We start from the raw sequence: 144179 nt of genomic DNA on the forward strand, positions 1-144179 counted from the left end.
AATTACAAAATGTCACTGTAATATAACTATACTCGAACTATAACATAACTATTCAAATTATTCACTAACTCAAATGCTCCGCAGATATGTATCTCAACTGTAACTTTCAGGCTTCTTCTGTGCTTTGGTACCAATCTCTGGAAATCAGAAATCGCCAATTGTCAATTTTTTTTTTTGCCAACACGAGTTATATTCCGTTCCTTCTGGATATCACCAGAAAATTGCAAGTAAAACAATCACTATATAAATGCTCCTAGTTAATTCTCAAAATAGCAGAATATAACTTTTAAATTCTGTCATGTGCAAGGCCAATCAATCGTCTCCTCCACTGGTCTTAGGTTTCATCTTAAATGATGCTGTTCAAAAATTCAGCATGTTCAAAAATTGAACATTGAACACTAAATGCGGTCAATTTAGCGCATGCAGGATGAAAAAGATTTGTTTTCATTTCGGGGTACATTTAGCGATAATTAGGAATGAATGTGCACGCTTTTTCGGAAATGTGTTTCAATTGCTCATAAATGCATGGTTTGGTAAATGTTTATAAAATATGTATTCAAATTGTCAATTTTTGTCAAACTGATTTAGGCCATTGCAAATCATTTTTAAAGTTTTTGTCCCCTCCCCCCCCCCACCCCCCTTGGAAATTGGCTTGAAAAATCAGGGGGCAAAAAAATAATTTTACAACAGAATACACTGTATTACCCTACATATAATTCTACTGTCAACTTCAGCTATATCAAGAGGAAACGAGTAACAGAAATGGAAATTCAAACAATGGAATTTCCGAAAATCATCCAAAAATGATCCATTCCTTCGTTTTTGTCTTTTTTTCGTAGATTTTTGCATAGAAAATAATAACGTGTATATTTTATAAGCAAGATTAAATTCGGTTTTTACGTTTAAACCACAGAGAACAGACTACCAGGTAATTAACAAAAAGTGTGTAAAAGGTTTTTCTGTAATCTACGAGTAATCCTTCAATAGAGCACCCCTCGAGCCCTAAGTGGCAAACTAAATCTTGATGTCGCTGCCATCGCTGCTATGTAACTCCAGCACAAAGAAATATTGATAAAGGTACATGGATATTTTTGATGTGTTTGGCAAACTATTTCTGGAGGGCGCTACTGACCGATTTTACACACAAAAAATCGATTACTTCCTTCGAGCTTAAAACCCATGTTTTTTTGCTGGATTAAAAAATTCATCTTGATTTTTTTCGCCCCCCTATTTCAGTGGCCGAACACCGGAAGGACAAAAACTTTATAAAATATTTTTAATGGCCTTACCTCAATTGTACTAAACACACAAAAGGATCTATTTGTTGCCACTCTTGTGTATTCTGCAATGCATTACTGAATAACATGAATGAATCTCAACCATCCGTACCATCCGTAACTACGTAGGATGATCCACCGGTTTGAACAGTGCGTTAGGTGTACTCTATTTTGCATATTTACGGCAAAATCAAATGGAACTGTCAAAAAAAAAATTAAAAAGAATAAAGGTTGTGAAATAATGTGTCTTTAAGAAGCTATAAATGCATATTGCAATTTGAATAAATAGTGTGTATAACGTTTTAATTTACCATTACAGTTTCAGTACCAGCTGAAACTGGTCTAAATTGCAGTCCAAAAAGCCTTTTCAACAAACCATACTGTTTTATCAGTAGCAGTATGTTATATGACCGATAATTTTATTTGGTAAGTAAAAACTTTTAATTTTAATTAAAACGCAACGCGATAATAAGGCCATTACAAATATTTTATAAAGTTTTTGTCCTTCCGGTGTTCGGCCACTGAAGGGGGGGGGGGCGAAAAAAAAACAAAGTGAATTTTTTAATCGAGTAAAAAAAAATATGGGTTAGCAGTTTAATTTAAAGTTTAAACGTGAAAACCGAATCTATTCTTGCTTATAATATATACGTTATTATTTTCTATGCAAAAATCTACGAAAAAAAGACAAAAACGAAGCAAATTGTTTTTGGACGATTTTTGCAAATTCCATTGTTCGAATTTTCATTTCTGTTTCGTGCTAGAAGCGTTAACTCAACTCGTACACTCATTGTTCGAGTTTTTCAGACTGTAGAGCCCACAGACAATTGATTTTATAAAAAAATTTACTCATATCCTACAAATTATTATTTTGCCCCCCGATTTTTCAAGCCAATTTCCAAGGGGGGGGGACAAAAACTTCAAAAATAATTTGCAATGGCCTAACTGAAATGGTTGCACTGTATTTTATTTTATTTATAAGCGGCGAATTTGGTAAAACAAATTCAGGCTGTTTTCAAGGGAATTAATTCACAAGCTATTTTTTACTATTGAACTATTTTTTCAATATTCGGATTTACTTGTTTATTAATATACTGCAACAAAATCAATTACCTTTTCAAAGTTGCTACATTTTGACAACTAAAAGTTGCAAACATGATGAGTGATGCAGATCATGCAAGTCATTATGCAAAAATCAGCTACTCAAAAGCTCAGTAAAATTGCACCGACTTTTGTAGTATGAACTCGGTGTGTAGCAGTACGTACCGAAGAATCGTAGGAGGCAGGAATGTTATCGACCGCTTTCTCATACTTGGATGACCAATCAGGAAAAGAAAGCCAAATTGCGTATGCTCGTCGAAGAAAGCAGTCGTGCGTGCCAGTAAAATGTGACGCTATGCAGACTACACTCGGGGAACGTTATTCCCGTTTTTTTCCTTCTAGATATCAATTTAGCCGTAAGTATGTACATATTCGTAGAGACCAAGCTGTATTTGCATTTATATTGCTTTAATGTAATAATCTAAGAAGGCTTTTCGGTGGCAAGAGCATGTATCGTTGCAGTAAATAAGACGCTTGAGTGTGAAGAAATATTCCTTTAAATAAAGTTAACAGTTTTATAAAAGTATATTTTCTTATCGTATGTAAATATAAATTTGCTATTGCGATACAATTGTGTACTAATGCTTCTAGTACCCAATGTGCATTTTATAATACTCGTATTCGGAGCTTACCTTTGCATGGACTTTTCTGGTGACGAATTCAGTGCTGTGTTGCCGGTGTCAAAAAATATAATAATAATAATAAAACTGGCTACACACATCACTTATTTTGTCTCTTTGCATATCAGTCCATACGAATAATAATAAACAAGCTCTAGAGCTGATTCAAGCTGATTGAAAGGGTAGATCAAAATGCTACATACCTGCAAAAGATCGTAGGCTTCTTCTGTAAGGAATTTATAAAGACACTAGTTGAGCCCGAATCCGATCCGAAAATCCGGAAAATATAAATGTCTGTTAAGAATTCAGAAAACTGCGGATACATTTCATTGGCCAGTGTTTGCGAAGATGTTTAATCTTTGTATTAGTTCAGTCAGTCAGTCGGAAACTGAAAGAAATAGTTTTATGGTCATATTGGATTTTATTTAACTGAACAAAAACATTATCTCCACTGTGCTGATTCTATAGGCGAGCAATATGGCTCTTTTGTGTGAGTGGCTCTGAACCGTCTATTTTCTGCCGCAAACTGATTCATATGGTCGGTGTTAAGTCAGACAGAACCGACTGGCAAATTTCTGACTTCGAGAAAAACGCATTTAAAGTTTGCTGCATTCGAAATCATTTAAATCTGGCTGTTTGCAACATTTATGTAGTCTGATTAGAGTAAAATGTTGCTTAGAAAATTCTTGATCATTTGCTATTATTAACTCATTTTTAAAAATTTTGTGATTTGGTCCGGTCTGATTTAACACCGATCATATGATATCGCGACAAGCAGGCGAGTCGAGCAGTCGAATCAGGGAATCGAGTTAAACAGTTGGGTCGAGCAGTCGATTCGAACCGTAAAGTCGAGCAATCAAATCGAGCAGTCTAGTCGAGCAGTTAAATCAAGCTGTTCAATCAAGCAGTCCGGTCGAGCAGTCGAGTCGAGCAGTTGAATCGAGTGGTCGAGTCGAGAAGCCAAGTCGAGCAGTCCAGTAAAACAGTTGAATCGAGTAGTCTAGTCGAGCAGTTGAGTCAAGCAGTTGAATCAAGCAGTTCAGTCGAGTAGTCCAATCGAGCAGTTGAATTGAGCAGTTAAGTCGAGCTGTCGAATGTAACAGTTAAGTCAAGCAGTTGAGTCGAGTAGTCGGGTTCAGTGGCTAAGCCGAGCAGTCAAGCTGAATCAAGCTGACAGGTGAGTCGAGCAATCAAATCGAGTAGTCTAGTCGAGCAGTTGAATCGAGCAATCGGGTAAAGCAGTTGAGCCGAGCAGCCGATTCGAATAGTCCAATCAAGTAGTTGAGTCAAGCAGTTCATTCGAGCAGTCGAGTCGAGTAGTCCAGTCGAGCAGTTGAATCAAGCAGTTAAATCGAGCAGTTGAGTCAAGTGTCGAATCGAACAGTTCAGTCGAGCAGTCTAGTCGAGCAGATGAATCGTACTGTCCAGTCAAGTAGTCCAGTCGAGCAGAAGAATCGAACAGTCCAGTCAAGCAGTTCAATCGCGCAGTTAAATCGAGCAGTCGGGTCGAGTAGTAAGTCAAGCAAATGTGTCAAGCAGTTAAGTCGATGTGTCCAATCAAGCAGTTGAGTCGAGCAGTCGAATCGAACAGTTCAGTCGAGTAGTTCAGTTAAGCAGTACAGTCGAGCAATCAAATCGAGCAGTCTAATCGACCATTCTAGTCAACCAGTTGAGCAATCGAGCAGTCCAGCAGTCGACCAGAGAGGTGACTGAGAATACAACCCATTTCTACGAAAGCATGACGTCCTGTCAGAGACCTGTTTTTAGTTACCGATAAGCCTCCTATGACGTCCTGTCAGAGACCTGGTTTGCGGCACAAACATAAGCCGCTTATATAAATACTAGCTGTAACCCGCGTGCGTCGCTACGCGTCTAATTGAGAACAAATCTGAGGTTCGCTATGTAACGCTAAGGCTATGTAACTCAATGAGGTACAACTACAACTACAACTACAACTACTTTTGCTCGTCTTGAATGCAATCTCGTATGATTGGTTTGAGTCTTTGCTTAATGTGGGAGATTGTTACCACGAAAATGTATCTGTGAATGTATGGCGCCCCTCGTTTTAGCTACAGACAAGGCTCTTATATATATAGCTAAGATACGCCAGCATCCAGCATTAAAATACAGCAATGAGCAAATGAACTTACTTAGCTCATAAACGAAAAATCTCATCCAGGAGATCTTTGCTTGCTTTGCGCGTTAGCCGTTTAATAATTAAACAACTATTCTTGAAGAGTTCACTAATTCTGTTGTAGTAACGAATTTTGTGGATTGGTAGTTTGGTAGTTGTTGTATGAACTACTGGAAGGATCAAGCAAACAAATGCCATGCCCCCTCTTTGGTTAGCTTCCCACTTTAGCACCGAAAATCTCTATAATGAAGAAGAGAAACAAAGCCTTTTTTCTTATTTTAACCTTTCCACTTTGTTAGAGGCATCCCCCCCCCTTTATAGCGATTCTCTTATGTCAGCAACATTTATGCCAAGTTTGGTGGAAAACGGTCAAGCTGTTTGGTAGTCAAGATGGGACATACAGGACATAAATATTCTTTTACTCAGAGATTCTAGTAAGACGCTAAAAATAATTTTTAATTATTTATAAAGCACTTTTGTGCATTTACTCAGAAAACCTAAATGCTTCTCATCGATGGATGGTTAAACAGCTCAAAACTGCACATTAAACCGTATTAAGTGATCAAAACTTTCAAGGTGCAGCAGACTATCAACGATTCCGAGGTTAGTTGTGCCAGTAAGCGCGGCCTCACAAATCCGAAAAAGACCAAGACGGTAGTACACCAATTCAAGTGTCAAGTGTCAAAAGGGGGAAGCCTCGGTTGGTTTCATTCAAAAACAATGACAAGTTTTGGACTAAATGTGTACAAAGTTTGAAAGGCACCGAATCGGAATAAAAAAACCGAACAAGGTGGCCAAAGCTCGCTCTAGGAAGCGGTAGAGGGAGAGGCTCACAAATCCGCTCTGTATTGGAATCGATGACAAAAGTTACATAAAATACATATCGAAGGATTTCGAAAAGCTTTTAAAGAATCAAATGTCGAAGTACAGAATAGAGAATAATTTACTGTCGGAGTATCAAGCGGGTTTCCGTAGAGGACAAGGACAAACAGCAGCACTCCATGTATACGATGCCCTGGCAGGCACAGTTGATATAAAAGAATACGCTTTACTACTTTTACAAGATTTCTCTGAAGCATTCGACGCGATCCGTCGCTGGTTACCATCCACAAAGCTTCAATTTTTCTAGATCTACTGTGAGTTTGTTGGAGTCATATCACACGAACGAACGATCGAACGAACACAATTTGTTTTGTGGAGACTTACAGTTCGAAGTAGGATACTGCACCTCTGGTGTATCTCAAGGATCGATGGTTGGCCCATTATTGTTTTGCTGCCATGTTAATGATTTGCCAACAATTCTATGACATTGTTTTACGCTCAGTTGGTTTCGAGGTACGATGCTGGTCTAACAAATCAGTCATCGTATGTTCGAATCTCGGCTAGGCGGTACTGGTAGATAGAGTTAGTAGGATTATTGCACTAGCCCCGTAACTATCCTGTACTCTAATAACCGGCTGTGAAGTCTGTCGATAAAGAAGGGTCAAGTCTTAGAAAAGACATTCCCAGCCCAAGGCTTTGCTTTTTTTTCTATGACATTGTTCCATCCAACTTTTTGCGCACGAGGTAGAAATATATGTTGCCCGCCTGGATGCCTGCCCACGAAACCTCGTTGCGGTGAATCTTGGTTTTGTTTTTCAAGCGGACCTCTAATGGGATGGTCTTATAAAACAGCAATGTGTTATTAGAGTAATCTCAAGTTTTTAGTCTTGACCTTGGAATGAGGTCATACATATATTAATATTTTTTTTTTTGAAACGATGGTTCTACAATTGATGAAGGGACGGTAGGGGAAAGAAATGGAAGATTTTTTGCTGAAGGAGGAGGGGGAAGAGCGGAAAGGAAAGGGGGGGGGGTATTGGTAGCTATGCTTGACAAGTAGTCATTTTGACTCCTACCTTTTGTCCAATGCTGGAAGGTGCATGAGTCGAATCAAGCTGTAATCTGAGATTACAACCGGATTCGAACTCACAACACCCTCCAGGGCATGTGGTTCGCTGGTACTTGTACCTTTGAACCATAGAGGCGCTGGACAAAAGGAGACCGCAAAATCCACTTCTCAAGGATAGCGACGCGTTTGGTTGAGTTATCGACACATATTACACAAGTACCAGCGAACCACATGCCCTGGAGGGTGTTGTGAGTTCGAATCCGGTTGTAATCTCAGATTACAGCTTGATTCGACTCATGCACCTTCCAGCATTGGACAAAAGGTACGAGTCAAAATGACTACTTGTCAAGCATAGCTACCAATACCCCCCCCCTTTCCTTTCCGCTCTTCCCCCTCCTCCTTCACCAAAAAATTTTCCATTTTTTTTCCCTACCGTCCCTTCATCAATTGTAGAACCATCGTTTCAAAAAGAAAAAAAAAATAATAATATATGTATGACCTCATTCCAAGGTCAAGACTAAAAACTTGAGATTAGTCTATTACATAGGAACGGGGCCTTCCCTCGAAAAACCGCGCTGAGAAACGCGGCTAACATACGCTGACAGACGAACAGCGTCACGTGCAGTACCTTGCAAGTCGTAAGGGCCGGCATAGTGTCGTCGTCCTGAAAGTAAATAGTAGTTAGATTAAAGCTTCTCGCTCGGTGGTAATCTGCAATTGATGCAGGAAGCGGCACAATATGTGTCGATAACCCAGCCAAACGCGTCGCTATCCTTGAGAAGTGGATTTTACGGTCTCCTTTTGTCCAGCGCCTCTATGGTTCAAAGGTACAAGTACCAGCGAACCACATGCCCTGGAGGGTTTTGTGAGTTCGAATCCGGTTGTAATCTCAGATTACAGCTTGATTCGACTCATGCACCTTCCAGCATTGGACAAAAGGTAGGAGTCAAAATGACTACTTGTCAAGCATAGCTACCAAACCCCCCCCCCCCCTTTCCTTTCCGCTCTTCCCCCTCCTCCTTCGCCAAAAAATTTTCCATTTCTTTCCCCTGCCGTCCCTTCATCAATTGTAGAACCATCGTTTCAAAAAAAATGTGTTATTATCTATGCATGTCTTCGTTCGCTTCATGGTTGTGCATCTGCTGCTCCTGTAGACACGCGGTACAAACTTTTCAAGGCCTTGATATTGCCCCACTTTCTTTTCGGAGATTTATTGCATGTCAATCCAAGTGCTAGCTCTATTAACCGGTTACGTGTTGCACTAAACTGTTGTGTGCGCTTCGTATATGGACTTGAACGCTTTGCTCATGTCAGTCACCTGCATGAAAACCTGATCGGCTGCTCACTGAAACATCTATATTCTTGCCGTTCGTTCCTGCGTAAACTCATCACATCGAGCTCACCATCAGTACTTTATCAAAAGTTTGTACCATCCCAAGGACGTCGCCTTCAAAACCTAATCATCCCGCGAAATAATACTACCTTCTACTCCAATTCGCTATTCGTACGAAGTGTAGTAAGTTGGAACTCCTTACCCACTGCAGATAAGCAATGGACATCGGAACGGTTTTTAAGAGAGGCTGCCTAGAGTTTTGGAATCGTTAAATTTAATCACAGACAAACAGACATAACACTCGTTTTTCATTCTTCGTACCGATTAAACCGTCATTTCAAATTTGGGCTTAGTTGGAAATGTCTCCGTTTTGGTCAAAGTGGCACTTTTTGACGAGAGAAAAGGAATTCCCCATAAAAAATACTTGCTACTTCGAAGGATACCCATGTTGCTATTTGATATTTGGGAATGTCGATCATAGATGGTACTAGTGTTCAGGCTAAATGTGAGGTACGATAATTTTTGTTGATTTTTCTTCCAAGAGTTATGTCTTTTTGTCTGTGATTTGATGTTAATATAATAAGTGTCAAATTAAAATTATTATAATTAGTAGTGAAGTTTTGTTAGTATTACCAATAGTGAAAGTAAAAGCCCAAGAGTGATAGAAAATAAACTTAGCTAAGAATAGATTAAAGTCAAAAAGCAAGTGTGTTGCAAGTGTGAAAATTATGAAAGAGGAAGAAAACCCGGACGAACCAAAAAGATTCGCATAGAATCTCTGGGATTCCTTGCATTGATATCGTGTGGAGAAATTTCACATAAGATTCGTATAGAATGCTTTGCTTATAGAACTAGCCCAAGTAACAATTTGAGTTTGCTGAGCTATGCAAATACTGAGATAAATATGTAGCATACATAAAATTTCCAGAAGAAAAATTGATGTTGTCCTTTCCATATCTCGATAGTTTCTAATGCTTAGGAAAAAATATTATGTACCTACTGAAGAAAAATAAAACTTTGCAACATCGGCTTAGATAAGAAATTTACCCTTTCTAATCCACCGTTTAACGAACCATGCATGTTAGTTTAGCACACCATTTTATGTGTCGGTCCACACAGACTTATGCTTAGGTTAGTTGAGATATAAGAAATTTCGAGATTTATGGAGGAAAGGGTTAACCTTTCGACGGTTACGGTTACGGTCATTTCCCCCATAACGACTGTTGAGGCCTTTAACTTCTATGGAAAACACTTTTATTAGAATCCCAAATCTCTAAATTATTGCCGATAATCTGGTACCCGAGAGATATTACTAATGCTTGATGCTTGAATATTTAGAAACGTTCCCACATTCATTTTCCTTCTTTTCCATACAACCTACACTAAAATGGTGAACATGAAAGCATGCTATGACTAGACTACAGTGAGTGCGATGAAACAAGTGAATGATGTGATGAACCATTGATGTGATAGTGGTTGTATCGCTTGTACTGAGTGACAGGGAAACATGAGACATCGTTGATTATATTTAGCACAATGCGGTCCATGGTTTATACAAAAGAAAAGGAGAAAGAATTTTATGACATATTTATCATATCATCATATATGTTTGTTTGTGAGTGGCGCTTTTTTCAGTAAAGATCAATTTAAAAAAAAATGCAAGAACTTATCAGACAGTACAAAGCCACTTCGATTCAGGATTGTTGTTGGCGGGGAAAAGACGAGAATAAATGTCAGTGTTGGTAGCGGTAGAGAGATAAATTCATATTTTGCAGCGTTAAATAAATAAATTAAAGAGTGTATATTTTGTAAAAAAAAATATTGAAAATAATCTAAACTGCCACGTTAATTCGTATATTATCTTTTTTTATCTAAATAGACATATTTTTATACTACATTCATTTACATCGCTAATACGATTTTGGTCAACATGTTCCAAGAACACACGATACTGTACTCGCTTGGAAAATTGTTCCTGTTGGACATTGAAGATGTCGCGCATTGAGATTAACATCACAGAAGTAATAGAAGCGACAATTAATGGGATCTGGATATAGTCCAGCGGATTCACAACGGTATGAATTATCCACACCAGGTGGCAGGAGAATCGTCTGTCTATCCACACAACGACCGTCACTGAATATTTGATTAGCACTACATCGATACAGTTGGGGATAAAGAACGTGGACGCCATTCTTTTTCGCAATACAAAGGTAATAGATATTATTATTTTCAGGCCAACTATTCATTTCTCCAGCTTTTGAACAATTCCATCGTAAAGTTGTGCAAATACTGTCATTTCGAGGCACTGAACAGTCTCCCGTTGCGGCAGAGAAAGCCATAGAATCACACACCATATTTATTGCCACAAGGTTTTGTTGATTTTGATAGCATAGATGATACCGTTGACAGTCAAATGGATCAGGAAATACACCGGGAGTGTTACACACAAAATTTCCTTCTTGGCCGGCTGGATTGCAAGGTCCAACATTCTGTGAACAACCTCCTTCGAGTACGTTACAGTAAAACCCTTGTTCTTCGTTGCACTCCTCAAAAGGCTGGGGACGCCATTCGCCGTTAATAAATAAACATTTTGATGCGCTATCGCACGTCATGCAGACAACCCCTTCACCAGTACAGGACGAGGTTTGAAATTTTGTCACCGAAAGAATGCGTTGTCCATTTATAGTTACTATTGTTACCTGGAATAAAAAAATGAACTAATAAATAATAAGTACGCATAATAAGCCAATATTCATGTTTTAATTAATAGATTTGTTGAAATAGTTTCATAATAAATGGTTTAAGATATTAGGTTTCTATCTTTTGTATTCGTTAGAATAAGAATCGAAATGTTAACGAAATAGTGATATTTTCTCCAAGAGAAAATAACGGACCAAGTCGCCTATTTGGTATATTTCTCATGACCTTCTGCGGCTCAAGTGCTAGTCTCGCAGACACTAGAGATCAGATAATAGGATAACCATCTGACCACGTTAGATTCTTTACCAAAGTGTACATCGCTACATTTCGCTATGATTTCTAGTTGATTTTAACAGCAGAATATTTTCAGTTTGATATATTTTTATTGTCAAACCTTGCTCGGGTAGGTTATGATTTCAATTATTGAAAATTTTAATCATTTTTGTTTTGGTGCACAATAAAACACAATCTCTTCCATCGAACAACTAATAAATGGAAAGCGACGTACTACCCGAGCAAAGTTTTAGAGCAAATTGACAATAAAATTTGATACCTAGATGTAACTGGTTTTGATTACTCGGTGTGATTTCATTTTGGTCGACTTAGTGGTTAAAATATCAAAATTGATTGCTAAAATTCCACGCCGTGAAATTAAATTAAATACTACAAAAATATCAAACGGAATACTAATCTTGCTGTTACACAATATTAATAGGAAAGCTGAAATAGTTATCATTTTGCTATCATATCATCATCATATTGCTATCATCATATAATTTGAAATGACCATTGTACAAAAAAAAATTAAGTGAAAAAATATTATTTTAAAAATTGTAGGTTTATCTACATTCTAGGTTTATCTAGAATATGAAAACACATTTTCTTTCAATGAAAATTAAAATAAGATGAAAGCAAAGTCTGATACATCATAAGTGCCATTTGAACTCGGTATTAAAACATGATTTCTAGTTGATGTAAACAGCAGAATATGTAGTTATTTTGATATACTTTTGTTGTCAAACCTTGCTCGGGTATGATTCTTACTTTAACAAATTCTTGCTTTTACTTATGACAAGATTTGATTTATTTGAGAAAACGTTTGATATTCAGCATAAAAAAATAACAAAATGGATCTATTGCTGATTAATGTATATTATTATGAATTTTCTTTAGTGCATCTGTCTGGCTGTTGTTCTTTTAAACTTGGAAGTAACTTTCTCATGCATCGTTTCAACGATATAAACTTACAGCACTTCCGATATAGATAAAAACACAATACAAACACAACACAATACAACTTTTAAATCTGAGCCTATTCACAATAGAACATTGATTCATTAATAATTTATCGAAAACAGTATTGATAAGCATATCCAAAACGTAATTTTTATCCGCTATCGCAAAATCTTTCCTGTTGCGTTTTCGATTACAAATCGTTTTAATGCCTCATTTAATTCCTTATGCTAATCAACTTGTTGTAAGTTCTAGCTTAAATATTTTGTTTAGTTGGTCCCAAACTATTATTACAAGATACTGTTTTTAATCCGAAACCATTAATTGGTTTTGGAGACTAAGTTCATTTTAGATCGTTGGATATCAATTATGTTGCTTTCTCACAAAGTATTAGTTTGTGTTTTGAATTCGACACAAGTTATACATAAACTCTTTCTGTACGTTACCGAAGACACGTTGATAATTTTAATGCTAAAGGAGAGTTTGATTCTTAACCCTTAGTAATGTGAAAATCAAATCATTAATAAATACTCGTTAATACTGTAGAACACTAATTTTCCCATAACACTATTTTAACTTTTAGTTGTTGGAAGTTGATTGGTTTGTGCGTGCTTTGTGTAATATACACCAAACATTAGTCGTGTACAATTAACGAAAACCATTACCAGCAAAATATGCACCAAGAGCAAAAAACTCATTTCACAAGCTTTACACACGGAAAACGTAAGCCGACCAATATCCTCTAAATTGATCAACCACTATGGAACTAAAACAACATTCACTAATTCTCTAACCTGATTGATTGTGGATAGTCTAAAACAACTGAATATATACGTTAACAGTTTGTTATCTTTCTATACGTCACCGGCACCGCAGAAATTAGTTGGTGACTTTCAGAACTTCAGCCTATATATTTGCCAACGAATCGAGAACGGAGCACATCAGCGACGGCTGGGCATTTCCAAATGTTAGCAATGACCTTATCTGTCAGAGGAACTTGCCTGTGGGAACATCAAACATCAAATGCTATCAGTACGTTGGCACAGGTGAAAGTTATCAGATAACAACATTCCTCTACAGTGAAATCGGCGCACCTTATTGTGATTGGCATAGGAAAGACGCCCACTTCCTGAACTCCAGAATCAGTTTAAAAATCGTCATATTATGTTATATGAGGGGTTTCGGAACGGTTCTACCAGTCAGACAGGGTTTTGTTGCCAACATGCAAGCATTTTATTTTATACTACCGCTATGTTCCACCTATCTGATCGATATGTTGGCAGATGAGATTTTTTGCAAATCATCGCAAATAATATATGTATCAGTTGATCAGTAACTGCTTATTGCCAAACACGTTGAGTAAGGATAGTTAGCGCCCTGGTTTTCAGGGATGAAGTATATATACATATATATACTTATACATATATACATATACATATTGTAACAATAGAGAACTGTGGTTTGTGAGAAATCGCAGCACCAGCTACCACATTATACGGGCAATTATTGTACTTATCATTAGTTTTCCGCCTCCAGCATAAATCGAAGTTACAAGCTCTCCAATAGGATGTTTGCTACTTGAAGCAGGTGGATATAACAAGGCATCCTATCCAGACTAATCTAATTATAGATTCTGTCCAAGAAAGCGAGGCGGTAAAAAGCTCAGCAAGCAACAGCCCGTTATAAGAAAGAAAACGAGTGTAATAAATTACCCGCAAGTACAAATAAATCGAGTATTTTGATTACTCAATAAGTGATGTATCACAGCTGAAAATGCGGTGCTAATTGTATCATCCCAATTCATAGGAAATACCAATACTGGTCACGTGGGTTCTTTGAGGAAGGAAACATCCTATATTATGTCTTTCAATAACATAAGAGAGCAAAGCGGTTAACTGCTTGATTAAAAAATCTTATTAGACTACCGTCATCCGGGGCGAGATTGTGCCAAAAAGGCATACATTTTTGTTCTTTAGCTCAGTATACACATAATTTAGGAACTAAGTTGATTTCAAATCTGTCTATATATACTAAATTGTTCAATTAACAACTACCGTAGAGATGGTTTAGTTACCATGAAACCTAATTTTACTGGAAGTGCATGAACTTTGGCACAATCTCACCCCTTCTAGGAGGTGACATTGTGCCAAAAACATAAAGTTAGGCTAAAAACCTAAACAGTGAACATTAGCATGTTTATAAACAATACGCATAAATATCAGCATAAAGTAGTTCATATGGGGCCGTCCATGAACTAAGTGGACAATTAGGGGCAGGGGGTCGGCCAAAAACAACGCATCATACAAAAAGTATGAACGAAAATAACCCCGAGAGGTCTGAAATAACTAAAAATGAGTTCGTAGTGAATGGACAGCCTTTATATAGCCAGTAGTGTTTCTAGGGTTAACAAGGGGGAGAAATATGAAGGGGTTTATCCTAATGGGGTATACCTATTTGATCATTTAACAAACGTAACCATTACTTCGTTAGAGAACCCGCAGCTGCAGAACATGTGGCCTATCCCACCCTCCTCCCGCCTCCTTAAAACTGGCAGTTTATACACGGTGTAATATATTCGTCTTATATTAGAGTGTTTATTCAAAGTATTTGAAATTTCCAGAGAAAAAGTAAAACTTAGTTTAAATTATTTAGCAGACCTATGATGCTGTTTGCTCCAAAATGGATGATGCAATCTAATCTGTCAAAATATTGTGCTCAACAGTAAAGAATGTGAGTGTACTTGTGTATACTGACGTATTTTTGTTGTGTATGTGAAATCCACAAATTGGATCCATCATTATGGCTTGGCACAATCTCACCCCCGTGAAGCTCGAAAAGTACAAAGTTTCGAAAAATATTATTTTCGTAGTCAAAACTTATCCAACGCATAATAACCTTTCAATACATTGTAAATGACTAGTTTATATACTTTGAAAATAGCAAGTTGATGCAATTTCTTGTTTGGGTTGGTTTATGCGGGACATTTTTTATAAGCGTTATTTCCGAGTATTTTTGATCGCGAACTTTGAAACCCTGTTTAGGCTAAATAGTTTACTAATATTATCTGTGTTCCATTCTAAGTTATGAATAAATATGTTATGTTCATCATCATTTTGAATTTAGGTTACCAGTTTCTATAGATATAATAAATTTTCACAAATTAACTTTTTTGGTTTTTGGCACAATCTCACCCCCGTGGCACAATCTCACCCCCGTGGCACAATCTCACCCCGGATGGCGGTAATACAATCCGCTTACATTTCTGTTCTCCAGCCGTTGAAAGTTTGTGCTAGATGTCGGTGTAATGTTCCCAACTCTAAAAGAAGCTTATAGATTTTTACCACGATTCTTACAGTTTGTGTGCGTTATTTGCTGATAACACCACCCAGGTAACAAATAAGCATTTCCAATGCAATTTAAATGCAAGCCAATAAGCATTTAAGTTGCCTTAAATCTCTTGATTCTACCAATCAACCGTTTGCAATTCGTGGCTCTCCTGTCATTTTTGTTCACCAAGGAACTCAAAATCCCGAAGAAATCTTCGATTGGGCGCACTGAGACAGATTTTTCGGGCCGTGGTTTTTGGGTACAAATGGGATCGAATGGGTATTCAGGAACGATTGTGTTTTTTGGCGTAATGCGATGATGCTCTATCCAGCCAAAACACGTATTGTCCATCTGCATGATGTTTTTGTAGAAACGGGATCAAAATTTTCTTCAAACATTCGTCTGGTGCATCTTAATTGATAGCCAAACCAGAGGAGTTGTTGTTGAAGAAACGAGAAAGAGAACGATGTCCTTCTGCGTCCATAATTTTGGCTGGCCTTCCACTACCTTGCTTACGAATAGTTGTTGGGCATCTTAGGATGTGGTAAACAGTCGAAGCCGCAACATATTTGCTTTTTAAAAGTTGTACCGTATATTTTTTACCGAGATTACTGTTGCATTTCGTAGAAGTGTACAACGCGCTCCCGAAATGCTTCTTGTTTCGACGAAATTTTTAGCAAAACAAGGCAAGCATGAACAAAACAAAAAATATTAACAAAAAGATGAGAAGGAGAGCTACACATACATACTCTCGTTTCTCTCTGAGCTTGTTTGTTGTTGAGCATAAGTGCCGATACAAAATTTTAGTTGCCACCCGTTAGCGCTTCCCACAACAAATCTGGCTACCTTTACCGTACGTCTACATGTTACTCCAGTCTCTCTGAATCGATCCTCGGCTGTTCGCATTGCTAATCTATTACGGAAAATATTGAGAACCGTCGATTTGCAAACGTTGAATCTTCAAACAATTTTGTCAAGAGAGAAACAATCCGATTCCAGAAGGTTGATTATTTTAAGTTTTTACTCCAAAGTAGGCGTGACATGTTTTCTACGTTCTTCAAAATTTAACCCTTCGTTATCGACAGACTTCGCAGCCGGTTATTACAGTACAGGAAAATTACGGGGCTAGTGCAAAAATCCTATTAACTCTGTAGCACCGCCCGGTCGAGATTCGAACATACGACGACTGGCTTGTTAAGCCAGCATCGTACCCCGGCGCTTACTGGGCGAACCAGCAGATAACCTGAATTTAGTATGACGTTTGTTAAAGCTACATTCGATGAAAGTGAAAGATAAATATTGCCATTTCTTAGAGCTTATGCTTTTCAGCTACTGAATATCAACGTTTGTTCCAAGAAACATTTTTCGCCGCTTGCAACTGCTAACACGAAATATCAAAACAATAACAAAGAACAGGGCACCCACTTTATTCATGTCTCCACATATTCAGGGTTGCCAGTTGTTCAAATTAAAAACGAACCCCGTTAATTTGCATGAGCAATCGTTCAAATTAACGGGGGTCCACTATATTTAGTTTACAATTCATTCATGCCTAGGCTTATCTTCCTCTGTTTTTAGTCTGGTGTAGATAACCTCCGCCATCGCAAATCTCGAGTGATAACATCCAAGTCGTCCGCATGTAAGCCTAGAAGTTGGCTAGGAGCCACTCTTTTCGATGACTGCTCTCTGAATCACACCGTCAATGGCGACGTCGAACAGAATTCACAATAATCCTTCCTCTTACCGCAACCTTCTACGCGATTCGAAAGGCCCCCAAAACTCGCTCTAGGGTAGCTTAGTTCAGTCAGATTGTCTGGAAACTGCTCTCGTCCACTGCAGCTGTTAGTGTTCAACTACATCATGTCATTCTCTGATAAACACGAAAATAAGGTGCGTGAGCCCATTACGCCCTCAATATTTTAGAAGAGTTTGCCAGAGTGTGAAAATTGGATTCCGGCCCTCATAAAGCCCACCTGGTAATATTCTACGAACTCTGTATACTACCTGCACCTTATAGCTAAGTACAGAACTCAAACCGATCACACTTTCGTAGGTGAGACAAGCCATAGCAACCCGAAGCGAACCCGGTGCACCGCTGGCCGTTATCATTAGTGCCGGCGTACACGCTACGGAACTCTACTACCACTCTATACATCGCTTCTCACCGACCCCCAGCTGCGCATAGAAAGCTTCATTTATCCCTCTGGCTGTACCTTAGTGTGGATAGTCAACGTTTGTGATTGTTACCGTTCGTCGGTAACTTTATTTTGTGTGGCAATGTAGGGCCCAAATTATGTCCAGATAGCTTAATTAGTATTGCAAACGCGGGATGGTGAATACGGCATGTTCGGCAATTTGACATGCAGAGGGCGCGGTGGTGAGCCAGTCCACTGAACTGTTGGATCGAGCCAGGAAGTTGGTAGTGTGGAGAGTTTCACCGAATGATCTCGAGCTGGCGAACCGGGGCGCAGCTCGGGAGTGCTGATCGAATAGCAATAGCGCACAGATCGTTTGCCATCTAGTGAAACGAGTAGTTAGTCGCATGAGCCGCTATAGTTGTCCTGCGGCGAGCCGAAAGCCAACGAGTCGACGAAAATAAAAGGGTGATCCTCCATTGCGAATAGCCAGTCAGCACGAGGTTCCGGAAAACGTCATTCCGTCATCATTTATCTTTATCGATGTTCCCCCGGCATTAACCAGTAATTCGGCAACCGGGCCCTGTTCGTGCGCCTAGTGGGATCTTTCATTGGCGAATCCGCATTCAGCACACCTATACCCAGAATTCATCGCCCCCAGCCGCCACGTCACGTTACGGCCGCTTCGAAGACGAACCCCGAGACGAGACTTTCTAACATTCCAGCCCACACGGATAACCGGCTAGAACACCGTCGACTCACGAGTCCCGCCGTCCATGTTTCGAGTGAATAAAATTTAGTGAAAGGTACGTTTTGTCAGGTCAATCCGCACATCCGAAATCTCCTCCGTAACCACAACGCCCTGGGACTCGGAAGCAAAAGAGGCCTTCCGTGCCCACTCCACGACTCCCAGACCAGGAGTCGGAGCTTTGGCAGCTTTCCCTTCTGGGTTGCTGCGCCTTTCCAAGGCAAGAGCTTATATGATAAAGCAGTTGAAGAATCCAAAGAGTAAGAGTAATATTTTTCATGGCATACAATAGCATATCTTCCAGTTTATTCAATTTTGCATTCATTATAATACCATTTACTTTTACCATAAAAAAAAATAACGCAATATAATAAAAATAATAAATAATAGATTTTATCACATTGTTTTATGAAAAGCAATTCTCTCTGCAGGTAAGTAATCATCCATAAGTACTTAAATTAGTTCATTGATTTCACGAGAGCGTATTCTCCATTAGATCATGAGCATTTCATTTTTATGTTCCTTCACCTATTTACTTCGTGAAAACTGCAACTAGAATTGGAACTTTTCTTTAAAGTACTAACTAAAATAGTTTCGACATGCACTATTGTTGCCATCTCTCGGATGTTGCACGAACTTCTCAAGCGAACCTTATATATAAGAAAAAAAACAAATGAGAAACGTCATGGCTGTTGAGCGAAACACGACCAAGGTGGTTTTATTTTCTAGGTATTATTACAAGCTATTAATGATAGCAACTCGTTATTATCATGTTTTATATAAATGCACAAATTTTGTTTATTTCAAACCTATACACACATTTTCATATCTCTTGTAAACTTTCGTATTATTCAACACGTTCCTATAACACAAGATTTGGTACTCGCTTGAAATATGGTTCCTTCTGGACATTGCAAATGTTGCGAATTCAGATTATTATCACAGAAGAAATAAAAGTGGCAGTTAGCAGGATCTGGATACAGTCCGGCGGCTTCACAGCGATACGAGTTATCTCCATCTGGAGGCAAGGGAACAGCTTGTCTTTCTACACATTGTCCGTCATTGAATATTTGGTTACCACTGCATCGGTACAGCTGGGGATAAAGAACGCCACTCCTACTATCAGCTATACAAAGGTAGTAGATATTATTATTCTCAGGCCAGCTATTCATTTCTCCAGCTCGTGAACAGTTCCATTGTAAAGTAGTGCAAATACTAGCATTTCGAGGTAACGAACAATCTCCTGTTGCGGCGGAAAAAGCCGTTGAGTCACATGCCATGTTGATAGCTACCATATTTTGTTGATTTCGATAGCATAGATGATACCGTTGACAATCGAATGGATCAGGAAATAAACCCTCAGTGCTACATACGAAATTTCCTTCTTGCCCCGCTGGATTGCAAGATCCAACATTTTGAGAACAACCTCTTTCAAGTACATTGCAGTGAAACCCTTCATCTTCGTTGCATTCTTCGAAAGGCTGGGGGCGCCATTCACCGTCTAGAAACAGACATTGTGCTGCCGTTCGACATGACATACAAATAAACCCGGCACCAGTGCAGGTTTGCGTTTGAAATTCGGTTACGGAAATAATGTGTTGACCACTAACAATTGTTATAATTACCTTGAATGGTAAAAGAAGAATATATTAATTTTTGCGGCCTATCGTACTTTAGCCTAAATTTAGACTCTTGTTTTTTATTTTTCTTTTATTACTCAAACTTTCTTGTAAGATGCATGCTTCTTCCTAACTGTTTCTTCTTTTCCGTTCTACTAACCCATGATCATTTATTAATGATACTTTTTATTATTATTTCACTCTTTGCCTGACATCTCACTCTCTTCAATTTATGCATCTAACTTTTTAATCTTTATTCATAGAACCTCATTTTCTAAAATGAATTTACTTATATGAATCTTCTGGATATACGTTACGAACACTCTAAAACTTTCGCAACAGTTAGAATTATTTAACAGTAAACATTAATCAGTATTCCATAGAAAATAAAGACCAACAAACAATTCTTCCAATGAAGACAACTATAATTTTACTCAATCCATGAATGTCTTGCGAACATCCAAAAACATATCTTTTGGGTTGGGAATTTGCAGCAAAAACAAATTAGCTACTAAAAATCAGATCCGATAATGTTAACTGGCTCGTCGATAAGGTAAATGGACTGAACGAAAATTCCCCTGATACGAATATAATAATTACAAGACTCAACTGCCAAACAATACATGACAAAATTTCAACACAGTTGACTGATTATTTCACAACGGCATTTAGCAGTTAGTTGTGTAACTTGCGTTCAAATTCAGCTAACCACTGCACTGTTTTATCATACATTTTAACTTTGTTGTACCATGGGCTTTTATATTTCAGTATTACAAAATCTGTACATCAGCTCTAATTCTTTAGGTTATTCACAAACTTTTTTCCTCTTCAAGAATAAAAGGTTTATTTTATGCAATTGACGATTACCGTTGCCAGTAGAAAATTAACTAACACAAAGGAATTCATTTCACTGACAATACACACACTAAATCGATAACTCGACGTTCGCTAGTTCTCTAACCTGATTGAGGATGGATAGACTAAAACAACCAAATATATACCAACGAAAAGCATTTGGATATTTCCAAATGTTAGCAATGACCTTATCGATCAGTGTCACCGTGATCTACGAGATTACCTTAAAAAGCAAGTGATATCAAACCGCTTTACGCGAGTGAAATTTATCAGATAACATTCTTGTACAGTGAAATCAGAACACCCTACCGCGGCTGATGAAAGCATTCATATATCTTGGTTCAAAATAGTTTATTAACCTTCTGTTTGCATACTTATCCATACTTTAAGGCCAATTTCACGCTAAAATTTAAATTCTCATATTTTAGGGAACACCGCATATTTTCAAATTTCCTAAATGTTTCTAGAGGGCAATAATAATAAAATTATGGATAATGACTTGGAGCGGTTGTTGTAAAAATAGATGGGCATTACTATAATTATGACGTTTATTTCATGTAATACTTATCATGTTAGATCCAGATATGTACGGAAGCCTGATTCCGGCCGCCCGACAGTGCTCCGCGGCCGTGCAGCAGAAGCTAAAAATGAAGACTGAGAGCAATAAGGCCTCATCGTTCCGCGTCTTGGGCCGGGAGGTCAGAGAAACCTGCTAAACGGTGAAGAAGTACTTGGTCAAAATGGACATTTTTATGCGGAAGCGTCATTCGAGGCTAGTTGTATCTGAGTAGCAGGCAATCGCCCAGAGAACGGCTGAAGGTGCTGGCGATAAACATCTTTCCGGCAAAAGCACGATGTCGTGGTCATAATGGGCGACGAAAACTATTTGTCGCTGGACGCAACGTCTTGCAAAGAACCGAGCGCTTTACGTCCCCCACCAAAAACGTAAGTGATGACGTCGAGTATATCTTCCGCCCCAAGTTCCTTTGTTCTGTGGCTGACAATCAGAAAGAAGAGAATGCTCAAGCCGCTGGCGCTGTTATTTCGTTCAAGGTTTATGGTGAACGAGGAAATACGAAGATACATGAAGTACCTACCGGAAATTGCCGCCTTCAATAAAAAGTATCGCACAAAGAATGTGGTCTTCTAGCCGGACGTGGCATTGGCCCATCAAGCCAAGAGATCACTACAACAGATGAACTGGCTGAAGATAAAGGTTGTACCGACGATCCCCAACTCTCCCAACGTCCCCCAACTGCAATCAATAGTAAATTTTAGGGCAAAGCTCAAACGGAGCATTTATTTCAATAACTTTGTAGCCAAAACGGAGAAGGACCTGATCGTCAAGGCCGCGGAAGAGTTGAATAATATGCCAACATCCATCTTTTAATCGGCCATGGAGAAGATTCCGGTGAACAGCTGTAAAGCCACCTGACAGGGCGTCGAAGCATTTTTATAGAAGGCTTAATAAACATAGCATTTAAAACAAATGTGTTTCAATGAATTATCTTTTGTAAATTTTTTTCATCGTTAAGTGCATCTAAGTATTGGATAAGGGGCGAATACGAAACCGCCCAGTTAGCTTCAGGGTACGATGCTGGCCTAACAAGCCAGTCGTTGTAAATTCGAATCTCGACTGGAAGGTTCTGCTATAGAGTCAGTAGGATCGCTGCACTAGCCCCGTAATTGTCCTGTACTCTAATAACCGACGGCGAAATCTGTCGACAAAGAAAGGTCAAGTTCTCAACAGGACATTTATATCCATGTCTTTGCTTTGCTTCGCGAATACGAAAAAGTAATAAACCTGGAACGAGCACTGATGTAAGAAATGAGGGGGTGCCAAATTGGGTTTCCGCCAAGGGCGCCACAATATCACACTACGGCTCTGTCTGGGAGCAACTTAATTCGGATTATTTCCGGATAGTTCCAGGACAATTTAAAACTTCTAAAATGGTAAAATGCTATGTATGTATTACAATTTACATTTACATTTATTTGGAAGAATAGGAGTTTTGCAACTTAAAACATAGACTTTTTAATTGTTTATATTGAAAGATTAACATTTTTAGAAATGTTTAGTCTTAAGCCGCTTAACCCATTAAGCCCCACACTTTTCCCAGCAGGGATAGAAAGTTGAAACTTTCAGGAAAATTGTCTTTTAGGTCAACTAAGAATAAGCCGTTGACATGTATTTTTAATTTTGACCATGTGTCCCGCCACGCTGGGCGTTAAGGGTATACCGTTCTTGCATACCTTCATTATTGTGCTTCATACTTCATACTTCTTCAGCGTTAAATCAAACTTGGATTTTTTTGTTGGGATTTTGAGTATTAATAAAGATTAAATGAACGAGTAATAGTATTACATGTTATGTTTTATGATAGATATCGAAACATTTGGGTTGGAGATCATCTTTTCACTAGACGCATAGTATGCAGTTTGAATCCTAAATGCATGTCATCGCAGATGACCTACCAAACACCTAAATGCCTACCAACACGTTCCGGAAAGGTTGTAACATTAAATTTGGGTCCATGAAACTGTCGATGCTGTCACTCAATTCCTCCAGATATTCCGAAGGCAAAGTTACTTTAACGATTTTATTACGCTCTTATGCTCTCCCTAAAGCAATGTTAAATCGGGTAACAAAACTTGTTGCTGGTAGTACCAAATGATGGCAGTTTAAGATTATTTATGCAGTTTAGTACAATTTGGTGAATATTCTTGCGGTCTTGTAATATATTATACATCATATAACATTTTTCTGTAGAATGAGTGAAAATACGACAACAGTTTATCCAGTTTTGGTGAAAGCGGAATGAAAATAGATGTTCGTTACGCTGATATCTTAGCGTGCCATCCCGTTGCTCTAAATGACGAAGAAATGATGCTCTCAGTATATTCATGAAAAAATATTTGGCAGCAATTTTAAGAGTCCTACGCAAATTCGTTTTTTAAAAATAATTATCCTGTACTTACTAAATACATTGAAAATATGCTTGTCAAGTAAGGAGGGGTGCAGTGGGGAGGCAATAACGAAAAACTGATGGTTCAAATTTCTAAATTGCAAACACGTGTGGTAAACACAGAAAATAACCACGCTAATAATTTTCGCGTGGGACTCTAAATAGGTGGAAACTCCGCAATAGAATGTTTTGAATCATATTTTTATTATCATAGTAAAAAGTCACAGTATCAAACATAGACAGCTTCTTTTATGCTTTGTGACATTGTTTATAAGGTATCGCTTTCTGTACTAAACTAAAAAGCAGAATGTGAAGCTCGATTGAAGCTTTGCCCGGAAAATCACCGAAGCGTTTTCATTCTGCTTCTGCGCATTATTGGCTTCAGGAGCTTTTGCCCGACAAAAGCTAAACGTTATTTGCAATCAATGAAAGCGTGGGAAAATCACATGATTAGGGATGTCTTTAACTACCTATTTGAACCTCTTGCCGAAAGTTGTTTCGACAAATAGAAAAGAAAAACCTAAATTAATCCATCTTGCAGTAAGATACAGGTATACCTCGATAGTACGTACACCTTTGCTTCGTTTAGCGTACGTATTACCGAAATGTACGTAGTATCGAATCACAATTTTAGGCTTTAAATCATTGTTGTATTACGCTTAATATTGCATGAAATTAGCAAATTTGCATACACTATTGAATAAACATGTATTTTGGTGGTATTGATTTAATATAGCAATTAATTTTTATTTTTTCAAATCAATGGTTTTGCTCTTTGTGAAGCTTGGCATGAAACAAATAAAGTGTTGCTGGAAATCTACGTACTATCGAGGCAAAACGTACGTACGTCTTATCGAGGATACGTACTATCGAGGCAAAATGTAAGTATTATGGAGGGTGCGTACTATCGAGGGTACGTCCTATCGAGGTATACCTGTATCTCCTACAACAATAATTATTTTATAATTTCACAGTAGGTATATGAAAATCTACAATTCAGTAAACTGGATCTTTCAACATCAGTTATGTCATTACAAATTTGTTATAAAATGTTTGTGCTTCCGATGTTGAGCAACAGAAGATGAGGAGGAAGGTAAAAAAAACAATAAGATTTTTTTAACCAAACAAAAATATTAAGCGTTGTTATTTAAAGTTCAATCATGAAAACCGAATTCATTCTTGCTTTTCGTTTATACGTTACTAGCTGATAGCCCGATCTTACTCGGACCCACTCTGTCTCTCAGCTACTTATACATCTGTTACTGTAACGTAAATTCTCATAATGCAAGAAACAAAACCCTTTTACTCCATTCGAATGTGTCTAACCTTTGTCATTTCACTTGTTCCTTTCGGTAACCTCTAAAAGCGAGACAAACTCTTTATACATTTTTGAATCGCGTCCTTGTCAATGGTCACCCCATTTTCCCCTTTCAGAAATATCCTCTTGTCGTCCAGCCATTTGTTTATTTGTTTATTGTACAACTATTATCGTTCCTAATGCAAGAGAAGGGGGCTCCGTAGCCGCAAGGTTACCGAGTCCGCTTTGACAAGCGAGTGGTCGTGAGTTCGAATGTTAGTAGAATCAAGCCATTCGATGTCAAGTGACTTTAGCATGGGTTTATTCTCAGGCCTCTCATTTACCCTTCCTTCATGTTGAATTCTATATATTTACCCAGTGAAGCCTCTTGACAGTGCAAAAGTCCCTTCTATAGTACTAGTCCTCGCCAGGGACGGCTATAATATGGGATAGTGCTGGCAACGAGGAATAAGTGGATAAAGTAGATCTAGCTTTGAAGGAAGGGTAAACCCCAATACACACCAGCACGCATAAAATTTAATAAGCATATCGCTCACTCAATAGCGATTATAGCAAAAAGAAATGCAGTGCACGTCATACAGAAAACACCCGGGCGATATTACAATAGATCAATTATACTGGTCGCAGTAATGATTCCACACATGGAAAAAAATGCACGAGAAACGCAACCTCTTTTAATTATTTGGACCACCTCCCCCCTTATTAGGAAGCACCGCCTTTTGTCAATCCCTCGCGCTATTTTTTTAAGCCAAGGAACATGTGTGCCAAGTTTGATAAAGAACCACCCAGACATTTCAGAGTCACGGCGGAACATACATTCATACTCACGTTCTTTATCTCTTTGCTTGTTGGCCCCCTCCCAGTCAGTTACCCCTTCAGTCACGTAGCCTATTATGTATCAAAAGAAACAAAACCTTTTTTCACCACAGCCCTGCTAACAGGCTACATAAAATTGATTTTATACATAAATTTTTTACTCATGTCCATCAAATTTTTCCCCCTATTTTTAAAGCTAATTTTAATGGCCTTATCAAAAACTTGATTTGAAAAAATTGCACGAATGCTTTTTGTGCAACTATTGCATTTTTCATGAGGTAGTAAATATTTGTATTTGCTTTTACTTAATCAACGCCTTATTTATTTTTATTTAAACATATTCTCGTGGTTTATAAAACCCTATAGGCATGTAAATACAAAAAATAATGTTTGCGCACATGAATTAAGATATGTATAAAATTATAAATTAACAAAACAGGATGAAATCAAAGAAATAGTGCGAAACCAACGCCATAAACATGCTTCAGGGCGGGGAAAAATGATTGTTTTTAGCGCTAGTATTTTGACGCAGGACTACGTCTTTGTTTACTATACTGGGACTGGGTGGCACTTTGTGAAAACGAAAATAGAAGTGTAACGTTTGAATGAGAGATTTTAAATGGTAATAATTACTAAACTGCTGAACGAAACTGAACAATTTATATCTCGGTGGATATATAAAAGGGCCATTAATTTTATGGAAGGGGTAAGAGAGTAATTTTATAAAGGGCGTAAGGAGGGGGAGAGGGGCTCCTATACAAATGAAACACAAATTTCCTCAAAATTCGAGAACTAATCAAGCAAATGGAACAAAATTTTCCATGTGGGAGTTTTAGAAGGCAGGCAGGCAAGCGTTGTACTTATGAACCCCCGTCCACGTATTTTCAAAGCCACCATTAGATTCAATGAAAATTGAATCTGAATATTTCGCTCTTCTCTTTTGAACATTCACTTAAACAATGGCACTCGCAGATTCTTATAAACAAACATATGCCAGAAATGCAGTTTACATTAGGCTTTGATCTAATGATTTGTTATAATTCTACGTCACCCTTTCGTACAGCCCTTAGGGCTGTATACCTTGTGGTTTTTTGATTGCATGAGCGGTTCCATGAGCACCAAATCAGTTTGAAATTTGTATAAATTTATATGAGAAAACTAAATCTTTTGTGCTTTCAATTCTATATCTTTCAATTCAATTCTCTATCAATTCAATTTCATTATATAACGGGTGGCAACAAAAATTTTGGAATTTTTTCCAAACCCCTATGCTCAATAACAATCGAGCTCAGAGAGAAATGAAAGTGTGTATGTTTTTCCTCTCTGTCTCCTCTTTCTGCCAGCATTTTTTTTTTTTTGTTTTTGCTTGCCAAGTTTTGCATCGAAACAAGCGCATTGTGCGCTTCTACGAATTGAAGATGTTGGCAAAAAGTATAGGGGAAAGATGTCTACATTGAGACACTATTTTGCAAAAATTTTAATTTTTTTTGATGACAGCTACCATCGTGGTTATAAGCTAAATTAGGTAAAACTACAAATGTGAAGGTGGAATTTTGTCTCACACCTAATCAATAGGTGGGAAGAGTGAGACAACGAGTATTGCATACTGAGACACCTATTTGAAACCAATTTAAACCATATTTTTGGGTAATAAAGAATAATTCAAAAGTCGTGCTGCTTATTGTGTCTATAAAGCATACATTATGGTTGGGGATGATTGAAAATTCCGATTATTTTCACATGTACATTTATACACATATAAAGGACAAATCCTGGACATCTGATTTTTAACTTACACTTCAGAATTCATTTACAGTCAATCCCTATGGATTAATTTGCAATTGAACACACACACAAAATTTCAAAAATAATTACGCGGCGAAAGCTATGTCTCAGTGTCACCCACGTTCCTTTGTCTCACCATTGCCAACAGGAATGTTTTACGAAAAATAGTGAACTAGCGGAGTTAGCAAACAATTCGATTGTCATATTGTTTTTAAATTTTAAATCTTATACTATGTAATGCCATGCAGCTATTCAAATTTAAATTTAATATGTACTTTGTTAATGAAAATCACCTGAAAATGATTGCAAAAAAAAAAATTTACTTGAGTAAATATTTCCTTTTTTACTTTTGGAGAAAAAGGACATCTAGAACAAAATTTCTTCCGCACTAACCGAGTAGATAACCGTTTATTATTTAAGTGTGTGCTGGGTGTGTGGATTGGAAAAAATTGGAAAAGGGCAGCAAAACTAAATACTAGATTACCCAATAGAAGGTGCGGTGGCCATGTAGAAAAATCACGGTGTAGAGGTATTGAGGTATAGGTCCATGACAATCGAGAGACGTGGGTTTCGATCCCCAACTACAATTGAACAACCCGATATATTATTGATCTATTATCGAAATTTTCCAATGCATCCAATTAAGCATTTTTCGTATCAAACACTTTCTTCCTTTTCGAAACAGAATAAAATGACCTCAAAATGTTTCTAAGAGTAATTTACATGCCTTATTTCAATTTTGTAATACGACTGAATTGAAAAAATATCCGTATAGAGCGTTAGACTCGAAAAACGAAAAAGTGGAATTAGACTATTCCTTACCGGGCGCTCCCTTGGATAATTATTTTTGCTTGAAAATCAAAACTTGAGCTTCTTTTGAATGTACTTTTATGAAAAAATAGTCGTTAACTTGATTGCATAGTTTTTACGAAGTTGTCGATGTTTAAGCGGTATTCTATGTAGTTTAAATCAAGTTTAGGCTAAATCCTATTTACCGTTAAACACATGTAAGAGAATACACCATCACCGAAATAAAAAGTATTTCATCCATCCATGAATCCAGGAATAGTTCCCGCAGAGCATAGTGCATCAGCATTTCGGCAATGCATTGTGCAAAGCAAAGCAAAGCCCTGGGCTTAAACCGTCATTAGACATTACCCTTCTTTATCGACAGACTTCGCAGCCGGCTGTTAGAGTACAGAAAGATTACGGGGCCAGTGTAATGATCCTACTGACTCTATCTAGCAAGCACCGCCTAGCCGAGATTCGAACATACGACGACTAGCTTGTTAGACCAGCATCGTACCTCGAAGCTAACTGGGCGGTGCATTGTGCATTATCTACAACTTTTTAAAATATACTCTAGGATCGAAAAATTTCATTAGATATCTGTTTTTATAAAACGTATATTTCGAAAATGAAAATCAACATATAGCAAACACCTTGCATTATTTTGCAGGGACAGTCTGTCCGTTGACATTTTCTATCATACCGAAATGAGCCTCGAGATTAATTAACCAAACAGTTCGCTTTACAACATAACCAATCGAAACTTGACACCTTTCAAAAAACGTTCACTTTCCTACCAGCAGCGGAGCGAATCTACCCTGTGTAACTAGCATTATTTATTGTTAGAGGCATTCGAATATTTAATGTTAGTAATATATTTCTAATGAATTTTTTTCCAACACAATGCAAACCCTACGAATAGCACCCAGTTGAATAACATTTTATCTCGATAGGGTGTTACTGACGAACTGCGATGTTCGTGATACATTGCAGCGGGGTGGTCACCTAAAAATTAAAACAAGTTAATGAAGTCGTCAAAACTCAATTTGCAGATTTTCTGCTCAGCAAACAGCATGATGGCATCTAACCTTTGAAGATGTGCACCACCACGCTAGCCGGTTGCGAATTACTTGGAACACACGTGTAATTCCCCGAGTGGTCCTTGGTTGCATGATTGATGGTCAGCTCCGAATAGTGGAAATCTGTAAAATGTAAATACGAATCATTCATGATTGCGTGGCATAGGAAAAAATGCATAGAAACACCGGTACATGTTCGATTTAAGTAAACAAAGAAATCTCTCCAATATTTAGTTTTTAAGAGGATACCAATTCTTTCTTAAGGTAAATATCAAACAATAATATGTAACTAAATGGACCTTTATTTTTGGATAAATAACAATAAATAGAATTTAGGAAAAAATCAAGGAAGCCATTCACATATGTACATACAAATGGAGCAAAATGTTTTTTTTTCTGCAGAAATCAGATATCGGCACCGTGGCTATCGAAAATCTCAAAAGAAATAAAGTGCTTTGATGCAGTAACCTAATCAGCTTAATGCTTTTGCTGATACACCATCGAAAAGATAAAGTCCTATCTCGTGGATAGAAACGATAATACTAACCTGCTTCGGTAGAAACGTTTATTCCTCTATCGACATCGTAGTTGATCATTCGGTTGTTGTGATACCAGAAAATAAACGCAGAGGCTTCAGTGCTCTGTACTACTCGACATATTAACTTTAATGTGGAATCTGGTGTCAAATATTTCACTTGTGGACCAACTATTTCCGCGCGAGCTTCTGTAAAGTTAAGGACAACGTATAAAAAGATAGCATATATATAAAAAAATATTAATAAAATGTGACTATGAATATGAACAAAAAGAAAGCAGCTTTCTTTCGTATATACACATGACTGACTTGCTGTTACAGTGACTAGCTGGCGGCACCAGACTGATGCTAATGTATACAAGATGAAATCTTCTCGCCAGCAGTGCTTTTCAGTACTCTAGCATAGATTTTCACTTCAAGTGAATTGTGTCGTATGGTACATAGGGTAATCAATGTGTTCTGGACATTTGGAGGAAAAATTTATGTTTTCCACCCAAAATCGAGACATGTACATGTAAATTAATTGGTGTTTTTTTATTTGCTTCTTCTGAATCTTCTTTATATTCAATGCGCTTCCATGTTTTGGATATGTCAGTAGAAAACTAACTTCCTACGATATTAACACCATAGATTACAGATAAATTGCAAAAAGAAATTGTTGTTTGTGTTAATATTAATTTTATCTTGATTTAAATCTGAAATCAAAAATCATGTTTTAGTGGTAAGTTTAACAATTTGAAATAACATTTCAGCGTAATGCTTACATAAAAATATTTTTGCAAGTTTACAAATAACTTATGAATTAGCACGAATTCGAGAAATGTTGTGATGCTTCAGTGTAACAAAAAAGCAAAGCCTTGGGTTTATACCGTCTTTAGACATTGCTCTTCTTTATCGACAGACTTCGCAGCCGGCTGTTAGAGTACAGGAAAATTACGGGGCCAGTGCAATGATCCTACTGACTCTATCTAGCAAACACCGCCTAGCCGAGATTCGAACATGCGACAACTGGCTTGTTAGTCCAGCATAGTACCTCGAAGCTAACCGGGCTTCTGTGTAACAGATTACCCTAATGAAAAACTTATGATTGAACAATAATGTATATGACGGAACTTTGTTCCGTTTTCCATCATATACATTATTGTTTTGATGGAATTTTCCACCCTATTGCTACCAAAATGAGCGCTCATTTAGGTAGTAATGGAATTATCGTTATGGCACGGTCAATATGAAAGGTAAGAAATTATCTAATTTCATAAAGTACAATGTTCCATTTTGGAAATTTCCTAATTTTGCAACTTATTTGAATTCAAATTCAATTTTAATCTGTCGCGTCCCTTCAAAAAAAATGTTTTGGGCATATATTTCACAGGTGCTGTCCAAAATATAAACGTTGCCCAACATCAGCACACCTTATCTACAAATCTTTCCAACGCTGGGTTCACAAGGAGAAAAAGAAAATCACCCCTCCAGGAACACCGACCGATGTCCGTTGGCAGTGTGCGGCTGCCGAATAACTAAACTTCTGCCACATATGCAAGAAATCTTCCAGTAGGTATACACAACATTCGGCTCCATCGTTTACCGAAATTCATCCAATAAACTGATTATGGCGCATAAATCTAAATATTCTGCTTTATCCGTGCTGATTCGCTGATTCTTTGCTCACTTTAATAGTCTCACTGGCACCATGTGTACAGTCGTTATCTCATCAGAGCGGATACTTCAGGCATTTTATTAAACGTACAGTCAATATAAAATCAATTTGAAGTATATTACTGATTTTTTTTTAAGTCGGTAACAATACCGATCAAAATTGCTCCAAATTGACCTCAGTGTCGTCCATACTTTAATATTAACAGGCAAGCTTATGGTTAGCCTTTTTGTTTTCCTATTTGTGGCAAAAATTGACAAACAGCATACAATTTAACGATCGTTATTGTTTAAGCGATGTATAATGTTAAATGCTTCTTGATTTTTGTTTTGACGGATATCAGACTTCCAACCTTGTTTAAAACTTTAGTTTGCGATTGAACAGTTTCCGCAAGGCTAATAAACGATCAACCGAAAGTTGGCAAGATAGACGAAACTTGTTTTTAAAGCTAGAAACGACTGAAGCAATACGATAGAAAAACAGTTAAGACTATCTCGAACGCCTCTGTGACGCTCTAATGTCCGTCAGAGAAAGAAATTCTGAAGATGTTTACTTCATCCCCCAATGCCCAATAGTTGGACAACATATACAGCCTGTTGAGTTGGTTGAGTTTGTCTGCGGTGTTTAAGAGTGTACAAGCCAAAAAGTTTTCACCAGTAAAAGTAGGGGTGTAGGGCGGTTGATTTTCCGGATCACACCAACAAAAGCACCCTTTCTCCTGATATTCGAGACAACGAAGCATTTCAATAGGGTTAGAATGAAATAAACACGCATGCAAAGTAAAGCAAGGTCCAGACGCTACGTATCGTTTTCGAAATTTGACCTTTTTTGGTTTTTGTTCGATAAACTTCGCAGCCAACTGTTAGTGTATAGAACAATTTCAGGACTCGTGAAGTGAATCATTCTTTTAACTCTAACAATAGCTCTCAGACGACGGTTGTAATATACGATGTTTGACCTGCTGGACCTGCTTTGTACCACGAGGCTAACTGGACGAATTAACCAATCCGTAATATCGAGAATTTGAAAAAAAAAACCACAATGTATACTGCCCTAAGGGTTGTACGAAAGGGTGACGTAGGACTATATCAGATCATTAGATCAAAGACTTTTTTTCCATATTGGGTATTTTTATCACTGCGTTTGTTAGATCTATTGTGATCCCCGTTTTATTAAAGCTATGTTGTCAAGATGACGCACCACTAACAGAAGTGATCGTCATTGTTTGACTAATAGCATTTGTCCAGCCCGGTGATGCACTTCGGATGAAGTGCACTACTGCGCTGGGAGTTGTTCTCCAAATATCAGAGGGTTCTAACAGCCCTCTTTCGAAGAACCTTAATCTTTTATTGAGAATTGCCGGACATCGGCATAACAGGTGTTCCGAGTCTTCCTTTTCTATGCCACAGAAGCGACATATATCATCTTGAAGTTTTCCCATTAGCTTCAGATGATAGCGAATCGGACAATGTCCTGTTATCAGACCAGTATAAATGCTTTGATCTTTCTTTGAAAGCTCCAGGATTTTGCGAGTCTTTGAAACGTTTAGAGAGATAAACCGTTTTGACTGCCTAGCATTTAAAGTGTTGTTCCAATTTGATTCCACTTTCGTACATTCCCATGCTTTTGGCTCCTTTTTTAAAGCAGAAGCAGATAAGCCACAGAAAGGATTAGGTCCTACAAATTTATGAGATGATCCGAGTCTTGCTAGCGCATCAGCTCTTTCATTTCAATCGATTCCACAGTGACCTGGGACCCAGTACAAGTTGACTTGGTTACGACAAGACAATTTTTGGAGTCGCCGACTTTAGCGTGTTTAGAGCTGCTTGGCATTTCAGACATGATGCATATATTTGAAGGTCTGTAGTTCCTGCGCAAGCACACAGTCGTACATTCTAAAATTGCTTGTATTTCAGCTTGGAATACAGTTGGGCATCTGCCCGTAGAAATTGACATGTCTATTCCTGGGCCAGTTACTCCTGCTCCCACTTGATTGTCCATTTTTGAACCATTTCTGTATAGAAAACTGTCGAGCCTGGACGAAGATCGGAACCACAATCTTCCTAAGAATCACGTCTACGCTCAAATACACGAAACATTCGATTAAAGTTGTATTTTTTCTCCATCCAATCTTCATTATTGGTTACAAGAGAATTAATACTAATAGTTTTTAGAATACTGAGATTCATTGATCTTTTGATCCTCAGAGCACTCTTTTTAGCTTCTAATTGTATAAACTGATGCAATGAAAGTATATAGAGTAAAGCATCCAATGCCTTCGATGGTGTACTTCTCATTTCACCTGTTATTAAGAAAGTGGCTAGCCTTTGAAGTCTTTCCAGCTTTTTTTGGGTAGTTTTTTTGCGTTCTTGGCCACCAGACCAACGAAGCATAGGTAATCCTGGGTCTGACAATAGCCGAATAGATCCAATGGATCATCTTCGGTTTCAGTCCCCATTGCTTACCAAAAGTTCTTTTACATATCCATAGAGCATTTGTAGCTTTGTTCACTGCTTGCTCTAGGTGTGTGTTCCATTTGAGTTTTCTGTCAAGAAATACTCCAAGATATTTGACAGTATCTGAAAGTTTGAAACGTGTTCCTTTCAATCTGATGTTGTTTAATGTAATTTTTTTCCTTCTCGTAAATGGTATGCAAGTAGTTTTATTGGTATTTATGCTGAGGCCCAGCCCATCACACCACGATGATCACGAAATCAAACTTAAAGCCATTTGCGTTCGGTCAGCGATAATAGAATCAAATTTTCCTCGAACAATTACGACTAGGGTAACCAACCGAATTTGGACCCCTAGAGGAAGTAATTTTACATTTATTGGAATAAAATATTTATTACATGAAGTGAAATTACAATATACGATGTAATATAGTTGAAACGTTAGCAAATATCCTCAGGCAGAGGGATAAAATGTAAGGATGTAAGTAAAGTCCGAATTATTGCATTCTTGGTATCGGATTCGTCGAGAAAATCCCATCGAGAAATACTTCCTTCTGCGTCCGATTGAATTACTGGAAACGTTTTCAGGAGAGTTAGAGCTCTAATTTGCAGCTCACTACCAGTCTCGATTTGCGAATCATTTTGTTCATGATACGGTATTTAGTGACAGGGCATCCTTTCCGAGCCATTTTCTTCACGCATTCAATAATCTCAAGTTCGTCAGCATGATCAAGTGCTAGACAGTTCTAGGTCTTGAGTGGTTTTTATATTGATTGCTTAGCCGAAACTTGATCGTCGATCTGGGAATACCGAACTGGCGACATGCTGTTTTAACTGCCACACATGATTTTGTTGCATTTTGCATGATTTATTCCCTGATAAATAAGATACTTTAAATAATAAATTGTTATAAATGTTCTATTTCCTTAAAATGCTTACCAATTCAATCACAAATCGAAGAAATAGTATAGACGGGTACATTCAATTTTGCTTTTCCACTGAATCTTAATAGGTAAACAAACTGCTGCCAGAAATCAAAATACAGGGGTGTCCAAAATCTGATGGTAAGAAAATTTTCACGATACAATTTGGACACTATTTTTTTGTGGTTTTAAATTAAAATCTTGAGAAGAATCCTTCGAAACCACGTAAAATACGCCTTCCTAAATAAAACTAACTGATTTCATCAATACAAATTCATTGGATTTAGCTATTAAAACCAAATCGAAAATGTGTTGCAAACATCGTTTTCATCTTCACCTACGTCGGATTGTGAGCGGTATATGGCAATACACTTTATGATTGTAAATTTTAGCTAAATACAAGTAATTTAAAGTGATCCGAAAGCATTCAGCCTTAGAAAAGAATCCAAAGAATATTATTACTGTATCGAAATAATCGAATTTTACGCTGCTAGGTAGTAATGTGGCTAAATATGTTGAAAGGGTCCAATTCATGTAGGGGTCCAAATCAAGTTGGTTACCATATATCATCTGCGAAGCCAATTATTTCAAAGCCTAGCGCTATCAACTACTAAAGACCACAATAGAGTTGATATAACGCCTCCTTGTGGGCATCCTTTTACTGTTCTAATGCTTATAGATGAGCTTCCAAGGTTTGCTAATATCTCCCTTTTTGATAACATTTCGCTAATCCAATGGATAATGGATATATCGAAATCACGTTTCGTCATAGCCGTAATCATTGAATTATGAGATGAATTATCAAATGCGCCTTCTATGTCAAGGAAGGCAGCTAGTGAAATTTCCTTCACTTCAAGACTTTTCTACTTTTTTACAACAGTTTCAACGGCCGGTCTTGAAGATTTGCCTTCTTGATATTCGAATTGATATTTGCTCTTTGGCTAAATACGATGACTTTATATGCTCATCAATTATTTTTTCTATTGTTTTAACACAACTATGTCGCCGTACTGCTGGTAGATGAACTAGTATCAGGCTTGATTGACAAAGGTTTGTTAGAATAGGTGTTAAAAACGCCTTGCCCCTCTACTACAGAAAAATTCCATCCCTACTCGGTGATTTTAAGGGTTCAAAAGTGTCACCTTGCGTCACTAACCTTGCTTCTCGTAAATTTTTTTTTGCCAAAGTACAAACATCATTCCTGTTTCTATCTAACCGTGTTATTTCATTGGCTATTTCGAATTTGAATGTCTGTCCTGGTTTCAAGATTTACAGTTCTCAATGCCGGTGCACTTTGGTCTCCGCATGTATTAATGATTGAACAGGGAAAATGTGTTCGCATCGTTAACTCTAATGTTTCCTTAGTTGAGTTAGTAAAAGAGTCATCCTCTTTTTCAAACTACCTAACCCATTAGAATGATCTTTAGCAAGGATTTTCAGCAATCTAGCATATAGGATCTAGCAGTTGCTGGAGTATTTTCAATGTTTTCGCATCTGTGTCTCCAGTGAGTCCCTATTATAGGCAGTGAGAGTTTGTTTATACTCCTCCCAAAGATCAAAGTCTAATGTAAACTGCATTTCTGGCATACCGTCATCCGGGGCGAGATTGCGCCAAAAAAGCATATGGATTTGTTCTATAGCTCAGTATACACACAATTTAGGAAGTAAGTTGATTTCAAACCTGTCAATATATACTAAATTGTTCAATTAATAACTACCGTAGAGATGGTTTAGTTACAATGAAACCTAATTTTACTGGAAGTGCATGAACTTTGGCACAATCTCACCCCTTCTAGGGGGTGACATAGGTGGGTGACTAAAAACCTAAACAGTGAACATTAGCATGTTTATAAACAATACACATAAATATCAGCATAAAGTAGTTCATATGGCTCCGTCCATGAACTAAGTGGATTATTAGAGGCAGGGGTCGGCCAAAAACAACGCATCATACAAAAAGTATGAACGAAAATAACCCGGGGAGGTCTGAAATAACTAAAAATGAGTTCGTAGTCAATGGACAGCCTTTATATAGCCAGTAGCGTTTCTAGGGTTAACAAGGGGGAGATATATGAAGGGGTGTGTCCTAAGGGGGGGCATACCTATTTGATCATTTAACCAAAGTTACCATTACTTCGTTCGAGAACCCGCGGCCGAAGAACTTATGGCCTATGCCACCCCCTACCCCATCCTTAAAACTGGCAGTTTATACATAGTATAATATATTCGTCTTATATTAGAGTGTTTATTCAAAGCATCTGAAAATTTCAAAGAAAAAGTAAAAATTATTTTTAATTATTTAGCAGACCTATGATGCTATTTGCTCCAAAATGGATGATGCAATCCAATCTGTCAAAATATTGTGCACAATAGTAAAGAATGTGAGTGTACTGGTGTATACTGACGTATTTTTGTTGTGTATGGAAATCCACAAATTGGATCGATCATTATGGTTTGGCACAATCTCACCCCCGTGAAGTTCGAAAAGTACAAAGTTTCGAAAAATATTATTTTCGTAATCAAAATTTATCCAACGCATAATAACCTTTCAATACATTGTAAATGATTAGTTTATATACCTTCAAAATAGCAAGTTGATGCGATTTCTTGTTTGGTTTGGTTTATGCGGGACATTGTTTACAAGCGTTATTTCCGAGTATTTTTGATCGCGAACTTTGAAACCCTGTTTAGGCTAAATAGTTTGCTAATATTATCTGTGTTCCATTCTAAGTTATGAATAAATATGTTATGTTCATCATCATTTTGAATTTAGGTCACCAGTTTCTATAGATATAATAAATTTTCACAGATAAACATTTTTGGTTTTTGGCACAATCTCACCCCCGTGGCACAATCTCACCCCGGATGGCGGTACGTATGTTTATAAGAATCTGTGAGTGCCATTGTTTAAATGAATGTTTAAAAGAGAAGAGTGAAATATTCAGATTCAATTGAACACCTGCTACCATTGCATTGAGACATAGATTTCTTTTAAAAATCACTTGTGTGCATCATAAAGGTTGAAAGTAATGAATGACCAGCCCACAGATTATTGTATTAAAAATGATTATGTTTAGCTTGACATGTTTCGATAATCTTGCTTTAACTCGCTTTTGGCCTTTAAAAGGGCCATTGGTTACAAATAATATTAAAGCCAAAGCACGTTCATCCCAAATATGACGTGCCATTCAAATTTCCTTCTCTTTTGACATGAATGGCAATAGGCACGTAAGTTAGCAGCGTCGATTCACTGTCTTTTGCTCCTAGAAGGTTTTCTAGTTTACTTTTACAGCTTACCGATTGTTACATAGCAGAAAATATAGCACATACGAAAAAAAACCTCACATGCCAAATCTAGTTCCATTTGCTTGATTAGTTCTCGGAAAAAATTTAAGAATCCAGATATTGATGCAGCACGATAATAAACTAATTTACATTAGAATTACCAAAATTGTATCTGAGCCTGTTCTTTCCATTGTAGTTAAATACTAATACATTAGTGGCTATTCCTCTTATTCACTGAAAGTAATCATAATCTCATCATCATCATATATATAAAAGCCTTATTCAGTTTGTAACGAAAACCCCAGCACCACAGTGGCAACTAGCAAATAAACTATAGTTTTAGCGTTTCGCCGCCAGGTGCAACTCAATGCTGCGAGCAAGTTCAGCAAAACACTCGAATGAAATCAAGCTATCAAGGCTTTCAACATACCTATATCTACTAGCAAGAAGATACTTTACTCGTTTAAAGTTGAATACATGGCAATGTGCGCGGATACAGCAAGCACAGTACAATGAACGTCATTTCACCATTAAAATTTTAAATAGTTAGGCACGAAAATCTAAAACTAATCTTTTCCAAAGTAGTATCCATAGACCTGCACACTTATCTAGCATGTCTCGGTTCTCACCAGATGCTCTTATCTAATGCGTTAGGTGTGGTCTCCAATGCGTATACTGGAGCTAATATTTACTTCTTAATGTGACTAAACTGCTCGTTCTAAGCCTTCTGTCTCAGTGGAAACGATATTACATAATTAACTAGGGAACGGTCCCGTTAGCAATTACGATTCTATTATGAGCAGAAGCACTCGGTTTCGCACACGGCAACCGAAAAACCTCGCAGCTGGCCCCAAGCGAACAAAAAGGCCACGCTGGTGAGCTGTGTTGCAGCAATTATGCCGAGATGACTAACGAGTAATGGGGTTCGAAAAGGCTAGCCGTGACACAGTGTTTCGTTAGCTTCTGGATGCTCTTTGGATGGTAGCCAAAGTTCCTTTTCGCTATTTTTCATCTATGTGATGTTTTTGTACATGTTTTTCATGTTTTTTTCATTGTCGGCAATGAGAAACAACATTATGAAATGTTAAAACGGCATGAGCTAGGTTACTATCCAAAAGCCACCACAATATAATCAGCGCCGTAGCGCACGATTGGCCAGACTGGCTCCGGAGGGCGCAAAAATGACATAAAAGTGCAAAAGGCAGCACCAATTGCAATGGCTAATGCCAGATTTTTTGGTGTGCTTTCAGCGTATAAAGACATAAACAGCATGGTAGGAGTATTTAATTTCACTTTTTGGGTGCGCAGAATTAGGAGCAAACATGCGCAGAATCAGGAACATGGACAAGAAAGTGCGCAGAATTAAGCACCGTGGATAAGTTTACAAAACGAAAAATATACTGAATTGTTAGTATCGTTAAGCCAAGTGTCCACTATAGAGTTATTTTGATAGAGTAAAAAGCGTAGAGCGTAGAGACTCTACTAGCTGTGTGTACACTATAAGGCATCTCTACCACTTTACCGCTATACCTAGAGAAGCCGTAGAGAAATTTTACGTCGAGCTCTACCACGCACTCTACGGGGTATGTCCACTGAAAAAACTGTAGAGCGTAGAGTTAAACCAAACACTATATCAATATAGCGTTTGGTAGAGCTCCACGCTCTATCTAACCTGCAAGATAGAGTTGTAGAGAACTCGGTAGAGACCAATTTCGCTTTTGAAACGATTTCGCAACATTACGCCATATTTTTCTGATGCAACTGCTGCAAACAAATTGCGTATACATACACAGCGAAGTGTGCGTGAAATAAATGTCAGAAATTTAAGTGAATATTTTATTTTTATGTGATATTCTATGACGTAGCTTTTTATTATCCAAGAAAGTAATTTTGCATTATGATAAACCGTTTTTTTGGTAATAATTGAAAGTAGGGTGTTTCTAATTTACATAATGATCGCAAAACTACTTAAAACTTGACATGACGTCATGCTTTCGTAGCAATGGGTTCTATTCTCAGTCAGTGTTTGACTGCTGGACTGCTCGATTGCTCAACTGGCCGACTAGACTGCTCGGATGGACTGGTCGACTGGAGTGCTCAACTGAACTGCTCAGCTGGACTGTTCGATTCGACTGTTCGATTGGACAGATCGACTTGACTGTTCAGTGGAGCGAGCTAGGCGAACTAGTCGATTGAACTGCTTGACTGGGCCGTACAATAAGACTGCTCGACTCAACTGCTCCATTTCACTTCTCAACTAGACTACTCGATTAAACTGCTCGACTGCACTACTCGACTCAACTGCTCGATTCAACTGTTCGATTTAACTGCTCGACTGGACAGCTTGATTTAATTGCTGTACTGAATTGGTCGATTGAACTGCTTGGTTAGAAACCGTTAGAAATCCAATATAATCCAATTGAAATCCAAATCAATTGGAATCCAATCCAATCCAATCCAATCCAATCCATTCCAATCCAATCCATTCCAATCCAATCCAATCCAATCTAATCTAATCTAATCTAATCTAATCTAATCCAATCCAATCCAATCCAATCCAATCCAATCCAATCCAATCCAATCCAATCCAATCCAATCCAATCCAATCCAATCCAATCCAATCCAATCCAATCCAATCCAATCCAATCCAATCCAATCCAATCCAATCCAATCCAATCCAATCCAATCCAATCCAATCCAATCCAATCCAATCCAATCCAATCCAATCCAATCCAATCCAATCCAATCCAATCCAATCCAATCCAATCCAATCCAATCCAATCCAATCCAATCCAATCCAATCCAATCCAATCCAATCCAATCCAATCCAATCCAATCCAATCCAATCCAATCCAATCCAATCCAATCCAATCCAATCCAATCCAATCCAATCCAATCCAATCCAATCCAATCCAATCCAATCCAATCCAATCCAATCCAATCCAATCCAATCCAATCCAATCCAATCCAATCCAATCCAATCCAATCCAATCCAATCCAATCCAATCCAATCCAATCCAATCCAATCCAATCCAATCCAATCCAATCCAATCCAATCCAATCCAATCCAATCCAATCCAATCCAATCCAATCCAATCCAATCCAATCCAATCCAATCCAATCCAATCCAATCCAATCCAATCCAATCCAATCCAATCCAATCCAATCCAATCCAATCCAATCCAATCCAATCCAATCCAATCCAATCCAATCCAATCCAATCCAATCCAATCCAATCCAATCCAATCCAATCCAATCCAATCCAATCCAATCCAATCCAATCCAATCCAATCCAATCCAATCCAATCCAATCCAATCCAATCCAATCCAATCCAATCCGATCCAATCCAATCCAATCCAATCCAATCCAATCCAATCCAATCCAATCCAATCCAACTTTTCAACTGAATTGCATTCCAATTTTATTGGATTCCAGTTTGATTGAATTCCAATTAGATTGTATCAATTCAAATGGAAAATTATTCAATTATAATCCAGTTGGAATCCAATGCAAATGAAATTCAGTCCAAATGGAATCTAATCCATATGGAATCCAATTGGAATCCATTCCAATTGGAATTCAATCCATTCGGAATCCAATCCAATTGGAATGCAATCCAGTTGATGTCAATTGCATCCAAACCGATTAGAATCTAATCCACTTGGAATCCAATCCAATAGGAATCCAGATGGAATCCTGTCCAAATCCAATCCGATCCAATTGGTATCCAATCCAATCTAATTGGAATTCAATCTCATTGGAATCCAATCCAATTGGAATCCAGTATATTCCGACTGGAATTCGATCTAATTCAATTGAGGTCCAATATAATCCCATTGGAATTCAAACCAAACGGAATACAATCCAAATGGAAACCAAACCAATTAGAATCCAATCCAATTGGAATGCAATCCAATTGAAATCCAATCCAATTGGAATGCAATCCCATTGAAATCCAATCCAATTGGAATGCAATCCAATTGAAATCCAATCCAATTGGAATTCAATCTCATTGGAATCCGATCCAATTGGTATCCAATCCAATTGGTATCCAATCCAATTGGAATGCAATCCAGAGACTTACGTAGTCCTACGTCAACCATGCGGTCTTGTCTTGTACACTACCCCTCTTATTTTTTTGTAATAAATATATTCTAGAATTAATCTAGCATTAAAAAAAATTTTGCCGGAAATTCAAGTAATCATCAAGTAATCTGAGTTACATGCAATCATACAATCTAACTGGTGACAACTAAAATTTTGGAACTTTTATGAGGCCCCTATACTCCACAGCAAACGAGCTCAGAGAGAAATGAGAGTATGTATGTGTTAGCTCTCTCTCTCCTCTTTTTGTCAATATTTTATGTTTTGTTTATGCTTGCCAAGTTTTGCTAAAAATGGCGTCGAAACGAGAAACATTTCGGGAGCGTGTTGTACACTTCTACGAACTGCAACAGAAATATCGGCAAAAAGTATACGGTACAACATTTTAAAAGCAAATATGTTGCGGCTTCGACTGTTTACCATATCCTAAGTGCGCCCAATCGAAGATTTCTTCGTATTTTGGAGTTCCTTGGTGTACAAAAATAACTGGAGAACCACAAATTGCAAACAGTGGATTGGTAGAATCAAGAGATGCATTCGCAAACTTGACATGACGGCCGTACAACGCTCCTGTTTCGACGTCAAACGAAAACTTCGCCGAACAGCCGATTACGGTCCGTTTTCAAATGTACACTAATTTTTTTTCAACAACGGAATTTCGGTAAATCAGGTCTTCTTCATGTATCTTTGTCTTTATTTGACAGTTTGAGAAAAAATTTCAAAATTTTAGTTGTCACCCGTTATGAAAGGCTGGCAAAGGGTGAACATGTGCATTCCATAATCTCTGTTCTACCTCCACGAGGTGCCGGCTGGGGTACGCAACTTCGGTTGTCGCATGCTAACAGGAAAGGGGGCATAGTGGCTCCCGCCCACATTAAGATAGCAGCCCCATTAGCGGGATAAGGACCTTATGTTAACAGCCTACTGTACCAGAACATACAAAAAGTTACCGAAAATGAAAGGAGAAATCTCTCCGGATTATTGGCAACGACCTTTAGCATGAAAACACGGACACGAATCGGAACATGGAATATACTGACCCTTGCCCAGCAGGGCAAGCTGGCTCAACTTGCAAGGGAAGCTAGCCGCTTGAAGATTGAAATCCTGGGGCTGAGCGAGGTCCGCTGGCCGGGTACTGGCAAACACAAGACATCATCCGGGCAAGTCTTGCTCTACTCTGGCATACGAGGTGAAAATGCTACTCGAGAAAGAGGAGTTGGATTCCTACTGAGCCCAGGGGCACATGCGGCCCTGATGAAGTGGGAACCAATAAATGAGCGAATAATCGTTGCCAGATTCAGAACACGGGTTAGGAACCTTACGGCAATCCAGTGCTATGCGCCAACAGATGCTGCCGATCTGCAGGAGAAAGAGAGTTTTTACAGCCAGCTGAACAGCGGGGTTGAGAAAATCCCGAAGGGGGACATCCAAATTCACATGGGCGACTTCAACGCGAAGATTGGCTCAAACAACGCGGACCTTGAACGCGTCATGGGACGCCATGGCCTAGGAGAGATGAGCGAAAACGGGGAGCTGTTTACGGAATTCTGTGGTAATAACGACATGGTCATTGGTGCATCGCTCTTCCCCCATAGACCAGTACATAAAGTCACGTGGGTTTCCCGCGACGGCCGAACAGAAAACCAAATCGACCACATCTGCATCAGCCGGAAATTGAGAAGGAGCCTTCTTGATGTACGCAACAAACGCAGCGCTGACATTGCATCCGACCATCATCTTGTTATCGCTGAGATACGTCTGCGCGTCGCACGTGTCCAACGACGGGAGGAGAAAGTTGGGTGCCGCTACGACGTTCGCCGATTGGAGAATCCTGAGGTGAAACGAGCCTTTGTTGAACAACTTGAATCTCGAACCTCGGAGTTGCCACCTCGTGGAACCGTCGAAAAGCAATGGACCAGCATCAAGAACGCCTTCATCACGACCAGTGATAAAACCCTCGGCAAAGCGCGCAGTGGGCGAAGGGAGTGGATTTCGGATGAAACTTGGAGGAAGATCGACGAGCGGAGAGAGGCGAAAGCCGGCATTGAGCGAGCGCGGACCAGATCGGCTAAGACAGCTGCCCGTCAACGATAAGCCGAACTGGAGAGGGCTGTTAAACGTGCTTGTAGGCGGGACAAGAGAGCCTGGACTAACTCCCTAGCCGAACAAGGAGAAACCGCCGCCGCCAATGGTGATATCCGTTTGTTGTACGATATTTCTCGCCACCTTAGTGGTGCCAGGATGAATACAAAGATGCCGCTAAAGGACAGAGCTGGTCAGCTATTGACTGACCGTACAGAACAGCTTAAGCGATGAATTGAACATTTTGAACAACTCTTCCGAGTTTCAAAAGTCAGACACCAACAAAACCAGCAGCGTACGACGCCTACAGTTCGTCGAATAAATCGCGTGAACTCGGAGGCGCCATCGCTGGATGAAATTGTAGCAGCCATCAAGAGTATGAAATCCAATAGAGCGCCAGGGATAGATCGTATTTCAGCCGAAATGCTCAAAGCTGACCCACCTTTGTCAGCCCAGATGATGCATCAGCTTTTCAGCAATATTTGGGAAACCGCAACTTTTCCGGTGGACTGGATGCGGGGCATATTGGTCAAAGTCCCTAAGAAAGGAAACCTAACGGCGGTAACTGGCGTGGCATCACGTTGCTCTGTATTACTCTCAAAGTACTCTGTAAGGTAATCCTCAACCAGATCCAGGAGAAGATCGACGCTACTCTCCGGCGGCAGCAAGCTGGATTCCGCGCTGGCCGATTATGTGTAGACCATATCACAACGCTCCGCATTATATTGGAGCAGATCAACGAATTCCAGGACTCTCTTCTACTGGCGTTCGTTGACTTCGAAAAGGCGTTCGACCGACTCAATCACGAAAACATCTGGGGAGCACTTAGGCGTAGAGGAGTTCTAGATAAGCTAGTCCATCTCATCGAGGCTCAGTACGAGGCGTTCTCGTGCAAGGTATTGCACGACGGCGTCTTGTCCGACCCCATAAGGGTAACTACTGGCGTGAGACAGGGCTGCATTTTATCACCGCTTCTGTTTCTCATCGTTATGGATGAAATATTAGTTTAAGCAATTGACAGCAGACCAAATTGAGGATTGCCTTGGAATCCTCTAACGATGGAGCAGCTAAATGACCTCGACCTAGCCGACGACATTGTCTTGCTCGCACAACGCCGAAACGATATGCAGAGCAAGTTAGATGACCTCTCCGAGAGCTCCCAAGCAGCAGGTCTCACAGTCAATGTAGCGAAAACTAAGTCTATGGTAGTGAACACTGACAATGCCACTAACTTCACAGTAGCGGGACAACAAGTTGAGCAGGTAGACGCCTTTCAATATCTTGGTAGCCAAACAACGCCCGATGGTGGTACCAAGACTGATATAGCCACACGGATCAGGAAGGCCAGGGGTGCCTTTGCAGGTCTGCGAAACATTTGGCGCTCAAACCAGATCACTCTACGTACGAAAACCCGAATCTTTAATTCAAACGTTAAATCCGTACTGCTGTATGCCTGCGAAACGTGGTGCGTCTCAGCGGAGACAACGCAAAAACTGCAGGTATTCATTAACCGGTGCCTGCGATACATTATTCGTGACTGGTGGCCTGATAATTGGATATCCAATGAGGAACTCCATCGTCGGTGTCATCAACGGCCGATTGCCACAGAAATTCGTGAGCGTAGGTGGAAGTGGATCGGACACACCTTGAGGAAAGGAGCGAACGAGGTTTGCAGAGCAGCACTCGACTGGAATCCACAAGGACAGCGTAGAAAAGGCAGACCCAGAGGCTCATGGCGACGGAACTTAGCCAACGACATCCGGGCTGTAGACGAGAACCTGTCCTGGCGACAGGTAAAAGCCATGGCGGGTAACCGTCAGCAGTGGAGATCTCTGATTTCATCCCTTTATTCTGCCGGACCGGCGGACATGGACACATAAGTAAGTAAGTAAGTACCCGTTATGAAATATATCATGCTCACGCTACGCTATGCTGCAATTTTGTACTGTAGCTAAGCCTCTTTCAAAGATAATACATATTTCCATTCATTAACTTTTAAGCTTTGTATACAAACCATAAACAGAAAAGGACTTACTTACTTAATCAGCTCCAGGCCGTGGTTTCCTCTGCTGTACGAAGAAGTCGTCTCCATTCTACTCGGTCCATGGCCGCAATTCGCCAGCCACGTAGTCTACGTAGGGTCCGCAGGTCGCCTTCCACTTGATCGATCCATCTTGCTCGCTGCGCGCCCCGCCGTCTCGTTCCAGTCGGATCGTTATTGAGAACTTTTTTAACCGGGCAGTCGTCCGACATCCTCACGACATGCCCAGCCCATCGCAGGCGACCGATTTTTGCGGTGGCAGCGATGGGTGGTTCCCTAAGCAGCTGATGCAATTCATGGTTCATTCGCCTCCTCCACGTTCCGTCTTCCATCTGCACTCCGCCGTAGATGGTGCGCAACACCTTCCGTTCGAAAACACTAAGGGCGCGTTGGTCCTCCATGAGCATAGTCCATGTCTCATGGCCGTAAAGGACTACCGGTCTAATCAGCGTCTTGTAGATTGTTAACTTCGTGCGGTGGCGAATTTTGTTCGATCGCAGCGTCCTACGGAGTCCAAAGTAGGCACGATTTCCTGCCATAATGCGTCTTTGTATTTCTCTGCTGGTGTCGTTGTCTGCGGTAACCAGTGAGCCCAGATACACGAACTCTTCTACCACCTCGATTTCATCACCGTCTAAATGAATCCGGGGAGGGAGGTCAGCATTCACTTCTTTAGAACCTCTTCCTTTCATGTATTTTGTTTTCGATACATTAATGACAAGTCCTATCCGTTTGGCTTCAGCTTTCAGTCCGATGTACGTTTCCGCCATCCTCTCAAAGGTACGTGTAATGATGTCAACGTCGTCAGCGAAACCAAGAAGCTGGACGGACTTCGTGAATATCGTGCCACTCGTGTCTATACCCGCTCTTCTTATCACACCCTCCAAAGCGATGTTAAACAGCAAACATGAAAGCCCATCACCTTGCCGTAACCCTCTTCGAGATCCAAAGGGACTCGAGACTGCCCCTGATACTCGAACAACACACATTACTCGATCCATCGTCGCCTTGACCAATCGCGTTAGTTTATCCGGAAATCCGTAGTAGTGCATAATCTGCCATAGCTGATCTCGATCGATCGTGTCGTACGCCGATTTGAAGTCGATGAATAAATGATGCGTGGGCACGTTGTATTCGCGACATTTCTGCAACACTTGCCGAAGCGCGAAAATCTGGTCCGTGGTGGCACGGGCACCCATGAATCCCGCTTGATATTGCCCCACGAACTCCTTTGCAAATGGTGATAGTCGACGACATAAAAGTTGGGAGAGTACCTTGTAGGCGGCGTTCAACAGTGTGATTGCGCGGTAATTGCAACAATCCAACTTGTCGCCCTTTTTGTAGATCGGACACACGATGCCTTCCGTCCACTCCTCCGGTAGTAGCTCATCCTCCCAAATCTTGACAATGACCCAGTGCAGCGCTCTAGCCAGTGCGTCACCACCGTATTTCAGCAGCTCGCCGGGTAGCTGATCAGCCCCAGCCGCTTTATTGTTCTTCAGCCGACCGATCTCTTCTGCTACCTCCTGGAGGTCAGGGGCTGGTATTCTGTCGTCTTCTGCACGTGCTCCAAGATCTATTGCCATATCGTCACCTCCATGTTCAGCTACATCGCTGTTAAGGTGCTCGTCATAATACTGCTTCCACCTCTCGATCACCTCACGTTCGTTCGTGAGAAGATTACCGTCTGAGTCTCGACACATATCGGCCTGCGGCACATGGCCTTTGCGCGAGCGGTTTAACTTCTCGTAGAACCTCCGTTTATCGTTAGCACGGTACAGTTCTTCCATCGCCTCGCGATCCCGATCTTCCTGTTGGCGCTTTTTCCTTCGGAAGACCGAGTTTTGCCTGTTCCGTGCTTGTTTATATCGATCCACATTCGCCCTCGTACGGTATTGCAGCATCCTCGCACGTGCTGCATTCTTCTCCTGCACTAATTGCTCGCATTCGCCGTCGAACCAATCGTTTCTTCGGTTCGGATTCATTGTACCTAGTGCCGCTAGTGCAGTGCTACCGATGGCGGTCTTAATGCCTTTCCAACCATCTTCAAGAGTTGCTGCGCCAAGTTGCTCTTCCGTTGGTAGCGCTGCTTCCAGCTGCCGCGCGTATTCCTGGGCAACTCCGGTGACTCGTAGCTGCTCGATGTTGGGTCGCGGCGTACGACTTCGACGCGTGTTATGCACCGTCGAGAGTTTTGAGCGCATGCAAACTGCAACTAGGAAATGATCCGAATCTATATTCGCACTGCGGTAGGTGCGAACGTTTATAACATCAGAGAAGAATTTACCGTCGATTAGAATATGGTCAATTTGGTTTTCTATTCGTTGGTCTGGTGATCTCCAGGTGGCCTTGTGGATATCTTTGCGGGGGAAGAAGGTACTTCGGACTACCATTCCGCGGGAAGCTGCAAAATTTACGCATCGTTGGCCGTTGTCGTTCGTTGCGGCATGCAGGCTGTTTGGCCCGATTACCGGTCTATATATAGCTTCCCGTCCTACCTGCGCGTTCATGTCACCGATGACGATTTTCACGTCCCGTCGCGGACAGCCATCATACACCTGCTCCAGCTGCGCGTAGAACGCCTCCTTCTCGTCATCGGGTCTCCCTTCGTGTGGGCAATGCACATTGATGATACTGTAATTGAAGAAACGGCCCTTAATCCTCAACTTGCACATCCTTGCGTTGATCGGTTGCCAACCAATCACACGCTGGCGCATCTTTCCCAGTACTATAAAGCCGGTTCCCAGCTCGTTGGTGGTGCCACAGCTCTGGTAGAAAGTAGCCGCTCGATGCCCGCTTTTCCATACCTTCTGTCCTGTCCAGCAAAGTTCCTGCAGTGCTACGACTTCGAAGTTTCGGGGATGTAATTCATCATATATTATCCTATCGCAACCCGGGAAGCCGAGCGATTTGCAATTCCATGTCCCGAGTTTCCAATCGTAGTCCTTATTTCGTCGCGTGGGTCGACGCCGATTGTTCCGATCCCTATTTTCTTCTTCGTTGTTGGTAACTTTTAGTTTTCCAGGGCGGCTTGTTGGGCCTGCCCCTAACCCCCTGTCTCGCCGGAGGACCATCGTGCACAGCACTGTTTAGAGTCCCTGCTGGCATAAGGACGAGTATAATAATCAGCCGCCCCTAACATGGAGAACAGACGCTGTTTGAGCCGCACCTCCTTGGTGAACAGCCGCTCGTGTTTGACGAAGCATTTCCTCTACCGCCATGCTATGGTTACCGCGCCAGTATTCGCGTCGCACCTCCTCACTTCGCTATTGTCAGATTGACAACATTGCCCAGGCTACGCCGCATTTGGTATCATATGACTCGTGGAGGCGTGAGGCGGGAGCTTGTGAGGACCAGAGCTGTGTTTGACGCTCCTTCCAGGTTGTCAACTCACCATTTGAAGCCCAACAGAAAAGGAACAAACATTTATTTTTCCGTCATCTTTCGTGTTTCGTTTACAAGTAGGTATAGGAATTGCATGTTGTATTATAGAGGGTGTATTTTATTCCATCACCACTTTTAGTACTACCTCCACTAAAGGTGCATTTACTCTACACAAAGTTTGTAAATCATGTTTTTACAGCAGCAGAGTTTTATTACAACGAATTTGTTCCGCACGACACTGGAATACTTATGAATGGTATGATCGTTTATCATCCACTTTTGTGGTCAGATAAATTAAAAATTAGTATCAAAATAGGCGATAAAGTCTGTAGAACCAAAATTTGAAATAACAAAAAGTTATTTTTATAAAATTTCTGGTCGTTTATGTCCCTTTAAACCAGTGATGGCCAAACTGCGGCCCGCGGGCTGCATGTGGCCCTTTGAGATGATTCGTTCGGCCCGCGGACTGATTTGAAAGATGGTGGACTTACGAGAAATTTTTTTGATGACATAGGAGTCCCTCGGTTTAATCGTTATGCCTCGCGCATGCTGTGAATCTGAATGCTTTTCGGTTTAAATCTCATGGTGATTCCTAGAAAATGGTTTTTGTTGTCGCCAATTTTAAATTTTGTTATGCACAGGAATGGCCAGAGATCATTGCGGCCCGCGGCATTCATGGGCGATCTGAATTGGTCCGCACCATGCCTATGGCTGGGCACCACTGCTTTAAACATTAAATTATTTTAGCATGGATATACTCCTCGTAATACTGGGGCACAGAAGCGTTTATTTTTTATAAAAAACTATTACGAATTAATACTTATCAGTAAAATTTTTAGCATTGACTATTGTAACTTTTCTTAGTCATGGGTGTTGCAGGCAGTTTGGCCTCTCAACTTAGAAGATGGTCACGACGAGAAAATAGAGTCAAATTTTGGCCAGTGAAGCATAAAAAAGGAACAGCAAACTAATAACTACAGTTTTTTGTTAAAGAAGTTTTAACGGGAAACTAGCAGTCATTAACTTTTTATCGGAGGACCCAATTACGGAAGCAGTTTTTGGGCCCAAAAGCGGGGTTCTGTTTATAGAAATATATTCACTGCATTCTTCTTGCCAATCTGACCACAGCGAATATATTTTCATGAACAAAATTTTTGTTCCAAACAAACGATGACGACTAATTTCACCTGAAACCAAACGGCCATTCCCGTTAGAATACGCATTCAAAACGTTTATGAAGAATGTTTAAGAGAACGTTTATGAGAATAAAGGCTGTGGCCCACTAGGCCACGTATTCTAGGTTGAAAGTTTGAAGTTCGGAAATAACTATTTGTTAGACAAAAACTAAGTTGGGAAGAAAATGAAACATTATATTCCGATTAACAGTACTCTAAATAATTAAAAACCTGTGAAAAACTTAGAACGACAGCAACATGTAGTAAAACGACCGAACTCTGCCAAACATGGGTATTTGATTTTGGCTGGCTTGGTATCTTTGCGAGCCAAAAATCGACCAACCATCGCCTCGAAATCTGTCTTGAAACTTGCTGAAAGTGATGACACATTGGCTACACATACGAGAAAATGGCAAACATAATCAATGGCTTAGCTGGAACAATGCCGAATAACCTTCAACCGGGTAATAACAAGTAGTGTCTTTTATCTAGTGTATTATTGTCGTCGATGCAGAGATATAGACTGAGATTAGTCTGAGCTGCGGTGCTAAAACCCAACATTCATCTCTTTGAAGGTAGTATTAACTATCGGCGGAACGATTCTTATATGTTATCCTAGCAAATGGTAGCTATTTCAAGCAGTGTTATTTTTGCAACACTTCTGGTTCGAAATCGGTGCTGTAACATGAAAACAGAATTGTCGCAGTGCAAAATATCATTCTTTAGCTATATAGATTATTGCGTTTGACAGCAAAAACAAAGAAGCCCTTGCAGCTACCGAGATAACGTGCTGTTCTCAGACATGAATAAAGTGATAAGTACATTTTCTAGCCTTCAAAATAGACAAATGTCGAGTTTTCTGACAGTACCCCATTACAGCACGTTTTCAACCAGGGCACATGAGAAGTAAAACTCTAGCTCTAGCTGCTCTGTCTTCCACACACATGTAGTGAGAAAGGATAACGCAACGGTAATGACAAAGACGCTTTTACCGATAGTGAATCCTTTCCCGAGCAACGATTGACAACAAAAGTATATCAAAATTATTACATATTCTGCTGTTGATATCAACTAGAAAACATGTTTTGTTACCAACTCAAAATGGCACTTTTGATGTATCAGACTTTGCTATCATTTTTATTGAAAGGAAATGTGTCGACAGATTTTATTTATGATGTAAATAAACCTTCAATATTTAAATTAATCTATTTTCACATAAATTTTTTTCTAGTAAAATGGTTGGTTCAAATTATATGATGATAGCAAAATTATGATGATATGATAGTAAAATGACAACTAATTCTGCTTTCCTATTAATATTGTGTAACAGCAAGATTAGTATTCCGTTTGATTTTATTTTTGATAGCAAAAGTAGTATTTAATTTATTTTCACGGCATGGAATTTTTGCAATCAATTTTGACATTTTAACCACTAAGTCGACCAAAATGAAATCACTCCGAGTATTTAAAATCCGTTACACCAAGATATCAAATTTTGTTTTCAATTTGCTGTAAACCTTTGCTCGGGTTTCAAGATTCATCAACCTAACCTATACCTACCTATACGAATATCTATCTTTGCACGGATGCACCTATTAGATAAAACAATACTTATACTACTGCATATTACTTTGGAACTGCTGAATGTTTCATTATATGCTGTCACAGACTGTAATTGTATTAGGATATCGATATTTGTTGCAAAATTTTGTAATTTATTACCCCAAAAAAATATTGCTCATTCTATCATTCAAAATGCTTCCAAAAGAATTGAAAAACCTGAGTACTGGTTAGCATATTGTACTTGTCGTTCTCAATGTATGAAAGACACATTGCAGTCATTCTAGCGTTACGAGACAGCACGACCAAACTAACTTGAAATAAATTGACTAAAGATGACCTATTTCAACAGTTATATATAAATTTTTAAAATAGGATCTGATTCGAATAGTGACATTGTATGCATAGATGCCAGAATCATAGATTTTTTCACACGCATAAATATGGGACCCACCAATTATGTCAGTTCCTGTGAGCTCTGGTTCTACTAATGTGTCTGATAATTAAAGTACTTCATAAATGTTACAGAATGTTCATGTATGTTACAGAAAAAATACGCTAGATAAATCAAATATTGCAGAGGAAATGATAGGGCCCCAGATTTATGCGTGTGAAAAAATCTGTGAAAATGGCATCTACGGTATGTTGGTTACACTGCAACGCTTCAATACGTCGAAAGCAAATCATAGCCGAAAGCAGAACAATCATATGCGCGGGAAGTAAAACAGATTTATATGACGATCTAATGCGATATGCAAGTGAAGTAAGAGCTGTTCGTTATATTTTGGACAGATTCAAACGAGATATTGCTTAAATTGGAGCAACGTCCACCAGAACTTTCTTTCTAGATAATCGTTGACTTTTATGTTCAGATATAAACAGAACAATTTGAACACACTTCAAAGATAGTTTTGAAAGATTATTCTAAGCAAGGGAATACATTTGCTCGTAATACTTTGGCACAGGAGTATCTTTTTGGATTTACTGTCAAATATTCTTTTTTTAACTTAAAAAATTTAAAATGCAATTTTCTCTCAACGAGTACAGTATTATCACAAAACTTCCTATTTCACTGTGTTCCCCAGATTTTCTAAACAAAAATCACTTATCACCGCAAGGTATTCTGTGCTATCCCGATATGGAGCAAACAATAAAAGTTTACGACACACGTTAATTAACTTAACTGGCTTGCATAAAGGATGAAGTGTTTTTCATAGAATAATTATCCAAAACAAATGGTTTTTCTTGTTTTAATTGTTTGAAAACAAATTCAAAATTTTGAAAAAAAAATAACTGTAAAACAACTTTGGTTTGAATGTTTTAACATGATCCAGTGAGTTATTTTGCCCAGTCTCTGAATTCAGTTCTCTATTTAAAGGTAATCTAGGATCATGTATGGCAACTGTTAAAAACCAACGTAAAATGATATGTCGGGCGATGCTAATGCGCAAATCGGAAAAAACACTATCCCCCGAGGATTATGAGCTAGTTGGGACATTTCTGGGACTTGAATTTAGCAATACGAACGGGGAACAGATGAAATTTTTTTAAGTAGGCATAACTTAGTACTGAGAAGTACCATGGCTAATAAAAAATTTGGGCAGTTGAAACCAGAGGATCGCAGATCGATCATATTGTTACCGCCAGAAACACACTAATTTTTCTTAAAAATTTAAACGCAAAGTGGATAAACAGTGTCAGTACGGATCATAAACTTCTTAGGGGAAGGGCAGTAAAGACGGACACTGCGGGAAAGACGGACACTTATCATATTTCATAAACAATAATTTTTTGAGGCAAACCAATGATGGGAAATGTTTCTATAGACTGAATAAACACTTTTGAATTAAACTGCCGATTTCTAGCAGCGCAGCTGTCAAATTTATAAGCAAAACAAAGAAAAAATGCCTAAATACGCTAACCGATGTAATTTTGTGTGTGAAGAAAATAGCTGGTAAATCGTTAAAAAGCAATACTTTCGTGCTATATCGACGCCATTACGTTAGTTTGACCCTTCACTGAATGTCCATTGGAAATCTAGTGAATTTTTGAATATTCAGTAAAAAGTTATTAAAGTTTGAAAAAATGGTATCCAAGTCGGGAAAGACGGACTCCCGATGGTAGGGAAAGACGGACACAAAGATTCCGTATTCATTTTGCCTAACAACGATTTAAATTGCAAATACTTGCATATTATACATGTAAAAGTATCCAGAAGTCATTTAACAGTTGGAATAGGCCAACTTTTAGAAACGATTAATTGATCACCAATTAAAATATTGAAGATTATAAAAGGGAACCATTTTATTTCCTCGCTCAAAGGGGGAATTGGGTAGGGGGTTTTCCCAAGCCAATTCTTTCCTAAATACATAATGAAATATGTTAATCTTTCTTAATACTGATAATTCGTCGGCGCGTGACACCTTTTCGCGAGTGTCCGTCTTTCCCATGTCAAGTGTCCGTCTCTCCCGCCCATGCGCAGAAACTCTGATTTATACATAATGTTTATAATATTAAAAAAAGTATAAATTTTGGAAGAAATTTTCTAGTACACGCTGTAACTTTATTAGACAGAGACTTAAAGTTTCAGTTTGTATGAAAATTGCAATCAATACAGTTATATTTGAGTAGATATTGACTCTTGACCTTAAGGTGTCCGTCTTTACCGCCCTTCCCCTACAGGACAAATAAAATTGGAAACAAACTCAGTTCGTAAAGTTTACAAGGAAGTTGAATTGGTCCTGAATGAACCAATTCGTTGGAATGTAGCACTACTACAAAACGAAAAATATAGGATTGAATACCGAAAAACTATGAATGAGTTCAAATTGATGTGAACATTACGGAGGTATGGTCGCACTTGTTAACAAGCATAAGCGGGCTGCGGTGAACACCATCCCCAAAACACGCAATATTCCGCTATCACCTCAGCGTAGGAAAGCATTGAACAGTATTCAAAAGCGGTCCTACAGGGTAAATAGAAACCCATTCAAAATGCCATCCTCCAGTTAAAATCATCCAAAGCAGTTTTTATAAACTTTGCAGTATCAAGGAAGAAAAAGAACAAAAGTCCTTTTTAAAAATTAAGGCAAGTTCAAACTAGGAGAACGAATAAGTAGAACCCATAAGTATTTCAAAAAGTCAAAAAAAAAATTCAATTATTATAAAAAACATACATCTCGATGAAACAATGGATGAAGTTTGACGAGGGAGAGCTACTTATACCACCTAAAGTGTCAGCTCCCACAGTAGACTCAACTTTCGTGCTCGATGGCACTAAAATTACTGAAATAGTAATAGATAGAAAAAATGGTAAAGCAGCCGGAATCGACAATCTTCAAATTAAACTGATCAAATACGCGGACGACGGGTCGTTTAAGGAGTTGCAGAACTTCATGGCAAGGGTACGGCACGAAAACAACCTCCCAGCAGATTGGAAACGATCGCTTCTCATCCCTATACTCAAGGTCGCAGTGCCCAAAGGCGTAGGGGATTACAGGCGAATCTTATTGAGCAGTGTGGGGTACAAAATATATGCATTATGGCTTCTATCCAGAGGTGGCATAAACCGCAGCGCAGACCAAAAGACACACATTCTTAAACAACACAACACTCGCCATGCGGTGTGGTAACACATCGAAAAGCAAACTTTTAATTAGAGCCTCGGGAGAGCAACCTCCACCCAACCTTATTATAGGTGGTAAGGTTTATAACGTGGCTAAAAGCTCGAATACCTCTGACTGACTGATAACAGATAAACTCTGTCGATCTAAAACTCCTAAGTCCAGATGCAAAAAAACAAACAGAGCTTCCAAAGCGGTAGTAAAGTTCGCTAAAGAAAATAAATCCTCACCTGCCATAACCCGTCTTCTGTCTGATACGCTATTTGCACCAACAATGCTCTGCGGTTCCCAAGTGTCCGTTCACACAAAGCGATCGAGATCACCTTTAAGAAATTACGAAAGACAAATTATACACGAACTTGACAGGTGTTGCACCAGCGATGACGAGGAAGTAGGAAAGACAACCAAGAAGATCTTAGGAGGTAAGACAGTAACAAAGGAAATCAGGGTTCTCCAAATGCGCTTTTGGAGCTATGTCATGAGGAGAGAAGACCACCATTTACCAAAGCTTGCGGCCAAATACCGAAGACCCTACAAAAAAACTACAAGGTATACAGCCCTAAGGGTTGTACGAAAGGGTGACGTAGGACTGAGTCATATAATACTCATTATATTGATAACATGTTTTAATCGACGAAGTATAACTTTATGTCTGATAATTAAATCAAAGACTAATGTAAACTGCATTTCTGGCATATGCATATTTGAGTATTTGTGAGTATCATTGTTTGAGTGTTTATTTGTAAAAGAACAGCGAAATATTCTGATTTAATTCTTCATTGAATCAATGGTGGTTTTGAAAAAACCGTTTGAAATTGTTTGGTGGCCCTGAAAAAAACTATGTTTGAGCTGATAGCACTTCATAAAAATAAGTACTATAATTACTGTTGCCAATATATGATGGATGTCGCTTTTCGGTCCTTTAGACTCTAGGATGATAGTTGCCCGCTAATACAGGAGTGATAGGAAATAACCAATCACTGTAAAGTAGAAATGGATTAGTTTTATCAAAATACTGACCGTCCGTCAGTGCGATCGTGCGGTAAATGAGCAGACGGCGAACCTAGTGTGCGATTTTATAGTCACTGGCACTGCCGTTGCTACTTGTAAGCTAGTGTAGGTATGGGAGAAACCAGATCGGCTGCTGCTGCTCAAATAATTATCCGAATGGAACGTTAATCATTTAGAAAGTGTAGAAAAATCTTTCCATTCTTCAATTACTATAGTTCTTATAAGAACTGTTTAAGACCACAACGGCCTACTGCTGAATTTGCTGCCCGTCAGTCGATCCGTTTCCATTTGCCTTCAGTGTTGGTTTGCGAAAATTACCGCCAAAATGCCATTGGGTTTGCCTCGAATTGTCATCGAAGATGACATTAATTGCCGCAAAAGTCCTTGGATTTGCTTCAATTGCCGCCAAAATGCTATCGTTTTTATCTCCCAATTGCTATCGGTGTTGCCTCCGATCGCTGGTGTTGCCGCCAAATGCCGTTGCTTTCGCCACCAATAGCCGTCGATGGTAAATATTGACCATCCGTCAGTGCGATTGTGCGATGAATAAGCAGACGGCGAACCAAGAGTACCATTTTATAGTCACTGGCACTGCCGCTGCTGCTTAAAAGATTGTCCGACACTGATTGAGCAAGCTATCGAGCAACTTCGCTTGTCTGCGATGTGGATAATGCAAAATGTAATGTTAAGTGCATCGTGTGGGATTCACGTTGGCCATTGCCCTCTGATTCCGCTTGTCTTCGGGGTCGGTGTTGCCGTCAATAGCCATCGATGTTGCCGATTGGATTGGGAAAGGGGTGTGGCTTACAAAGTGGTCTCAAGGTTATCATTTGGATCCAAATCCTATGGTTTATCTAATTGTCGTCCGTGCCTGTGAAGCTAGGTGATAACAAGGGAAATGTATGGAAAAATTCGACCTTGAATCTTTACACACATTTTCACTATTTAGCGTATAAAAAATTATACTATAAAATTGCTGGCCATTTTATCTATCCAACGACATATTAACTGTTATGTTTCGTTCAGTAGTATAGTATCTATTTGCGTTTGAAATATTTCATCCAAACGTTACACTTCTATTTCTCGTTTTTACAAAGTGCTACCCAGTCCCAGTATAGTAAACAAAGACGTAGTCCTACGTCAAAAACGTGGGAGGCCGGCTTATAACTCGAAGACATGAACGACCAAGAATCGGAAGAACTGGCGGTACATAAAGATAAAGTGAAGGCGAAAATCCAACACCTGTATGACGTGCCAGAATCAGAAGAATCTTAGCAATCAGACAACCAAAACTAATTTACTAAAAAGAAGAAGAATACGAAGCTATCATAAGTAAAGTACTGATCAATTTTAGCAGCAGGCAAATAAAATTATTCGTATCTATCGGAAAAGTAAGTGCTTGTTGCTACCTATATTCTTATGTTGCATTAGCCTTAAACATAATACAATATTAACGTATGCATTAATGCATTGCGGCTTTGTTGGCGGGTGAGCCTAGTATGTTGTTCTAACGGTTTGTTTCGTTTTAGTTCATCATAAACCTCCTGCTACACAGTGAGAACTTTGGCCGTAACAAGTTTAGATAATGCACATGGATATCAGAAGTGAAATTTAATTAATTATTGGATATTGGATGCACTAATGGAGACTCAAATGACGCAATTTATTTCGCAATTGTATTTCGTTCGAAGGATTGCTGGTGAGATTGTTCTAGTCTTTGCCTGTATGGTCGATGTTAAATCAGACCGGATCAAGTCGCAAAATTTAAAAAAATTAATTGATGACAGCAAACGACCAAGAATTTTCTAAGCTACATTTTACTCTAATCAGACTACATAAATGTTGCAAACAGCCAGAGCTATGAGATGATTTCGAGCGATTGATATGTTTAAATCATATAGAGCAGTAAACTTTGAACGCGTTTTTCTCGAAATCAGAATTTTGTCACTTGGTTTGGTCTGGCTTAACACCAATCATATATACTCCATTTAATTTTACTCTTTAGGCTTGTATACTCATATTATATTCATATAATTAGACTCGTATTATCCTTATATTTCGTTTTGGTATTACATATTCTAATTGGAATACTATATATTTTGCTAAATCGTATATTGCTGGGTACACGAACAACTATGAGGATTGCGTGAGTTGTTGCGCATCCTCTTGCATTAGGTGTTCAACCAACGTACCCATTTCTACAATCGTAAGGACATGGTCAGGTGTATGGTGTACTTACGGGCACACCATATCAGCCACCCATGGTTTGTGCGGTTGTCTATGCTATGCTATGATCCAGTGAAGTAGTTTAAATATCTTAACCTGTTGCGAACTAAAATAATTGAAGAGGAACAAAAAATTTTTAACATGTAGTGAATTTTAGTATTTTTTAATGGTGCGTTGGTTTTTTTGCTAGGGCGATGCGTAATCCTTCAGTTAAAATTCAGTTGAGTTAACATTCATAAAATATTATATTCCGTCACCTAGATTTTCTTTCCAGACTTCAAATACAAATCAAAAGTTACAGATCGAAAGGATTGAGTAATCATTTAACTTTACGAAATGATTCATTATTAATCAAACCTTACCACACTATTTGTTACCTTTTGGTGCGGGGAAATTCTGTGACTTACTTTTTGAAATGGAAATAAACGAATTCGGAGTAAACAAATGATGCAATAACTCTGCGGTCACTGACCTGGGGATCAAAAACCTTTTTTATTTGTTATTAGTCGATTCACTATTTCTGACAACGCTTGATATTGATGGGTCTTCAAATAGTGACTTTATAAAAAACTATTACAATTGCCTAAGTTGATCAATGTATTTTTTTTTTGTTTTTCAAATTTAAAATTTTATGACGTAAACTATTTTGGAGCGTCTGATGATTAATTCTATTAATTTAAAAATTTCAATACAGGCCAATAATATATCGGGGTGATAGCAGGTGAGGTAATAAAAATTTTGTTAATAAAAATCAGGCAGTGGAAACAACTATTCAAGAGGAACACAATGAATGCAAATGAATTAAAACCAATTTGAGCCTAAAACAACTCACTTTTTAATTTGTGTCTTATGACAGTTTTAATTTTAATAACACAGATTTTTCTATCATTAGTTCTACAAAATAGGCTCAAAAAGCAACACACATGTTTTCGTTCATTTCCATACATATTTGATGTGAAACGTCTCTTTACAGTGTCTGGAAATTTCATCAATCCTTTCATCGTTTTATGCGTTTTCACGTAATATTTTGCTCTCAGGAATATCTTGTTACTGCGATAAGAAAGGAGTTCTAAACGTACAAAACATGAATATTTTTGTTTTTTTTTCTGTGCTAGTGAAGTGCATAGTTCAAACAAACTATATGAACAAGAGCTTTGAAAATATTGGTGTTATAATCCACCAAAAATATAAACGATTAGTTGTGCATTTTACACACGCTTTCCCTACCCTTGTTTCTCGGATGTAATCTCCCCAATCCATTGTTTGATATTAGAAGAAAACTGCTCTAACTACCCCCTGTTTCAGTACGGTTTCCGATGTAAATCTCAACGAAAGATGGAAACAAAATTGACGCTTAAATGTAATTTATTCTGTGACGCTATTTCCAAGTTTATAATAAAATGGAAAAGAAAGTTAAATCACGCTCGGAAGAGTTTAATTAAAAAGAGGCCTCCTTCAAACTGATTCCATCACGAGCCAAGGGGGTTGCGTTTTAGCGATGTGTTCTGGAATCAAATGCACCGCATATAGCGGAAATTTATGTTTAAAATTTAATAAGAGGTCAAACACAGAACATATAGCACAAGCGGCAACCAGCAGAAACCGTTGCAGATATTTAATATGTCAAGCGCGGTGCATGCATGATTTAGTATACTGACCACGATGCATGGCAAAATGCTTTATGGCAACTATCGTATTTTGAGTTATTTGTTTCCGCTTCCTCCAATTAAAATGATGGATTTTACACATACAAAAAATGAAATAAATACAATATGTGATGTGTGTATATTACATATATTTGTTTCTCTACAAAATGAAGACCTCTGTTTCGGAGGATCGTTGTCCGACCGATCCGTATTAAAAGAAAAGACTCGAGTAAAATTTTCCGCTAAGTTTCGTAAATATGACTTAAGAGTTATGCACACCTGAACGACATTATCTACTTTTAAAAGCTATTATGGCATGTGGTATTGTTTTTGTGAAAATACAGATCTGGTCTTTATTAGATGAGACCGTTCACCTCTGAATACTTTCCAATCTGTATTGTTTTTCTTCAATCGGAACGTATACTATGGCATAATTTTTACAGCGTTGCTAAAAAATAGATATACAAAGTAGAGAATTTTAAGTTTAAAGTTTTAAACAGAATAGAATCGATCAGTGTCAAGTTTGTTAGCTTGTTATAAGCTAGCTCTGGCTGATACCGTTTGTTTGCATTCATGCTCACGGAGAAAAAAATTCTTCGTGACCAGCGTCACGATACGAGAGGTGAATGCAAATTCTAAAAAACGAGTACCTGCACCAAACAGACAAAATCAGTCACATCAGAGAGGATGCTATAAACTTCAAGTCACGTTGCACTACCCCAAAAGAATATTAAATCCGTAAAACTGTTTATGATGAAGCTTGATGGCCGGTTCGCTTGGTAACTGCCAGCGGGATTGGCCGGAAAATTCGAAAAGCATGAATGCTGAACTGAATCTGATTGTTTCATTGGTGCAGTTGATTAAAGTTGAAAACGCCCGCTTTGTTCTAGGAAGTAAAATTGATTACCGAGGATTTAATGAAAGACTTTCTGTGGCGATTATTTATATATCTGGAAAGAAAATAGATGATACAGGTTTGTAACTGAAAAATTTATGCAACGAATCAGTCTAGCTCATTACATTCCATGAAAGTGCAATTACAGCCAAAATTCGCTAATTGAACCGCCTCATTTATACAAATAAGGAATTATTCAAAGTACCTACTTTAATTGTTGTATCAATTTTAATTTGCCCTCTTTATGTTGAAAATAGTAATATCTCCTAAACCTCAATCTCTTAAACTATTTTTTTCTCGTTGTTTTGCGAAATTTTCTGGCGAACACTTTAAGCGTTATTGAAAATAAAACTGTGGGTGTTTTGAGGTATCCGCATTTTTCGTTTTAAATTACAAACAAATATAATGATAAAAAATACATAAACACATAATACTCCACGCAACTCGCCACAGGTTTGGCTTAAATACATTTGAATGAAAAAAATAAGTTTGATTGACAACCTGAATGAAAGAAGAATTTCTAACAGCAAGGGGGAGCAATACATTTTATTTTTTATTATTTTTCACATATTCGTGTGTTAAACATTTGATGGATATACCGTCGGGAAGCAAACTCAAAAACGGCATATTTACTTAGTTGACATTAATGGTTCATCTGAGTGGCCATTTTTCACATAGGGTGGAGATGCCAATATTAGTCCTGTTGCCTATATTGGTCTTATTTTCACTACAATCATCAATATCTGCAATGAATGGCTATATCAACCATATACATAGCACATTTTGATTGAAGCGTAGATTAAACTTCAACTAAGGTTAGAAAAACTCGGAGATAATTGTTTATCATTGCAGATATTGACGATTGATGTAAAGATAAGACCAATATAAGCAATGGGACTAATTAAGGCGCACTCACTATTACAAAATTATCTTGAACTACATTTCTCGACTCCACAAACATCATTTGTTCAAATCGCATATGTTGAGTTGGAAATGAACAAAATCTTGGTGGGTCATTCAGGTCGAGCACCGAGCCCAAGATCTTTTTCCGGCATGTTTCGTGAAACTCACATACAGCCAAGCACGTTGACCAAACAACATTTTTGGTGAAGTGAATTTTAATATTTTTTATTGGCGCGTTGGTTTTTTTGCTAGGGCGATGGGTAATCGTTCAGTTAAAATTCAGTTGAGTTAAAATTCTTAAAATATTGTATTCTGTCACCTACATTTCCTTTCAAGACTTCAAATACAGATCGAAAAGATTGAGCTATCATTCACCTTTACGAAATGATTCATTTTTACGACTCACCACACTATTTGTTACCTTTTCGTGCGAAGAAATTCTGTGATTTGTTTTCAAGTTCAAGAAGACTTAACAAGTCTTCACCAACATTTTTGCTCAACATTAGTGTCATCCGCTATCTTAAATGTATCCGAGGAAGGTTAAACAACCATTTCATGAGGATAATTAGAACCTCTATTATAAAGGGTTATAAAACATCACAACTATACTGATATCATTGTATGACATCGTACATCAACATCACATGCATACATTCTTTCAGATGGTTGCAATCACTAACACTTATAAGCAGTAGATACTCCCTTGGGATAAGAGATGGCATTAGTAGTATCATCTTTTGCTATGTATATGCAAACCTCCTTCTAGTACAGACCACCGTGATTTTGACCAGTATACCCTGCATCCAGTCCACCGGAAATGTTGCGGTTTCTCATGTATTGCTGAATAGCTGATTAGCTGATGCATCATCTGGGCTGACAAAGATAGGTTAGCTTTGAGTATCTCGGCTGAAATGCAGTATATTCCTAACGCTCTGCTAGATTTCATACTTTCCTTCAATTTCATCGAGCGATGGCACCTTAAAGTTGGCGTGAATTTGAGGACATTTGAGACTTGAAAGAGTTGCTCAAAATGTTCAAATCGCCCAAGCTGTTCTGTACGGTCAGTCAGTAACTGACCATCTCTAACCTTTAGCGGCATCTTAGTATTCATCGGGGTACCACTAAGACGGTGAGAAGTATGGTAATCAAATGGACAGCACTATTTGTGGCGGCGGTGTCTTCTTCGTCGACTAGGAAGTTAGTCCAGGCTCTCTTGTCCCACCTACAAGTTTGTTTAACAGCCTCTCCAGCTCGGCGTATCACTGACGCGCCCTCTTAGCCTCTCTGGTTCGCACTCGCTCAATGTCGGCTTTCGCCTCTCATCGCTCGTTCCATTCGAGATCAACTCCCCAATGTTCATTGTTCTTCGGTAGTTCCACCAGCTGACAACTACGAGACTCGCGATTCGAGTTGTTCGACAAAGGTTCTTTTCACCTCAACAAATGAGAATCACGTACCGATATGTATCTAACAAAATCGTATTCGACGCGCAAATCCCGCTTATCCGTACCATTTTGGAGGCGATATACGCACTGAGGAATAATTCTATGCAATACATTTATATAGGTACTAGCTGACCCGACAAACTTCGTATTGCCACAAATTAACCTGTGTTGTACATAAATCATGAATCTCGGATGATCTTTGTCACAATCTCGAGTTTTGCAAGCCCCTCAGTGGGCGGGTCACCGGCAACACTCACGACCGTCTCGTCCTGAATGATCTAGTGTTACTATAGATAGTTTTTGTGGTCTTGTATTGACTAATGTTTTATGGAAGAGTCTCGAATTTCTCGAGTTCGATTAGTTTTTGAGTTTCGCAAAAATTTCTGTTTTATTTGTATGAGAGTCCATATCCCCCTACCACAGGGGTGAGAGGTCTCTAACTATCGTAAAATAAATTCAAGACTCCAAAATCTCCCACATGCCAAATTTGGTTCCATTTGGTTGATTAGTTCTCAAGTTATAAGGAAATTTGCATTTCATTTGTATGGAAGCCCACCCTCTTAAAGAGGCCATAAAGATGGGCCATAACTCGCTTTCTAAAGAAGAGAGGGGTCTCAATTCACCATAGAAAAAAATCTTGCGTCCAAAACCACTTACATGTCAAATTTAGTTCCATTTGCTTGATTAGTTCTCGAGTTATGAGGAAATTTGTTTTTCATTTGTATAGGAGCCCCCCCCCCTCTTAAAGTGGGGAAATCCATAGAAAATATTCTTGCCTACAAAAACACCCACATGATAAATTTGGTTCTATTTGCTTGATTAGTTCTCGAGTTAAGAGGAAATTTGAATTTCATTTGTATAGGAGCCCCTCCTCCTAAAGTGGGTAGGGGTCCCAAGTCATCATAGAAAAAATTTTTGTCTCCAAAAACACCCACGTGCCAAATTTGGTTCCATTTGCTTGATTAGTTCTCGAGTTATGAGGAAATTTGTATTTCGTTTGTATAGGAGCCCCCCCTCTTAAAGTTGGGAGGGGTCCTAATGTTCCTGTAAAGATATATGCTAATATAATACGAAAGTGTTAAGACGCTGACCAGATTCTTCAAACCTGATTTAGCAACATGTTTCCATTACCATCTTTTAACACCTATTTTTATACTGCCTATGTATGCTATGTATTTTATTCTACCTTTTGTGGTGACACCAGGATAGAACTAAACCCAACTGGTCTAAAAGGATACTTATTGATGGCTGAATTATGTCACTAACCCGTAATTGTCGTGTATGCTTTGAATTACCCGCGAATTTTTGCAGAACAATAAGTCAAATTCCAAAACCGGAATGTAGGCCAACAAAATGCAGTGCATACAACTACAATGCTTATTGCTGCTCTATGAACAAAACAACTGCAACTGCAATGTTCATCGAACCATGCTGCGCCTTTTGAAAGCTGTCTAAGTTTATCGTCTCGATGGTGGAGGTTGAAAAAACTTCACTTATCCCTTCCAATGGTGAAGGCATTCGTTTCGCATAAAGTCTTGTTGATTCATTCAGTACCCCAACCCCAACTCGTCGATGGAATCCCGATCAAAAGGTCGTAGAAATCATTGTGTATGTGCATTTGTAAGATATAAGATGTTATTCGCAATTAAGCGACAAAAATGTTCAATTCTTTTCGAATGGTACGATATAATAAGGGCGAAATTTATGGTTCGCTAATACATATATTCGGATACATATCAATTAATTAAATTGATAGACGAAAGACCTACAAAAATGACAAATTGAATAACTCATAAAATTCTACTAAAACTTTTGGTTAAAAATATGCTATGCCCTTTAGTAAAAAATAAGTAAGTAACTTTCTTTTTCAAATATGCTAATGCATAAATGAGTTATACATGAGAACCGAACATCGTACCTCAAAGTTATCTGGGCGACCATATTTACGGTCTGTAAAAAGTACTAGTTACATGCCAATAGAGACATGTTTTTTAGTTAGGCTTAGGAGAATGGCTTATTGTGTTATGTTTATCGTAATATTTTTGTTCAAAAATTTTCTTTTTTTTGGTGGCTATGCAGAGAACACCAAAATGTATTTTAAATATTTATATATATTTTAAGGTCATCAGCAAAATTTCAATGAAAAATGCAAAATGGCATTATGTCGATGTCATTGTCAATGTCAAATAGGAAAGTAATGACATCGGTAGCAATATGAAATAAATAACTTGAAATTCAAGCATCAGAAAAATTGCAAAAATGACTTGTATCAAGCAATACTCTTGATTGGACGACATTTCAACAATCGATTTGGTTGGTAGTCCCAATTCATCAAAAACATCACGACGCATTTCTAATTGTCGCTTGCAACAAATTTGTGATCATACTTTCGATAAGAAAGGCAAAATTAGCGTTACAAGAATTGGTGTACAGTGCATGTATATCTACCTACGACGCGCAGCTCCAGAAAGATTGAGGTCGGCGGATGCGTTGAGACCTGGCATTCGTACCATCCGGCATCCCGGTCCTGTACGAATTTTATCTGCAACGTCCAATCCTGCAATTGAATAGAAATATATTTTTAAAATAGCGAATTCTCAATACCCAAAGAGAGCTATTTCGTCAGAACCTCGGAATTTTGCAGGTGTGTGGCACTGAACCGTTCGTCGCTACTGTAGGTCGTCAGCCCAACGGTGAGTAGATGGTAGTCTTTTCGTCTAATCCACGACACCTAGAGTGTGGAATGGGAATACAAAGAGAAATATCATTGCTATGAGTATCCCTGGAGGAGAACGATAATGTATATAGGTATAAAGATAAATATTCAAGTTGCTCGTTTCGCTGGGGAATTGTTCAAATACCCTTTCCTCACCTTCTTTATCAAAGTCAGTGGGACAAGGATTGCGTTATGCACCAGCAAAAAACACAAAACTCACCGTGTAATGATAATAGCAATGCTGACTAAGTACACCAAAGTCTTTTTATGTGGTTTTTTCATGTTTTTTGTGCGGTTTTATGAGTTTTCGCGTTACGCAGTTTAAAATTCTTTTTAATGAGCACATTTTTTACATTGTACGTAACTGCCACCAAAAAAGTGCACACAAAGCATGTCAGAAATGTATCTAGCTACCATCTCATTTAACTGACGAATAGCCAAGAATATCCGCTTCCGCTTCCTCAAGTGAAATAAAACAAAGCCTTCATTGCCGACACAAGTTTTCCTACCATTTAGTACACCTTGTCTATACAGGGGCTAAAACAAAAAGTTGGTTTAGAAATTGTTGTTTGCACGTAAATAATAACTGATTGAACCTATGGCAGTATATACTTCAGACATGAAGTTAAAAGCGAATAGAAATCAAGCTAAATGAAATAGTTCAAAATGCTAGTTTTTATTTCGCTACACTGCACCCTCAAACCATCAAATATCTAAGACACGCTTCGAAAAACGACGATTAAATTTTTCAACTCATGAGAACTTAGACAGGTACTATATTACTATATATAACTACACACTTTTTTTTGTCACACTTACAAAAAGCGCCGAAGTCGGCATAATTTTGCCGAAATTTGGACAACCGAGCGTTTGGCAAAACTTTTTAAGATAGGTACCAAACATTAGTAAAGATCCGGAAACGTCGAAATACACCACCGAAATTTTTATCGAACGCACGGCCGTCCAAATCTCGGCAAATTTTGCCGAGTTTTTTAGGTGTGTATAATATTCAGTAATGCATTGCTGATGTAGATTACAATGCGTTTCCGTAAATCATGCTATTCAAACCGACTTTTCTGTACGTGTGCTATGGAACACTGTGAGCAAGATATAGTTATTTCGATCTGTAAAATTACCTTATAAAAAGTGATACAGGCTAAATTGCCAATTGTTGCTCAGCTAAGCACTCGTCTACAGCAATTTGATAATTTTGACAAATAAAAGTAAATTTTATTTGGCTAAACCGCTTACTATGCCGATAAACTTATATAAAATAGGCCACCTGTATAAAATTCCTTACAATAATCGTATAAAATGCGTTTTTTGCAAAGTAACTCTGCACCCAATTCTTGCACACCTTACGCTCGATTGTTGCACAGTTTTTGTTTTTTGATTTTTTCTCATCGTTTCATTGGCATTATTACCAAGTTGTTTTATTTGTGCACAAAGCTATTTACATATACATACTTTAGCATTACCTTAGCATCCATTACGGACCTGAAAACCTCGCAATAAGCGGCGAAAGACAGGAAAAATCGCGATACAGAAAACTACGGCTCCCACCGCTTGCGTTGATAAACAAAAAGCCATACCGCGGAGAAGTGAACTGTCAAACGCGCGTTGCAGAAAAACAAGGGTAAGCACAAGCAAAACAGCAGTGCAATAATTTTGGAAGAAGTGTCATTTGTTGTTCCAATAATTGAACTGACGAATTTATCGGCAATTTGTGCTAGAAAGACCTAATTTTATTCCATTTATCGAGTATAGTGAGTTTCTATCAATGCTACGAAACCCATAGAACATGTTTATTTGCATCTAACGGTCGATGAAAGCTTATTTTGTAAATCAACTTTCTTAATAGTTTTGACAAGAAAATCGTTTGGTGAAAGCGAAATTGGGACACATGTAAGAAAATTTGTTATTGTATGTATGTATGTATGTATGTATGTATGTATACCACCTATGTATGCAAGAAGAATGACTGTAGAATCGAAATTGTTCACCGAGCAGCTTCACGCATATGTTGTAAGAAGGGCCAAAAGGGGTTGGGAGACTCTAAGCAGAGGCACTTACGCACATTACACGGATAGATACCTAGGTAACCAATAAGCATTACCAATGCTATTTGAATGCAAGTCAATAAGCATTTAAGTCACCTTAAATGCTACTTAAATGCTATTCTGGCAAAATATACTTCTACTTTACTGATAACCTTTTTATAGTGCTGACAATGCTTATTTGCAGCTGATTACTGACACGAAAAATTAGAATAGAATTTTGGGTGCCAATTTACAACACCTATGCAGCCAAAAAGCTGATATACAATAACGTGCAGTATAAAATGCCACATATGCCAAAAAGCGGCTGATTTGCTGCTTATGTTAATGCTTATTGGTTACCTGGGTAATCCATTTCAACATAAACATTGTTTATGTGAATTGGAAAAAGGGAAAGGGTGTGTTAAACTCCTATCAGGCCTTTAGAGAGGGGGCATCTCCCAGGTGATTCAGGCAGATCACACACGTCCGTCCTCCAGCCCGTCCACTCGTTTAACACCCCTAATCTCTTGAACATCATATGAATAGATAAATTAATGTTTAGTCATGTAAAATAAATAATAATGAACAGAATGAAATTCAATATAAAAGAAAAATAAGTACATGTAAAATAATGAATAAAATTTCATATACAGCACAACATACTCTGGAGAAATATGCAAACATACTGGTATTTAATTAAATTGGCAACACGATACACAATAGTATATATGGACTATATATGGGCAAAAATAGGACAATCTGCACCAGCAATCCGTCACGTAAAAATATAATTGCGTCATTGGAGCTTCCATCAGTGCATTTAATATCCAATCATTTTAACTTTTCCTTTGATATCCATGTGCATTATTTAAACGTGTTACGGCTAAAGTCTTAATTGTACAGTAGAAGATGTTTGACCACAGAAATTCGAGAACGTAGGTGGAAGTGGATCGGACACACCTTGAGGAAAGGAGCGAACGAGGTTTGCAGAGAAGCACTCGACTGGAATCAAGGACAGCGTAGAAGAGGCAGACCCAGAGGCTCATGGCGACGGAGCTTAGCCAACGACATCCGGGCTGTAGACGAGAACCTGTCCTGGCGACAGGTAAAAGCCATGGCGGGTAACCGTCAGCAGTGGAGATCTCTGATTTTATCCCTTTGTTCTGCCGGACCGGCGGACCGGACCGGAAAAAAGAAGATGCTTGATGAGCTGAAACGAAACAAATAATTAAAATAACATATTATACTTACCTGCTACCCAGGCCGACTGGCTCAACCGTCTCCACCTGGAAACCATGCGGCATCGCACATCCTAGCTTAGCTACTCAATAGAGTATTACCGGGTATGGTCACGTGGAGGTACTAGGTAGGACCTTGGCTGGTAAAAGCTATGTTGGTCGCTTTCTCGATTGCCTTCCCCATTTCATACCCCATGTAAGAAAATTTGTTATTACGCTTAAAAACCACGTTGATTTACAAAGAAAATAGTAACATTCTGATGGATAATGAAATTATCCAGCCGATGTTGTTGACAGGCTGGCAAAGGGTGAACATGTGCATTCCATAACCTCTGTTCATTAACTCCTATTCCTACCTCCACGAGGTGCCGGCTGGGGTACGCAACTTCGGTTGTCGTATGCTAACAGGAAAGGGGGCACAGGGGCTCCCGCCCACATTAAGATGGCAGCCCCATCAGCGGGATAAGGACCTTAGGTTAACAGCCTACTGTACCAGAACACACAAAAAGTTAATGAAAATGAAAGAAGAAATCTCTCCGGATTATTGGCAACGACCTTTAGCATGAAAACACGGACACGAATCGGAACATGGAATATACTGACCCTTGCCCAGCAGGGCAAGCTGGCTCAACTTGCTAGGGAAGCTAGCCGCCTGAAGCTTGAAATCCTGGGGCTGAGCGAGGTCCGCTGGCCGGGTACTGGCGAACACAGGACATCATCCGGGCAAGTCTTGCTCTACTCTGGCATACGAGGAGAAAATGCTACTCGAGAAAGAGGAGTTGGATTCCTACTGAGCCCAGGGGCACGTGCGGCCCTGATGAAGTGAGGACCAATAAATGAGCGAATAATCGTTGCCAGATTTAGAACACGGGTTAGGAACCTTACGGCAATCCAGTGCTATGCGCCAACAGATGCTGCCGACCTGCAGGAGAAAGAGAGCTTTTACAGCCAGCTGAACAGCGTGGTTGAGAAAATCCCGAAGGGGGACATCCAAATTCACATGGGCGACTTCAACGCGAAGATTGGCTCAAACAACGCGGACCTTGAACGCGTCATGGGACGCCATGGCCTAGGAGAGATGAGCGAAAACGGGGAGCTGTTTACAGAATTCTGTGGTAATAACGACATGGTCATTGGTGGATCGCTCATCCCCCATAGACCAGTACATAAAGGCACGTGGGTTTCCCGCGACGGCCGAACAGAAAACCAAATCGACCACATCTGCATCAGCCGGAAATGGAGAAGGAGCCTTCTTGATGTACGCAACAAACGCAGCGCTGACATTGCATCCGACCATCATCTTGTTATCGCTGAGATACGTCTGCGCGTCGCACGTGTCCAACGACGGGAGGAGAAAGTTGGGTGCCGCTACGACGTCCGCCGATTGGAGAATCCTGAGGTGAAAAGGGCCTTTCTTGAACAACTTGAATCTCGAGCCTCGGAGTTGCCATCTGGTGGAACCGTCGTAGAGCAATGGACCGGCATCAAGAACGCCTTCATCACGACCAGTGATGAAACCCTCGGCAAAGCGCGCAGTGGGCGGAGGGAGTGGATTTCGGATGAAACTTGGAGGAAGATCGACGAGCGGAGAGAGGCGAAAGCCAGCATTGAGCGAGCGCGGACCAGATCGGCTAAGACAGCTGCCCGTCAACGATACGCCGAACTGGAGAAGGCTGTTAAACGTGCTTGTAGGCGGGACAAGAGAGCCTGGACTAACTCCCTAGCCGAACAAGGAGAAACCGCCGCCGCCAATGGTGATATCCGTTTGTTGTACGATATTTCTCGCCGCCTTAGTGGTGCCAGGATGAATACAAAGATGCCGCTAAAGGACAGAGCTGGTCAGCTATTGACTGACCGTACAGAACATCTTAAGCGATGGACTGAACATTTCGAACAACTCTTCCGAGTTTCAAATGTCAGACACCAACAAAACCAGCAGCGTACGACGCCTACAGTTCGTCGAATAAATCGCGTGAACTCGGAGGCGCCATCGCTGGATGAAATTGTAGCAGCCATCAAGAGTATGAAATCCAATAGAGCGCCAGGGATAGATCGTATTTCAGCCGAAATATTTGGGAAACCGCAACTTTTCCGGTGGACTGGATGCAGGGCATATTGGTCAAAGTCCCTAAGAAAGGAGACCTAACGGAATGCGGTAACTGGCGTGGCATCACGTTGCTCTGTATTACTCCCAAAGTACTCTGTAAGGTAATCCTCAACCGGATCCAGGAGAAGATCGACGCTACTCTCCGGCGGCAGCAAGCTGGATTCCGTGCTGGTCGATCATGTGTAGACCATATCACAACGCTCCGCATTATATTGGAGCAGATCAACGAATTCCAAGACTCTCTTCTGCTGGTGTTCGTTGACTTCGAAAAGGCGTTCGACCGACTCAATCACGAAAACATCTGGGGCGCACTTAGGCGTAGAGGAGTTCCAGATAAGCTAGTCCATCTCATCGAGGCTCAGTACGAGGCGTTCTCGTGCAAGGTTTTGCACGACGGCGTCTTGTCCGACCCCATAAGGGTTACTACTGGCGTGAGACAGGGCTGCATTTTATCACCGCTTCTGTTTCTCATCGTTATGGATGAGATATTAGTTGGAGTAATTGACAGTAGACCAAATCGAGGTATGCCTTGGAATCCTCTAACGATGGAGCAGCTAAATGACCTCGACCTAGCCGACGACATTGTCTTGCTCGCACAACGCCGAAACGATATGTAGAGCGAGTTAGACGACCTCTCTGAGAGCTCCCAGGCAGCAGGTCTCACAGTCAATGTAGCGAAAACTAAGTCTATGGTAGTGAACACTGACAATTCCACCAACTTTACAGTAGCGGGACAACAAGTTGAGCAGGTAGCCGTCTTTCAATATCTTGGTAGCCAAACAACGCCCGATGGTGGTACCAAGACTGATATAGCCACACGGATCAGGAAGGCCAGGGGTGCCTTTGCAGGTTTGCGAAACATTTGGCGCTCAAACCAGATCACTCTACGTACGAAAACCCGAATCTTTAATTCAAACGTTAAATCCGTACTGCTGTATGCCTGCGAAACGTGGTGCGTCTCAGCGGAGACAACGCAAAAACTGCAGGTATTCATTAACCGGTGCCTGCGATACATTATTCGTGCCTGGTGGCCTGATAATTGGATATCCAATGAGGAACTCCATCGTCGGTGTCATCAACGGCCGATAGCCACAGAAATTCGTAAGCGTAGGTGGAAGTGGATTGGACACACCTTGAGGAAAGGAGCGAACGAGGTTTGCAGAGCAGCACTCGACTGGAATCCACAAGGACAGCGTAGAAGAGGCAGACCCAGAGGCTCATGGAGACGGAGCTTAGCCAACGACATCCGGGCTGTAGACGAGAACCTGTCCTGGCGACAGGTAAAAGCCATGGCGGGTAACCGTCAGCAGTGGAGATCTCTGATTTCATCCCTTTGTTCTGCCGGACCGGCGGACATGGACACATAAGTAAGTAAGTAAGATGTTGTTGTCAAATTACATTCACCCGTCGTGAAATGATGCAAACACTACGAAGTGTGCAAAAATTGGGTGGTGTGCAATAATTGGCAAATTACTCTATTTTGTTACCGAAAAAGCTCATAGTTCTCACTCAATGTCGGGTGCTATTACAGTGCTCTGCAAGTTAAGCTATTTAATTAAAGCAATAAAGAATAAAGTGTGAGGGGCTTAAGAATAAACTAGACATCGGAGATACACTGTGGTGTAAAATTGAACAGACACATCCATTTCGTTCATCCGTGTATCCGTGTAATATTTCTTGAAAACTCATGCATATATATTTCAATCTTATCCATATTTAGAAATCTTCTTCAAATTAATTTTCAAATTAAAAATATTTATTAAACAATTGCTACAGAAACAGTCTGCGAAAGTAATCAGAAAACGAGTGCAAACATTACATACACTGTCGTTACTGTATAAGAAACATTTTGTTTCGTCTACCAAGGTACTACATACTCTCAATGTTTCGGGGTCCCAATGGGTTCACCTTTATCACCTGTAATTGCAAACCTGGTAATGGAAAAACTGGAATAACACTGCATAGCTGAATTAGAGAAGAAAAACATCAATCTAACAACATACCGCCGGTACGTGGCCGACTGCTTCTGTGTGGCTACTGAGGAACAAATCAACGAAATACTGGCGACATTCAACAGTTTTCACAACAGGCTGCAATTCACCATAGAAATGGAGGCGAATAAAAGCATAAAATTCCTGGACATGATGCTGACTAGAAACAACGGTAAGCTAGAAAAGTCATGGTTGCCGAAACAAGTCGATGGCAAATATCTCGACTTCCACTCGCAAAGCCCGTACGCACACAAATGCAATACGGCAATAGCGCTAATCGATCGAGCAACTAAATTATCGGCCATGCGCCATTAAAACGGTAAAAGGCATAATAAAAATTAACCATTATCCCGAGTGGTTTGTACAAAAAAATACTAAAAGCTAGAGTTCACAAGTTTTATAACACGCTCGAAATTACTAAGCAAACAGAAGAAAACATTAAGTTTGCATCTTCTGCGTATATACCGGGTCTGAGTGAGAAACTGCACAAAATCCTAAGGAAACATAATATAGAGCTAGCTTTCAAACCACTAGATAAGATCAAGCATCGTGTGTTTAGTAAGCTGAAAGACCCGATCCCACCAAGTAAACAGAAAAATGTAGTGTACTCTATACCATGTGGTACAGATGACAGCAAAGTGTACATTGGACAAACGGGAAGACGGTTGGAGACGAGAATAGCTGAACATAAGAACGACGCAAAGAAAAAGGAAGCAAAATCCGGACTAGCACAGCACACTATCCAGAGCGGACACTTGTTCGACTTTGATAATACACGCATACTAGAAAGAGTCGAGAACCAGCAGAGCAGAGAAACCGCGGAGATGTTCCACATAAAGATACTGGGGGAAGAAAAAACAGTAAACCTACAGCGTGAATGTGGAACATTCAATGCAATGTATAACGGTTTGGTCACTAAGCTACGGCAGTGTGAACAAAACAAGCAAGCAATGGTTAAGGCCCAAACACAATGCATACGGATTTTACTACGTTGCGGCAATTTGACAGTTTTTCCATGGGGTTTCTGTCAAATTTCCGCAACGTAGTAAAATCCGTATGCATTGTGTCTGGGCCTTTACTCGTCGGCAGCGGACGCAGCATTAACAATGTGCTAAGAAAATAGACTGACGAAAATGTAAGCTTTTTATTTGTTTTTTGTAATGTAAATTTGTGAAAAGTTTTCTTGTGTTTAAAATTTGTATAAATTAGTTGACCAAAAATAAAATTTTCCAGGCGTCTGACGATAGGCGAAGCATAGTAGCCAGAAACGTTACGCAGATCGAGAAAAGAAGGGTTTTATTTCACCGAAAAATATCAATGAAACATATTATCAAACATTTTGTTTATCAGTTGGATTAGAATGAGGGCAGTTACCAATAATTCACATGAATGTTACACGAAAAGTGTGATGGATGAGAATTACCTATGATTTCACGTAAACTTGACGTGCCGATTTTTTTGAGTGTAAGAGCGCATACCATGACATATGACATGAGACATGAGAGCGCACAGAGGGGTTTTGGACCAAAAAGCTGGCCAAAATGAGGAAAGTTGAAACTCGTTCAATCCCCTCCAATTAAACCTCGTTGTCTTCCCAGATACCTATTACACAATGTAATGTTAATTTTGAAACCATTTGCTTTGTTTACATTTTGCATAGAGTTGTCAAACTTTGAGTAAAAATGGGCCATATATTTTCTTTCATGTAGGTAAGGATGTTGCCTTTCACATTTCTAAAGCTATATATATCCTATCGACCAGCTGTAAAAAGGCTTTTGAAGCTCAAAGATTTTACAATTATTTGTTGATATAGACTTTAGATTCCAGTGAATATAATGATGACAAGCGAACAGTATTTACTATTGCATATAAGCACAAATATGTCGCTCGTTTAAAGTGATATTTGTTTATGTTCTCACCTTTTCTCATCACAATCTTTGATGCCATTTGATAGCTTAGAGTCCCAGGAAGAGCGTTGTGAGTGAAATTTTTGCAATTTTATGAAATAAAAACTTTTTACTAAATGATGAAATATTCAATATCGCAGCATTTTTCTTATCATAAATTATACTATCAAGAAATTTCAAGTATTTAAAAGATAAATTGTGCTTGTGAGACACCAGAGGAATGCTCGATAAAGTAATTGAACAAGAAATTTTAGGTATTGAAAGAAAAATTTGCCAAATTGCTTTAATTTCTATCAAATTTGCGCAAGCTTTGAGTCTCTTCATTACGCAATTCATTCAATAAGCGTGTAATCAGTCAAAAGGCATGTTTTGTAAGAAGTATAAGTACATGCTGGATTTCCGGAGAGTCACCCATCGAAGGGATTGAGTAATAGTAATGAACCGAGAGAGAAGCATGCGCAGGAAACCGAAGCAAATGTTTAAGATCTCACCCTCTCTCCCCCTCTCTCTCTCTCTCTCTCTCTCTCTCTATATATATATATATATATATATATATATATATATATATATATATATATATATATATATATATATATATATATATATATATATATCTCCACATACATCTCTCTCACACACACTCCTCTCTTTCTCACCTCTCTCTCTAATACACAGCTGTCTTTCTCACCTGTCACTTCTCTCTCTCTGTCTATCTTACCTCTTTCTCATATATATATCTCTCTCTTTATTCACACAATTTCTAAAAAAGTTTCCATTCTTCAACTACAGTAAAAGCAATATCAGAAAAGTTGTGCTACACTACTAGGTAGATACAAACATATTCCATAAAAAATTACTTCACAGAACTAATGATACTATTTTCCACTCATTACCGCATGTTTACTCTAATAAAAATGATTAACAATACTTTTGACCAACTTTTCGGCTCAAATACTCCTATGTGGAGCGCTTAAGTCATTCGGCGTCAGGCTCGCAAACTTATAGGAGTGATATTGGACTATTCGAATCGGTTGCTCGACTCAACTACTCAACCCAATTGCTGCATTCAACTGCTCGACTAGACTACTTAATCTAACTGCTCGACAGGACTACTCGACTCAACTGCTCGATTAAACTGTTCGACTGGACTACTCGACTCAACTGCACGACTCAACTGCTCGACCGCACTACTCGACTCAACTGCTCGATTAAACTGTTCGACTGGACTGCTCGATTCAACTGTTCGACTTTACTGCTCGATTCAACTACTTAACTAAACTGCTCGGCTCAACTGTTCGACATAACTGCTCCATTGAACCGCTTGACCCGATTGCTCGACTAGACTGCTTGACTATAATGTTTTATTCGAGTGCTCGACTCAACTGCTCGGCTGCTCGACTCAACTGCTTGACTTCTATTTGATTCGACAGCTCGACTTAAATGCTCGACTAGACTACTCGACTCAACTGTTCTACTAGACTACTAGACTCAATTGCTCGACTGGATTACTCGATTCAACTGCTAGATTAAACTGTTCGACTCAACAACTCGACTCAACCGCTCGATCAAACTGCTCGACTTGAGTGCTCGATTAAAATGCTCGACTCGACTGCTCGATTTAACAGCTCGACTGAACTGCTCGACTCAACTGCTCGGCTGGACTGCTCTACTGAACAGCTTGATTCAACTGCTCAACTAGATTGCTCGAATCAACTGCTAGACTTCTATTTGATTCGACAGCTCGGCTAAACTGCTCGATTCAACTGCTCGACTGGACTACTTGACTCAACTGATCGACTCAACGCTCGGCTGGATTACTCGACTCGACTGCTTGACTCAACTGCTCGACTGAACTTCTCGACTCAACTGCTCGATTAAACTGTTCGACTGGACTGCTCGATTCAACTTCTAGACTGAACCACTTGACCCGATCGCTCGACTAGACTGCCTGACTAAATTCTCGAGTAACTTTTCAAAAGGACCTAACATTGAGATATTCTCTTTGGTCTTCCTCTCTTCCGATTATTACGGCGACATAAAGGCATTTCAACAAAAGTTTTCTTGACGATTAGGTAGGCAGTGACACCAGTAACTGATTTATGCAAGACTGATGTATTAAAGTGCATTTGCATCGCCGTGGCAACCGAAAGAGAAGAGGCATAAAGAGAATCTGTCATTGTTACTTAGGTCCTTTTGAAAAGTTACGCGAGAATTGTTCGATTCGAGAGCTCAACTCAACTGCTCGACTGGACTACTCGACTCAACTGCTCGACTCGACTGCTCGATTCAACTGCTCGGCTCGACAGCTCGACCGAATTGCTCGACTCTACTGCTCGAACAGCTTGATTTAACTGCTCGATTTGACTGCTCGACTAAACTGTTAGACTCGACTGCTCGACCCACCTGCTTGACTCGATTGCTTGATTCGACTGCTCGACTTGCCTCCTCAACTCGATTGCTTGTCGCAATATCATATGGTCGGTGTCAAAGTCGGTCGGCTCAAAGATCTAATACAAAGATTAAACATCTTCGCAAACACTGGCCAATGGAATGTATCCGCAGTTTTCTGAATTCTGAACAGACATTTATATTTTCCGGATCGTAAGATTCGGGCTCAACTAGTTATTTAATATGCTAAAATACACATTTTCTCTGAAGACTGTTTGTCACTAGGACATATATTTATTAAGTTATAAAATACATGAAAAAAATATTCGCGCAATTCAAATTTTTTTCCAATTTCCGGCAACTTCGCGCAAACCAGCAACCATTAGGTAAAAGTACTATATTTTGTCTAATTCCATTACGAGATCTCCAAAAGAATCTCAGAAAAAATCAATTGAAAAATGTGTTGTATTTTCAAATATACTTTTATAGCTCGTTAAGAGAAAGAGATAGAGAATTAGTATATTTAACTAAGTTGCTTATTTTAATGTGTTCTACAACTTTGCTGAAGACCCCATACCTTTTTGAACAAACTCTAAACTCGCATTTTACGCGGTTTGTTTTCACGCGAATGTTGGAATTTACGCGGTTTTTTTACGCGAATCTTAGAACTTACGCGGTTTTTTACGCGAATTTCGGAATGTACGAGGTTTTTTTATGCGATTTCGGAATTTACGCGGATGTGCTCAATTAGTCTATTTTTAACATAGTGGACGTTTTGTTGGAAGAGGCGGATGAAAAAGAGCTTTCGGACTCGAAAGAAGCTCCGGAAAATCGAGAAGCTCGACTGCCATTGCTCGCTGAAAAGCTAGAGGCTGAAAGTGCTTCTATCATACTGCAAACAGAAGACACTTATTGTGAATTAAAAGCATCATTGCAACTTCTCCTGGGTCAACCTACGAAAAACGCAGCTAATCAAGAGGCTTCAGCATGGGAGCAAGCAGTTAAAAGCGCCTTTTCAAGAGTTAAATTGCCTGAAATCAAACTGCCAACATTTGGAGGTCGCATTTTTGAATGGGTGACATTTCGTGACATGTTTTTAAGCCTCATTCACCGAAACGTGCAGCTGAATGAAATAGATAAGTTTACCTACCTTCGATCATCTCTTGTAGGCGAAGCATTGCAAGAAATCGGAACCATTGAGATCTCAGCTGCGAATTACAAAATTGCCTGGGATCTTCTGCAAAAACGCTTTGAGAATAGAAAACTCATTGTCAAAGCCCATTTGGACGCTCTCTTTGCTGTAGAGCCAATGAAGAGGGAAGGTCACGATGCTCTAAACCATCTCATCAGTGAATATGATCGAAATTTGCAAATGCTCGAAAAGGTAGGCGAAGACGTATCCAGCTGGAGTACGATTCTCGTTCACATGGTATGCTGTCAATTAGATTTAACAACGTTACGAAATTGGGAGTCTAATCACAGCTCTAAGGAGGTTCCCACTTACAAGGAACTAATAGAGTTCCTTCGCAATCGTTGTGGGGTTTTGCAGTCAATTGTCCCTGCAACCGCCCTAATCGAGGCACGACGACCTAGAAACACCGTTAGTCATATACAAACTTCTACACAATCGTCTGGTCGCTGTCCATTGTGGAGATACCATGCACTCGGTTTACAGGTGTCAACGTTTTCTGAAAATGAAAGTAGCTGAGCGGTACGACAAGGTGAAGCGTTGCGGTTTATGTTTGAATTGTTTTTCATCATCCCATTTGCATCGGTTCTGCACAAAGGGTTTCTGTCGTCACTGCAAGCAAAAACATCACACGCTCCTGCATAGCGGAGCACAAAGCGGCGATGCAGCATCATCGTCGCGAAATGGTTCCATCGTCACTAACGCGCAGAACAGACCACCAACCACGAACACTTCACAGACACACTCACAGAACCAGACCACATCTAGCAACACAACAACACCCTCTACGAACTCACTCCCAATCGCAAACACAAACATGCAATTTGAGAATCACTCACCACCCACCACTCATCGTACACCAATAAACAATGCAAATGCTTTCCCCGCAAATATATACACTCCATTCCGTCAAGTTTTATTATCTACTGCCGTAGTACAAGTAGTAGATTCATACGGCAACGCTCAATTTGCAAGAGCTCTTTTGGACTCCTGTTCGGAATACTGTTTCGTAACCACGAACCTATATCAAAGGCTTAAGTTGGCAGCGACAGCCAGCTTCCTGTCAGTCGCAGGAATAGGAGGTTCCGTGGTTAATTCGACAAAGGTAGTAGAAGCTTTAATTGTTCCACGATCACCGCATATCTCGGCGTACAGCGAAACCGTTAAGTTGCATGTTTTTCCGAAACTTACCTCTGTACTCCCGATGCAACCGGTCAACATTCAGACCCTGGCGATTCCGACCAACGTCACTCTCGCTGATCCTCGTTTCCATGAACCTGGTCCGATCGACATGATCATTGGGGTAGAGTGTTATTACGATTTACTGATTGATGGAAAAATCAAACTATCTCAAGATGGACCCACTTTACAGCAGACAGTATTCGGCTGGATCGTATCTGGTCGCGTTCCTGGTCATCACGTTGAAGATACAAGAACCGTCTCCCATGCTTGTGCCACTGCAGACATTCGTGATCTTCTAGCAAAATTCTGGGAATTAGAGTCATGCCATAGCAAGAGTATATATTCAGTAGAGGAGTCGACATGCGAAGATCTGTTTCATCGAACAACGACACGTGATCCAGAGGGCAGATATGTGGTTACTCTTCCAAAAAAGCAGTATGTGCTGAAGCAACTAGGCGAATCCAAATCCATCGCAACGAAGCGATTCCTTGGACTGGAAAGACGATACCAGTTAAATACAGAACTAAAGGTGCAGTATCAGGACTTCATAGACGAATACCAACGTCTGGGACATATGAAACTTGTTCCCGAGGATGAAGAAGAACCCGTCCCGGTTTACTATTTGCCACATCACGCGGTTATCAAACCCGACAGCATAACCACCAAACTGCGGGTTGTCTTTGATGCTTCCTGCAAAACATCTACCGGTATTTCGCTGAATGATGTTCCAATGATTGGGCCGGTAGTGCAGGAAGATCTCCAGTCAGAGAAAGATTCTGGCCAACTCGATCTCGAAACGTCGCACGAAAGATTATCCACGAATGTGTGCAATGTTTTCGCACCAAACCGAAATTGAATGAGCAAATCATGGCAGATTTACCTTCCGTTCGAGTCAATCCAGCAGCTGTATTCCTAAAGGTTGGTGTCGACTTTTGTGGACCATTCTACATACGGTACCCTGTACGACGTAGTGTTCCAGTTAAATGCTTCATAGCAATTTTCGTCTGCCTTGTTACCAAGGCCGTTCGCATAGAATTGGTAGCAGATTTAAGTACACAGGCATTCTTGGCGGCGTTCAGAAGATTTGTGTCGATCCGTGGCAAACCACAACTGGTAATGTGCGACAACGCCACTAATTTTGTGGGAGCAAACCGCGAGCTCAAGGAGCTTCGCCGTCAACTCAACGATCAACAGTTCCAGCACACGATGGTTCGCGCAGCAGAAGACGAGGGTATTGAATTCAAATTCATACCGGCTCGTACCCTTAATTTTGGAGGGTTGTTGGAGGCGGCAGTGAAGTCGTTCAAGGGCCACTTCAGACGCACGATTGGCAATAATCCACTAACATACGATGAGTTGAACACAGTTATTCAGCAAGTAGCAGCTATTCTGAACTCACGTCCATTAACCCCTTTGAGCAATGACCCACACAACTATAGGCCTCTCACACCAGGACATTTCTTGGTGGGTAGACCACTAACAGCCGTTCCGGAACCCGATCTGCAGAGTATTTCAGAAAATCGGCTATCGCACTGGCAGCGAAGCCAGGCTTTTGTGCAGCGAATTTGGAAGAAGTGGAAAACCGACTATCTTTCAAACTTACAAGGCAGAACGAAATGGACCAAGAAGAGAGACAACATCAAAATCGATACGATGGTAGTTGTCAAAGAAGATAACCTTCTTCCACAGAAGTGGCGACTGGGTCGCATAGAAAAGGTTTTCTACGGCACAGATGGCAATATCCGTGTCGTCACAGTCCGTACCAAGGACGGTCTGTTCACCAGGGGCATAGCAAAAATATGCGTGCTTCCTATTCCAGATAACATTGAAGCAAATCAAGGAGAGAATTAATTCTTTCCCATCGAGGTGCTGCAGCACCGCGGGGGCCTCTGAATAGAGCGCCTCCGCCGTCCAGTTAAGTATTTATTTTTCAAAGAATTTCAAAAAAGCCTAAGGAATGTTTTATCCCCCATAGTCATCAGCACGTACCCCATCGGGGTACCTCGTCGTAGTCATTCAGCCGGTCACAGATCCCACTCGACAGTCGCTTAGTTTTTTGGTCATCAATATAGAATGTTGCATGTTTCCCACGGTTCAGGTGCATGGTTCTATTATTAGAACGAAAGAGCATGTTTCTAGAGCATAACATTGTAGTCTCATCACGCAATATCAATCAATTCATCGTAGCGCTGCAATCCACTTCATTCGGAAGAGAATCTCGTCGAGCAATGGACGCATTGTTCGATAACTGCATCCGCAAGGATTTGTCATCGGTAATGGTTTGGCCAACCAAACCGATACCTATCAACAGCATGATCGCAGCATAGTAGTCAGCAAAGCAGCATTTGAAGGTTACCACTTACTTTCGGTCGACAATTCTGTCGATATCATCAGTGCCATAGGCGCCCCTGGAGGCCAGGGGGCCTCCACTCCAGGCGCGTTCCTTTAAAATCCTTAATTTCATCGTAAAAAGCCCCCTATTTTTGTTTCATAGATATCACCTGCGTGCAAGCGTGGAGGAGGGATCCGACCAGAATGACGACCGTGCATACTCGATGCACCCGGTACAATTCAATCATCGTAGAAACTCACCAAGCAACACCAACGCGACATTTGCAGCAGTAATTCAACGTTAGCAGTATAAATCCGAAACTGTTCCTGATCCATAGAAATCCGAAAATGTTCCTGATCAATTCCATCGATGCAGCAGAGACTACGCAGATTATCCAGTTTCCTGTATTCTGATATCAGCGTCATTCAACTAGTGCAGGGATCATGCGTCTGATTTACCGAGATACACAAAAGTGAAATTCGAAAAAACAAATAATGTATATGAAAATGAAAGCTCTAAATTTGTATAATTATATTAAACTTTATAGTATGTAACCTAATAGGACATAGTGATGCCGACTTAGGTAGCTTGAACAATAGCGCTTAGAATAGACTTAGTAATTATTTGATTGGAATCGAACAGATTCCAAGGCGGGCGGCATGTTGGCGCCACCGAACTGGCAATCAAACGTAATCCACACTTCACAGAGATTTTATCTCTCGCTTATCCCAGTACCTATCTTATCATTGATCTCTTTACGCACGATCGTTATCGCAGATCGTACATAGGCAATTTCGGGTATGATCGGTTCTTTAAATTCACCACTAAGGCTCACTATCGTCGTGTATAGCAAGTAGTAGTTAGTTACGAATAAATCTCACTCGAGAATAGACCACGTTTTTCATTATCTGTCGAGTGCAGTGAAGGCGATTTCAGTGTTCTTTCTTTTTGTGAACCAAGCCTTTTTGCGGTCCTCCAAACACGATCCCGAACAACTATTTTACTTCAAAAACGTGGTGAAATCATTCCTAACCTAAAGCAAAGCCTTGGGCTTAAACGTCTTCCTAAGACATGATCCTTTTTTATCAGCAAACTTCACAGCTGGCTGTTATAGTACATGACAGTTACGTGGCTAGTGCAACAGTCCTACTGACTCTATCTAGTAGCACCGCCAGCCAAGATTCGACCATACGACGACTGCTTTGTTAGACCAGCATCGTACCTCTAAACCAACTAAGCGGTTAAGGCGTGATACACAAATTACGTAGCACAAAAATTACGGGTTTTTACCCCGTCCCTCCCCTATGTAATAATAAATAACGTTTGGCATTTACCTTTAATTTCGTAACGTTGGCCAAACTTCCTCCCCCCTGTTTCTCAACATTGAATAAAAATTACAGAAATCGTACTTTTTTCTAACGAATTCAACAAAATCAGCAAAAGCTGCACATTAAATACAAAAATCAGGAACCGGCCCATGTTGAGCTCAAATGGTTTTCAACTATAACTGGACATGTAGCCACGGTGTTCAAAATGCCGTTTTATTAAAAAATAATAGATGATAATAAAATTAATATAGGCTTTTTAAATAGTAAATGCCAGTTGGTTTGTATTGTTATCGGGGTCTGGGTGTTCCCGGGAGCGCCCGGAATTTTGAGCCCTACATCGAGGGAAAAGCCATTCAAATATTCATGAAAACAAGAATTCGAAAAAGTATTGCAAGTAATCCGATAAACGGAGTATCTTGCAACACCCCTATTTTCGTTGTTGTTAATCCTAAGTTAACTACATAGAACAGATCGGAAAATTATTATTTCTTATAGGTATTCGATAAGGCCATTGCAAATCATTTCAAAAGTTTTTGTCACCCCCTCCCCCCCTTGGAAATTGGCTTGCAAAATCGGGGGGGCAAAAAAATAATTTGTAGGATATGAGTTAAATTTTTTTTATAACATCAATTGTCTGTGGGCTCTACAACCTGAAAAACTTGGAAAATGAGTGTACGAGTTGAGTTAACGCTTCTAGCATGAAATAGAAATGGAAATTCAAACAGCGGAATTTCCGAAAATCGGCCAAAAAATTTTCTTTCGTAGACTTTTGCTTGGAAATTAACAAAGTATATATTAAAAGCAAGAATAGATTTGGTTTTCACGTTTAAACTTAAAATAAAATGCCTAAAATCCATATTTTTTTCACTTTTGTTTTTTTTAGCGCCCCCCCCCAACACCGGCGGGACAAAAACTTTTTTAAATATTTGTACTAGCCTAATTTGAAAGTGCCAATCACTATACTAGTTGTGGTTACTTGCATTTGGATTTGAACTGAACATTTCGAAAGTTATACCAAGTTAAAGTTTACAAGTAGGCACGGATGACGGTACTTACAAACATACTCAGAAAACCCAGAAATTTTAGGAAAAAGAAATTTATCGGCGTTCCAACGAAGAAAAACATAAAATACTGTTGAAAAGTCGCACTGATTTCAAATCAATATACCGGTACTTATACTGAGAATCTAACTTTCTGAGGGGATCTATTTTCATTTTCTCGTAGATTCTGCCTAACGATAATATTGGTATTCAAATTGCGTTCAGAAATGTAGAATTTAGCGACTGCTTCGAGCCTCCACAGTCACGACCATTAATCAATCAAGTGCGATTAAATTTCGTTCATCCTTTTTCATCTATCGCATCTTTCCCAAAGCCTATTCAAAGGTAATCCTAAGTTATCAGCATAGAACAGGTCGGATATCACTTTGAAAAGCAACTCACTACTCCTTCCCCTATGTGATGAATCCGGCACGGTATGTGTGCTGTCGAGCCAACTTGCGAAGTCACCGCCGTAGAGTTTTCCGTTCCGAACTGCATTGGCGTCTTGTAGTATTTCAGCAAGTCTTCGCTTTCACTATCGAAATCAAATGTAGAAGAATCAACTTCGCTGCTATCACTACTGCCATTGGCACCGCTACCACTGGATACACTATTTTGGTTATCACTACCCTCGTTACTACTGCCTGGCAGCGAATTTTTGTCGCCCGGAATGTGAGGCGATAACAGGAAGAATGCTGTCCGAAAGATCATGTCACTGTTATCTTTGAACGATATCATGTCTGCAAAAGGAAATAGAAAATGCGTGTTAACGTTCTGACTTACCATCACGACAGAGCGGGAAATTATCGATTGAAGCAGGAAATGAAAAATATAAAACAGTGTGTGAGGAGAATTTGATGATACCTACATACATAAAATAATGCTGTTACAAACAACGAAAAGAAAGACAGGTTTTCAAACTAGTCTTTTCTGATTTAGCCGAAAACAATTTGAAAATGATTTTTGAGGGAAAATGTATTGAAAACATTTCATTTATATTTAATTCACCAAACTTTAACTGATTTTATATTGATTTCATTTTAAACTTTAGATAATTTGAAATATTTTACCAAACTTAAACTGGCGAAATATGGCACCCATTTTAGGCCATTGATCCCAGCTTCGCCACTAGAGATTTTTATCCCATCGTTTGCAATTTATAATATCGTCATTTCTTGTAAAAAGTTGCAGAAAATTTTGATCAACTACCTAATATTGAATAGAACTTTTTCATTAACTGCAAGAGCCGGTTCAGAACTTCTGGGCTTTATCAATGAAATGGAATGTATTCGCCCCCAAAGTGATAATGAAATATAAGTTGAAGAATCTTTGAAAAAGCAAAACATTTAAAGAGTTCGACAGGACAAATCGGGCGATTGAACGTATGCAATTTCAGTTGGTGGAAGATGTTATGCATTTAGAAAGGAAAAGCGCTTTTATCAAAATATTACTAAATTTCGGGGTGAACTTTCCGGAAACTATCGAATAGCAGAAAATAACAAAAAGAAGAAGACGCAGCAGGTGGTAGGCAAAATACGTATCTGTCGAAATGAAATTAGTGGTGTAATCTAGTTACGAAAATAGTTTCGACCTTCCTTTCATTCAAGTTTTGTATTCTACTATGACTCACAATAACAAACCTTAGTCCGTGGCACAGGGCGCGCCAGGTAAAAAATGCGAAAATGTTTAAACTTTAATATTGGTTTAATTTGTGCAACTAATGACTTATTTCTGATGACCGTGGATTTATTTACGTTTTCGTTCAAGTCCTGCATCCGGACATCGGAATACAGGGATACCTCGATATAAGACAATTTATCTATCTATACCTATAAAAATGGATTTCTGTCTGTCTGTCCGTATGTTCCTTATAGAATCGAAAACTACTGAGCCGATCGGCGTGAAAATTTGCATGTAGAGGTTTCTGGTGCTAGGGAAGGTTTTCTCGATGGCAAAAGACTCCCCACTAAGAGGGGGGGCTCCCATACAAATCTATACCTATAAAAAAGGATTTCTGTCTGTCTGTCTGTCTGTCTGTCTGTCTGTCTGTCTGTCTGTCTGTCTGTCTGTCTGTCTGTCTGTCTGTCTGTCTGTCTGTCTGTCTGTCTGTCTGTCTGTCTGTCTGTCTGTCTGTCTGTCTGTCTGTCTGTCTGTCTGTCTGTCTGTCTGTCTGTCTGTCTGTCTGTCTGTCTGTCTGTCTGTCTGTCTGTCTGTCTGTCTGTCTGTCTGTCTGTCTGTCTGTCTGTCTGTCTGTCTGTCTGTCTGTCTGTCTGTCTGTCTGTCTGTCTGTCTGTCTGTCTGTCTGTCTGTCTGTCTGTCTGTCTGTCTGTCTGTCTGTCTGTCTGTCTGTCTGTCTGTCTGTCTGTCTGTCTGTCTGTCTGTCTGTCTGTCTGTCTGTCTGTCTGTCTGTCTGTCTGTCTGTCTGTCTGTCTGTCTGTCTGTCTGTCTGTCTGTCTGTCTGTCTGTCTGTCTGTCTGTCTGTCTGTCTGTCTGTCTGTCTGTCTGTCTGTCTGTCTGTCTGTCTGTCTGTCTGTCTGTCTGTCTGTCTGTCTGTCTGTCTGTCTGTCTGTCTGTCTGTCTGTCTGTCTGTCTGTCTGTCTGTCTGTCTGTCTGTCTGTCTGTCTGTCTGTCTGTCTGTCTGTCTGTCTGTCTGTCTGTCTGTCTGTCTGTCTGTCTGTCTGTCTGTCTGTCTGTCTGTCTGTCTGTCTGTCTGTCTGTCTGTCTGTCTGTCTGTCTGTCTGTCTGTCTGTCTGTCTGTCTGTCTGTCTGTCTGTCTGTCTGTCTGTCTGTCTGTCTGTCTGTCTGTCTGTCTGTCTGTCTGTCTGTCTGTCTGTCTGTCTGTCTGTCTGTCTGTCTGTCTGTCTGTCTGTCTGTCTGTCTGTCTGTCTGTCTGTCTGTCTGTCTGTCTGTCTGTCTGTCTGTCTGTCTGTCTGTCTGTCTGTCTGTCTGTCTGTCTGTCTGTCTGTCTGTCTGTCTGTCTGTCTGTCTGTCTGTCTGTCTGTCTGTCTGTCTGTCTGTCTGTCTGTCTGTCTGTCTGTCTGTCTGTCTGTCTGTCTGTCTGTCTGTCTGTCTGTCTGTCTGTCTGTCTGTCTGTCTGTCTGTCTGTCTGTCTGTCTGTCTGTCTGTCTGTCTGTCTGTCTGTCTGTCTGTCTGTCTGTCTGTCTGTCTGTCTGTCTGTCTGTCTGTCTGTCTGTCTGTCTGTCTGTCTGTCTGTCTGTCTGTCTGTCTGTCTGTCTGTCTGTCTGTCTGTCTGTCTGTCTGTCTGTCTGTCTGTCTGTCTGTCTGTCTGTCTGTCTGTCTGTCTGTCTGTCTGTCTGTCTGTCTGTCTGTCTGTCTGTCTGTCTGTCTGTCTGTCTGTCTGTCTGTCTGTCTGTCTGTCTGTCTGTCTGTCTGTCTGTCTGTCTGTCTGTCTGTCTGTCTGTCTGTCTGTCTGTCTGTCTGTCTGTCTGTCTGTCTGTCTGTCTGTCTGTCTGTCTGTCTGTCTGTCTGTCTGTCTGTCTGTCTGTCTGTCTGTCTGTCTGTCTGTCTGTCTGTCTGTCTGTCTGTCTGTCTGTCTGTCTGTCTGTCTGTCTGTCTGTCTGTCTGTCTGTCTGTCTGTCTGTCTGTCTGTCTGTCTGTCTGTCTGTCTGTCTGTCTGTCTGTCTGTCTGTCTGTCTGTCTGTCTGTCTGTCTGTCTGTCTGTCTGTCTGTCTGTCTGTCTGTCTGTCTGTCTGTCTGTCTGTCTGTCTGTCTGTCTGTCTGTCTGTCTGTCTGTCTGTCTGTCTGTCTGTCTGTCTGTCTGTCTGTCTGTCTGTCTGTCTGTCTGTCTGTCTGTCTGTCTGTCTGTCTGTCTGTCTGTCTGTCTGTCTGTCTGTCTGTCTGTCTGTCTGTCTGTCTGTCTGTCTGTCTGTCTGTCTGTCTGTCTGTCTGTCTGTCTGTCTGTCTGTCTGTCTGTCTGTCTGTCTGTCTGTCTGTCTGTCTGTCTGTCTGTCTGTCTGTCTGTCTGTCTGTCTGTCTGTCTGTCTGTCTGTCTGTCTGTCTGTCTGTCTGTCTGTCTGTCTGTCTGTCTGTCTGTCTGTCTGTCTGTCTGTCTGTCTGTCTGTCTGTCTGTCTGTCTGTCTGTCTGTCTGTCTGTCTGTCTGTCTGTCTGTCTGTCTGTCTGTCTGTCTGTCTGTCTGTCTGTCTGTCTGTCTGTCTGTCTGTCTGTCTGTCTGTCTGTCTGTCTGTCTGTCTGTCTGTCTGTCTGTCTGTCTGTCTGTCTGTCTGTCTGTCTGTCTGTCTGTCTGTCTGTCTGTCTGTCTGTCTGTCTGTCTGTCTGTCTGTCTGTCTGTCTGTCTGTCTGTCTGTCTGTCTGTCTGTCTGTCTGTCTGTCTGTCTGTCTGTCTGTCTGTCTGTCTGTCTGTCTGTCTGTCTGTCTGTCTGTCTGTCTGTCTGTCTGTCTGTCTGTCTGTCTGTCTGTCTGTCTGTCTGTCTGTCTGTCTGTCTGTCTGTCTGTCTGTCTGTCTGTCTGTCTGTCTGTCTGTCCGTATGTTCCTTATAGAATCAAAAGCTACTGTACCAATCAGCGTGAAAATTTGTATGTAGAGGTTTTTGGGACCAGGAAAGCTTTTAGTGATGGTTAGAGACCCCTCCCCCACTAAGAGGGGGGGCTCCCGTACAACTGAAACACAAATTTCTGCATAGCTCGAGAACTAATCCAGCAAATAGAACAAAATTTGGCATGTGGATGTTTTCGGTGACAAGAATTTATTCTATGGTAAATTGAGACCCCTCTCCTCTTTATAAGGGGAATTATAACCCCTCCCCCCTTTAAGAGGGGGGCTTCCATACAAATTTCCTCATAATTCGAGAACTAATCAAGCAAATGGAATCAAATTTGGCATGTGAAGGCTTTCGAGGGCAAGAAAATTTTCTATGGTGAATTAGGATCCCTCCCCACTTTAAGAGGGGGGGGGGGCTCCTGTACAAATGAAATACAAATTTCCTCATAACTCGAGAACTAATCATGCAAATGGAACCAAACTTGGCATGTGTGTGTTTTTGAAGATAAATTTTTTTTCTATGATGAATTGGGACCCCTCCCCACTTTAGGAGGGGGAGGGCTCCTACACAAATGAAAAACAAATTTCCTCATAACTCGAGAACTAAACAAACAAATGGAACCAAATTTGACATGTTGTAACACGGGACGGTTGAGACCAGAGCCTGATACTGGAATCAGCGGGTGGCTTAAGCGCCACTCTCAATGAGAGACCACCCACCTTGTTCGCTTTGCCCAGCTATGAGACCCTCTCCTTACGGGCGGGTATTATTTTGTTTCAGGATTCCGGCTCTGAAACGGTTCCACCGTACCGGGACAACGTCAATAGTAAACCAAAACCTTAAGGAAAACCTGCCCGAGATGACAAACCGCAACACAAAATATATCGGTTTGGTTCCTTCGACTCTACACAAGATATATATAATTTCTCATCACCGGGACAAGTCTCGCCTGCACTTCACCCGAAAGCGCTTCAAAATAGAGACGGGGGCTGAAAGAGATTAGGCCAACCCTGCCCGCTTTCAACGTAAAGCATAAAACACGACGAGAAAATAAAACGGGAATCGTGAAATTTTTCTCTCCAGGAAATACCAAAAAGCTATTTCTTTAGATCTAAAACAATCGATAATAACCTATAGGATTTATTTAGCAGCGAAAAAAAATACATTTGCTTGGTTTCATCATACGGGGTTCGAACCCAGACCCTATCAAAATATCATCTAAAACTCTTACTATTTTCGTTATCACAGTCTTGCGCGCTTACTGACTAGGCTACGGCCAGTACATATCACTTTCCTTTCCCAGAGACTATCATAAAGCTATACTGTCGACATGCTATCTTCTTGCGTGCTGAGTGCGGTGAGTGCGGTAAAACGTGCTTGCAGACTTCAGCGATCATTTCGCTGACCTAGGATTTGATTGTTCATTCAATTTAATTCAGAAATCTAATTCGATCGATCGATAACGGGAACAAAGAACAGCTTCTAGTGTGCACACTACTTTACGGTTAGTTCAACATCTTTCAGTGCCGTTCAAAAGAGTAACTCGGCGATGTTTCGTATCGGGTCAAAACGGTGAGCAAAAAGAGAACCGTTGACGAATGCGGTTCGAACTCAGGCGATGTTAACTGAGACGGATTTTCATGTGGGTGGCTTTGCCCACTGGCCCAGCTCGGCACTCAGTGGGGGAGGTACGGTACGGTACCACTAATCGACCATGCGCATGGCGGGAGTAAAGAAGTTTGGAACGTACTCACATAATTTGTAACCATGGATTTATGCGTTGCTGGATTCCGATGCGATGCTGCGATGTAACTTCCAGCGGAGATTTGGCGATGCTGTTTGATATGCTGCTCCCTGCCTAGCGACGAGTTGACGAACGTCCCTCTACCGGCCACGTGAGGTTGTGCCGGGAAATTTGCCAATAGAAAGTGGAGTGGAATGCGGTTGGTCCGTTGAGTGCGGTGTATCGGGAAACTGCAGCGGATAGAATCTCTTGTTCTAATTCGATTAAGCACGATATCTTCTCAAACTTTTCACGCACTGCGAGCCTATCTAGCTAATCTAATCTGGGAAAGAAAGCTACTTTAAGGTACACTGTGCTAAATAATTTCACGACTCAAAATCTACCTCAAAAAATACACCGCGGCGCTAAACGAAAATTGTAACCGATCCTATCTTTTCCACGATCCAAGACAAAGTGATCGAGTCAAGCTTAGTTTCCCTCAGATAAATGATAATCATAGAAATCTTCGGTTCCGGAACTACGTAATCATTTACGAAATGTTTACGACAGTTCTACCGAACAAGTTGGTTGAAGGAGCCGTCCCCTTAAAGTATCCCCAAAGCATTGATTTCTTACATCCGAAGTTCAGATTCGACCGAACCGTTTCTCTTTGAAATCCCGAAACAAAAATTCTTCCTCATGCTTTCCCCTTTTCCTAGGCCAGTGCCGAACAAGGGTTAACTCATTTACTCCCATATCAAGCTTTCAACCCGTCACCGAGTTCTAGTGGGCGCGTAACTCAACTTTTAGACCGGCGCTCATGCGCAAGGTGCTCAATGGCACTCACTCACTCTCTTGAGAGTGTGAGATTAAATATCCAAAAAGCTTTCATTCGAAGCAAGCCGAGGGGTTGCTCGATGAAATAATCGTAACAGTAGTAATATTTAAAATTTTTGATTCTAAATTAATTCTAAATAGTGGTAATGCTACAATGTAAGTAGTTTTGGAGGCAAGTTTTTTTCTTTGGTGAATTGAGACCCCTTCCTCTTTAGAAAGCAAGTTATGACCCATCTCCCCTTTAAGAGGGTGGCCTTCCATACAAATGAAATGCAAATTTCCTCTTATCTCGAGAACTAATCAAGCAAATGGAACCAAATTTGGCATGTGGGAGTTTTAGATGGCAGAAATTTTTCCTATGGTGAATTACGACCCCTTCTCCTTTTAAGAGGGGGGGCTCCCATACCAAAGAAATACAAATGTCCTTATAATTTGAGTACTAATCAAGCCAACGGAACCAAATTTAGCATGTAGGAGATTTTTGAGTCTTGAATTTATTTTATGATAGTTAGAGACCTCTCACCCCTGTGGTAGGGGGATATGGACTCTCATACAAATAAAACAGAAATTTTTGCGAAACTCACAAACTAATCGAACTCGAGAAATTCGAGACTCTTCCATAAAACATTAATCAATAACAAGACCACAAAAACTATCTATACACTCGAGTCTTTTTTTAGACGGTTTGTTTTTTTCGATTACTCAAGAACGGTGCAATTTAGGGACCATTTACAAAATACGTGACGAATGTCGGGCCTCTCCCAAACGTATTGAGAAATAAATGAATGGTCCCTAAATAGCCCCGTTCTCAATATTCGAAACAACAAACCATGTAAAAAAAGTGCTTGAGTGTAGTAACACTAGATCATTGAGGACGAGACGGTCGCGAGTGTTGCCGGTGACCCGCCGTCGGAAGCACCGCCCACTGTTGGGAGGCAACTCCCCGCAGAAATCACAGGTTTAATTATTTTCCTAGGTCTACCTGGATTCCTGCAACGAGCGACAGCGAGTAAGTAGAGGATCGCGAAATGGTACTTTCCACAAAAAAGTTTCCCGTGAAATGGTACATTCCGCTTAAGGTCTTTCGCAAAATGATATTCGGCGTAATGTTGTACAACCATGGCGAATATTACTATCCGCTTTCTGGCTATGCAATGAGGGGACAGGGGAGTTGTTTCCTACTTTACTGTGAGGAAAAATTGCAAATTTGTATATTAAACTACCCATTCCAGCCTTAACGTAAGCAGCAAATCAGCGCATCTGGCATTTTATACTGCACGTTATTGTATGATATCTTTTTGACTGCATAGGTGTTGTAAATTGGCATCCAAAATTGTATTCAATTCTTCGAGTTGGTAATTAGCTGTAAATTAGCATTGTCAGCGCTATAAGAAGGTTATCAATAAAGTAGCTGTATATTTTGCCAAAACAGCATTTAAGTAGCATTTAAGGCGACTTAAATTCTTATTGGCCTATATTTGAATAGCATTGGTGATGCTTATTGGTTACCTGGGATGCTTTCATAGTTACGTAACTGCCAAAATGAATCATCTAAGGTTGAACTCCTCAGAAATTTGGAAAACTCGAGATTGTGACAAAGATCATCCGAGATTCATGATTTATGTACAACACAGGTTAATTTGTGGCAATACGAAGTTTGTCGGGTCAGCTAGTCTATGCCTATAAAAATGGATTTCTGTCTGTCTGCCCGTATGTTCCTTATAGAATCGAAAACTACTGAACCGATCGGCGTGAAAATTTGCATGTAGAGGTTTTTGGTGCTAGGGAAGGTTCTCTCGATGGCAAAAGACCCCTCCCCCCACTAAGAGGGGGGGCTCCCATACAAATCTATGCCTATAAAAAAGGATTTCTGTCTGTCTGTCCGTATGTTCCTTTTAGAATCGAAAACTACTGAACCGATCGGCGTGAAAATTTGCATGTAGGGGTTTTTGGGGCTACGGAAGGTTCTCTAGAAGGCAAAAGTCACCTACCTCCACTAAGAGGGGGGGTTCCTATACAAATCTATGCAAAAAAAAAATTCTGTCTGCTTTATGTTCCTTATAGAATCGAAAACTATTGAACCGATCGGCGTGAAAATTTGCATGTAGGGGTTTTTGGTGCCAGGCAAGGTTCGTATGATGGTTAGAGACCCCTCCTTCCACTAAGAGGGGGGCTCCCATACAAATGAAACACAAATTTCTGCATAACTCGAGCACTAATCAAGCAAATGGAAGAAAATTTGACTTGTGGGTGTTTTTGGAGACAAGATTTTTTTCCCACGGTGAACTGAAACCTCTCCCCACTTTAGGAGGGGGGGCTCCCATACAAATGAAATACAAATTTCCTCATAACTCGAAAAGTAATCAAGCAAATGGAACCAAATTTGGCATGTGGGGGGTTTTGGAGAATGGATTTTTTTAATGATGGTTTGAGACCCCTCACCCCTGTGGTAGCATACCACACTAGCATACAAATAAAACAGAAATTTTTGCGTAACTCAAAAACTAATCGAACTCCAGAAATTTTAGACTCTTTCATAAAACATTAATCAATAAAAAGACCACCAAAAACTATCAATAGTAACATTAGATAATTCAGCGCGAGACGGCCACAGGCCGCGAGTGTTGCCGGTGACCTGCCGTCGGAAGCGACGGCCGCTGCGGGGGCAGCCCCCCGTAGAGATCACCTCTATCTAGGTTTATTTATTTTCCTAGATCTACTGACCTCTATTACTTTCCTTCAGTTGGGTCACCCCTGCGAAATGGTACTTTCTACGAAAAGATTTTCCGCGAAATGGTACATCCCGCGAAAGGTTTTTCGCGAAATGGTATTCTGCGAAACTCTATATTCCGCGTTATGGTCAACCGATAATTGGTGTTCCGCAAAATGGTATTCGGCGAAATGGTTTGTAATGATGGCGAATATTTAAATGCTATCCGCTTTATTTTATCAGGCTAAGCAATGGGGGGAGTTGTTTTCTACTTTACTGTGAGGAAAATTTGTATATTAAAACACCTATGAGCTCCCCAGAAACTTGCAAACTCAAGATTGTGAGAAAGGTCATCCGAGATTCACGATTTATGTACAACACAGTTTAATTTGTGGCAATACGAAGTTTGTCGGGTCAGCTAGTAATCGTATATATAAAAATGGATTTCTGTCTGTCTGTCGGGATGTTCCATATAGAATCAAAAACTACTGAATCAATCGGCATGAAAATTTGCATGTAGAGGCTTTTGGGGCCAGGAAAGGTTTCAGTGATGGTTAGAGACCCCTCCCCCCACTAAGAGGGGGGGGCTCGCATACAAATGAAACACAAATTTATGGATAACACGAGTACTAATCAAGCAAACAGAACAAAATTTGGCATGTGGGTGTCTTTGGTGACAAGACTTTATTCTACGATAAATTGAGACGCCTCCCCTCTTTAGAAGGAAAATTATGACTCCTCTCCCCTTTAAGAGGGGGGGGCTTCCATACAAATGAAATTCAAATTTCCTCATAAATCGAGAACTCATCAAGCAAATGGAACCAAATTTGGCATGTGAAGGTTTTCGAGGGCAAGAATATTTTCTATGGTGAAATAGAACCCCTCCCCACTTTAAGAGGGGGGCTCCTGTACAAATGAAAAACAAATTTCCTCATAACTCGAGAACTAATCAAGCAATTGGAACCAAATTTGGCATGTGAAAGTTTTCTAGGGCAAGAATATTTTCTATGGTGAATTGGGACCCTTCCCACTTTAGAAGGGGGGGCTCCTATACAAATGAAATACAAATTTCCTCATAACTCGAGAACTAATCAAGCAAATGAAACCAAATTTAGCATGTGGGTATTTTTGTAGGCAAGAATATATTCTATGATGAATTAGGACCCCTCCCCACTTTAGGAGGGGGGGCTCCTATACAAATGAAAAACAAATTTCCTCATAACTCGAGAATTATTCTATCAAATGGAACCAAATTAGACATGTAAGTGGTTTTGGAGGTGAGATTTTTTTCTATGGTGAATTAAGACCCCTCTCCTCTTTAGAAAGCGAGTTATGACCCATCTACCCTTTAAGAGGGGAGGCTTCCATACAAATGAAATACAAATTTCCTTATAACTTGAGTACTAATCAGGCAAATGGAACCAAATTTGGCATGTGGGGCTTTTAGGGGGCAGACATTTTTTCTATGATGAATCAAGACCCCTCCCCTGTTTAGGAGGGGGAGCTCCCATACAAATGAAATTCAAACTTCCTTATAACTTGAGAACTAATCAAGCAAATGGAACCAAATTTAGCATGTGGGAGATTTTGGAGTCTTCAATTTATTTTATGATAGTTAGAGACTTCTCACACCTGTGGTAGGGGGACATGGACTCTCATACAAATAAAAAAGAAATTTTTGCAAAAACTAATCTAACACAAGACCACAATAACTATCTATAGTAACACTAAATCATTCAGGATGAGACGGCCGCGAGTGTTGCCGGCGACCCGCCTTTGGAAGCGCCGCCCACTGGGGGGAGGCAACTCCCCGCAAAAATCACTACTGTCTAGATTTATTTGTTTTCCTAGGTCTACCTGGGTTTCCTGGAACGAGCGACAGCGAGTAAGGAGAGGATCGCGAAATGGTGCTTTCCACGAAAAAGTTTTCCGTGGTACATTCTGCTTAAGGTTTTTCGCAAAATGATATTCGGCGAAATGTTGTACAATCATGGCGAATATTACTATCCGCTTTCTGGCTATGCAATGAGGGGATAGGGGAGTCGTTTTCTACTTTACTGTGAGGAAAAATTGCAAATTTGTATATTAAACTACCCATTCCTGATAACTAATAAGCATTAACATAAGCTGCAAATCAGCATATCTGGCATTTTATACTGCACGTTTTTGTGTATTAGCTTTTTGACTGCAAAGGTGTTATAAATTGGCATCCAAAATTGTATTCATATTCTTCGTGTCGGTAATTAGCTGTAAATTAGCATTGTCAGCACTATAAGAAGGTTATCAGTAAAGCAGCTGTATATTTTGCCAAAATAGCATTTAAGTAGCATTTAAGGCGACTTAAATGCTTATTGGCCTACATTTGAATGGAATTGGTGATGCTTATTGGTTACCTGGGATGCTTTCATAGTTACGTAACTGCCAAAATGAATCATCTAAGGTTGAACTCCTCAGAAACTTGCAAAACTCAAGATTGTGACAAAGATCAAGATTCATGATTTATGTACAACACAAATTAATTTGTGGCAATACGAAGTTTGTCGGGCCAGCTAGGAATATATAAAAAGTTGTCTTATATCGAAACATGAATTATATCGTTTTTGAATTATTAACTATTGTTTGAACTATTAGTTTCTTACAATTTTTAAGGTTATTTTAAAATAATGAACATCTTCATATAATATATAATCATATAAGACAAAAATTGTCTTATATCGAATTGTTTTATCTGGAGGTCTTATATCGAGGGATCCCTGTAGTTTTATTACAAATTTGTGAAATTGAATGCCAAAGAAGTGATTAAAGCAGGGTAGTGGAGGTAGTGGGCGCAGTTTTCACGCACGCCAAACGTCATCAAATCAGTTAGTCCAAAGATTAGTCGCGACCCGTACGTTCCATAGGGAACTTGCCAAGGAAGTCAAAATTTCCGAAAAATCCATGCAAAGAATCAACAAAATAGACTTGTACTCATCCTTCAGAACTAGAGTGAAACATTAGGTAAAAGAACTACGAGTGGCCTGATAATCCTGTTCTCTGATGCAAAGCTGTTCAGCAACAACTACATGGATCGGTTCATTTCTCCGAAGAAATTTGAGGTTATTCCAAAACAAGTGAAGTTTCAGCTCTAAAGCAAACATCTGACTGGTGTCGTGACGTTTGGCTTGGTAGCGCCCAGCTATCATCCAGTGTGTCAAGAACAAAACTAGTCGAACGAATTATACTCGTACTGGGTAAATATGCGGGGAATTACAAAGTTGGATGAGCGCAACAAAACTTGATATTAGACTACAAAATATCAGATGGCCTTGTTGCGTAATTGGTTGAACCAACACGCTTCACCGGAGATGGAAAGCGGTGATTACGACTCTCATCTTGGCTTAGTTAAGCTCTAAGATCAAGTCTTAGAACAAGATTTTTCATTTAACACATGAAGCATTTACTCTTCCGGGAAAAGGCAAATTGATAAATATTTAGGAAAGTCGAGTTTCCTGGTCGCGGCTCAAGAATGCTAAAAACTGCAATTTATATCACTAGGACTAGACGATGAGTAATTCTCGTTGAAACGGGGCCGCTATTCGCCAAGGAACCTGACAGTTTAAAAAAGTTGAAAATTCATGTATTCAAAATTTTATGGAATTCTGGGACTCTGGCTCAAATCTGTATGATAATGCACAAAATAAATTCGCTCCCTATAGTCCAATTAATGCTGCACCATTGCACGAAACACGTCATAAAAGCATCAACGTATGAAATCCAACCAGAAAAACAGTTTATTTCGACAACCTGAAATCGTAACGTGACGTGACAAAATAAAAAAACAACCTCATAAAATTGGGAGTAAACAAAATTGAGGGTAGATAAAATCGTAGAAAAACAAAATGGGGTTACCAATGTATTTATATGTAGTATTTATAGTATTTCTTTAGAATTTATTATATTTATTTCCATAGTCTTTGGATGTTCATTCTTTCACATGTACATGAAAAAATACATAATGCTCACTATGCCACTTTGGATATAAACCAATTCGCACAGTTTCAGCAAGAATATCAAAGACCAATTTACACAATTCACAATGAAAAATTGAATTTAATTATCTAATACACAAGACCTGCCAAAACCACCATTTACCTATGTGCATGCTCTTACTGTGCTGGGTGTCGTCAGAAGTCACAATGGGTAACTTTATTCCATTTATTATTTTCTAGTCTATTAATTTTCATACGCATTTTGCTCTTTCACATTCTCCGAGGGCAAATTTCCTTCTGTAGAATTCACATTATTTCCCATGGCTTCGCTGCTTCAGACTTGACTTCTCGGCATTTTCATTCTCCTGCAGGAGTACCAATGTCTACCGTTCTTATAGAAAACAAATATAAATTGTTGTCCGGATGGAGATACGGATGAGAAAGCAATATGAGAAATGTAGACCAAAATGCTTTGAGTTGTGGGATGTCTGCACGTAGACTACGCATTCTTGTAATCGTCTTCATAACACCCTTTCTCACATTCCCGGAGCACCAAAGCCGTCGTCAGACGTCCGGCATTTTGGCTTTGGATTATTGAAGTTGACAAGCTTGAAAGAACAGCTTCAAACGACAGAATATAATTTATTCACTGTCAACTCTGACACTTCATGCATAATATGTGCACACAAACATCGTAACCAATAGCAGAATTGCTTGCATTGCTTTCAATGACGGCTAGGAAAACTACAGTGGCTTGCTGGAGCCACATGATGTTTGTATGTGATGACTAAAATAAGTGAGAAGTACAATCCCCATGCAATTTATCTAGTTGTCAAAGTTATTTATTTTAAAACATTGGCATTTGCACTTTACCCTCTGTTTTACTTTATCAGTAAGGATTTTATTCCAATATTGAATACCATTCCATGTTATTCTCTTCTACCAGCTTTCAATAATGTTTAATTGGAAAATGGATTAGTCAGAACAACGGAATGTAAACACTGATAAAAGATGAATGATAATGGCAAGTAAATTAAATCTATTGAAATAACAATAGGCGAATATGGTATTGATGTTACTTCAGCGTCTGGTCGACATTGTATACGTATATTCTTTAGGTGAGCTATAGTTTTTATTTTAATGTCACAATTTATTTTGTATCATATACAGCTTTATACAGTCAGATATAAGTTAAAATAGGACTGTTCACAACGAGATTTCTACAACCGTTAAATAATGCGATGAAAGATATTCACCCGCATTTTATCAATGCCAACCAGTTTCATATTACTTAAAGCTTTCCCCGCGAAAGCCAATATTCAATAAGATTCAAATCTGACGCATTTTCATTACATCTCGGTATGAAACCATAATGAGACATAATCTAATGTGAATGAACAGCGAGACGTAGGTCTGATGTCAAAGGAAACCCCAAACTATGCTTTCTCTGCAATAAATTATGTAACTGTCATTGTCAGCAGAAACGAACCCAGATATACGGTTTGTTATGCTACATCTACTGTTTATTTGACTTGGAAATTATTTTCCGCAGGAAAGAAGCGCAACTTTCTGTGCTTCTTTCCATTATCTGTCGTGGGAGTGCTCGCGAATGTAGACAAAATATGTAATATGAGGCAAAATACGCGAACAGTCGCCAGAAGCATGTGCCAATTGCAACTTGTTAATGTAATCATAACCGTCATGGAAAGCATCTGGGTTGAATGTACGATATGGTCTAGCCGGCAATTTTCCGCACGTAATCATTTGGAGAAGACACAACTGAATCCCTGCACTTCGAAGACAAAAAACAGATTTCGTTTTAGTTACATAATTAATGGGATAGGCTGGTAGTTCCTGGGCGCCGTCGAGTATTTAACTGCTGCGATGCTAAAAGCTTTCTCTTCGAATCCATGGTGATACAAGAGACAATACCGGGGAACGTGATGTAATTCCGTGTGATTCCACTTGTTTCCAACGAGATGCGCACACTCTTTGCCCTATGTAGAATTCTTACAGCATTGATTCCAATGAAGACTGCTTTATGCCACACCTAATTTCAAATTAAATTGAAAGCTTTCATCAACTCTGAACCAGCCAGTATGTCATCCGAATCAGTTCCGAAATACGCCGAATGTGTAGCACACATCCTTTCTTTCACATACTTAATCAAAGGATTGCTAATTGAAACGCATCTTGCGTTAGTTATCCCTAGCTGCGTTCAATAAGGAAGGCATTTTCCAATTGACTAACTAAAAATCATCAGTAAGACTGCAGAAACAGCAAGTTAGCCCTCTAACGGGCAACATCGTAAAAACGATGCGATCATGCTGGTGACATTTTTTTCACACACAAAGCGCACTCAAAAGTAGCTCAAATTTCAATTTTCATGCCAAAATAATTATCTGGAGGAACACCAGGTAGGAAATAGTCCAATTTCTCTTGTTCTTGTTTTTCATATCTAACGCTCTATCCAAATATTTTTCCAATTCGATATATATTACAAAATTGAAATAAGGCACGTAAAATACTTAGAAAAATTCTGAGGTAAATCATTTTGTTCGAGATGTCCTATCTTCTTCAAAAGTAAAAAAGGGAAAATTCGCGCAATATTTTTATTGCGCAGTTTGCGCAACCCGTAAAGCATAAAGCAAAGATCCTTGATATTTTCTTGGAAAGTGGAGTGAATCATGTTCGGGAGTGGAAAATAGAGTGAATCAATTTTATTGCAATCATTTTCAGGTGACTTTCGACAATAAAATGCAAATTAAATCCTAATCAAATTTATTGTACTACACATAGCAAACCAATTTGGTGCAGGGAAAGTTCAAGCACTTTGAGTAGCTACAATTTTTTTGAATAAATTGTTTTGTTGTTTAAGTTAGTTTTTTGAAAAAAGTTTTGTTGTAGCTATTGTATTTACGGTGCTACAATGCTGTTAGCTCATTAGTAGCTCAGTTAACGTCCACTGTTACTCTGCTTCACTACCCTACCCTGCTAATTCTACGCTAAACCAGAAATGGCGCTCTGCCGAAATCCTAGATTTTTTGCGAAATATGTGTTAGGAACATATCGGCGGAAATGTTTCAATCCACAATACTCAACCATTGTGCTGATTAACGTTTAATATTTTGTCAAGATCAATTCGATGACTTTAGACTTAGGTTGGTAAACCGCTGGATAATGCGTAAAACAAACCGCATAGTGGTTCTCAGCCTCTTATCCAGTAACTCCTAATCCTACCTCCTCGTAGTACCGTGCCGAAATACGAGGAACCCTAGCGGAGATCGGGTAACCAACCCCGGTGGAAACTAAGGTTGTATACTGACAGGGAAGAGGGAATCATCGTCCTCGTGTCAGCGTGGGACGCTAAACAATACTGTCACGATGGTCCTCCGGCGACACAGGGGGTTGGCGCAGATCTTACAAGCCATCCGTAAAACATACGAGTACAGGAAGAAAATAATGTAAATAAGGATCGGAACACTCGGCATAGACCAAGGTAACGAAAAAGGACTAACGATTGGATGCTTGGAACATGGAACTGCAAGTCTCTCAATTTTCTGGAAAGTACACGCACCCTTTACGACTTGTTGAGGGCCCGCAAGTTCGACATTGTAGCACTGCAGGATGTTTGCTGGAAGGAGTCTACGGTACATTCATACAGAAATGGATACACCATTTACCAGACAATACACACGAGCTGGGACGAGCTTTTATTGTGACGGGCGACATGCAAAAGCGTTTGATTGGGAGGTGCCCAATCGACAGCCGTACGTGCATGTTGAGGTTTAGAGGCCGTTTCTTCAACATTAGCAGTATCAACGTGCATAGCCCACACCTAAGAAGTGACGGATATTATCGACTTTAGAACCCATTGTGGCGTAAACATCGATTCTGACCACTGCCTTTTGATGGTTAAAGTGCGCCAAATTCCGTTGTTACCAACATTCCGTAGCGTCGCCCGCCACGGAACGACTCAAGATACCTAAGGTCACTACTGAGTGTGCACAACGCCTTGATGGTGCGCTGCCGGGTGAGGGAGAGCTATGCGGAGCTCCTCTCAAGGACTGCTGGGATAGCGTTAAAGCATCCATCAACGGCGCAGTAGAAGGGCCCATTGGATTTACTGAGAGGAGTCGACATAACAACTGGTTCGACGAGTGATGCGAGAGGATGTTAGATGAGAAGAATACAGGGCTGGTATCGATGCTGCAGCAGGGAACCCGTCAAAACGTGGAACGATATAGACAAAAATGAAAAAAATGAATGAAAAGTGCCACCTGGAAGAAATGGAGTGCGAGGACATGAAAGAGCTGTATCGTTCTCAGGAAACATGTAAATTTACAAGAAATTGAAAGTATCCTACAAAGGCTTTGCGCCGCGAGCCGAAACATGTCGAGATAAAGACGGAAGGATCTTGTCGGATGAACTCAAGCAGCTCAAGAACAACAAGGCAACTGGCAAAAATGACTTCGCTGCAGACCTTATCAAGATGGACCCGCATAGTTTGGCTACCTTTCTACACCGGCTGATAGTCAGAATCTGGAAAACAGAGCAGCTACCGGAGGAGTAGAAGAAGGGAGTAATATACCCAATATACACGAAGGGCGACAAGTTTTAATGTGAAAACTATCGAGCGATCACCATTAACTTTTTCAGATCATCTTAAGCCGTGTATCGCCACTTGCAAGTAGATTCGTAGGAAGTTATCATGCCGGAGTTGTAGACGGGCGATCGACAACGGACCAAATCTATGTGCTGCAGCAGATCTTCCAAAAGCGCCGCGAATACCAAGTCCCTACGCACCACCTTTTCATAGATCTTAAGGCCGGCTGCGATGCTATCAACCGTGAAGAGCTACGGAAAATTATGAATAAAAACCGCTTTCCCGGGAAGCTGACAAGATTGAAAGGCCACGATGTATGGTGTGTGAGGATTTGATAACGCACCCAAGCCCGTTTGAAACACATCCCCTGCGTCGACAAGGCGATGGTATGTCCTGTCTCATGTTCAACATCGCGCTGTAGGGTATTACGAAACGTGCGGGTTTTAGCATATGGGGCACGATCTTCAATAAATCTAACGATTTTTCCTGTTTTGTTGACGCCGTGAACATTGTCGGACGGACGTTCCAGGCGGTTATTGAGCAGAATACCAAACTGAAACGCGAAGCAGTAAAGGTTGGATTACTGGTGATTACGTCTTAAACCGAGTACCTGTTAGCAGGAGGAGCCGAGCGCGATCGAGCTCGCATAGGCAATAGTGTGGTAATCGATGGGGAGTTCAAGGCGGTGGACGAATTCATATACATCGGATAACAACTGCAGCAGAGAAATACGCAGACGTATTCTTGCCGAAAGTAAGCTGCATAGCATGCACGAGTTTGGCAGAAGGCTAGAGAGAAGCCTGCCGACTCAAAAAAGCTAATCATGCGCGGAGCAGTATGATGCACAGTGGTCCAAAAAGCGAAATACGTGATCGTATGATATTGCGCGAAAACGAAAAGCTTTTCGCATATAATGTCTTTGGGAACATTTCTTGGTATAACAAGCCCCTTCTTGTGAGAGAAATCTTTGGGTGATTAATTTCCTTGAAAGTGAGATACGAAATTTATTTTCTCGTATATTCGAGATACAGGTTTGGTACTTTTGGCAAAGTTGTAGTAAATATCAATACAAAAAACTTTGTCAAAGACACCATACTTGTATCTTTTCATGGAAATTGTCTATGAAGCGTTATTCGTGGACAAACCCTTTAAAACAGTTTTTAAACCCTGACTTATTCTGGTCAACTTTTACATGTTCATAGTGTTCTAGAAAGTTGTTTATTTTGCTAAAATAAACGTTTTTGTAGAACATTATTATACGCGATTTTCTTAAGTCTTGGAGATTTTGAGCATTTTTGATGAGAAATAGTACTACTTTGAGCTTCAATATTTCCTAAGGTGACAAATGGCGGCATATCAAACAACTCGCACTTAAAAGTACGTTGTAGCATTGTAGCGAAGGCCGTTAGCATAAAGGCAGGTATCTGCGACAACTCGACAGCTAACACACTATAGTATCTTACGTACGTGCGTCTAATACGGCAGTCGCGCTACACGCGTGAACGCTAAAGAACCTGCCGGACCACGAGGAGATGGGACATAGAAGCTGCTGGATAAGAGGCTGAGAACCACTTTGGAGTATATTTTATACCTGCGGGTCGGCGAGGCACCGAAAGTACGTATTATTCGTCCGATCAACAAATAGGTCTTGAATTATATGTTTCGTTTGTGTGATTTTTCAAGCCTATGATTGCAACCTAATTTAAAAGCCGTTCAAATGTTTTAGCAAAAAATTCAATTATATTTTATAATATACTTCAACTGCCATTAAAAGTTCCTGGCATTAGTCGTAAATAACCTCCAAATCTTTCTCTTAGTAACGCTACTTACGCCTCGTTTAGACAAGATCTTCATTTTTCTTGTTTATAATATTCGGAAAGACCCATACATTTTTTTAAAAACTTTTTTTTCGATATAAATTACATACCTTACGTTATATCTACACGATTTTTTTTTAACAGTGGAAATATTACTCAATCAGATTACTGATAGATTCGATTGTTAAATTAGATTAGATATTATTAGATAAAATATTATGGGTTTAACTCAACTAGGTGCTCAGGGTTTAGAGCGGCCAACATGAAATAAAGAAAACTAAATTCGTAAGATGAGCAAAAACGTTTCAAACGTCGCCTGTACCACCATGTAGAATGTGTCACATGGAATAACAATACGTTGGGAGGCTCAATTATATTATTCTCAGGTCGAATATTTTATCAGGGCCGTGGAATGTCACTTTGTTAAGTTTTAGAACCGGCTTCTAGCAACTTTAAATCAAAATTTTTTGAAAAACCGGCAAAAAAATTGAAGCTATTGAATTCATATAACTTACAACACAAGCTTCTCCAATTTATTGTCATCATAAATACATATTGTTATTCATATAAATTTAATTAATACGCAAACAAAAGGATCGAAAATACTTCGTTTGAAATATGCATATATGTATATATGCCTGTTCACGTGGCCGTTTATTTCAATCATTTTGTTGTTCACGTCTCTTACCACTGATTTATGACCAACAAACGACAGTATGGTTTACATTTAATTATGGAAAAAGCGTACAGGATTATTTACTTGGAATAACACAAAATCAGCTGCGAACAAATGAATGCACTTGATTGATGTCATCGGTATCAGCACCAAAACCTAATGATCTACATCGGGACGAAAATTGAAGTCCGAGTTCTGGTTCGATCCGTTCGAGTTAAAAATCCAAACGAATATTCTAAATCTCGTTTTGATCCGGTCCGATTCAGTTTCGTCCCGGTTCCAGGCCAAAAGGCCTGAAAATCGACCTTCGGAACAAACTGATGAAATTTACCCGATGTCAACTACTACTTATATACAATTTAGTGGTTTGGATATCCAGTTTTCTACGGTTACACTCTCAGGCAACTGGATATAATAATTAGGTTATTTCCGTACGGAACAACTCTAGATAGAATTAACAAAAGGGCGAATGTCGCAAATGTAAACAAAACGGGCGTTATTTATTTTTTTCTGGACCAGCATAGGAAAATCAACCCTCACTCGGTTTGTTTACGCTTGTTACATTCGCCCTTTTGTTAATTCTATCTTCAACTACTGTTTGATGATAGTATCATTGTGAAGCTGTACGTAATTTTAATTTCAAGACAATTGAGTTTTCCCCTAAACAAAGTCAGTGAAATAATCAAAAGTTATTTTAGAGTGACATCCTTATTATTATTCTATTTTCTACTATTACAATAGTATACACTCAAGTCTTTTTTACACGGTTTGTTTTTTTCGATTACTCGAAAACGGTGCAGCTAGGCAACTATTTACAATCTACGTGAGGAATGTCGAGCTACTCCCAAATGTATTGAGAAATAAATTAATGGTCTCTAAGTTACCCCGTTCTTAATACTCAAAACACTAAACCGTGTAAAAAAAGTACTTGAGTGTACACTGAAGTCGCTTTTTACGCGGTTTGTTTTTTACACGACAATTTTAACGCGAATTTCAGAATTTACGCGATTTTGATTTACGCGGAAGGTATCCTTCGCGTGAAAAGCCGCTTGAGTGTAATTAGATTGGAAATGTCTTTTACTCATAAAGTCTGTAAACAACACCATTCATAGATGATAGTGTGCCGATCGTTTGTCAACCCACTATTGCTTTGCTTGTTAGGAATTTTTTTTTCTACTTTCTTCATTGTTCAGAAAATTGTAATTAAAAGATATCTATAAAATTCTAAATGAAAATATGAAATGAAATATTTATAAAGCACAAACCTAAAATTTAAAAAATCAATAAACTCTGCATCACAATTTTTTGTTTGTATATAAAAGTTTGTTTTCCATACATACCGGTTTTCAGCAACGGCATTCCTTGTAGAACACACAGCACTATGATCCAGCTTTGAAATAGGCAGTTCAAGTTTCGCGATAATCTCAATTGAAAAACAATATTTATCATAATTCAATCTTTTATATAGCACCTTCACTGCGATTTTTCTTATTCTGTTCCGAATGTCAGGACGCGTTATTGCACAATTCAAAACTTTATTAGGTTTCCAGCAAACCAAAAATGTATTTGTTATATCCAACACTGAAATATAACTCATAACACTTTTTACATTTTTTCCTCAACTAGGCCCTGAGATTGGATTAACAACGCTATATTTCGTTTTAGTCCTGCTCCGAGCAACATCAGCCAAAAGTAATCGTTTTATCATTTTAATTTTATCCTGGATACACTTTGCTTGACCACGTTAGTTCCTATATTTGCGAAAAGAGATGAACGGATTATTTTTGTTTTTATGATACTGCTACTGTTGTACATAGTGTACACAGTTTACTGGTAAATGGCGAGATCGGTCGAAGCCAACAACGGTGCCTTCGTAGTTTACTAGTCTAGTCGACCAGTCTTTATCTTTGCTCTGTAATCACATAAAGCTTGGTAAACTAACATAGCCGACGAACCATGGACTGGCGTCCAAGGAACAAAATATAAAGCACGATTTATCGTCGAAAAATCTTGTTCAAATTTCGTTGGCATTGTTACTCGGCCAAATTACAACGATTTGGAATCACAAGATGTGTTGATTTCTGTTCCATTGAGCAAACTTGTCTACAGGGTGCGTCAGATAAAACTGTCAAATTTCTATTTGAATTTGCCGCTTCACCAAAAAGAGACTCATTTTAAACGGTAAATGAAAAGAGTAGCTTCCAGAGCCCAAATGATTTTGAACATAGTCACGCGCCGGCTAATCTTGGAATTTGAATGACAACTGACTCTTTGAAAATTTTTTGGTCTGAAGGAATTTGTCATTTAAACGACAGCGTTTATTCGATATTCCAAATTTGGATTCACCCTGTATTTTGCAAGAATATACGATGCACATGGTCAATTGACAGAATAAAGCGAAACGTTCTTTGCTCTTCGGTCAGATGTACATAAAATGGCATCAAGAAATATTTACGGCAAATAAAATGTACGCAGTAGCATGGATTGCTCGCGATTCATGGATAATTGGATACAACTCGTAAGAATTGCTTGCTATACAGAGAGTCTTAATTTTACCATATTTATTCTCTGTGACCAAAACAGTGGAAAAAGTGGGTTTGCCAGTAATAGTGTTAGAACGATGTTCGTCATTTTTTCGGCTATTTTGCAATTATTTACTAATATCAGATATTGTAAAATTACTCTCTAGAAATACGTCTACGATTTGGTTGACTTGTTACTTCCAAATTGCAATGTCTTTTTATTGACTTACTTTGAGAATCATGACTTTAACTCCACTATAGGAACACTATAGTATAGTATAGCAATTATATTACAATACAATATCGCAAGAACATTACCGCTATTAATAAAAAACGGCACGTTGCTCAATTTTTTTATTTATTCATTTATATTTTCATTAGAACACCGAAATTTTTTGGTCAACTAGGAAAAAATTGTTTTATTTGGTCATTACATGGTCAGTTCTCAAAAGTTCAAAGGTTTACCTAAATCTGTGATCCACATGACCTAGGAGAAAAATTAGGTACAGATCCGGTTATAATTGGCTCTCGTTAAAGCTTGGTTCGATCCGCGTATCCCCCAGCTTGGGTACAGAAGAACGTTACACAAACTTAATAAGCGTTGCTTCAATGATCCTCCCTTACCTAATTTTCCGCTCTATTCCCTTCACGTCTTGCCTCTGCTGAGATACTAGGCCGTATGAATAAAAGAGTTAGTGCAAACGCTCCAATAAGATTTACACGGAAAAGGGAAAGCAAACTGTTTTATACATACGGCCTACTTTCAATGAGGAGAACATGCTGCTCAAGCCACAAGTACTGAGGTGTTGATCAGGACAATTTTTTGCAACGCTTTCTTATACCGTTCCCTCCGTCGATTGTAAAAAACTATCGTCATAAAAAATTAATTAAATGTCTGACCTCATTACAAAAGTCAAGACCTCATGTTAGTCTATGGTTTTACTAAAACACGGATGCAACTAACCTACTTCTATTGATCAAGCAGTTGGATTGTGTTACATCGTTAAGAGACTTGAAGGTGACCATGAATTGCACACTTTGCTTCAACGAACACATCACTACTTTTTTTAACCTTTTCACTCCTATCCCGAATGTGGAGCTCTTAGCAGATACCATGGGGACGAAAAAGGCACCTATTCCTGATGGGATACCGAACGAGACGTTGAAGCCGGTGACATCCTGATATGTTCAGATAGACACATCCAAACTGCCTAGAAATATGTGAATTTCCTGACAAATGGAGAATACAAAGGTACTGCTACCATCCCTCATCGTACGGACCTAGCTGTCTACTTGGCACATTGAAGAAGTTATTAGAGCGGGTAATCCTAAACTGTCTAACGCCTGTTATGTACAGCAAGTCCGCGCTGGCAAAGACTCAGTATGGATTCCGCAAAGGGACGTCCACCGTCAATGCCATCAAGTCATCCACAGAGAGGGTCAAGAAGCTAATGAGGCAAAAGAGGCGGAATAACAGATATTGTGCCATAGTCACGATTGATGTCAAAAACGCTATGAACAGCGCTAATTGAGAAGCGAACGCCCTTGCGCTGCAAAAGATGAGGGTGCCGGATCCGTGCCGGAAGGTTGCTTAGAAGCTACTTTGAGAACCGGACGCAAGTGTACGACACGACTGAAGGAAAAAGTACAATGTGACCGCGGGAGTTCTACCGGCTACGATTCTTGACTCCACGATGATATCATCGTGAAATCCTAACAGTTTCTTCTTCTTTCGTAGGCAAAAGCCGGAGTGGCTCTTGCCGTATGAAGAATTCCTCTCCATTGTACTCGGTCCTGGGCTAGTCGTCACCAATTAGCTGCGCGTCTCGACGCACGTAAGTCGGCTTCAACCTGGTCGAGCCATTTGGCACGTTAAGCCCCTCTATTCCTAGTGCCAGTGGGGTTTTTGAAGCTAACGGATTTCACTGCACAGTCGTCCAATATTCTTGCGACGTGGTCGGCCCACCGCAGTCCGCCCAACTTTCGCCTGGTGTACGATGGGAATCTCTCCAGGTAGTGCCTGCAACTTTTGGTTCATACGCCTACGCCACTCTCCGCTATCCGTTTGTACTCCGCCAAAAATAATTCGCAACACCTTTCGTTCAAACGTGGGAAGTGCAAGTATGTCTTCCGTGAGCAAAGTTCCTGTCTCAAGGCCGTAGAGAAATACCAGTCCGATTAGCGCTTTGTATATTGTCAACTTTGTGCGGAGGCGTATGCTCCTTGATCGAAGCGTCTTGCGAAGGGAAAAGTATGCTCGATTTCCAGCTTGAATGCGTCGTTGAATCTCCTCGTATTATTATCGGCGGGGACCAGAGATCCCAAATATACGAATTCATCAACCACTTCTAGTTCACTGCCGTCAAAAGTCACTGTCTGTGGGAGACAAACGTTGTTTTCTCTGAAGCCGCTTCTTACCATATATTTGGTTTTCGACGCATTGATTTGTAACCTAATCCTTTTAGCTTCCGTTTTTAGTCTGGCCGTGCTAAGCTTTCTGGTAATGAGGTCGAGATCGCCTACGAAGGCTAGGAGTGGGCTACTCTTGCTGAAGATCTTACCTCTCGTTTCGGTGCCTGCCGCTGGATCATACCTTTAATAGCGATATTGAATAACATACAGGACACTCTGCGCGCAGGGCTGTCCTCACTGAGTGCATCTATTTTGCTTTTTTAACTGTAACACCTCAACCACGCAAAATTCGAAAATGTTACGTATGGGGCGTTTATAAAGTCAATTATTATCCTCAAGATTGCTGAACTAAGTATTGCTCTATCTTAAGTAATTCACACTGTAGTAAGTAAGTTCACACTGGGCGGTGCCCCAAGAGCGCTCTCTGCGCACCACCCAGTGTGAAGTGAGAGAGTGCCGTAAATACTTAAGATAGAGCAATACTGAGTTCAGCAATCTTATGTATAATAATTGACTCTATAAATGACCCATACATAACATTTTCGAATTTTGCTTGGCAGAGGTGTTACAGTTAAATAATCAAAATAGGTGCACTGAGCAGGGAAGCGACATATAATTCTGTGTTTTTGGTTGGAAAAATCTGACAATCAGTACGGCGAGGAAAAATATCTGTGCAAAAATCTGTCCAATGTAAAACAATGAGAGTGAAAGAGATAGAGAGTCATTTTGCTGACTATTTCCGTCTCTTTCACTCTCATGTAAAAGCTCAAAAATCTGTTTAATCTGTGTAATTTGGCGAAAATCTGTATTCTATGCATACAGATTCTGTGCAGGCGATTTCTTTCAAATCTGTTAAACACGGAATAATCTGTGCATGTGGTAACCCTGGCACTGAGTGCAGGACAGCTCTGTCTGTGCGATTCGAAAAGACTCGAGAGTGTTCCCAAAATGCGCACGTAGCACATCACTCGCTCCAGGGTAGCTTTGATCAGCCGCGTCAGTTTGTTAAAATTTAGTATTCTACTAAGACGCTTCGAAAACGATTGGTACGATCAACGATTGGTACACCATAAGACCGAAGCTAAGGTATTCTGCAACTGCAAGGCGGCATTAGAGACCAAGATTACGGGTGGGGAAACAAGTTATTGTTTGTAAACGTAATGTCAAATACTTAGGTGTCATGGTAGACAACCGGAGAATTTCGCCAGTCACGTAAATTATGCATGTGGAATGGCGTCAACGACGGTTGCTGCGTTATCCAAAATTACGTCAAATGGTTATAGACCTAGCAGCAGTAAAGACGTATGATGGCCAACGTAGTCATGTCGGTGCTGGGGTATGGTGACCGGCTTGCACCTCAGCACTGGGCAGCAAAGTGTTCAGAGAATCCGCATCACTTGCGCCATATCGCATGTTCTTGCACCATATCGCTAGATGCGAAAGGTGTCATTGCGGGCATACTTTCTATACGTATACTCCTAAAAGAGGATGCCGAGTGCCATAGATAGATAAATGTCAGAAGTATTCGAGATAGAGTTAGGCCGGACTCTTAAAGTAGATAGCAGGAAGAATGGAATAACGTCGAGCACAGAAGATGAACCCATACGCTGATCTAAAATATCTCGTTTTGAATCGGCAAAAGGCATGGGAAGATAAACTTTTACCTGATACAATTTTTGCCAGGCCAAGGGTGTTTTAAGAGGTACCGATATGGCTGTGATGGCTCACTTTTCTGTCCCGTTTGTACTGCAGCCGAGGAAAATCTGAAGCATATGATGTTTCACTGCTCGCGTCTTGAAGCCGCTCGGCGCGAGATGCTTACCGTCGTTGCGTTGGAATAGACACCATGTAGAGAACGTCTGCAAAGCAGCGCCCGTGAAGCGCCGTTGATAAAGAGGTGACAGACGTCATGACTGAGTTGTAACGGCAAAACGGGCGCAACGATAGGGCTTGATATAACTTAGCTAGGATCAGCTATAGCCCCGAATAGGCAAGTAGGGCTTAGGTGAAGGTCGCTGCAGTTAGGGCATGTAGTACACGGGTAGAAATTTGATCTCCATAATGCGAAAAATGACTCATGATTTCAAGAATCTAGTGCATTTTCATGTTATGAATATACACCATGAATAATATTCATGATTTCATACTTTTCTTTATCGTAACGCAATCTAAGCGTTACTATTTTGCGCGCAAGATATTGAAATCATGAATCATTCAACTTGGGACCATGAATTAAATTCCTGGCAAGTGGAATTTTACTCATGATTTTTGGACAAAAATCTTGAAATCATGAACGGGAGCTCCCAACCTCAGTCTTTTGACAGCAATTGGTTTGTTTACATGGTGTTATAATTTGAATTGAAATTTCTATGTTCGCCCGGCAGATAATAATTAAATTGTTTAGTTTTTATTGAAGGAAAAGTGATTCGCATGCATTATAAATCAATCTATACAGTCATCTTTCACGAAAACTCAAATCGAAACCGCGGGATTTGACAAAATGTATGTAAACAAACCATCCAGTGGCAAGTGATAATAGAATGAAGTCATCACATTTTCCAGAAAGCTGAGCCCGTTCGCTTTTGACTACAAGCTGTCAAATACGCCATTACGTCGTGAAAACTGCGTCAAGGATCTGGGGATACTGCTCGACTCTAAACTTACATTCAAACAGCACATCGCGTACATCGTGGACAAAGCCTGCAGAAACCTCGGATTCATTATGCGCATCGGCAAGAACTTCAACGATGTTTACTGCTTGAAAGCTCTTTATTGTGCATTAGTCCGCTCCAACCTTGAATACTGTGCTCCAGTTTGGAGCCCATACTATCAAAATGGAGTTAGCCGAATCGAGTCAGTGCAGCGGAGATTCATTCGTTTTGCTCTTCGGAAACTTCCGTGGAATAACCCTTTCCAGCTGCCAAGCTACGAACAACGCTGTAAGCTCATCGACCTAGACCCCCTTCATGTTCGTCGCGATGTAAATAGAGCAACAATTGTTTCCGATTTATTGACCTCACGGGTGGATTGCCCGTATATATTGCAAAACCTTGATATTCACGTCCGGAGTCGTACATTACGCAATAGCCACTTTTTACACGTGCCGAATCGACGGACTAACTACAGCAGCTTCAGCACGATTACCGGTCTCCAACGCCATTTTAACCGCTTTTACACCAGCTTCGAATTTGACGTCAGCCGTAACGTGCTGAAAAATCGCTTTTTTTCAATAGCGCGTAGTTTTTAGGTTAAATTATCATTTGGGCCACAAGGCCTGTTGATGTACAAATAAATAAACAAATAGAACCAACAAAAGTGCAAAAGTGTCGCAAACGTCAACATACCGAATAAACCTTGATTCAAACAGTTTAAAATTGAATTCCGGCATCGGTAGTAGCGGCGACTTTAGTGGTGCGAGATATAGTTGCAGCAGTCGAAGTCCAGTGTTAACAGCATCACCACAACGACCACTAGCAGCAATAGTAGCAGTAACATTAACACGGCGGGTGGTGTATTTGGTATAAGCGGAATTGGATTAAGCGGCGCTTTCGCTGGCAGAAGAAGTGCTCACAGTTCCGAGCGAGAAAATGCTACAGAACCTAGCTTAACATTTTACTTAGCTAACAGTAAGTTATATTTGCTGCCACCTCCAGTACATCATTGTAAATTTAACTTTTCAGATATTGATCTGGCAATTCATCCCGTATTTTCTGTGAGATAATACACAACTTTCGCTTGGACTTTTTGTCAACACCGGAGTACATACAAGTGCGTCTAATGTTATCCAGCATCCAGTAAGGTTGGAAGAAGCATAGCTGTCTAGACATTGATGTTGCTAACAACACCAACAGCAGAGGCAGCAGCAGCAACAACAGTTCCAGTCACCAAATGTCGTGCATCCCAGCTCTGTGATTCTGGCTCAACAGCAACGGAAAGAATGAGTCAAACAGTTTCAGCAATTGCATGCCCAGGCAGTTTAATAAAATGTCAGCTAAATTTTATTTTTTCAGTTTTTTCAATTCATAAAACCAAAATCGACCATATGTCGTAGTGTCAAGAAAATAATTCAACCATTTCGTTATCATAGCTATTGCAGTATTAATTGTAATGTTCTGACTATCTAACATAGTTATAATGGTACGATAAAATTCAAACAGTATGCGGATCAACCATTAGCATTATTATATTCAAAAATATGTATGGAAAATCACTCGTTTTTGTATGGTGAAGGTTCTTAACGACCCATTGATTTTATGGTTGCTTGACGAATACCCATAACTGATATTGTTGGTATTATGAGCCATATTTTGTAAGCTCTGCCGAGTAGCTCGACTCGACTCAATCACTGTCGAGTGTCGAGTGTGGAGAGAACGGGCAGCGTAGCGGCTCAATGCACCGCCTAAATAAAACAAGCTCACTCATAATTTGCTGACGGTTGAGACAGTAACTTTTTAGCGGTCGACCCAGTCGAGTTACGTGATAAAATCATAATGCCAAAAGTAGACCAGTCGAGCAAAGTGACACTCGACGTGACTTTCTAAATAGGGCCTTATACCAGGCAACAGTTTGGATGCGGTAGTCAGAACAATTTCAAAAATGCTTTTAGATTGGAGGACATTTTATGGATAGAGTATGGTTCAAATTCATGCGGGATGTTACTAGAGTTGCCTGGATCGATCGATCGATAGATTGGTAATTTCTTGAAAAGTGCTCGGAGTTGAATCAATCCTCGTTATTCTTATATTCGGTGAGAGTCGGTAAGCTATCTACTGAACAGGTTGATCTTTGAGCATTCCTAAACCATCAAACGATATTTGGACCGGATTCATCTCTGATCCATAAATTATTGCCGGGTCTTTACGATATTCTCTGGTACTAGATGCGGCCATTTCGCCAAGAGCTATTACTATGCCAATGGAGGCGTTTCCGTTCTTGTTTTCTCGGCTGCATCGATGATGTCTGAGGCAGGTTCTTTTTTCACCACTTGCGGCGTTGGGCAAAGCGGCATTCATTGTCACCTCAACGGAACTGCCGTCATTAAAACGGATTGATAATTTAATTTCCATATCCAGAATATCGGATATCATAACCACCTCCACTGTTATCGTTTTCCTTCACTTTTACGGTAGCGAATTTTTCCATTTAGCTATCCATCACTATATTACCACTTTTAACACACAGCTCATGTCAATAACGCTTAAAATCACAAAAACTGTATTTCTTCATTTAACAGAATCGTCACATACTGCTAAATCATTAACAAATTTTATTGGCTGCTGTGATTTCAAAGACCCGATTTGACAGTTCGTGTAACGCTTGAAGCAATTATGAAAAGTATTCACAAAAATACTTGTTATAGTTCATGATATTGGTCGGTACAGTCATGAAATCATGAGTCATAATAATGATTTCATGAAATTTCAAGCTTTTGTTTTCATGATTTTTTATTCATGAAAACAGAAACAGATTTCTTTCCGTGTAGCCAGTATAGGTGGAGTAGACTTCAATAGTTTTAAACGGCAATCTGAAGAAAAATCTGAAAAATCTAGCAAAGATTGCTACGAAATATTTGGTTAGGCGAACTATCAGTAGTCGTGGCTAGGAAAGTGACATTCCAACATCATTAACCGTTATGTGTTCGACAGGGTACCCGGGTACCTTTTCAGATTTCAAAGTAAGAAATTCTAAAGTTTTCTTCGATCCAGGATACTGAAACTCTGTGACATCTCAGAACTAGCTAAATTACAACTTTTTATAAAATAAGTTTTCATGCAGCACTTAAGGGGGAGGAAAGGGGGGGGCTTCGAAATTTTTTACCCTTTAAGTGCTCGACAAGGGTACCCGGGTACCCACAAATTGAAATGTTTGTAACTTTGGCAATATTTGACCGATTTGGACCAACTTACCACCTAAAGATTCAGGAACTTATCCACTTCCAGTGGGATTACAACAGAACCGGAAGTGGTTCAGCTGGTTTCCGGAAATCCGGTATTCCGGGGATGTGTTCCGGAATTAAAGCTAAAAAGTGCTGAAAAGGGTTTTTCTATCTTCGCTAAAGAGATAGAAGGTTGCTGTCTTCTGGAAAATTTCTTGTAATAATACGCCTAAAACTTTGCAGAACCCGTAAATGTGTTATATTGAAACTGAAGAAAAATAAAAAATTTATTTCACTTTTAGGGGGATTAATCAAAATTTTAATTTCACCCAACGATAGAACTTTTAATTTCAAGAAACTCTAAAATCAAGTTTTCCCACTCAAAACTGTAATACGCACGTTTATTTGGTTTTGAACCACTGTGAAGCCCCGCGGGAATATGTTCCGGAATGGCCATGCCGGGGCAAAATCATCAGATAGAGTTAAAACAATGAAAAACGACCTTCCGGAGTAATTTCATGAATTTAGATACACATATTGCCAGTGTTGCAATCCAAACAGTTCTGTGGCCACAGGAGGTCCCATGGGAACTTGTTCCAGAATGGCCATTCCGAGGATAAATCATTATATTGTTTTAAAACTATGATAAATGACCTTTCGGAGTCATTTGAGGAATTTTGGATACTACTATGATTACATCCAAAATCTTAAAAAGTGCTTTAATTCTGGAACACACCCTCGGAATACCGGATTTCCGGGAACCAGATGAACCACTTCCGGTTCTGTTGCAACCCCACTGAAAGTGGATAAATTCCTGAATCTTTAGGTGGTAAGATGGTCCAAATCGGTCAAATATTGCCAAAGTTACAAGCGTTTCAATTTGTGGATACCCGGGTACCCTTGTCAAGCACTTAAAGGTGTTTTTTTTGTCGAACACATAACGGTTAACCATGAATGTGTGCTGGAAAAACGTCTACTGCCTGTCCTAAAGCAACATGATTGTTCCATGCTATTTGGCATTCTATCATTACGGAACAAAGACCCTGGAGTGATCTGTAGCCAAAACGGGCCGGTAGTACCCAAGGATAAGAACCCTCTCAATGCGCCAGAAGTCCTTTCAATCGAAAAACATTAGGCCGTTTTCATACGGAACCCAAAGAAGATATCGAAGAACTGAACGAGCTGTACGAATCTGATGGTAGAAGTTAAAAATCTGAAATTTTGACACTCTTTAGAAGCAAAGGTCTTCTAATAGTAAATTAATTCTTGCTGTTTCCATTCATGGTAGTACACATCGGCATCGGTAGATAATTGTTCGTTTAATGAGGCTGAAACCTACAAGAGTGCACTTCAAGAAAAAATGAAGTTGTACGGGGTAACTTCTTGCGACCACTGCTGAATTGCCAGCGATGAGTAGTCAATTAGTATATGAAAACGCTTTTTATTTCAGGTAGATGTGAGAAATTTCAGGATGAATATCTACTATATAAAAATGGATTTCTGTCTGTCTGTCTGTCTGTCTGTCTGTCTGTCTGTCTGTCTGTCTGTCTGTCTGTCTGTCTGTCTGTCTGTCTGTCTGTCTGTCTGTCTGTCTGTCTGTCTGTCTGTCTGTCTGTCTGTCTGTCTGTCTGTCTGTCTGTCTGTCTGTCTGTCTGTCTGTCTGTCTGTCTGTCTGTCTGTCTGTCTGTCTGTCTGTCTGTCTGTCTGTCTGTCTGTCTGTCTGTCTGTCTGTCTGTCTGTCTGTCTGTCTGTCTGTCTGTCTGTCTGTCTGTCTGTCTGTCTGTCTGTCTGTCTGTCTGTCTGTCTGTCTGTCTGTCTGTCTGTCTGTCTGTCTGTCTGTCTGTCTGTCTGTCTGTCTGTCTGTCTGTCTGTCTGTCTGTCTGTCTGTCTGTCTGTCTGTCTGTCTGTCTGTCTGTCTGTCTGTCTGTCTGTCTGTCTGTCTGTCTGTCTGTCTGTCTGTCTGTCTGTCTGTCTGTCTGTCTGTCTGTCTGTCTGTCTGTCTGTCTGTCTGTCTGTCTGTCTGTCTGTCTGTCTGTCTGTCTGTCTGTCTGTCTGTCTGTCTGTCTGTCTGTCTGTCTGTCTGTCTGTCTGTCTGTCTGTCTGTCTGTCTGTCTGTCTGTCTGTCTGTCTGTCTGTCTGTCTGTCTGTCTGTCTGTCTGTCTGTCTGTCTGTCTGTCTGTCTGTCTGTCTGTCTGTCTGTCTGTCTGTCTGTCTGTCTGTCTGTCTGTCTGTCTGTCTGTCTGTCTGTCTGTCTGTCTGTCTGTCTGTCTGTCTGTCTGTCTGTCTGTCTGTCTGTCTGTCTGTCTGTCTGTCTGTCTGTCTGTCTGTCTGTCTGTCTGTCTGTCTGTCTGTCTGTCTGTCTGTCTGTCTGTCTGTCTGTCTGTCTGTCTGTCTGTCTGTCTGTCTGTCTGTCTGTCTGTCTGTCTGTCTGTCTGTCTGTCTGTCTGTCTGTCTGTCTGTCTGTCTGTCTGTCTGTCTGTCTGTCTGTCTGTCTGTCTGTCTGTCTGTCTGTCTGTCTGTCTGTCTGTCTGTCTGTCTGTCTGTCTGTCTGTCTGTCTGTCTGTCTGTCTGTCTGTCTGTCTGTCTGTCTGTCTGTCTGTCTGTCTGTCTGTCTGTCTGTCTGTCTGTCTGTCTGTCTGTCTGTCTGTCTGTCTGTCTGTCTGTCTGTCTGTCTGTCTGTCTGTCTGTCTGTCTGTCTGTCTGTCTGTCTGTCTGTCTGTCTGTCTGTCTGTCTGTCTGTCTGTCTGTCTGTCTGTCTGTCTGTCTGTCTGTCTGTCTGTCTGTCTGTCTGTCTGTCTGTCTGTCTGTCTGTCTGTCTGTCTGTCTGTCTGTCTGTCTGTCTGTCTGTCTGTCTGTCTGTCTGTCTGTCTGTCTGTCTGTCTGTCTGTCTGTCTGTCTGTCTGTCTGTCTGTCTGTCTGTCTGTCTGTCTGTCTGTCTGTCTGTCTGTCTGTCTGTCTGTCTGTCTGTCTGTCTGTCTGTCTGTCTGTCTGTCTGTCTGTCTGTCTGTCTGTCTGTCTGTCTGTCTGTCTGTCTGTCTGTCTGTCTGTCTGTCGGGATGTTCCTTATAGAATCAAAAACTACTGAACCAATCGGCGTGAAAATTTGCATGTAGAGGTTTTTGGGGCCAGGAAAGGTTTTAGTGATGGTTAGAAACCCCTCCCCGCACTAAGAGGGGGGGCTCCCATACAAATGAAACACAAATTTCTGCATAACTCGAGAACAAATCAAGCAAATAGAACAAAATTTAGCATGTGGGTGTGTTTGGTGACAAGAAATTATTCTATGGTAAATTGGGACCCCTCCCTCTTTAGAAGGGGAATTATGACTCCTCTCCCCTTTAAGAGGGGGGGCTTCCATACAAATCAAATACAAATTTCCTCATAACTCGAGAACTAATCAGGAAAATGGAACCAAATTTGGCATGTGAAAGTTTTCGAGGGTAAGAATATTTTTTATGGTGAATTAGGACCCCTCCCCACTTTAAGAGGGGGGGCTCCTATACAAACGAAATACAAATTTCCTCATAACTCGAGAACTAATCAAGCAAATGGAACCAAATTTGACATGTGGGTGTTTCTGGAGACAAAAATTTTTTCTATGATGAATTGGATCCCCTCCCCACTTTAAGAGGGGGGCTCCTATACAAATGAAATACAAATTTCCTCATAACTCGAGAACTAATCAAGCAAATGGAACAAAATTTTGCATGTAAAAGTTTTCAAGGGCAAGAATATTTTCTATGGTGAATTAGGACCCCTCCCAACTTTAAGAGGGGGTGCTTCTACACAAATGAAATACAAATTTCCTCATAATTCGAGAACTATTCAAGCAAATGGAACCATATTTGGCATGTGGGAGATTTTGGAGTCTTGAACTTATGTTACGATCGTTAGAGACCTCTCACCCCTGTGGTATGGGGATATGGACTCTCATACAAATAAAACAGAAATTTTTGTGAAACTCAAAAACTAATCGAGCTCGAGAATTTCGAGACTCTTCCATAAAACATTAGTCAATACAAGACCACAAAAACTATCTATAGTAACACTAGATCATTCAGGACGAGACGGTCGTGAGTGTTGCCGGTGACCCGCCCACTGGGGGGCTTGCAAAACTCGAGATTGTGACAAAGATCATCCGAGATTCATGATTTTTGTACAACACCGGTAAATTTGTGGCAATACGAAGTTTGTCGGGTCAGCTAGTAGCTTATAAAAACTTCACCATAAGTAATTGAAGAAAATTCTCCAGTGCACGTTAGAGGGTTAAGTTATAAAGTATTGCCAATTTCTCGTCTGCACTGTCTGAAAGCTATGCAGTCGAGCTTGAATCTGATTTGCAGAAGTGCAAAGCAAGTGCTCAGTATTTTTACGTTTCATACAACATTAGATGTTTAGTTCACATTTACCGAAAGACTAACTAGTGCTTCAACACTATACTTCAACAACAACAGTTCGACCTGTCGCCGTGTGCTTATATCTAGAGTTGGAAGACAACTGGTTTACAGTTCGATTCTTACGATAGTAGTGCTAGTTAGAGTCGAGATTATAATTCTTTAGTCAATATGTTTTCTGTAATTTTTACTCATTTTTTCCATGATTTTGATATTCACAATTAATTTTAGTTGAAAAATAGTTGAATGTGAAAAGGATGGCTAAATGTTGGAGTTAACTGCCAGAAAATATGCCAGCCGCGAAGGTTAATTTAAACAGATTAATACCTTTAATAAAACTTATAGACTCTCTGCAAAACTGAGTGAAAAATGATAAAAAGCACTAAAAGCCAATATCTTGCCTTGTGTTCGAATTGTTTTTGAAGTAAAAAATTTTCAAATGAAGTTGGACTGTAATCTATACAATCTTGTTTTGCGGTTTAAATGTTTCATTCAATTTGCTCGAATGAACTAAATCATAAAACAGGCAGACGAACGGCAATAATAATCCAATGTACGCTGACAGGTTTAAAAGGAATCAGTGATTTATTGGTTGTACATGGGAGGCTTAGCTGGCTAACCGCTCTTTACGAAAGACATAAGGAATTCATTATTTCAGTTCACGGATTCTGAGAAGGAGAAGCTCGGAAAAAATATATAATATCGATAGAGAAAATAATTTGACAGCAAAAATCTAACGTTGACTGTACTGATAAGGGACTGGACATTACTTTTAACGTTTACAACGAACGTACAAAATACATTCAAACTAACTTTAATTTCAAAAGATTTTAGAATAGACATACAGTGAGTACACAATCATGCGTCACACACAACTGTGGGTCATTTTAACTTCTGATTTATGTTTGAATATTATCTATTGATTGATCAAATTAATATTAGTAGTTAAGAGTAATAATGCTTATTGATAATATCCAACATAAATCGAAAGTTAAAGCTAAAGTGACCCACAATTGTGTGTAAACCATGACTGTGATAGGGACTGTATAAAAATTGATTTCTAAGCAAATTTTTCGGGTATAATGATTTTAAGCTCGAAGCACCCTACAAGAAGAAATACAATGAGGCATTATAATTTGTACATGAATAAATTTTGATTTAATAACTTGTATGCTTAATTATCAGGTACGGTATCTACACACCATGACTGATTTTGGAGTTTCTTTGTAGAGTTGAATATTTAACGTTTTTCAATCGTCATCCTTGGCCAATGCACTGAGGCTGTTTGATGCACTCACTACTTCGTTTCAACATCTTGAAGCAACAAGTGGGTGAAAATAAATGTACATAGAAACAGCAGAAGAAAAAATATACAAACAGCATTTTGTTAGTAAGCTGGCAGAATTAGTTGAATCGAAACACCAACAACGATTGGAATTTGGAATATCGATATCAAAAACACGGTACCTAGGGATACAAACTTGTTCAATTACTGCTAATTATCTGTTTGATAAGAGAATCAATCCTTCTCTATATTGGAAGGTACTTAAAGTAAATACTATAACTCATAATTCTCAACCAATCCATTATAAGTGAAATTATTTTTATTTAATGGTACTTTTCGTTCCCGTAAAAACTGAACTTAAGGGAGAGTTGGCATTTACAGGTACCTTTTTAAAAAAAATTTTGCCGTAAATTTAATAGCACTCGGTAATTTCGCATCCGATGATTAGCAAATTATCTGTGACCTGTTCGCTAGAAACTTTACCACATCATCTAATACTGGCAAGGATGGTATACCTACCGTCAGTAGTTTAAAAAAAGGTGCAGGAGCACAAACCTATTACTCTACAGTTCGTTTTGCCACCGACGCACGGAAAGTGCTGCTCAGGTTAGTACAGTTTATACCGACCGAGCATAAAGCTGCTTTCGATCGCCTTGACCATCGCATTCCGCTACGAAAGCTAATCCAACTAGGAGTATCAAATGAACCTCTCTGTTTTACAACAAGTCTGGTGTTCTACAGGGAGGTAAGTTAGGACCATTTCTTTACCGCATATTCGTTAATGACGTACGCTTTGTATCTTCACCTGGATGGAATCTACTATATGCGGATGGCCTAAAAATGACCCTTTTGTAAGAGCAGTAAAATTGTGTGAGAATGCATCCGATCACTTTAACAGCTGGATCTTTACTGGGTTCCAGGAAACTAGAAGGAAACGAGCATACTGATATATTGGCAAGCAAAGGTTCATCCACTATTTTTATTGGTAGGGATTTTTATTGGTTGGTATTTTGCGGGATTTTATCAAGTGCTCTGAAAATGGAATTCAGAGAGTGCAAAAACAAAATTGTACAGGAAAATTGCGGCATTTAAAGAAATGTATTATTCCTAGTTGTATAAAAGTCTGAAACTGTTTAGCTTGAATAAAACAGAATTTAGCATAATGACAAGACTGCTTACCGGATGCTACCCGAGCAAATACCATCCCATGAAAATGGGCTTGCTCACTCACAAGCGATACATGCCGCTTCTGCGGATACGATAGTGAGACATCAGAGCATTTATTGTACAAATGTGGTGCTTTAATGCAACTCAGACGTCGGCAAAGGAGCAATGAAGCCTTCCTTTGAACAACCTTACTATAAGCGTTCCCAAATGTTCAATCATCTCGTTTACCAGAAGCAAAACTCCAATCATATGTGCATATACAATTGAAGGGTCTCTACTGTCTCTACAACGTGTTGCGAATATCAAGGACCAGATCGCCATATGCCTACTAAATGAAGCTCTACCTCAGGTACTTCGACCTTCGAAGTCGGATGAGGAAGGATACACTTTACTGTGGAAGTGGCATCAACAAGCAATAGGAGCCAGTTAGATGAGAAAGTGAACCTAACAAAAATTAACACCGAAGGAGGAAAATTTAATCGCAAACGAGCACGAGCTGGTCAACAAGTGGAAGCAGCTCTTCAATGAGGATCTTAATGACGCTATAGCAGAAGGAGACAAACAGCAGTTAGTCTGGTACTATCCACAAAGGATAGTAGAGTCCTGCCAATTTCGAGAAGATCTGGCAAGAAACCGGGTAGTTAAAGATTAATAGATCCGCCGGAAAACAAACAAACGCCGGAAACAGACAAACGCCACATACTGAACCACTAGCAACGTCACTTAATTGGGCAGTTTCTAGGCTTTGACAGGAAGAGAAACTAATCTTTGAATAACAGATTATCCCACTCACAGAATCACAAACTGCGGGATTAAAAAAATTAAACAGTACTTTTTTATATTCCGTCGGTGCCTATTCTACCACTATTCTTCTAATTCGGATCACCGAATTCACCCAGCATCTCAAAGACAGATGATTTACGGCGCACACATTCAATAGATTTGTCCATGTTATTCCATGATATACACATGAGGAATATTGCTTACAGAATTTATGAGAAGAAGAATACAAAACCTCTTGAGGATCTCCATTTGTTCTAAATAGAGAGTTAGCGGTGAGTGGCCATACAGTTCCACTGTGATTAAGTTCGTTAGGCATTTTTAAGAGAAAATTTTATGCGGTTTTACGTTTTACGTCATTTTCCATGTGGGCGGTTTGCAAGCCTTACCATAAATATTGAAGCATAGTTCACCTTCGCTTAGTCAATAGTTTTAGTCTAATATCAAGGTCTTTCAGGTTGGATTTCATTTTTTACATGAAGCACTTACTCTTTCCAAAAAGAACAAGGTATAGTCACCACAAAAAGAAAGCTAGATTACAATCTATGGTTTTTAAATTGACGGTAATATGAATAGTTAAACAGAACTGTCAATAAATATCTGGTAAACAATAAAAAATGGTTTGAGGCATCAAAACTAATTCTAGCAATATACTGCAAGGCCGTTTACGTTGGCTAGTTCCGTCCTGATAAATTCATTTCGATTTTATTTCCGATAGTTTCGTACAACGCGAGCTGCCTAGGCGGTAACTTTCGTCGCATTAAAAAAACAGATTGGTTCAAACTTTTCTCGTTACTGTCAAATGATTTTTTCAATTTCTGCTGTAAATCAGTTAGGAGGCACTATAAAACTTTTTCACAAAGAATCCAATTATTACACCATTAGATGGTTGTGGTCCACGTGTTCCTTCTCGTTCCATTCTCGTTGCACCAACTGACAACTTATCCTTTTTCATCGCTATAGCACACAACACAACCAAATGATGCTGACATTTATCCAATTACGTGAAAGTGTAAATTTACTTAATAGCAACCAACAGTTGCAGTGACGTTGATAACTAGTAGAACAAATCCAATTTATCAGCACTCACAAACCCTACATGCTCCTATAGGGGTACTAAACCGAACAATTTGCTTCATGAGATAGGCTATAAGTGAACAAACTTTCCCACTTCGTTATCATCATTTTCCACCCCTTTTGAATTTTCCGGTAAGTATGTACTTCTTTCGATTACACTTTCCCCTATAGCACTTTCATCGAGCGTCAGGGTCATAACGGGCCGCAATCCAATGTAGAGTCACAACGAGCAATCACTGCCCCATCCACTTTATTGCTCCATCTTCTCTAACCGACAAATGGATCATCCCCAATCGTCATCTAAGCACACGTCGTCGTCACCCCGCACACGCCCCACAGCAGCAATTCATTTGGCGAATTTCCCGTTTTGGTGAGTTGCCAACTTCACGAGTACTCCTAATGGCAACCAAAGCTATACTGATTATGCTATATTTTTAATTCGGATGACACTGTCTCGCAAGGATCTTCCTGCACCAAAATAATACAACAGCGCATGTCCTTGCCAGTCAACGGATTCTCATACCGAAGTGGAACCGATCGGACATCGTAAACGCATTTGAAACGAGCCTTATAGATTATAGAACACCAATTGCCGTTCATTGATAAAAATTTGATGTTTAAAAATGTATATATGCTAAAATATTTAATTCTATAGTAAATGCCTTTGATCGCTGTGCATGAATAGAAAACGTAAAAAAAACTCTACAACTGTTGGCGCCGAGCATACTTGAGTGCACCGGCAAAGCCGAAATCTTGCGCTTGCAGAGGAATGTGAAATTGAATTTAGAGGACAATTCAGGTTGCTAAAGAGCAAAATGGAATGGTAACGGCTTTATTGAAAAAATAGCATCTATTTATAAGGACTGCAAACCTTTATTTTCTAGTTTGCCACAACGAACACTAGCGTGCCCAGACCTAAGCAAAATGTGGAGCATCTTTAAAACTGGACTGGAAATTAGAGTTGAAATTGGGTTTAAAATTGGACATGCAATTGAACTTGTAAAAAGCATGACAAAAATGACAAAAGTTGTAAAAAGTATTAAAAAAATAACAAAAGTTAACACTTTGATTGCAATTCTGGAAATAGTTGGATTCTGCAAGAGGATTATACCGTTCTGATTCAAACTTAAAACAGTCTCAAGCTTCGAATACTTAGTATCGCTAATATGCCAAATACTATGCTTATTGTATAGCACTGGACAAAGCACATTCTAACGAAATATGCATAATATTTTATCAACCTAACGAGCATTTTATTCTGCCTGTTCGAAGTTTGATCTAAGTTTGAATCAGAACGGTATGTAGGGAATGTTGCTACATCGTCGTAATTGCCTATTCCCGTCCTATCCAGCACAAATTATTAAAAATATCAGCATTTTTATGACACACAATGCAAAACTAGTTATTCCTTAATATTATAGTTAGTTGTCTATCATACGCGATCAATCAAAATGTATCACTAAAGAAGTCCTACCAGCCAAATTTTCTACGTTTTTTCGTGCGACGAAGAAGACAATGTCGACTACTCGTTTTAATTTCCGTCATTCATAAATAACAATAACTTACGCAAGGCATTGTCGTTATTCTACAGCCAGGAAAACTTGCCTGACCTGCAGAAATTTTGCAGAATAACATTTGTCATGCCGTCCTACACAAATACATGCGCGTTAGCTTCGTAAACATTGTTGTGATTTTTAGTTCGGACGATGAAACATTTTGATGGACGAATTTCAAAACGGTACGACGAATTTTAGAAATAAAGTCAGTTGCGTAATTTCAATAAGGCCATTACAAATATTTTATAAAGTTTTTGTCCTTCCGGTGTTGGGCCACTGAAGGGAGGGGGGGGGGGGCGAAAAAAAAACAAAGAGATTTTTTTAATCGAGCAAAAAAAATATTGATTTTAGGCATTTTTACTTAAAGTTTAAACGTGAAAACCAAATCTATTCTTGCTTTTAATATATACGTTATTATTTTCCATGCAAAAATCTACGAAAATATACAAAAACGAAAAAAAAATTTCGGCCGATTTTCGGAAATTCCGTTGTTCGAATTTCCATTTCTGTTTCGTGCTAGAAGCATTAACTCAACTCTACACTCATTTTTTGAGTTTTTCAAGCTGTAGAACCCACGACAATTAATTTCATGAAAAAATTAACTTATATCCTACAATTTTTTTTTGCCCCCCGATTTTTCAAGCCAATTTCCAAAGGGGGGGGGGGGTGACAAAAACTTTTAAAATTATTTGCAATGGCCTAATATGCTTTAATACTCGCTTTTCAGTGATTTCAAAGTTCACGGATCGGAAGGTAAGGTTGGTTTAGTCAAATCAGCACAAGAACTTTTGGAGTATTCATTAAATCCATCCAACAAATGCTGAAAATTAGAATGGCTTTACTTATTACGACGGGAATTAGAAAAAAATAACTATATTACAGTTCCACCAAAATACTTCAGTGATGCTCATTATCGCTTCTTCAATCCAACAGCAAACAAGCAATTCTGCTTAAAAGTTTCCTCTCCTGTCCAGCATCAACATGCTCTGCCAATCTAACCACCAAATCAATAGGGCACGAGTAATTTCAGCAAAAATTGGTCCATCTCCATTTAACTAGGTAATCATTTTCCGACAATCAGCACAAAACGTGAAATCATCCAATAACAGAAAGTCACTCAGGCGCGCAATGAAAAACCTTCTTCGATTCCAATATGTATTACGAACCGTTCTGTCACTCTTTGTCTTTTATGCCACATGACAAGGATGTCCTATTGTTGGCACAATATTCTCCCGTAATAGTGAAGAGCTGGTCACCTCCGGAGAGCTATTTCGGGCAATCATTATCAAAACTGGACCTACATCACCATCGTCATCAACGTTTTTCAATTAGGCTTCGGGCTGTTGAGTAAAGGTCGACAGATAATTTCGAAGTATAATGGCTTCCACATAAAACTGAGCACAAGGAATGTGCGTGGGTAGACAAGTATGATGTACATTCTCTGTCAGAGCTTTCATAAAGAGTGCATAAAAGCAAAGAACATGATGTTCAATTCATGGTATTCACACTACGCAACATTAATTATTATATTAAACGTCCGGAGTTTTTCACAGTCGCCGGAAGTGGGTTAAAAAGTCTTAAATTTAATCGTTTTTCATTTAACTAGTATATTTTATTAAATTATAAAAAACTTCGGGCCATTAATTTTACTGGCATATTTCAACCAAAGTTATTTAATATTTGGGAACATCAATATGCGATAAAGCGCTTTTGAAGCCTATTGTGGTGGCGATCAACTTATGATTATAGTCAAATTGAAATTTGGTATCCTTTAATTTGGTACATTTTGCATGTGATTTTGCACAGTGATACACCGTGTCCCAGTGCTAAGCGAGAAATTTTCATGCCCAAAAAAATCCTCGATCCGATCGGAATTCGAACCCAATATCACTATTAATATGTCTATAAGACTATAACCTGAAATGTCAATGTCAACTCAAAATTTATAACTCATTAACTGAAACTTGGTAGAGTGTGGAGTTTGAAATCTCTCATATCAGTATTTCCGAACAGATTTTGCAACATGGACCTCCACGTAAATAAAACGTTCTAAGTCACAACAAACGTCGGTTAAAAATGTGTAATAGAAATGAATGGATCGAATCGTTTACTATCATTTTTAAATAAATTCATTCAGGTACATTCCTATTCTACATGAGCGTGACCAAAGAAACCAAATTATAAAAATTAACATTCCTATCTATCGAATACGAACTGTGGTTTCTACTCACATAAGTATAATCCGCAATTTATTGGTTGATAACGCAGCAATTTCAAATCGGGAAAATTTAATTTCATGTGTGGTTCACTCGTAGGTTGTGGCTAAAGTGCAGCAGATCCCAACGGTGGTTAACCAGATTAGGGCAAGTGAACCTTTAGCACATAATAGCTAGTCGACCATCACCCCTAATCGCAATGCCACGAGAAACATACTTTTACTAACTTTTGCGTCACGAAAAAGAATTATTATTATGGTGTATTTTATTCGTGAAAATACGCTAACTTCTAAAAGTCATGAGTCATTTGTCGGCAATCATGCAACATAGAGTAGTGTCTTTTACAAACCGAATAGTTTTACCTTATAGCGCAAACTTTCAAAGACTGGTCTTGAGTCTTATAAAAAACAAATTGATTGTGAATCAAACAGGAAATTTTAGAATACAAGGTGTATACTCCCTCTCCGCTCCATTAAATTAATGATTATTTTTTAAACATATCTTATTACGAACTGTACCGTCGCACCAGGAGAATATTTTGGAAATATGCAATTAATAGATGCACTACGATTTTTGCTGGCTCCCTTTTTATTTGAATCTATGGCGCCATGCTAGCTACGCGTATAGCGGTGAAACGAATGGTTATATGAGTCCGCATACTGCGGGTTGATTCGATAAGTTCAATACTTATTGGCTTACGAATTCATATATTCACCAACTTCACCATGCCGATTTTATCGTGGAAACTTTATTGTTCAAATTGATTGTTGAATTGTTGAACTGATTGTAATGCATTGGCAATACATTTCCATAGCAAAAAAAACCTTTGAAAAATTATATTGTACATCACAATTTGATAAATATTATTATATATTTCTCCGGTTGAAGGTTGTAATATTCATTATCCTTGTGTAAGTAACCAAAAAAAATTTTAGTTAATAAACGTTTATCCAACAATTTTTTTACATATATGGGACTGTTATTCAACAGTAAAACCTTTATTTAGTACGTACTGACATGTTTATTAAACCTCTAGTCATGATCCTGAAGTTACATTTACTCAACTACAGTTCAACGTTAACACAAGCAAAACGACAAATACAATAGACTCTCGGAAAAGTTAGTTGTTCGGAAAGGTTAAGCGAATGTTAGCTCTCATGCAACATTCTAAAAAGTTAATTTTTTCTTTAACTTTCCGGAGAGTTAGAATTTACTGGTTGTTCGCGCACGCGGTCACATATGTGCGATTTCCTTCTATGTATTTTTTTTATTTTTAATTTATTGTCGCTTTTCCACAGTTTCATACAGAGTCGCATCGAAGCAGGGATTTAATTAAACTCTTGTAGCGGACAGTTGTAACTATAGTTTGAAACGGGCTCATAGTTACTTAGGAATATTTGATAACATGCTGAAAAAGCGCAAACGCAGATCGAATTAAAGGTTCAAACACGCGTATTCATTTAACGGATTTCGGAAGTAGTTTTTATGTTCAAAATAATAGTTATATTCTTGATCATTTGCTGTCATTAACTCATTTTTTTATATTTTGCGTCCTGGTCCGGTCTGATTTAACACCGACTAAATGCAAAAGAAGGAACAGCAGGGCACAGAAAATCAGGGGTTTGAAACGAACGTCAAATGCATATGATTGCAGTGTAACCGTTTTTTCTGACGTTTCGGTCCGAGTGACGGCTAACGCTTTATTCAATGGAAATTCTAATTGCCGGCGAACTAGTTGAAGGATGCTCTCTTCACTCCTATATGAGAAAGAGATAGCATGATTACATACCCTTGCAGAAAATACGCTCGAGCCTTATCAAAATGTAGACTACGAAAGAACGAAAGCAAACTCTCCGAGAACACCCAGGCAGCAGGTCTCACAGTCATTGTACCAAAAACTAGGTCTATGGTAGTGAACACCTTTCAATATCTTGGTAGCCAGACAACGCTCGATGGTGGTACCAAGACTGATATAGCCACACGGATCAGAAATGCCAGGGGTGCCAGGAGTCTAGGAAACATTTGGCGCTAAAACCAGCACTTTACATACGAAAACCCGAATTTTTAACTCAAACGTTAAATCCGTACTGTTGTATGCCTGCGAAACGTGATGCGTCTCAGCGGAAACAATGCAATAACTGCAGGTATTTATTAATCGGTATCTGCGATATATTATTGCAATTATTCCAATAGCAGGCTGTTAGCAACAGAAATTCGCCAACGTAGGTAGAAGTGGATCGGACTCACCTTGAGGAAAGTTCTGCAAAGAAGCACTCGGTTGGAATTCACAAGGACAACATAGAAGAAGCAGACCCAGAGGCTCATGGCGACGCAGCTTAGCCAACGACATTCGGGCTGTAGACGACAACCTGTTCTGGCGACAGGCAAAGTGTCAAAGTGCTAGACAAGTATAAGTTCACGTTTATTGAAAAGATGACAAAAAGGCCGTAATCTGACAAGGAATATGTAGCTTAGGACTAAAGACTGAGCCTTTCATCGCTTCCCCAATAATAACCTCAAGAACCTTAAAGAAACGGATTTTGCCATTCATTCGTAAACATTAAGATAACGTTATATTCTGGCCCGATTTAGCTAGCTGTCACTACTCTACAGTGGTGCTAGAGCGGTATGCAGCTAATGATGTCGATTTCGTGTCAAAAGAGGTAATTGTCCGGAGTTTCGACTCATTACAAAACTTTTGTGCAAGTGTCAAGCAATGACTTCGACGAAGGAAGAAGACAGCTGAAAAATGCGTCCAAAGTTGTAGCATGATCACCAGTCTACAATTTTACGCAGCAAACACCACTTACGCTTGCTGTTCAAAACTGCTGAAATCACGTTTTAGTCCGACGCTTGTATTCAAATACCTCTGTTGCGTTCAAAATTCAGAGCCTTTCAAAACTTGTCCACTAGTTCCGTCTCACCAAAGCCGAATCATGCAAAAGAAGGGAAGCGCGATTGAACCGACATGTGAAAGAACGGGATGATAGTATTTAGAAAGACAGGATCGTTGATGAGTTGTTTTCTAAAGAAAACGTACTTCCGTGAAAAGAATTGGAATACCTATTATTTTATCTGAGGACACGACTAAAATACATAAGGCTTGCTACTCCGTGACCAGCTATTTTTTGTGACGTCGGTAAGTTCGATGAAATAAGCAAACAGTTTTTCCCCATTCATCTCCAAGGGATTGTTTCCACCGCCGAAAACTTTCCTACTATACATATTTCCTTAAGTGTGTTGGGTACTTTCATTATGAATGCAAAAAATATTCACCACGTGCAAAACAAATTGAGGCCTACTATAATGTTTACGCCGATGAATTTGAAGATGATGGCACATTTTATGTTTATCTCTATAGAGCTAGCCTCGTCGTCGTGATCTGAGGATTTCCAAATTTCTACTCTTTCATTTCGATCTCGATCGCGGCAAGAGTGGCAAATTGTAAAGTTTCGCCCGCGTTGTTGTAAGTTCATTTAAATGTGAGAAAGTTTTTAGTTAATCCAGTTAGATTAGCTAGTGCGGTCAAAAGCTAGGAAGTGCGGTCAATTTTGCGTCTACGGACGTTTTGTCGTATGTTGTGTGATATTCAAGAAGTGAAGTCAAAACTACAAGGTATACAGCCCTAAGGGTTGTACGAAAGGGTGACGTAGGACTGTGTCATATAATACTCATTATATTGATAACATGTTTTAATCGATGAAGTATAACTTTATGTCTGATCATTAAGTCAAAGACTAATGTAAACTGCATTTCTGGCATATGCATATTTGAGTATTTGTGAGTATCATTGTTTGAGTGTTTATTTGTAAAAGAAGAGCGAAATATTCTGATTTAATTCTTCATTGAATCAATGGTGGTTTTGAAAAAACCGTTTGAAATTGTTTGGTGGCCCTGAAAAGAACTATGTTTGAGCTGATAGCACTTCTTAAAAATCAGTACTATAATTACTGTTGCCAATATATAGATGGATGTCGCTATTCGGTCCTTTAGACTCTAGGATGATGGTTGCCCGCTAATACAGGAGTGATAGGAAATCACTGTAAAGTTGAAATGGATTAGTTTTATCAAAATACTGACCGTCCATCAGTGAGATCGTGCGTTAAATGAGCAGACGGCGAACCTAGTGTGCGATTTTATAGTCACTGGCACTGCCGTTGCTACTTGTAAGCTAGTGTAGGTATGGGAGAAACCAAATCGGCTGCTGCTGCTGCTCAAATAATTATCCGAATGGAACGTTAATCATTTAGAAAGTGTAGAAAAATCTTTCCATTCTTCAATTACTAGAGTTCTTATAAGAACTGTTTAAGACCACAACGGCCTACTGCTGAATTTGCTGCCCGTCAGTCGATCCGTTTCCATTTGCCTTCAGTGTTGGTTTGCGAAAATTACCGCCAAAATGCCATTGGGTTTGCCTCGAATTGTCATCGAAGATGACATTAATTGCCGCAAAAGTCCTTGGATTTGCCTCCAATTGCCGCCAAAATGCTATCGTGTCTACCTCCCAATTGCTATCGGTGTTGCCTCCGATCGCTGGTGTTGCCGCCAAATGCCGTTGCTTTCGCCACCAATAGCCGTCGATGGTAAATACTGAGCGTCCGTCAGTGCGATTGTGCGATGAATGAGCAGACGGCGAACCAAGAGTACCATTTTATTATAATCACTGGCACTGCCGCTGCTGCTTGTAAGCTAGTGTAGGTGGTGGGAGAAACCAGATCAACTGCTGCTGCTGCTGCTCGAATGATTATCCGATGCTGAATGAGCAAGCATTTCCCATGTTACCGTGGTATAACGCAAAATGGAACGTTAACCATTTTAGAAAATGTAGAAAAATCTTTCCATTCTTCAATTACTATAGTTCTTATAAGAACTGTTTAAGACCACAACGGCCTGCTGCTGAATTTGCTGCCCGTCAGTCGATCCGTTTCCATTTGCCTTCAGTGTCCGATAGCCGTCGATGGTAAATAAAATACTGACCGTCCGTCAGTGCGATAGTGCGATAAATGAGCAGGCGGCGAACCAAGTGTAACATTTTATAGTCACTGGCACTGCCGCTGCTACTTGTAAGCTAGTGTAGGTGGTGGGGGAAACCAGATCGACTGCTGCTGCTGCTGCTGCTGCTGCTCAAATGATTATCCGACGCTGAATGAGCAAGCATTTCCCATGTTACCATGGTATAACGCAAAATGGAACGTTAACCATTTTAGAAAGCGTAGAAAAATCTTTCCATTCTTCAATTACTATAGTTCTTATAAGAACTGTTTAAGACCACAAACGGCCTGCTGCTGAATTTGCTGCCCGTCAGTCGATCCGTTTCCATATGCCTTCAGTGTCCGATAGCCGTCGATGGTAAATAAAATACTGACCGTCCGTCAGTGCGATAGTGCGATAAGTGAGCAGGCGGGTGAGTGGTGGGGGAAACCAGATCGACTGCTGCTGCTGCTCAAATGATTATCCGATGCTGATTGAGCAAGCATTTCCCATGTTACCATGGTATAACGCAAAATGGAACGTTAACCAATTTAGAAAATGTAGAAAAATCTTTCCATTCTTCAATTACTATAGTTCTTATAAGAACTGTTTAAGACCATAACGGCTTGCTGCTGAATTTGCTGCCCGTCAGTCGATCCGTTTCCAGTTGCCTTCAGTGTCCGATCAGTGTACCATTTTATAGTCACTGGCACTGCCGCTGCTACTTGTAAGCTAGTGTAGGTGGTGGAGGAAACCATATCGGCTGCTGCTGCTTAAATGATTGTCCGACACTGATTGAGCAAGCTATCGAACAATTTCGCATGTCTGCGATGGGGATAATGCAAAATGTAACGTAAAGTGCATCGTGTGGGATTCACGTTGGCCATTGCCCGCTGATTCCGCTTGTCTTCGGGGTCGATGTTGCCGTCAATAGCCATCGATGTTGCCAATTGGATTGGAAAAGGGGTGTGGCTTACAAAGTGGTCTCAAAAGTTATCATTTGGATCCAAATCCTTTGGTGTATCTAATTGTCGTCCGTGCCTGTGAAGCTAGGCGATCACCAGGGAAATGTATGGGAAAATTCGGCCTTAAAACTTTACACACATTTTTACTATTTAGCGTATAAAAAATTATTATTAATATGTTACTATAAAATTGCTGGACATTTTATCTATCCAACGACATATTAACTGTTATGTTTCGTTCAGTAGTATAGTAGCTATTAGCGTTTGAAATATTTCATTCAAACGTTACACTTCTATTTTTCGTTTTTACAAAGCGCTACCCAGTCCCAGTATAGTAAACAAAGACGTAGTCCTACGTCAAAAAAGGTGTGCTGGCAAGATGGTTTAAAAACGTCGACAGCCGTTCAACGACTTTTTTCTTGTTACATTTTTTGTCTTGACCGGTACCGCCGTCCGAGTTCTAGCGACGCCTAATACAGCGGTGCCACTGCGGAGCGCTCACGATAGCATCGTAAGCAGGTGCTAACAATCGGCACGTTGAATTTGTAGCCGAGCAATTACTACCGGTTAATCTGGCCATCACTCATTCATCGAAAGCGTCTTAAATTGCGACTGTGGGCGACTGCTTTCAGCCAACGAGCAACCGAAGGAATTTTCGGCCCTCAACGGTCAGACATCGCTAACGCACCGAATGTCAGCAAGTGACGCCATCACGCTGCCATTACACTACTTAGCGACGGTACCCGACGCCATTGCTGTCATCTGACGGCGCCATCATTACGACGAGTGCCATTGTGATTCATGATTCATCTGCCTGTAGCCACCGCCGATCAGCAACTAACCGATCTAATCGGTCGCGTAAGTAAACCGTACACGTTAAACTCTCAAAGCCACACACACACACTACCTTCTAAATTTTTGTAGTCGCTCGAACGCCAATAGGCGAGCCAACGTTGGTGCGGTTCCGCGATTATTGTTGGAACGAGCCAATCTGACCGCACTTAAACTAAAGGAGAAAAGCGATAGCAATAGGCATATAAATACTAAGAAAATCGATAATGAAGATGCATGGAACCGATCGAATTGGAATAAATAGATTGTAACTTGAACATTCGCACTTTCGCCCTAGTTGGTTCTCCTCTCCGTTGATATTCGCGTCTGTAACGATCTCACATTCGCGTCCGAAATTTTGCTTTGTTTTTTCTTTTCCGCTTGGCTGGCGGGAAACTACTACCTTGAAGCGAGGGGGAGAGTAGGATAGGGAGATCTTTGCCTGTGATGATAACGTTCTATTTATAGGTTCTGTCTTCTTTGAACCGATAAGGCGGTCGTTATCTTCGCTAAAGGTAATAATGACACCATCTGTACGCGTGTAGCTTAACGTCCCAGGTGTGCAAATCAACCGTCCCTTTGCGCGATTCAGGACCCATCTTCCACAACCTGCCCTGAGGTTAGGTTTCGCATCGGGTAACCTTAACCGAGCGAGTGGTCCTCTTTCAGAGGTGGCCCTTAAGCCACTCGTCTTAAACGGCCTGAAGAGCTTTGGTGAACGGGAGAGAAATCGCGAGCAAGCCGCCCACGTTATAAAGTGGAAGAAATATTTTGATTTAGTCCCATCTTCAATTGTGTACGGTATGATGAGTTCTATTGAGAAAAGTGTTTGAGATTTTATCAGAGCCACAGAAATACAATGATGTAATACTGTGAAACTTAAGGCAAAATACTACAATCCAATGTCATTAATGGGTGTTTTGCAATACTTCAATCCCGATTTATAGATTGTTCTACGCGTCCAGATTAGCCTGCCAATATATATTTTTACACCACACATAAGGTTTTTACTTTTCCACAGGCATTTAAACTTAATCCACAACGACTTTCACATGATGGGAGTTCAAGTGTGTTAGTCCAACGAAAGGAATTTTGCACAGCCTTGTGACATAAGGACTCCAAACTACCGCCGCTGTTTCGAGGGTAGGCCGAACTAATGAGTAGTGAAAAGATCTGAATCATTTCCAAACCGCAGTGGGACTTGGACAGTTAATTATTTTTCACAGCTTGCATATCATTTTTTCCCAGTACTTCCAATGTTCGTTCTTCACAAAAACACATTTACTCTCAACTCCCTAGTAAGAAGTACAAATCAACTTGACCAGTATAAGTCAATATCAAAAATTATAAAAAGTTATAAAACTACGCTTAAAAATAGACGCTTAGATCACAACCGCGTTACTTTCCGTAAATGGCATAAAAAACCAAATTAAATGTGATCAGTTGTGCCTCTTTAGTGCAAACAAAAACAAAATAGTAAATATCCAACTAGTCAACACAGAAGGACTAGACCATTGTTCTAGAAGTTAAACAAAACAATCACTACAATTCAATAAATTTGAAATACATTTTATGTATATAAGTTCTAATCGCCATTTCTTCAGTAGACTGATTGTGAAATACATTAATCAATTCATCTAAACTAAAATTGCTTCGATTTTATCACTTGGAATTGCATTTCTCATATCCGACATAAACAAACGAAAAGGCGAAATCGAACCATCCTTTAGTTTATTTTCATCATGCACCCTTTTGTCGATTCGCAACAGGAAATATTTGCATCACCGCTGCGGATTGATCTGAATTAAACCATTTCGCCAGTTCTATTTTCAATTTCGCTGGTCCAAATTTGGTATAACTCTGATCTAAATATATGCCCTAATGATTTCAAAACGTAAATAAATTGCAAATGTACGAGTATAGGCTGTTTCCATGCAAAGTAAATTGAAAATTCTAACATAACTGATTGGGATTTGTCATTGTCACTTTTCAAATGTATCATAAAATTACCATACCGAATCCACAACGTTGTGTCATATCGTAAACATTGTTTAAGTTCTATATTTGAATAAAAGCCAACTACATTCGTTTGATGATTTATATCGTCAATAACCAGCAAACCGAATAAAGGAAACGGAATTTTACATTTTGCACCCCCAAAATATCATTCAAATACGAAGGCGTCGCGCTAAAGAGGCAGCTAGAAACAAGGACAAACTCGTAAGCTCCTGACAAAAGGAACAAAAGGAAAACCCATTCAATATCGTCGAAAGCTTAGATAAATGAGTTCCTTTCCCCGGGCTCCCGATTGCTTTTAGGAGGTAAACTACGATGTATCCGTTCTGCATGCAATATTATATGACCAACTTGTGAGGGAAAGTCAAGTAAAGAAATATCGGCGGGAAATTTTACTCTTTCTTACTGTAGTGTCATGTTGCCATATTACCATTTCGGGATAATCGATGCAGTTCAATTTCGCTGATTAAAGTTAGATGAATGGGTGTGAATACAAAACATCAAGGAGAATGGTAAAAGCTTCGTATCGTTGGAAACACTAGTAATTTCGCCAGTATATTTCTGCACTTAACAGAGTGGTCTTTGTGGGAAGATTAAATCATTCCGAATAAATTAGAAACACAGATTGGTAGGTTTTTGAAGGGAAAATAAATATACATAAATAAGTTGAATTGTTTTCAATTTTATAGTGAAATTCAATTTCAGCGCACTCAAAAATTATTCCGGAAAAGTTTGTATCTTGTGGAGTAAAGACAAATTTCAATATTATTATTAATCAAAATTATTCAGAAACTACTCAGTCAGAAAAATAGCTAGATATTTAATTCGCTATGTAAGCACAAATCGATCTCTTGTACTCGCACAAAACTGCCATTTAGAATGTTTGTGAAAATTTGTGCAAAGTATTGTCTGTCTTTTGCACTCTTTAACAAATCCCCATCCTGCTTAACAAACAAAGAACAAGCTTCCACAGGTGGCAGCACCGTTTCGCGCACAAAGCGAATTATTTGAAATTTATTTACCAAGTTACAAGTCAGTTTTTGCCATTATCACGGAAGAAAGCTAATAAATTAAAAGCAGAATTAAATTGAAAGATTTCATTTTTCTCAATTTACAGGTTTTACACAGGCGGTCATCAATGGAATAAAGGATGTAAATAAACACGTTGAAGACCATTTAAATGCCTTTATGTAAGCAAACTGCACTTGATAGAATTTCGATAATGTTCTATCAACAATTCAAGTTTCAACGATTATTCTCACTCTTCGATGGACCTTTTAGAATGCTTTAAAATAATTATTACAGTGACAGACGCTAGTTATTATTATTAGTATTATAATTGTTATAGAAATTTTAACGTACACCAATTAAAAAAGTTTTTGCTAGTGAAAGATAAAAATAACAACGTTTAGTCGTTTCATTAATTCGTTATCCCCATTATTACCCGGTACTTTATGAAACTCCCTAATCCGTGGCGTGCTGTTGAGAGACGATTCAATTAGATTTATTGGCGACAGATTTTGTTCATACACATTTGAAGATAGTATTCACAAAAGGGCGAATGTCGCAAGCGTAAACAAACCGAGTGAGGGTTGCTTTTTCTATACTGGTCCAGCAAAAAGTAACTCTCACCCGTTTTGTTCACATTTGCGACATTCGCCCTTTTGTTAATTCTATCTTGATTTGTCAATTCGCATGTTCATTTGCTTTTAACGTCAGTTCTCGGCCGCTTTTGTGGCAAAATGACTTTCCCGACTCGAACTACTTCTGCCCATGTGGTTCGGGAAAGCGGAATACAACGGATGAATGTGCGATAGCATTAGCTGCTGGCAATACGTGAATATTCAAGAGTCGTACGCAGAAAGTATTCCACGTATTTGCATAACAATGATGAAGAAGTTTTTGTTTCTCACTTCTTTCAAATTTTCCAGATTTTTCTTTCTTACTTCCTTTTGCTCAATTATTGTAATATTACCTGACTTTAAAGGCTTTAAAGCACAACGTTGAATGTTATCTTGGGCAGGTTTATTTTAGGCATTTTAGTAATTCGCCGCTGTTGTATTTTGCAAATCCAAAACTCCAGCTAATAAATTGGCAATGGATGTCCATTTCATAATAAATTGTAAGGTGATTGATAGTGGTTCGCACCATGCAAAAATTTATTGCTGGTTCGAGCTATCGGATAATAATTGATAATTCATTAAATATTCAGAGAATTCAGATCATATACAATGCAAATGCTACTTTTGTTATTTTTTGATAAGCTACCTCCCTTATTTACAATAAAATTTACTGCTCTGGTTAAAATTAATAATTTTATAACAGTTGTAAATGCGGCTTCCAATGTCGCCATTTTTGTTGGTTTGGTCGCGTCACTTCTGCTGCCATAAGTATGTTGCTATTAGAAACAAAATGCCTGTAGCACCACCTTATAATGTGGCGGTTTCATGAAACAGAATCGATGCCGAGAGTTGGCTCCAACACCAATAAATTCACAACGTAAAATCGTGGAGATTTTAAAAATTAGCCCTTAAATGCCCAATGTTGCTTTAAAACAACATAGTGAAAAACGTCCCCAGAGTAAATAATGTTTACCGCCTTTAGATAAGTAAGTTTTCTTTATAACGGGTGGCAACTAAAATTTTGGAATTTTTTCGCGGCCCTTGTGCTCAACAACAAACGAGCTCAGAGAGAAATGAAAGTATGCATGTGTTAGCTATCTCTCTCCTCTTTTAGTCAATACAGTTGGATTTCGAATTTGGCATGGTTCGATTTTGGCATGCCTCGATTTTGGTAACAAAAGTATCCGTTTTTGGCAACACAAGATATTTCTCTTCCAAAAATATGCTTAAATATCAATCAGTTTCCGCATACATGCTTTGAATGACGAAAAAATGATGCCCTGAGTATGTTTATGAAAAAAAGTTATGTGGTTTCGAACAATAATATTTTTATTGCCGTAGGACTACGTCTTACCGCAGGGTGTCAATAACTTATTTGCACCGAACGGATAGCTTTTGCCGGACTTTTTAAACATAAAATGGTTGCAATCGGTGATTAATGATATTTAGTCAACTTCTAAAGCATTTACATTAATTTCGATTCGATTTTGGCAACATAGGCGACACGCATTTGTTGCCAAATTCGAAATCCTACTGTATTTTTTGTTTTGTTTATGCTTGCCCACTTTTGCTGAAAATGGCGTCGAAACAAGAAGCATTTCGGGAACGCGTTGTACATTTCTACGAAATGCGACAAAAATGCAGCAAAAAGTACCGTGGACCCCCGTTCGTTTGACCGTTTTTAATCTGAACACTTTTTAATTTGAACCCCGTTGGTTTGCACGACGTGCAAATTAAAAATGGTTCAAATGTCATTCTCAATATGGCATCACTTGTTTATTCAGGCAATGCACATAAACACGATTTGTTTGTACCGATCTAGCGTGTTTAATCTGTTTCACAATGCGTTTTCCCAACGATTATGGTAGAAATCTGATCGGAGAATGAAATATTCGCTGCTTGCAACTGCCAACTGAATCAAACCACCAAAACAATAACAAAGAACAGGGCAGCCAGTTCACACAAGCTCCAGCATATTTAGGGTTACCCGTTGTTCAAATTAAAAGCTAACCCCGTTAGTTTGCATGAGGAATCGTTCAAACGAACGGGGGTCCACTGTATACGGTACAACATTTAAAAAGCAAATATGTTGCGGCTTCGACTGTTTACCATATCCTAAGATGCCCAACAACTATTCGCAAGCAAAGTTGTGGAAGACCTGCCAAAATTATGGACGTAGAAGGACATCGTTCTCTTTCTCGTTTCTTGAACAACAAGCTCTCTGGTTTGGCTGTCAATTAAGATGCACCGGACGAATGTTTGAAGAAAACTTTGATCCCGTTTCTACAAAAACATCATGCAGATGGACAATACGTGTTTTGGCCGGATAGAGCATCATCGCATTACGCCAAAAAAACACAATCGTTCCTGAATATCCATTCGATCCCATTTGTACCCAAATACCACGACCCGACAAATCTGTCTCAGTGCGCTCAATCGAAGATTTCTTTGGTATTTTGAGTTCCTTGGTGTACAAAAATAACGGGAGAGCCACAAATTACAAACAGTTGATTGGTAGAATCAAGAGATGCATTCGCAAATTTGACATGACGACCGTACAATGCTCCTGTTTCGACGTCAAACGAAAGTTTCGTCGAACAACCGATTGCGGATCGCTTTCAAATGTACACTAATTTTTTTTCAACAATGGATAATATATCTTTAATTTCGGTAAATCAGATCTTCTTCATGTATCTTTGTCTTTATTTGACAGCTTGAGAAACAAAATTCAAAATTTTAGTTGCCACCCGTTAAATGAATTTTTTCAGCGTGCGCATTTAAGGGTTAAACCTTTTCACAGTTGATTATAGTTCATTTGCTGCGTGGCTTAGTAGAAACCAAAAAAGAGGACGATAAAACTTTTTCATTTTAAATCTAACTGGGGTTTAAATTTATTATTCCAGTAGATATGCAAGAAATGTAGATTCAGGCAAACTGAAAATTCTTGATATTCGGCCAAAAATATAGACTTAGCGAAGGTGAAAGTCGAACTCACAGCTCCCAATCTCTAGTTGAGCGTGTTGTTTAACCAACGAATGAATGATGAATGAAAGCGAATGAATGATAGAATCAGGCATGCGTCATAACAAAACCTTGATATAAGACCACAGAGTATAGACGGCTTAGTGGTGTAATTGGTTAAACAACACGCTCAACTAGATATTGGGAGCTGTGAGTTCGACTCTCACCTTTGCTAAGTCTATATTTTTGGCCTTATATCAAGAATTTTCAGTTTGCCTGAATCTACATTTCTCGCATTAAACATTTATTCTTCCCCAACAGATAAGTAAAGCCGACTGCTATACGTCGTTAGAAAAAAGCAAGAAAAAGTAGATATGCATTTCGACGACTTGCGGGCTTCATAAGTGTTTGTTTTGAAGCACACTTATGAAGTTTGCAGGTCGCGCGTATCTGTCGGAATACACTGAAGTCGCTTTTTACGCGGTTTGTTTTTTACGTGACTAATTTTACGCGAATTTTGGAATTTACGCGGTTTTTTTTAC

General features: G+C 39.6%; 3 protein-coding genes across 3 annotated transcripts; all 3 read right to left on the reverse strand.

Moving 5' to 3' along the window:
- Nucleotides 1-10278: 10278 nt before the first annotated feature.
- LOC128736012 (uncharacterized) lies at nucleotides 10279-17725 on the reverse strand. The gene is made up of 2 exons (XM_053830497.1): nucleotides 17621-17725; nucleotides 10279-11055 (listed from the first exon to the last, which is right to left on the reverse strand). The coding sequence occupies exons 1-2, from the start codon at nucleotides 17723-17725 to the stop codon at nucleotides 10279-10281; spliced, it is 882 nt and encodes a 293-aa protein (XP_053686472.1).
- Nucleotides 17726-19350: 1625 nt separating this feature from the next.
- LOC128736013 (uncharacterized) lies at nucleotides 19351-29188 on the reverse strand. The gene is made up of 2 exons (XM_053830498.1): nucleotides 29165-29188; nucleotides 19351-20124 (listed from the first exon to the last, which is right to left on the reverse strand). The coding sequence occupies exons 1-2, from the start codon at nucleotides 29186-29188 to the stop codon at nucleotides 19351-19353; spliced, it is 798 nt and encodes a 265-aa protein (XP_053686473.1).
- A 339-nt stretch (nucleotides 29189-29527) lies between these two features.
- LOC128736015 (uncharacterized) lies at nucleotides 29528-108436 on the reverse strand. Its single transcript, XM_053830500.1, has 7 exons — nucleotides 108328-108436; nucleotides 86532-86869; nucleotides 67302-67403; nucleotides 67121-67229; nucleotides 30274-30450; nucleotides 29736-29849; nucleotides 29528-29652 (listed from the first exon to the last, which is right to left on the reverse strand). Exons 1-7 carry the CDS (start codon nucleotides 108434-108436, stop codon nucleotides 29528-29530), a joined length of 1074 nt encoding a protein of 357 aa, XP_053686475.1.
- Nucleotides 108437-144179: the final 35743 nt, after the last annotated feature.

The sequence above is a fragment of the Sabethes cyaneus genome, chromosome 2 (assembly GCF_943734655.1).
Source record: "Sabethes cyaneus chromosome 2, idSabCyanKW18_F2, whole genome shotgun sequence".
Lineage (NCBI taxonomy): Eukaryota > Metazoa > Arthropoda > Insecta > Diptera > Culicidae > Sabethes > Sabethes cyaneus.

What these genes read in the sequence shown, in the direction of transcription:
- LOC128736012 (XM_053830497.1), bottom strand. Translation starts at nt 17,725, where the DNA reads ATGATAACGGCCAGCGGTGCACCGGGTTCGCTTCGGGTTGCTATGGCT. An exon ending in TACTTAGCTATAAGGTGCAG is followed by an intron (nt 11,056 to 17,620) that starts GTAGTATACAGA and finishes TTTTTATTCCAG; the next exon opens with GTAACAATAGTAACTATAAA.
- LOC128736013 (XM_053830498.1), bottom strand. Translation starts at nt 29,188, where the DNA reads ATGCACCGCCCAGTTAGCTTCGAG. An exon ending in ACCGCCCAGTTAGCTTCGAG is followed by an intron (nt 20,125 to 29,164) that starts GTACGATGCTGG and finishes TTACCATTCAAG; the next exon opens with GTAATTATAACAATTGTTAG.
- LOC128736015 (XM_053830500.1), bottom strand. Translation starts at nt 108,436, where the DNA reads ATGATAAATATTGTTTTTCAATTGAGATTATCGCGAAACTTGAACTGC. An exon ending in AATGCCGTTGCTGAAAACCG is followed by an intron (nt 86,870 to 108,327) that starts GTATGTATGGAA and finishes TTCCTTTTGCAG; the next exon opens with ACATGATATCGTTCAAAGAT. An exon ending in CACACCTGCAAAATTCCGAG is followed by an intron (nt 67,230 to 67,301) that starts GTTCTGACGAAA and finishes ATTCAATTGCAG; the next exon opens with GATTGGACGTTGCAGATAAA.